Raw genomic sequence first — 144,179 nt, 5'->3', positions numbered from 1 at the left:
CAGTACTTGTAATTTAGTCATTTAGTCTGCTGTAAGATAACACTTTACAACGTTTTGTCATATTCTTGCCTTTGAATTACTAGCACTCGTATTGTTATTTTGATTTCCCCTATGCTCCCTCTCCCTTGGCCCTTGACTGTGAGCTAACATCTTGTCTGCACTTATCAATTTTTACAATCCAGGCTGTAAGACCTCATATATTGTATACACTTGTGTAAATTGGAATTCGTAATGTTTTATGCCTTGAACTGAACTGTATTTTTGCTCTTTGTATTGCCGCTTATATTCTGTACGTCGCCCTGGACAAGGGCATCTGCTAAGAAATAAATAATAATAATAATATTAATAATATACTATAGGTAAAATTATTAATTAATAGTTCTTGTTCTTTCACTCTCGGTCACAGCCATAGTCCCAGCACCTGGACAGTCGTTCATTCATTCATGTGGTCAGCACCGAGGGACGTGATCAAAGCACAAAAATTAGAGCTTAGCTATTAAAGAGCAAATCTGATTAGCACTGGCCTTTTAAAAGGATGATTTAAGCTTTAGCATCAAGAAATATATTAAATCCTTTGTTGAAGGAGAAGAGGTCTGCAGTCTTATTCAGAGCCAGGGAGGACTATTGACAGCACACATTAATAATAATAGCAATTAATATATGAAACCTGCAGATACCCTTAAATTCCAATTAGAGTTTCAGAACGAGGGGACATCTGGTTCTGAAAGGAAAGTTCTGACTTGTAAATGGAGGGAAAATGAAAAGGCTTTTAGTGATCAGAAAAAGTCAATGTTTCTGTACAAAGATACTGAGCATATTTGAGACTATATAATTCCAACTTCTTCATGTTTAATGGACATTTTACAATGTTTTCTCAAATATGTATTTTTCTCCTTCACCCTCAACCTTCATTCACATGAGCAGCTTCCATAACTTCTCTCTTTTAATTTAGTCTTTAAAATGAAGGTAGTCCAATTATATTTCCCCCTTTTCACCACAAATTGGAAGCAACGTTAATTAAAGCCCCGGCTACGAACCCGTCCAGAACCAGACCAGTGGGCAGTGATGGGAGGTCACTATATAGGATTTTACAGATCCACCTGTTCCAGTCCTCCCTTTAAAACCAAAAGAAATACAAAAACTGAAATATTTTTATTAAAACCAGAGTTAGTTAGTCTCTTTTCTTTTCCTGTAACTTCCTCTAGTAACGCTGATGCCTGTCTCATGTGATTGACAGCTGGAATCTGCTCTCACTGGCTGCTTCTCCAGACTCCTGCTGCCAAGAAGCTTTCCCTCCTTCCTCTCTTGCCATTATCAGTTCCTCGGTGCAGCTGTGTTTTCGGCTTCTTGTCAATTCACGTTCGGCTCGTGTTTTGCTCGATGCTGCTACTTGACACTCGGTATTGACTGTGCGCTTTGAGTAAATATGCTCAGCCGTCTTCCTGCACTGTTTATATCCGCGGCCTCGTCGGAAGCATCTGCCACCACTGATTAGCTTTTTGATCAAGGTCCTTGAGAAGGCAAGGGCTCGACGTGTGATTAAAAACAGGCACAAATACTTTTCTGAAGAAACAACAACACTTCTTCGAGATCGCACCTCAGATTATTACTGCTTTCTTAACATTACCTTATTACGCTTTTGGCTAATTTATACACGTTCTTTTTCACTGCCGGAAAAATCCTGTAGAAACCTTGATTGCCCATTAAATCCTGTTATCTGAGCCACCTGAAATGCTGCCAGTCCACTGTGCTGCCATCCAATCATGCTTTTATCATCTACTGATACGTATTGATTAATTTCACCATTCCTGTAGCACATATTATTCACTTGGTATCGAACCTCTTCTGCCTTTATCATTTCATTCATCGTTTAAAAAAAGAAATACAAAGAAAACATATTTTAAAGACGTTATTATTTTTAAGCCATTCTCTGTTGCAAACTCCATATGGGCTTTGAGATGCTTAGTTAGAGTTCATCTGGATACTGTGTACAGCTCTGGGCTCCACACTTCAAGAAAGATATCGCAGCTCTAGAGGCAGTTCAGAGGAGAGCAACCAGACTTATTCCAGGTCTGAAGGGAATGTCCTACTGAGAGACTGAGGAACTGAACCTTTTCACCCTGGAACAGAGGAGACTACGTGGGGACTTGATCCAAGTCTTCAAAATCATGAAAGGCATCGACCACATCAAACCAGAGGAGCTTTTCCAGATCAGCAGGGACACACGCACCCGGGGACACAAATGGAAATTGGGCTTCAAGGCATTCAAGACAGAAAACAGGAGACACTTCTTCACACAGAGAGGCGTCACAATCTGAACAAACTCCCCAGCGATGTGGGTGAAGAGACAATTTTGGAACATTTAAAAATAGACTGGATAGGATCCTGGGATCACTTAGTTATTAATGGACACCAAACGAGCACGATGGGGCGAATGGCCTCCTCTCGATTGGACACTTTCTTATGTTCTTGTATTCTTGACCCTTCTCCTGACCTGTGATTTTCAGTGACTTTATCCCTGACTGGCTTTGAAAGCTCCTTGGTCTTCATGGTCTTTGCTTGAAATTCACCATCTGACCAAGGAACCTTTACAGAAACAGGTGTTTTTATTCTGAGAACCACTATAATTGCACACAGACAGAGGTCATTCAACTAATTGTGTGGCTTGTTAAGGTAATTTTGTGTACCTGAATTGACTTTGCCACACCAAAGGGTTAGAATACGTTAGCAATCATGACTTTTCCATGTTTAGTTCATATTAATTCTCTTCTTCTTTCTTTCTGTTTTTGCTTTGAATGTGTGGAATAGGTCACGTATATGGCACATACGAATTCTTACTTCAAAGTGTCATGACTGCAAACTTGAAAGCAACTAAATTTGAAAACTGAGAGGGTCTGAATAGTTTTGCAAGGCACTGCATATGTACATTATATGCAGACGGGTGACAAATTAAAGGAAAAACCAACATAAAGTGTTTCAGTAAGGTGTTGGGCACCATGAGCCACCAGAACAGCTTCAATGCACCTTGCACTCATACATTCTATGAGTCTCTGGAACTCTGGACAAGTGGACCCACACCATGCCAGGAAAATGCCCCCCACAGCATAACAGAGCCTCCGGACCCCCTCACTGTAGGGGTCCAGCAGTCAGGCCTGTACCGTTCTCTTGGTGTCCCACACATGCACTCGCACACTTGTCCAGAACACGAGCCAGTTGAGTGTCTGTGACTGAAGCTCCTGCCATTCGTGCCCTAATAATGACCCCTCTTTCAAAGTCATTTAGATCCTTTCCTCTTGCCATCTTGATCCACAATCAAGGTCAACTGGGCCTGCTCAGCATTTTACATGCCACAGAGCATGATAGCATATGAATTGCGTAATTGTATCCTGCAGTACACCTGTTTGGAGGCATCTGCATTTGTTATGTTCCTCCACTCATTTATTCAGGTTTTTCCTTTGATTTGTCACCTGTCTGTATACATACAAATATATGTATATATAGAGAGAGATAAATAGATAGATTGTTTCAGAATGTGTGTAAAAGCAAAGCCATTCTTGCTTCCATTAAGGAATATATCCAGGTAGCCTACACACCTGCAGACTCAACCCAGTTATTATTTTGTATTGTTTCAAGTAATGTTGATAGACATCCATGGAATTGTTATCAGGGGAGTTTTAATTGCAAATAAAAACAGGAATTAATATTTTAAAGAATACCATCTGCTGTAATTATGGCTCAGACACTTCTGTAACACGATGTTTACAGGCTATGGTGTTAATAGCTCTCACGTCTGTTATTTTACAACAAAGGGACATTTCAGGGGCATATTGTTCGGCAATATGAAATGAGGAACAGAAGGGAAATGAGCAGCTCTCTCTCCTTCTTGGGGTCATCCAGGTTACAAATGCAAAATAGATTAAGTGCTCAAGAAAAATGCACTACCTAAAATCACGAAGACCAGAAAACAACACGAGCATCACGGTGGCTCAAGTCAGCCTGGGAAGAGGAGTCTTTACAACATCTCCAACAAGAAACAAACAGAACAAACCACAACACATCCACAGAGCCGTGTAGGGCATTCCTGAAGCAGCAGGGTTCTCCTTATTGGACAGGGAAAGTACACAGCGACCTGGGAGGGGTGACGGCTTACTGGTCAGCCAGGAACAGTGATTGGGAGAGCGGACGCAGCCTGCAGATTAACACTGCCAAATCAACTCCATCACTGCCTTGAAAAGCTGTTCTGTCACAATTCCTGGGACTGCTCAGCTCGTGCTGTGTCGCTGAGGGCTTTTGGATAATTGTGTCTTCATAACAAGAAGCTGCCAGGGCATTTTTATGTGCATTGAATCGCCCCGGCTGTCAGATTTACTGGTAGAAACATAACAGTTTGGGAGAGATCGTCATTGGTGTAAGAGATATTTTACAACAGAGTATATTGCTAAGTTACATCCCCTGTTACTGTAGAAGACTTTGGATAGTCAGCCAAGAATGATTCTCCCATTACGGTAACTATTTATAGTAGAGTAGAGTTGTTTTCCAAGCCTCCTTTTCTTCACAACACATCCCAATACGGCGTTGTTTAGTTCTCATTAAATATCTCTTCTGCCGCACGTTCGCAGTTTAGATCCTGCTGTGTCTGAAAGATATAAAAGCTCTTCCAGTGCAGAAACAGATGTGGTACTTTGGTTACACTTTATTGTGAAGCTACACAAGCATAAGTGTAACCATTAGTCTGCGAGAGTTACCCAAACTAAATCTGTGTGTCTGTATTTTTAATCCTTATGTTACGGTACTAAGTGGAACAATAGATTTTCAGTCAACATACAGCACCAATACAATGATCATCTCAAAATACTCCATCAAATTAGAAGTCACCATCAAATCGTGTAATTGTCATTTGCGATTGGTGGGTGACTCAGTCTCTGATATTTCCTCAGTTACAAATATAGTTCAATTAAATCATGGAACCACACAGTCAAACACAGTGCACAGGCAAACAGGAAGTACCCCCAGTAGCCAGATAAACCAATGTAGTTGAAGATTTATAGAGATTATTTTGGCCCGGACTTGCTTGACCAAGGGAATGATGACCTGGTCATGAGGATGAGGCCATCAGAAACCCCCCACGTGGTTAAATGAGCTGAGGAGCTGCTGTGGGGGCAGGGTTTGGGGTGGAGGAAGTGCTTGTTCCTCTCACCCTGCCTGTTCCAGTGAGACAACGGCATGCTTAAATATGCATTTATTGACCTGAATCTCTGGATTCTTCTACACCATTTAACCTTGGCCTTGACTCTGTCACAATGCAACTGTGAAATCAGCGCGCTGCTCAGTCGGCCCGTATAGAAAGAGCAACACGGACTTTTCCCGGTGGACGTGAACATCAGAGCGAACGGAAAACTGTTAGTCGGTCCTTTAGGAGTATTTCATGTTGTAGATTTTTTTGTTGTTGTTCAAAAGCCATTTGCTAATAAGGGTCATGATATGGTGAAATAAATATATCATTTTAATGTTTACATGGAAGAACGTCTTCACAGCAGAGGTACTATAAGATGTTTTTAAAAGCTCTGGGGGTAAGTATGCAAGACCGAGAAGCGAAACCACGAGGTGTAAAATATTGCAAATCAGGTCTGAGGAAGAACAGATATTTCAGAATCAAATTAGACAGCAATTCCAAGTTGACTCATAAAAGGTACCAGCCTATTTGAAGTTAATCCCCTCTGGGAAGATGCATTGTTTCGGGAGGGAATGGCATTAGTGTGTCAGCAGCCAGCTCCTCAGTGTGAACAGTACTGCATCCTTTTTATTTAAACACACCAACAATAGGGCTGCGTAAACGGGCAATTCCTCTGGCACACATAGAGGACTTTTAAAATAAAATCAACAGCCTTCTTGTTAATTGCAAGAAGCGGAAGTTCAGACCACTGTACCCAGTGGATTGAAGATATTGTTTGTGTTTGTTGTGCTTGTGAACAGACACTAGAACATCCTAGAAGGAGGGGGCCCAGAAAATGCCATTACAAAACCTCTCTGTGTTGGAGTTCATGTCTATACACAGTATGTATATATGACTGCATGTGTATATGTATTTATGCATGGATGCTTGTATGTATGTATGTCTTTTCTTGCAGCATGTAAACTATCCTGCGTAGAACCTTGATTTGACAAATGAAGCAGCTGTTTCCCTGGGCTGAGGGCCGTGAGTAATGACGCCACGCTGAGAGAGCTGTGCCTGTTTACCCCTGGCAGGCCGTGGCACAGGGCAGCCGTGATTAAAGACTTCTAAACTCTGAAAGGGAAATCTATTGCTGACTGCAGCAGTTATAGCAGACCTGATTCAGGCAGCCGAGAGCGGGGGCACAAATGCAAACCGATGAATTGAGGGACCGATTCAGGGAAAGCACTTTGTTATACCGAGAATAGTAATCGTCTGTCAAGTCAAGTTGTTGAATCTAATGTTCCCATGGATAAAATTGTATCAGGGAGGTTTTAATGGTTCACAAACTTCTGTAATAAGTCTCCTTCTGCCTTGTAGTTTAATCCAAATTAATGAAATTGAAAATGCCCAAACTGCAGTCGAAATTTAAATGCAATTCACATCGTCTGCAGCGCTGAAATATGGGCCGGGGTGTTCAGGAGCTGGGAATGAGACAGCCACCGCAATTACGCCAATTACATAATTCAGAGCTCAACCCACCCCAAGTTCAATCGAGTTTATTAGGATGGACTACCTCGACTGCTTTGTGTTGGGAAAAAGTACCTCCCCCACCTTCAATTACAAATGCAAATGAGCTTCAGAAAGAGAGAGGAGCCATCTGCCAGCATCAGGTGTGCTGGGAATATTCATCATTTTCTGAAATCCTGTCTTTGCGGTCAGTCCAGGCGAAAACTAGGAACCCTTTAAAAATAAAGATACCCCCTACCCGCCAAGATACCTTGCTGATTCGTGCCAATCTTTGAACTCATGCCTCTAGCGTTGGGTTGATATTTCGTTATGGAGAGATGGTATTTGATGTGGACTAACCATGCCTGTAGTTTGCTTTGCCCTTGTTTTCCACAGTGCTTATCCAGATTATATGATATAGTTTAATATAGTGACTACCCTATATCTCTGAATGCTTCTCCGGGATTTCACTTCCTGCACTTTCCTGTCATCTGCACATGGGGATACTGCAGCTACCTCTTCTAAGGCAAGACGTCCTGACAAAGAACAAAACACAAACCCCAACCAGCAGGTCACAGATGGCAAGGCGAAAAACATCTCTGTCCTCCCAGAAGGGGTTTATTGAATCCTATTTCAGAGACGACAATCCAAGAAGTCCGTCTTTTGTCCGGTTCAAAAGACTCAGTTTTGAAATATTTTGTGCTTCCCACTCTTGTTTGTATAGATCAGGTTTCCATGGTGAGAAGGATTGTGCGGTCCTCCGACACAGATCGAGGGGCTGATAATAAAGGCCTGTAATAAAGGCTCACCTCCTTTAGATGGGAACTGTTCTATCGCTTCTGAGAACTGAGGTTAATATTTCATTTTGAAAACAAAATAAAAAGATTATCCTGAGCTCATTTCTTCCCAGTTCCCAGCACTGGTTTCACAGGAGCCTATAATAGGTCTTATTAAGTCAAGGGTGTATGGACCTATCGAAGAGCTAAATGGAATAATTACCCAGGCAGAGCTTTTTAAACCTCACCATTCAGCACAATCCTTCAATCACACACTGTGACATCCTGCTGCATTTATCCTGTCCCTCACGGTTAACTTAATGTGAAGCATATTATGAAAAATATGCTTCGTGTCGAGAAACTTCACCTGCCAGGCGGAATGCGTGATGGTTTCCCCGGCAACAGGAACAGAGGGATCCGTTGTGGCGGGGGGGCAGCGAGACCGGCTGAGCTCCGGTGCGGGGGAGCGGATACTTTTGTCTCATTCGCTTTAGTCTGCACGGGCTTTCGAGGGATCAAATCTGTCATTTACGACCGTTACTGTTTATTGAAGCTGTTTAGAAAAGGCCAAACTGTCTACCCTAAAAATAATATCAATAATAATTCTTAAAATGAACCTCCTCCAATCCTTATTATCGACTCCCCGACTGTAGGTTCATGTGCTGTAAACTGCAGTAATCAGATGCACTGCCCTGCCCTCCCTGGACAATAACTCACCAGTGACACCCCGGTCACATGACACAACCCACAGCTGTGGCCATCGAGGGAAGGGGATCGAAACACATTGTGCGTCTCATGAGGGAATGCAATGTTTAAAAAGTTGTTTGCAAAGACTTTTTGAAAACACTGGACGCTCTTGTTTATTGCGTCTAAAACAGATATACATTTCTTTCTTTGTTTCTTTTATAAAGGATAGACATGCTGCAACTGACCTCCTCCTCCTCTTTCTCTCCTAAGAACAATGCAATGTGTTTATTTTAAAAATGTTTTTATTTGCAATCTCAAGCATTTTTTCTTCTTTACTTTACATTTAAAGAGAAACATCTCCTCTAATGACCCAAAGCCTTTTGCTCTAAACTTTTTACCAGTCATTCTACTCCAGTGGAAAACAAACATCTGGAGCAACTGGAGCAGAGCAGCAGACCAATTATTATTTCCAAGGGACAGGACACGGGGGCCTTGAACTGAAAGTCAAAGCTAAGGTGAAGACAAAGAGTTCAGAACTGAGGAGGCCTGGGAGAGCCTGTGCCCCCCCGCTGGAAGCATTTTGGGCATCTTATTTATTCATTTATTTGATCCATTACTATCACATACAGTAACTCAATATTTAATCATATTTCATGCAATTGAAAGCAGAAGTTAAATTCCAGAAATTGGAAATTCCAGAATCAACTGATGTTTGTTTCTAAAGGTAAAATCATCTAGCAAGTAACCAAATTACAATCGGAGAAGTTGATAATTGCCTCTAACACTTTAATGATGCCTGAATAGATGTCTTTTGACTTAGAACTTTGAAAGATGGGTATTGATCAGGGCACAGCCTCACACAGGGTCATAGTGTGTGAAGTTAACATGAAAATGGGGGATTATTCATAAATTGTGACACTTTCTTGAGCATCACGGAAATGTCAGGGCAGATGCAGAATAAAAGGCCAAGGAAAATTATTCAGACAGGCGTCCGTCAGAGTCTCACCTGGCCTCTTAAGATTATAAGAACATAAGACAGTGTCCAATCGAGAGGAGGCCATTCGCCCCATCGTGCTCGTTTGGTGTCCATTAATAACTAAGTGATCCAAGGATCCTATCCAGTCTATTTTTAAATGTTCCCAAATTGTCGCTTCAACCACATCGCTGGGGAGTTTGTTCAGATTGTGACGCCTCTCTGTGTGAAGAAGTGTCTCCTGTTTTCTGTCTTGAATGCCTTGAAGCCCAATTTCCATTTGTGTCCCCAGGTGCGTGTGTCCCTGCTGATCTGGAAAAGCTCCTCTGGTCCTCTTAATCCCTGCCTCACCTTTCACTTTCGCCTGCACTGCCGGGGGGTTCATGCTACAGTAACCAACACAGCCCAATACACTTTTGAGTGAGTCGGAGTGAAAGCGTAGCTGTGGTCTCCTCGGTTCCCGCGCACCGCAGCTCCCGCGCTGTTTCTCACCCTTAGCCAGGTAGTTTAATCAAACCTGTCACCATGAGCCTCACATAGAGTGCTGATCTGACTCGGAGGGGATGTGTCATTAATAAAGATGCCGAGTTCTCCACGGAAAACAGGAGGAATGCTGACCTATTAAAGAACTCAAAGAAGAAAATGACAACTGTGAAAAATGAATTATTTATTTATGTGTTTGTGCTTCATTTTTATTCACTTCTGCAGCGGTAGCAAAAGACTGCGGCGAAGGCTTGAGTTAATACAGCACGGTGATGAAGCATGCGGTGCTAAAGGAGCCCCTGTCCTTGGCGTGACCTGAGCTCCAACCACCACCTGGAGAACGGGATGCATCCGCCACGTATCTCAAACATCTCGCCAGCAGATCCTTCCCACCCTAGGCCTCACAGAACTACTAGGAGGATGAGAGCCTGTCAATATTACTGTGTTTGGGAAATTGCACATTCAGCAGTAGATATATGACTGTTTTGTAATGCGTTTGGATGTTTGGAGGTCTCTTCCCTCTCCGGCATGGGGGAAATGTATCTGGGATCTCTCTGGAGGGGTCTGTGCGGATTAAGCTGAGCCCAACGCTAATCTGATCTTTTTGGGGGTTTCAGTCTGTTGTTAGCTGTCTGACTAGAGATTCCAAGGATTGTGGTCGATACCATTCTGTGCTCCCTGTGTGTTTGTAGGAAGCTGCAGATAATATGATTCCTCCAGGTGGATTTCATTGGCACTGAAGAGAAATAATGCAGGTAATTGCTAATATACTTTAGGCATGTGGAGGAGAGTAATGCAATATCTGTGACGTGCTCTTTAAGATGATCTTTTCAACAGAAACAAATCACGCCATCGACCTGACACCTCCAATTTAAATCTGTGAGCAGATAACGATAATGAAAAGATCTTCAAAAGCAGCAAGACCAGCTGCTTCGATTTAATTTCATTATGATTAATATAAACAAACAAACGGCTGCTTAAATAAATAAATAACCGCCGCGTGTGTCAGCCTGTTGTTCCTCGCACAACCTCCGCTCGAGGTGGGCTGTGATTATCTGGAGGGAATGGGAGTCTGCCAGCAGGTGTGTTCTCAGTTTATCGCTTCTCTCCGGGGGGGAAATTACAGCTTCGTGATCCCCTGCACACACAGCCCTGATTAGGAAACGTTCACACTGTGTCTTTTCCGAGCAGGTAGAGATTCCCTCTGGTAGGAGTTTGATAGCTTTGGGAAAGGCCTGGGAGAAATTAAATTCCCTAAGAGATGTGAAAGATAACAACAGATAACGCAGCTGCCACTAAAGGCAAACACACACAAATACTGCTTGTCTTCCCCTGCTTTTCTCTTCACTCTTTACACGAGGGTGCATTACAAAGCAGCGAAGGAGAACGCCTATTAAAATTGATTCCCCATGATGAAAAGGAAACAGTTTCTCACACAGTCTGAAGACATTACACATCGCTGTATCACTTTAAAACTCCCCACACACACCTCCACGGCAGGAATGAGCTGACAGGACGCATTTATATCACTGGGGAACGCAAGCGTAGGGATGCAGCGACAGAGTGTGATACAGAATGTCTAGTTACGCACTAATAAAAATAAATGAAGCCGGTGCAATTTAACTCTCTGTAATTTGGACAGGAATAGATCTCGGTTCACAAGCAATTCATCACCGCGTATTATGATCTCTGCTTCAGTCCCCACGCTGTCAGCCAGCCAGTGGGGTGTGCAGCGCAGGTCATGTGACGGTGAGGTCAACGGGCCATTCTTTGGGATCGGACATTTGCATGCCGAAACGTAGGCACTTCCAAAAGCTTAAGGTGCTGGCTTTTAAGTCTATCTATTTTTTATAAGATGCCCCCTTATTACCCAGTGTGTCTCACAGCTGTCACAAAATAAACACCTTTCAAGAAACATGATGCACTGAGAGGCAGAAAACAAAAGAAACAGCACTTTTGTGGTCCTCAAAGGCTCAGAGCAAACACACAACAGACTGCGTGACTCTTTACATGTTACAGAAACAAAAGGAGGAGGCAGGAAAGATTGTGTGTGGCTGTGAATGTGTGTGGGTGAGTGTGGGTGCATGTGTGTGTGTGTTTGTGTGACAATATACACTATTTGACAGTATCTCAACATTCAGAAGGTCTGTTTCCTGTGGGTCAGTGTTCACTACTGTGGGTCAGAGTTCACTCCGGTGGGTCAGTGTTCACTCCAGTGGGTCAGAGTTCACTCCGGTGGGTCAGTGTTCACTCCAGTGGGTCAGAGTTCACTCCTGTGGGTCAGTGTTCACTCCAGTGGGTCTGTGTTCACTCCTGTGGGTCAGTGTTCACTCATGTGGGTTAGTGTTCACTCCTGTGGGTCAGAGTTCACTCCGGTGGGTCAGTGTTCACTCCAGTGGGTTAGTGTTCACTCCTGTGGGTCTGTGTTCACTCCTGTGGGTCAGTGTTCACTCATGTGGATTAATGTTCACTCTTGTGGGACAGTGCTCACTGCTGTGGGTCAGTGTTCACTCCTGAGGCTCAGTGTTAACCTCTGTGGGTCTGTGTTCACTCCTGTGGTCAGGGTTCACTCATGTGGGTCAGGGTTCACTCCCGTGGGTCAGTGATCATTCATGTGGGTCAGTATTCACTCCTGTGGGTGAGTGTTCACTCCTCAGGGTCAGTGATCACTCATGTGGGTTAATGTTCACTCTTGTGGGACAGTGCTCACTCCTGCAGAGAAGATCTGCAGCAAAGGAGATGAAAATAATAAGATGAAGCTCCAACGAAGGGTCAGATTGGATGACTGTTCTGGGGTTCACTAATGAGGTGTGTGCTATATACACACGCTGGCTCCGGCATGCTTTGCAAATCTGATGGGTGCAGTATATAGCAGTAGGCTGTCTCGAGGTAATTACCCTCTATGGTGTTAAGCAGCGAGTCTATATTTGTATAATATTGAAACCTTCCTTACATAAATATTGGATTTGAATGGCACATTCTGCGAGTGATAATCTCAGGCCGACTCCATTTGCAGGGGATAATGTTATAATTGCAAGTATGGTCTGGGGTACGTTAACCACACTCAAAATGTAATTACAGTGATCTAGGGCTGTCATTACAAAGTCCGTTTCATAAGTGCTGCGGTGCATTTTTCATGTGAGCAACACTCCTAAAATAAGGCCAGACAAGCAAAGCAAGCCACTGATTAAGATATTAGGCGTACAGTTGCTCTTCGATATGTGATATAAGGGACAGTGCAGATGTATGCGACGCACTCCATGAACATACGTGACAACTGCCTTTGGTGCCATAAATATGCAAAATGTATATCTTGATTATTGCAGCTTAATCTGGATCAGATGGATTCAATCATAAAATGTCCAATCCTAGACCCGTAAATAGACTCAAATGATAAACTGGACAGAACCAGAATGGAACGAAACTATCTAACAAATGCATTTTTCTTCTGTTTGTCTTCCTCTGCTCTTCATACGGCTACACTTGGAAAGCTGCTTCTCCGTGGTGTGGCTACACTGTTACTAGTTTGTACCAGATGCTACTCTCTAAACACTGGTTGAAAATAACCAGCATCGTGACACTACCAGCGGCTGTAACACTTAGCTGAATATTTTAGTGAGGAGACATATGGCTAATGAGCCGCACTTAGTTTAGGAGGAAGCGTAGCACGATTCCACTGCTTGACAGGAGCTTCGGTGAGCTGCGGTGGGGGCGGGAAGGCGGGGGGGTATGGGTTGCAGGTTGTTTTCTCAAGGCTCTCGAGAAACGGCGGGAGCTTAGTTTAGCACAATAAAGTGACGTGAGATTCGGCTCACCTTCAGCTAGTTGTTATTCAGAGCACATTCCAGAAGAGCGAAGAGCACTCCTCATATACTGGAAAGTTTAAGGGAAAAGCTACAAAATGCACAATACCAATAAAAACGCAAGAGCACTTTACAATGATGGCCGCAGCACTTCGTAACACATTAATGTATGAAGACCACAGGAATCCATGCAGCCATCCTCTCTCAATAAACGCATCATCCCGGGCGGGGTCTTGGTGAGCACTTTCAGGTGGACACCGAGGGCAAGGAATGGTACAACTCCAAACAGGACACCGGGCCATCGCAGGGCAGAACTGGCACACAAACCAGACTAGCGCCAAATGCCCTGCCTCTGAGTTAGATGTATAAGCCCTCTCCCCAACCCAAGTTTGCAACGCTATCTGTTACTCCAACCTCAACTACAGAACTCAGGTGAAGTCCAGGAGGTGATCTGTGGAAATTTCTGAGCTCCCCATCCATTCATCGGTTTGGATGTTTGTGGCCATTAGTGTGACGTATGCTAGGATTTTGAGAGGACAACACAAAGTCCATTCGAATCCTTCCACAGCACACTCCTGGGAACCACCATGGCGATTTACTATACGTGATTTTTCATCAGAGTTCAACTTCAGTTCGTCTCGTGCCACAGCAGGTCTACACAATTTCACAAGTGATACATGATTCATTTTACTGTATTTAACACTAGAAGTGCCATGCCAATGTCAATGTGACTGTTTTGGTTGTGAAGATTTGACTTACTCTGTATTCTTGATAACACTGTGCTTACTATGCTGACAGCGTTTGAGCTGCATCAAAGAAAAATAAATACGCTATAAACATGTTTACCTAGAATGGCCAAAATCTGTAATTTTCACTGGTTATTTAACTGGTAACCATGGCCCCTATCAGCTAGAAGTCTTTTGGAATCTGGGGATGTTTAGATCTTATTGTCAAATCAAATATATTTATCTTAGAGAAGTTTGTGATTCTTGCCTTCATTCCGTTGTTCCTTTATTTGGGAAGGCGACTCCATATGCCCACCTCGCGGTTTCACGTCATGCAGTAAGACTTGGACTCTTCATTTTGAAAGCCGACCGCTTCAACACCTCTTCTGAAAATTGGTGGCTCTAACAGGCTGGCGGGGGGCTGAAAGAGAGTGAATCCTCAGTGAATCAGGAGTCCTGATGGGTAATGAGGTTATACATCGACTTGATGGAATAGAAACTGTCTGCTACCTGCTAATTCTTCTTAACCTTGATTAACTGAGAGCTCCTCTAAAACGTCTGCATGGTTTATGTTAATGTTCTGCGTTTCTGAAGTTGTCTGAATTTTTTGCATTACATAAATGTTACAAAGACCGAGCGGAGACAAAGTGGGACGTCAGCGATCGTTTTGACAGGAGATTAAAAACTCCCGAGTGGCCCGATGTTTTAATATTCACACTTTGAATGTCATGTATTATATAGGTACAGCATTCTCCGCAAAGTGTACATCTATGCTCTGCGCATATGAAAGCCGTACAAGATAGTGCCGCACATCATCAGTATATTTTGGCTCATACGCAGAACTCTGAAAAGAAAACTGGGACACTTTTTCTGCTGACACAATACTTGATATCTTGCATAAAGTATGACTTCATAAGCAATTAGGTGTGACCAGAGGAGCTGGAGAAAGCCCATTTCTCAACCCATCACAGCTTACTGCTCCCACTGAATAGACAGGGCTGATATTCAGTTTAAATGGCTGAGGAAAAACGTTTTTTTTCCCCTTAATCTATTTTTAAAATAAACCGCATTTTTTCTCTGGATGTCAGTGTTATGTTAAATCATTCGCTGGCCTAATAGTTCTGTTCTTTCTCTTTTCCTTTTCATGTTTTGTGTGTGTGTGTGTGTGTGTGTGTGTGTGTGTGTGTGTGTGTGTGTGTGTGTGTATGTGTCGGGGGGGCCCTCAGGATTCGCAGGTGAACAAATAAAAAGTCCTGTGCAGAGTGACTGGTAAAGCACTGAGCTCTCTGTGCCCGTGGACAGCTCTGTGCCAGGGTTATAACGCTCTGTCCTAATCGTTTAAACCTCATGTGGACTTGTGATCCCAGCACTCCCAGTCCGTTCCCAGTCCGGGATGTGCTTCTGAAACACTCTGTTCTAATAGTTTAAACCTCACCGCTCGGAAGAAGACATCTCATTAAAAAATAACTAAATAAAACTGGTATTTCCCCTGTAACCCTGGGGCAATATTAAAGGCGCACGGCAGAATAAAGGTGCTGGCTGTCAGGAGGCATTTAATGATCAACAAGCTTTGATCTGACCAATAGGGGCCCGTGCCAGGCCAGTCCGCGTCCCAGAGGGATGGAGGCAGCCGAGATGAGAAGGAGCTCGTGAAGTCTCTAATGCATAATAAATGATTTGTGCTTTTCATGTCGACCTGTGTGAGGCTTTGCTGGGTTTCAGGATTCAAATGGGTTTCCATCACAGCAGCGTCGGCTGTCAACGCCTCAGCACCGACGCCTTTCTCTTCCTCCTCCGTGCAGGATGTGTGTCCAGTTACACAGGACATGGGAGAGAGTAGGGGCAAGACAATACTACTACTACTGCTACTGCTACTACTACTAATAATAATAAGAGGAAGAGGAAGAGGAAGAAGAAGAAGAAGAAGTTGAAGATGATGTAAGATCTTGTATTATGTTAGAAAGCACTTTCATGAAAATGTTATCTTCTGCATTAAAATATTCCAGGTATTCTCCTGGCAGTTTAATCTCTGTCACTCAGTGAACAATACTGTCTTACACAGCCGTAGGATTTCAACAGCTTCCCCTTTCCGGACATTTCCACAGTCTTCACAATCAGGGCGCAGACATTACTCTGCTCATGCGTTAATTCAACATTGGCCACAAACCCTCTGTCTGCTCTGAGCACAGCAGCATGTATTTCCACAACCCAGCATTAGAGGTCAGACTTTAGTTGGACTTAGATCTCTGTCATGTTGTGATTGACATAAAGAAGTCATAACTGTGGTTTGGTGAAATATGAAGTCAGATATATTCGTGAATACTGTACCAGTAATAGCTCACACCTGGCAGATAATAGGACAACAGGAACAGTAATTTAATGTGAATTGATAGTTCTCGTTTACCTTGCATCTCAGTGAATGTACTGTCCTGTTCTGCAAAGGGGGTGCACAGCTGCATAAACATCTGCATGGAAGCAATGCTTATGTATTAATAGCAGTGGATCAGGCTCAAGCACAACATGCATCCTCCTGACAATGAGACCTTGATGGCATCCTTGTGCTGATGAAGGCTGCCCATAGGGTGTAATGTTCAATGCCCTGGATACAGACAGAACTTCAGTGGCGAGGAAGGACTTGAAACCTATGAGGGGGCAGAAGGAGCAACTAAAAGTCTGTGCACATTCTGTTGTAAAGTTTTTATTGCTGTCGTGAAAATCAGTTCAAGGTCAACACGGCTTCACAGAGCAGGTCAACACGGGTTCACAGAGCAGGTCAACATGGGTTCACAGAGCAGGTCAACACAGGTTCACAGAGCAGGTCAACACGAGTTCATAGAGCAAGTCAATACAGGTTCTAAGAGCAGCTCAACACGGGTTCACAGAGCAGGTCAACACGGGTTCACAGAGCAGGTCAACACGGGATCACAGAGCAGGTCAACACGGGATCACAGAGCAGGTCAACACGGGTTCACAGAGCAAGTCAACACGGGTTCTAAGAGCAGCTCAACACTGGTTCACAGAGCAGGTCAACACGGGTTCACAGAGCAGGTCAACACGGGTTCACAGAGCAGGTCAACACGGGATCACAGAGCAGCTCAACACGGGTTCACAGAGCAGGTCAACATGGGTTCACAGAGCAAGTCAACACGGGTTCTAAGAGCAGCTCAACACAGGTTCACAGAGCAAGTCAACACGGGTTCTAAGAGCAGCTCAACACGGGTTCACAGAGCAGCCTCTCAGCCCCAGCAGTGTGCTGACCTCACCACAGCGAGTTCAGTGATGAAAGATTGGCTTCTGCTCCCCAGCTACTGATGAGTAATATGTTACTTAAATGTCAACTATTTATGAATTATTTATTGATTAGCCCGTGCTCTCGCTTGGTGCATTCTGCTCCCCAGTACATCATTGTGAAAAAACAATTCTGCACTCTGATGCCTGGGCAGGAATAAAGAAATACGCCACCACCCCGATACAGAGGTATCTGTGTGTCAGTGGGCATTCTGCCATCTTTTAAATTCATAAGATTTCAGGAGTCGACAGCTCAGATTCAGTTCTCTCGCTTCCACCCCATAAAGGTATAAATACCCGGTCTGTATCACACACCCCTGGCGTTCGTCATTTCTCATCCCACATCCACCCCCGGCACCGCCTGTGCTGCGGCTCCTTGGCACATTCTCCATAAGGGTGGTGGGGGGAGTTGACAGTCGTGACCTGGCGACAATCCCTCCTACAAGTGAATTCAGCCAAACCTCTTCACATCTAAACCTCTCGCATGACAGTGTTGTGAACCACTGAGCAGGAACATGCCGAGTCCACAGTGACTGTGTTTGCACTGGCAGAGCAACGTCCCCAATTAGTCTTTGGAAGTGCATTGGCAATGTGTTCAATAGCTTGACAAGAAAATGTTGGGAAAATGCTGTGTTGTGTTTGATAAATGCCTCATTTAACTGAGCTCTGTTTATCAATATCACACAGCACCCTGGGAAACTGAGCCACTACTGTGGAAGCTGTTCCTGCCCAAATAAAACCACACAGATCAATAGATAAAGGTGCAAAGTCTTCATTGAACAGGGTTATATGTTATGAATTAAGTTTATAACTAGTTATTTTTAAAATATAATTAACAATAACCACCATTATCATCATAATATTAAAGTATTAGATTGTTATCTTTGTCCCTTCACTCACTGGCTGAAAAGATTAACAAGAATTTCAGTAAAACCTTTAAACACTAATACCCTGTTTCCTGAAATAATTCCTGCAAAAGACATTTCTCTCCATAATCCATAATAAACCTTCAGAGGAGTTTTATTTTTCCCCCCCCAAGAGCTTGAACAAGTTAAATTGATATTACCAATAATATTAATATAACCACTTCATTCTGCATACATGGTCTTTTCTACAGAGCAGATTTCATCCTTTCTTTAGGCATGCACACTCTCTGTACCGATTGGCATTTCTGCGAGACCCCCAAGGTTGAGCCTGACCTTCAGAGTTGTATAATTGTTTGACAATCCACCCAGCTGTATTAGCGTGAGTTGTGTTTTGGCTGCAGGCTGGAAGAGCAGCCTTGTGCAGGTGTACGCAAACACGACCGATACGCACTGTGTCTGCCTCGACGCACAGGGTGCAGCCAAAGAACGCTGGCTGGTGCCGTGCATGGCAGCACTGAGGAGACGGGCTTCAGTGCGCACTTCTGCACAAACTATCTGCAGCACAGGGTTATGCAGGTTGTGTGAGGATGCACTTATGTCCTAAATGAAATGCTGTTTCTCCCCTGCACCCAGATCTTAAGAGATGGTAGTGAATGCTTAATTTGATTGAAGAGTCTGGAAGCGAATGAGAAAGCGATCCGTTTTTAAACGGCTCCCACTTGGATTCTCTCAAATTCATAACATTTCCTGGCCTTTAAATAGACTTTAATTCCTGTCAACTTCAAATCACTCTGGTTGGATTGTGCGCGACGCACCGGTCACCTCTGAGGGGGAGAGGGACAATACTTTCTGCATACAAAACACCAGCTAGGCGTTTGATAAATGATTCACCAGTTTGATCCCTCCTTTGGCGCCCCTCATAAATGATAAATTATGTGTTATAGAGGGAGTACTTGTAAATATAAACCTGAGGTCATGAACAGGATGAATGGGGAAGACGACCAAAGGAAGCAGAGAAGTCTTACTGTTCGGTGCCTTATGGAAAGATAAGCACTGCGCTCAGTAGAGTACAGTATTACTAACTAAATAATACTCCCAGATCCTCCCTGCTGGCTTGACCAGCTCAAGAAGAGGACGAAGATCGAAGTGGATGCATCCCATTGTATCTGTTTTACTAAAGACGCCACCTGTTGTGCCATTGGCTTTAAAAATATAATCTCTTATACAGTATTTATACAGCGATGCAGACAAATGTTGCGTTGCAGTGTTTTCAGATCTAATCATTTAGAGCCATGTGTTGTGAGGGAATGTTTTACAACAACGCACAGAGGAACATCTTTTTGGCTCGGATAAACAGCGGCATGTTTTTCAAAAATCACAAGGATCGCATTTACCCACACCTGTAGATATCTTGAAATCACTTAAAAACTTAAGAAGGAGAAAAACAAACATGTTTCTCACACCTACAGACTGCAAATAAAGCACACAGATTGTGTCATAGTAATTGAGATAAATACAGGACATAAAAACACCCAGAAAATAAACGATGGGAAAAAGACCAACCAGTCCAGCTTGCTGCGTTGGCTGCTCAGTCGCTCAGGGACCTGAGAAACCCCTCCAGTGATTGGAGACTTCCACAGCTTGGGATATTAACTGGGTAAAAGGTTTAGCTCCTCCGGGGAACTTCTTAAATGCTCTGTTATTAATGGCACAATGGTGCATGAGGATTGTGTTCGGGCCTCAGAGTGCTGTAAGTATGAATCTAAATTCCTTTGGTCAGTTGTTAGAAAGCCTTTATGTGTGCAATAACGGTGCTGAGCTACTCTGAGCAACAGCCCGAATCCCCAGGTGCACCTTAGGGGAAAGTAAGTGCAAACCTCACTCAAGGTGTTTGAAACAACTGGACACAGAAGAGTCTTTAAATGTTTGCAGCCTGGATTGTTCTTCTGGCACACAACACTATTTTCTTTTTAACACCTTGGCTCAGAATCTCTTTAGCTTCAGTGATGTCAGTCCAGTTGGACGAGGAGGACGGTCTCTCTCCCTCTGCGTTGGTAACCCGGTCATTCACAACACACTCGCATGGCTGGGTTCACTGACCACCTGACGCCAACAGCATGTCCTGGGGAATAAACTGTAACACTATCAGTTTCCTTCACCCTGCTTTGTTTACCTGCACGGGGAAAAGCTTCAAGGAAAGAATAGTTTCCTTTTGAGCTGGCGCTAGAGTTAATTACCACAGAGAGGTAAAACTGAATGACAACTCAGAGTTTTATTAATGGACGTTTCAGCGCCTGATCTCTCCTTTCATCTGTCACACAGAGCCACATGTATCATACAAACAGACCAAACTTACACGTTATTCAGTAACGATTCCTACTCTCTCTCTCTCTGTGTCACCCTCTCTCTCCCTCAGCTCTTGAGCTCATAGAAATACTTGATTCTTTGTATCCAGCATCTTGGCATTGAATGATGCTCTACATATTTGTGGAAGTCGGCCCCCAGACACACTATCCAGGGAATTTGTGTGAGGTGCTCAGGCGAGAGAGAAGCCAGAGTGTTTGCATTTCAAATGGAGTCCCTTCTCCAGCCGTGCCCGGTGAGGAGCAGCATCTCGGAGAAGATGCAATATTTAGCTGCTGACAGCTGACTTTCTAACACTGTAAATCTCTGCCCTTGGTGGAGGCTTATGCCTTCAAAATGAATAAGCACAGCGGTTTGATTGCTTGTTTGTTTTAATGTGAAACCATGTGTAGAGAGTGTACCTTCATTGCAGAAGAACTACTGGTGTTCATTATAAAAACACAAAGGCTATTCCCTGTGGAACACTTGCCTTTATAGCTTATATGAGGGTATATCTTTCCCTTGCAATGCCACCTTGCCCACTGTGCACACGCCCTGTTGTAACTTTACAGGTTAGCATTGCATGGCCAGGCATCCAGAATCGCCTTTGGCTGGGCAGCGTTTCAAACTGAGTTTCAGTTTGAGTGTAAGTATATAATAGTGTCAATGGAGATCTTTAGTGACTGGAGTAAAACAAAGCAAGTTCTGGCCTTACACCAGCCTTACACTGGCCTTACACTGGTCTTGCACTGGCAATGTAGAAGAAAATAACCTCACCATGCTTTTAAACTTAAAGTCTAAAATAAGATGGTCAAAGCACTGGCTCACAGCCCATTGAGCAGGGGGTGGCAGGCTTAAACTATATGTAAAATTATTTTGATTTGTGTCTCTTGAATAAAAACAAGGATTCCCACACATATGATTTATTTGTTTATACTTTGAATATTAATGGAAAAGTACAAGAAACAATCCGTACAAGATCGCTCTGTACAAAGCAGTCTGGCAGTGCCATACATTACTGTCTGCCCATCTCTTATTTTGTCCTTATCTGACCCAGTTTCCTGTGAACTCCGAGAGCATGGCATATTAAATATAGATCCGCATTGTGTCAAACGAGGAACGGATGTCACCATTACAAAGCCAAACACTTCTGCTTCCGAAACACCAGAATTTAAGAAATTAACAAGAATCTGGAGCCACGAGGTTAGACACTGCCTGAGAGAGTCTGCGATGTTTAAATGTTACTCTAATATTCAGTGACAACAATTTATGAAATATTGTTTCACATTTCTGCTCCATCTAGCCGTGGAAAATGAGATCCGCTTATAGACAAAAGCAATTTTCACCAGCCTTCAAATTACTTTAGCAACTGTAGGGTATAAATTATCCCCAATCAGTTCTGGCAGTACAGTATGCTTGCTGTTTAGATAAAGCATTTCTTTGACATTTATTTAAACAATAATACCTTTTGTAGATCATGGCTCGAGGGCAGGTAGTGTGGCACACTTTCTTGTTTGTAGTTCAAAAAGCACTAAAAACACTGTAATTACACCTAAAACCACAGTGCATAGATTCTCACCCAACTACTACAGTTATGAAGAATACATTCAACAATACTGTATTTCTTTGACAATAATCATCATCGTCATCATTATAATACTGATAATAACAACATAAATACAGATTCAGATGATAACTAAAAGTCTCTAGGCCTGATTGCTACGTATTTGTTTGTATTTCTCTTTCATTTAAATATAGCATTAGATCAAAAGCATTTGTTGGCGACATGTGAACCACTTCTAACAGGAAATATACAATACAAGGGGGAGCGTGTATAAAGTCTTTACCTGGTTTTGTTTTTACAGCATAAATCCGCTTATTCCTGCTGGAGATAATTGGCAGGCGTCGTGCATAGGTGATGCTGCTGTGAAGGGATTTGCAACCCAGAGATCTGCCACACAATCAAGCAGCCCTTACAACCGGCGTGGGAAGGACACACACAAAACACATTACTACAAATCAAAGGCAAAACCCAACTAGCGCACCAGACTGGTAATCCATCTCCGTGCTTCTGCTCCAGGGTCCTGTTTGCACATGTGCACAACGGCCCCCCAAAATTATCTGCGTTTGGCCATTTTCCCGGGCAGCTTTCTGGTGTGAGCCGCCGACTCTGGGAAAATCACAGATATCCTGAGAAAAGGGTGTCACGGGAAGCAGAGGGCCAGTTAGAGAGCGTTAGAAACACTGCAATCTCCACATACAGCCAGATTGTATTTATCACTCTAGGGCAGCGGCCGAAGATTTGGTAAACGGGGAGATAATGATAAAAAAAATCCTTATCGGTTTATCTTCTTTGTGTGAACAGAGAAAAGACTCGCAGACCTTCCTGAAGTGAAGGGTATATGTATCACACCTGGCTCACATTCTGATTCAATTCAACTAATTGTTGGGATGATTGTTTCCAGAGCAAAATGGTTTTGTTTCTAAACTGCCCACCTGGTGTCTGTGTTATCATTCTGGGGACAGGGGACCACAAAGGAATAAACCCTCTCTGAGTTGTCGCTGTCTCTCTTTACTCCAACTCAGTCCATAACTCAGACCACAAGACTTAGGTCATCCTTTATGCTTTGAAGATGCTTTAGATGTTGACAAATGATCAAAATTAGTAATTCTATCAGAAAGCAGGAGGACAAGGGGGATTGGGATTTTGAACCCACAGTAACTGTAATTTTTACATTAAAAATGAATTATTTTTTGCAATTTTCTTCATGAGGTTGTTGTGTGAGGAGCTGTGCTGACACACCGTACCCATGTGAGGCAGCGACTCTTTACCAGTGAATTCCACCGTATAGAGAGAGAAGCAACCCACGCGTCCCTGTTCTGTTCGATTAAGAAATAAATGTTGTTCTTAAATCCGTTGAAACCTTTCTCCGGAGACGTTGACGAGTCTTTTTTCCTTCCCGATGTTTCAGTTCCTCCGCCTCCCAGGACATTAACGATCAGCAGCTGGCATTGCCGCCTAATTGGACGTGCTGATATTCAAACCTGAATTATCCCAAGTTGCTTTTTACACCTCAGTGCACAAGGATATACGTTGCGGCGAATTTGCACAGCACCTTAATGGATCTGCTGGAATTGCTCATGTGTTACTCAGGAGATAGCATTAAGGCGGCCCGCGCTGTAAATTAGCTGAGGAAACTTTCTGGTGCTTAATGAGTCCCATTCAGACAGAAATGCCCCATTTATAAACCACACTTAGAGCGCTCTGTGCTCCTGGAGCTGCGTAATGCAGGAGGGCAGATTCATGTCTGCATATGTGATGACCTTCATGGATTTGCGAGAAGCTTACCTACCATAAAATGAGCGGATTTCAGTGGTTAACCCAAGGATAATGAGATATAAAGGAGCAATACCGGAATCCATACTATTCAACATATTGCTGTACAAATAAAACATAATTATTGCATTGCATTGAGGCCATTTCCCTCGCTTCAGAGTACACGAGGGGGATTTGCATGTCTTTATTCTTTGCTGTATTCAAAATCCGGTCCTGGCCAGATTGGACCGGTGTGTTAAAGCCAGCAGAAGGAAAGAATCCAGAATCAATCGGATCCCGAGTTGAATGCGAAGTTTCTGCTCCCCTGACCTTCACTTCATGTATTTTTAGTAAGTGCAACTGCTATACCAATAAAAATCACACTCCAAACCTTATTGAAGTTATAACTGGGGGATTTTTCTTTCATTGCCTGCCTCTATAGCAAGACTGTAATGAAATTCCGAGGCAGTGCAAACGCAAAGCCTTTCAGGGCCACGGCAGAATTAAATTCTTTAGCTGGAATCAGGTCTGATATCAGGTGGTATTCAGTAAAGCCTTGAAAAGCCGGGTGCCATGATGAGGCGCCGCAGATCGCCAACAAAGAGCCGGGCGCAAATTATGTGGATATCCAACGCCGGGCCGCAGGCGGCTTAAGCACAGAGCTGTTGAATCTGCCAGGTCAGCGACACGTTTGGAGGAAATGTGTGTTAAGAGAAATGCTTTGCTCGAGCAGTTGATCAAGGCAGTTTCTTGATAAATACCCTCCTGTGTGGTAGAGACGGAGGAGGAGGCCTTATTAGACGTTTCCCTGCACTATTGCTGGTGAAGTACTGGAGCAGTGCCTGGTCGAAGTCACACTGACAGGACTGGCCCGGGCTGTTAACCATGAAAACAAGGTTTTGCATCCTCCTAAACAAGTATTCCTTTGTGTGCGTTTGTGCTCAGTCTTCAGAGCCATCTCTGTCAGGAGCCCTAGGTCTCATCGCAATGAAGGTTAAACAAGTGTTTTTGTAGACTCTTTTGTTTGAAATGCTGGCATTGATAAATTCAAGGACAATGCATAATACCTAATAATATGAGCAATACTAATAACATATAATCAATAGTACTTTATTCTGACCAATGATTTAACTATTCTTAATTGGGCACAACACACAGATATAATATTGAGCAGAGCAGTTAAATTACTGGGAGCACTCGGTTTGAAAGCCTTCCAGTACATTAAACTGACCCCACATCACTCATCACCACTGAGAGAGAAAAGCCAGTTCCATTTTGTTTTTCTTTTTGTATTTCTGTAGTTTAATATACAGCGTTCAGTCCCTCAAAGAGTGAGAGAGTGGTCTCAAACATGGCCAGTTCTAACCTTCAGAGACTCTAACAGAGATCTGGACACATCTTTTTACCCTGACAGTACTCTCCTGTTTCAAGAAATATATATATTTTTAAACCGCTCTCACACAGCGGGTCAGCCTCCCTACGCCACAGCGGAGGACACACTCTATATCTGGTTAAGTCAAAAAAAATGTGCACCCCTGCCTGTGTTTTTAGACATCTCCTAACCTTGGCTTTCTAATCTTACCGCCGTGCGCTGCTGCTGCATTGACTCCACTGAGTGATTTCCTTGACTTCCTTTGAATCGCGGTTGTGCAGGACTTGACCCGATCGGCCTTTTTCTTTGTGGAATCAATAAAGCCGTGGAATTAGAAAAGCTCCAAAGCCGTGCTGTAGCTGATAACACAGTACCTAGAGTGACTCCACACAATACGCCAGTGAAGACCTGGAAGGAAGGCCAGGAACACTTCGGCACAGAAGCTTAAACTAGTGCCACATCTCCATGTCGTCATATATATATTGAGTCACCTTCTTTACAGTTACCTTTACGCTTAGTTTAAGTAGTTCAAATTCAGTTTCTCTTCGAGCTCTATTACTTTGGGCTGGTGCAGGCTCATTCTGTTTTTCACCTCCTGATAAATAAAGGAAGGCACACAGATATGTGATTAAAATGGTCTTATTGCTGTTTGCGTTTCGATGAGCTGTAGAGGTCCACCATTTTGAAAGTTAATGTCCGTTGGTGGCTGGTGGCTGAGGCTGTATCCAGGACTCCATCGAGGAAATAAAGCTGTGAAATGTCTCCATTAAAGATATTCTCCCCATCATTATCGCTCATTACTGCAGAGGACTTGAATGAGCCTAATCAGGGTGTGTGTGCAGTTGATAACACTCCCCCCAGTGCAGCTGTAACAAATTGTGCGAAACTGGCCATACTGCAATCTTGGGGAGAGCGCTCTAAAGCACCCATTATTGTCTATTAACTTGAGTTCACTTGTTCTAAACATCCCTGGGCTTTCAAACCATTGCAACCATTACAGAGCATCCAGGGGTAAAAAGAACCAAAGCCAAAGCTGACTCTATACACCATCTATAACGTGATTAAAACCTGTTAGTAGACACCAAAGGGGAGAAGATACGATACCACTGACAGCGAAGGTTACAACACAGAGTTCCTCTCCGTGAGATGTGGGTTTGAGATGCCTGCTCCTCCAGAGAGCCCTGTCTGAAGTGACACGATGCAGCTCAGCTCTTCTCTTGCTTTTTTTAACATATGAAAGCAGTCTCCTACTCAAATGAGTTCAAGGTGCAGGAAGAAGGAGAAGAAAGACAAGAACAAGGAGAAGAAGAAAAAGTCGTGCTGCACACTCCAGTAGGGACACTCCAAGCCTCCAGCAGTGTCATTTATCAGCGGCCGTCTTGTCGTGCAGTGGGATAATCATCCAGAGCACACATTGGAAACTTTGAGAGGGTTACAGTGCAACACAGCGAGAGAGGAAGCTGTTGGATTGGGAGCAAAGGGTGGCGCGGAGCAGTCTGTACTCCAGGAACAGATGTGCTGCTAATGAAAATGTCCTGTAGGTGCTGTAGCCTATGGGATAGTGCACTGGGCTCATAAGATCGCAAGACAACATTCATTACAATGCAGGAGAGTTGGGCTGGATGGGATTACTCTGTACATTTCTCTGATTGTTTCCTTTTACTGTTGAGTAAACTAAAACCCGATACTAATAATTTTAATGTTTTATTTGACTTCATGTAATTGCACTGTTTCTAATTAGCTATGCATTAAAATGATGTTGTTTTGTATTGTGTTAATATAAACACTGATAAAATGAGGTGAGATCCTCTTTACCGCATTTTGAATAACATTTATTTTATTGTATGTGTTATTTGTACTCAGTGTTATCAAATATGTACATCACAATTACAACTTCAAACACACGAGAAGGAAAATGGCCAATTAACAAACATGCGATATTGCGTTTCAGTGTGTGGATGGTCCTGATAAACTAGGTGGTTAATTGTCTCGCTGGTGAAAAATTATAATAGCTTAATTGACAATTACACACTCGCTCTAATTAGCAGAATGGTGCTCTGTTGCAGTAGAGTACACATTTACAAATGTATTTATTTGTTGACTGGTCTTCCACTTTGCCAGTTTGACTGTTTAAAGTCGTCGACACAGATGCATGTACCTCGTTTGCAGAAGAGCTGTAGTCCTCTCGGTGGGAAAGGTGAGAGGAGAGCAGAAGCCCTGGGTCTGGAGGTCGCTGTAATGAACTGAGGAACTATCCAACGCAGCAACAGAGAAAATAACTCGGCGGAAAAGGCCAGGAAGCTGCATGACTGATTGAGACTGGGGAGAAGGAGGTGAGGACAGGAGGAGGAGGTGAGGAACCTGTGAGTGCTTCGAATGGCCCTTTGCTTCCGTGACTTCCCAGCTTCAGAGTCTGGGCCATGTGGTTGAGTGGGAGGCTTTAAACCTGTCTTATAATTAACAGCCTTCCACTAAAGTGAATTCACGACCTGGGGTGGCTCGGGAGAAGCTGGCTGTTGCAGTAGCATGTCTTTGCCTCGATGGCATCTTCCGAGTGTCCTTATTGAGCTGCGGATGAGTGTACAGAGCACGTACTCGTAACTAAAATTCAGTATCGCACTGGTCTGGGAGCATCAAGATCCCAGCTCCGCCTCCCCCTGTTCCATAAAGTCTCAGTGTGAATTTCCTTTCTCCCAGACAGACTATTAGTTTTAGCATCTTTAGAAAGGTCAGTGAATCTCTAGAGTTGTGATTACTTTCCCTATTTGACATTTATTGATCTCATTACGTTTCTGCTCATATTTCAGGAGGGGTTTTTTTTGTAGCCACTTCCTGAATGACAGAATAGCTACGGTGCTGGGTGCATGCAAGCTGCTTTTAATTAAAATCCGCTCTATGCATTTTACCTGCCTTGCTGTAACCTAAAAAAAAAAAGAAAAAAGAGGAAGATTAAATATATAAATAAACTAGCCCCTTTCTGCCGCAAAGCCAATAAATTTTGCTTATTGTAATTATGTAGAAGCAGATCTGTAAATTCCTCCTACATTTACATTTAGATTGGAAAATATTTCATTCCTATCAATTTGGGGAAAATATCTTTCTTCTGGACGCTTTGTCTTATCATGATGTGGGAATTCTGTGGCCATTCGTTATGACTTTTATTTATTTACCTTAAACCTCCGCACTATAAAAGTATGATAATAGATCCCAGTGGAGATATTTCACCATATATTTGCCATGTACATTCGAAATCTGTAAATTATTAACTTATAATTTGTTGGTGTCATTCCCCATTATTTATTTTACTTGCGGTAAAGGTGTCTTCTACGAATGACACAAACAAAGCACATTTCTGGACTTTGAGAAGTCTATCCTCAGGTCCTTTAAAACTTTCCTTAAATGGGGTTAAATCACCAGACCGAGCAAGTACCTGTTTCAAAAGAGCTTGGGTTCCTAAAACTGTTTATGGGTTAAGGTATTTTTGTAAAGAGATTATTTTAATCTCTTTATGGTTCCAATATCACGTAATGTCTCCATATTAAAACAGAAGGACATTACATGGCGGTGTGAGATAATACATTTTGAAGTAAATGCGATACTACATAAAAGAGGAAATGGATGCCCAACAACTACATGTAACATTTTATTGCTGTTTTAAGCCCCTTGAAAAAGCAAGAACCCAGAGGGTGAAACTGCACAGAGAAGATACAGTTCCAATTGTACCATTTCTTACTGAATATTTCCCTCGTTTAATGATGCCAACGCGGGCTAATTTGTTTGTGTGTGCGGCGTGGGGGCAAACCCTCGATTAAGTTGAGAAAAAAAGAAGGATAATTGCAACTTCTGCCGTAATGCAGTTATTGATAAGCCAGAAGAGATGCATATTGTTCTTGGAGAAAATGGAGGCCCTTAAATTGCTCAGAAGAGTTCTGCTATTAAAGAACATATACTTTAAACAATGTTAATGTAGCGGCAGATGAAGTACTTTGTGTGTGCTCATTATAAAAACAATATTTTTGGGCTGTCGAAATTACATTTCATGCTGACATATAAATACCTTCTCAACCTTTAGATCAAATCATAATGTAATGGGCTAAGAATATGAATAGCTTTTTTCTTTATAATATTAAAAAATGCTGCTATGACAACGGCGCAAACATGAAAGGCTCCATTAGGATAACGCATTTTATCACTGGCTCCTTAGAACACACACTGCAGGACTTGTATTACTTCTAAAGGTAAAGGGTTGATCTTACCATAATTTATACGGTCCTTGCAGTATAAGCTAATTAAGTTTTATCATTGTATTGACCTTTCTCGTAAGTGTAAAGAAAAGCAGGCGACAAAAAACATTGACGTCACAAAACTACTTTCTTAACCTTTGGCACATGGAGGGTCCTGGGATTTCTTCCTATAAAACATTTTATACCGATAAACCTTCAGTATCTATATATAAAAACACACATTTGGTTCTACATTAAGGCAGGTCGTGTTGAATGCTATTTCATGTGTAAAATAGGACTTAACTGCAGAAGAAAGACAACAAAGCGACAATGTTTAATAGACCCTGCAGACAAGGTTTATTTTCTTGAAGATAATTTACAGGGCAGAATGGGATTTACTCAGCAATGTATAGTCCCAGGAGAAGGGAGAGCTGGTGGCACAGACAATGCGATCTCACTGTGAGCTCTGGGATTTGCAGCCCCGGTATCAGGAGAAGCCGGGTGAAAATTGAAATAGGGTTTTATATTTATTCATTCCTTTATTTTTCATCCAGATCTGAAAGAGTGCATTGAGACGCAGACATTTGTTGAGTTATTTTTAAAGGGAAATTGGAAAAATGCTTTTAATTTTCATTGATGTGAAGGAAAGAGAAAAGTGTTTTCATATGGCAACAAAGGGAATGCCAAAGGGACTCTTCGCCACAGCGTGTGGGGATCCTATGATTGGCGCTATTATCTATTTCAAATACTGAGTTTCCATATTGGTATTTCTGAGACCCCAGTTTCAGACACAATATTTCTTCACAAGCTTTTGTACTTTGCCTCTGACACTTTATTGATTATTATTCACTCTACTGGAGGTCTATAATAGCCACAGTTGAATAAATAAATAAATAAATAAATACATACATAACCAGGTAGATAAATTAGAGATGAGGATAGGTGTGACAACCGGGGTTCCTTTGTGTGGTTTGCAGAGAGAGAGAGAGAGAGAGAGAGAGAGAGAGAGAGAGAGAGAGAGAGAGAGAGAGAGTTATGAAGACCTAGTTTGCAAAATGATCAGGTGAACTCATGAAGGTATACACACGTTGTCCCTGCGGAGTGACTTCAGCGCCGCGGCTGCTGGACAGCGCTCCTGACCTGCGGTTGTGACAGGCAGAGCTGCGCAGCGGGACGCACAGAACTGCGCAGCCAGGCGCAAAAGGAAGGCATTGCAAGCAGTGGAGACAAATTGGGTAGTAAATGATTCTCAAGCTTTGGGTTGGACAAGTGGATGGGTGATCAAATAATCAATCGATCAACAATTTTGTATTTAGCGCTTTACAGAGTGATAAACAGACATCAAAATAAATAAATGAACCATAAATAATTGATAAAGCAAAATAATGATTTAATGATGACGATAAGCCTAATTTCAGTTTGTTAATGTATGCTATGTGTGAGAATGTGTGATTAAATATTTATACACACACACACACAGAAAGAGAGAGAGAGAGAGATTAAGTCTTGACAATTATATAGAAACTATCTACATGCAGCTGCTGGGTTTTCGTCACACCACGATGGCACATCCAAAGTGACTACACAAACTGCCAAGAGCCTATAGCTGCGTTTACAATGCTCAGTATACCGACACACTGTGAATAGGTCATGGTAATAAAGTTATATTTTTATAACACTATTTTATAACATTATAATATTTTTAAACAGTGTACATTGTGCCACAACTTTCACATTTACTTCGAAATCAAATCATGCATATAATTGGTTTCATTCGATAGACCTATTTAGTTTGTGTTTGTTGGTCATGCTTGATATTTGTGTATCGTGTAGGGATATGCTTGAGTCTAACCAACCTACTTTCTTACCTAAAAGTAAGAGTGTCAACTCTGTGAATAAACCTATGCGTGATTTGCAAACCTTCTGCATGTCTGTCAGTCTGTCCGTGTGCATTTCTGCTGGAGAATAGTTTTAAAAGGCACTGTTTAAATGTAAACCTGCTTCAATGCATAATCCACAATTTGACAATGCACTTTACAGCTGATCATGGCATAGTGTTATTATTATTATTATTATTATTATTATTATTATTATTATTATTATTATTATTATTGGTAGTTGTAGTAAGGCTATTAGTACTACATTTACCTTTCAATTTTATTTTGTATAAATGGCTAGATATGACAAAGTGAAATTAAAACAATTTAGAGAAAATATGTGAAGTCGCTAAGCTATTTTTGGTAACTTTTACATTATTCTGTACTATATCCAAAGTTGATTGATTACGCTGTTGTTGCTTTACATGCAATGCAATATTTGACGCTGATTTCTGTCTAGTTGTGTGCTTCTGGCATCGTAAACAAAAGGGCCTACAGTTACTGATTGATCATTTTAGTCTTTTGGCGCAACTAATAGCTGAAGCCCATTGTGCGCTGTACTGGTGATAAATCTGATTTATACGAGTCATATACACAGGCACATGTGCGCATATGCTATAGACTCTTGTATTATATTTTAATAATTTACTCCGGATTAATTAATACTCAGGTTAAGTGCATAACATCAGGACTGTCCCAAGCCAGCTGTAGTGAACTGTATAGCGCCGTGCAGGGAACCACAGAGTGCTTCAGATTGAAAAATAATGAGACAAAGAAAATAAACAAATTAACCATTTGGCACGGACGTTTTCTTGTGTGCTAGACTTTCAGATAAAAGCTCTGGGGGAGTAGTGCTTGTCCGAATGCAATAATCATATAATTGAGATCCTACGAGAGGCCAGTGGTCTACTCAAATATTGAGTGGTGTCACCTGCAGACATTCACCATCACATTATTGCTATTCGGTGAAGTCCGTTTGGATTTTATCTTCAGTTTGTGTGATATATTTCCAGTGCATGTGTCTTTATTAGACACTGCATTTTCCCTGAGACTCTGTGAATCCTCTAGTTGCAAAGTTGCTCCTGAGAGAATCACAATCCACCAGAGAAGCCTGCGTTGGAAGAGATGCCACCCACGTATACAAATATACCCACCGACTACTGAGATGTGCCACATGTATATTCAGTACAACTAAAAAATGTACCATATGTTTGCATTTTGTAAGTTATACAGGTCGTAAAATCAGAATATAACAAGATATCTCAGACTTTAATTTCACTTAGAAATTGTACGTGCACACCATATTGGTTTCATAGATATAAAAGAGACACGTATATTTGGACAATCCCGGGGACGTGTGTGTGAGAGAGACAGAGTGTGTTTGTGTGTGAGAGAGAGAGAGAGAGAGTGTGTGTGTGTGTGAGAGAGAGAGACAGTGTGTGTGTGTGTGTGTGAGAGAGTGAGAGACAGTGTGTGTGTGTGTGAGAGAGAGAGACAGTGTGTGTGTGTGTGAGAGAGAGAGACAGTGTGTGTGTGTGAGAGAGAGAGAGAGACAGTGTGTGTGTGTGTGTGTGTGTGTGAGAGAGAGAGACAGTGTGTGTGTGTGTGTGAGAGAGAGAGAGACAGTGTGTGTGTGTGTGAGAGAGAGAGACAGTGTGTGTGTGTGTGAGAGAGAGAGACAGTGTGTGTGTGTGTGTGAGAGAGAGACAGTGTGTGTGTGTGTGTGAGAGAGAGAGACAGTGTGTGTGTGTGTGAGAGAGAGAGACAGTGTGTGTGTGTGTGTGAGAGAGAGACAGTGTGTGTGTGTGTGTGAGAGAGTGAGAGACAGTGTGTGTGTGTGTGAGAGAGAGAGACAGTGTGTGTGTGTGTGAGAGAGAGAGACAGTGTGTGTGTGTGAGAGAGAGAGAGAGACAGTGTGTGTGTGTGTGTGTGTGTGTGAGAGAGAGAGACAGTGTGTGTGTGTGTGTGAGAGAGAGAGAGACAGTGTGTGTGTGTGTGAGAGAGAGAGACAGTGTGTGTGTGTGAGAGAGAGAGAGAGACAGTGTGTGTGTGTGTGAGAGAGAGAGACAGTGTGTGTGTGTGAGAGAGAGAGAGAGACAGTGTGTGTGTGTGTGTGTGAGAGAGAGAGACAGTGTGTGTGTGTGAGAGAGAGAGAGAGACAGTGTGTGTGTGTGTGTGAGAGAGAGACAGTGTGTGTGTGTGTGTGTGAGAGAGAGAGACAGTGTGTGTGTGTGAGAGAGAGAGAGAGACAGTGTGTGTGTGTGAGAGAGAGAGAGAGACAGTGTGTGTGTGTGTGTGTGTGAGAGAGAGAGACAGTGTGTGTGAGAGAGAGAGAGACAGTGTGTGTGAGAGAGAGAGACAGTGTGTGTGTGTGTGTGTGAGAGAGAGAGACAGTGTGTGTGTGTGAGAGAGAGAGAGAGAGACAGTGTGTGTGTGTGTGTGTGAGAGAGAGAGACAGTGTGTGTGTGTGAGAGAGAGAGAGACAGTGTGCGCAGAACAATACATCAGCAGCCACACCAGCGGAAATCATCTCTGTCCCTCCACTAGTCAACTTTATATTTAACACTCCTGCGGCCAGAGCTTGGTGATTCATGATCCCCGGAGAGGCATCGCAGCGGCGCGGGCAGTAAATAACACAAAGCCCCGTCTCCATGCCGGCCGAGCGGCTCGTCTCACCGAGGAGCACAAACCCTTCTCTGGCACTTTGTTTCTCGCAGCCCGCCCCCTAGCGGTCCTGCTCCCAGCGAGGCGGAGGGCTGAGCCGGGCGCCGGCACCGCGCAGAGCCAGCGGGCTGGGGGGCGGCCGAGGGGAGGGGAGGAGGGGTCGCTGTGATAAAGTGTTATTCCTGCTGCCTGGGCTTTCTCTCCTACCCCGTTGGAGGCTGGATTGATCACTCTTGCACATCCCACGGAGAGTTGAGGAGGATGCTTTTGACTTGAGCACGCAGCGGCTGCCGGAGCTGGGACCGAAGACAGAGAAAAAAGAGCCATCGCACAGGAGCGGCAGGTGCGCTGAGGAGGCTGGGGGAGAGCAGGGCACCCCAGGGTGGCAGGTGCGCAGGGGAGAAGAGAGGAGAGCAGGGCACCCCAGGCTACCGGCTGACAGAGTCCCGATCTGAGCCAACGCGCCCGTAAAGACGCTCCTCCGCAGCCCGTGAAAGTGCGGACCGGACCATGCGCGCCGGAGCTGCAGCTTCCACCAACTCGGGAGGAAGGAGGCGCCAGCCGGGGAATGATCATCAGGGTAGTTGCACGGCTTGGAAGCGCTTGTTTGAAAGGCTTTGGCGTTGAGATTGAGCCTGCACGGGGCCAGGTAGTTATTTGGAGAATAATCAATAATCCATCGTGCCACGGCTGGATTTACCTGCGCTTTAAATATGACACATGTGTGATCATGTCATAAGCATACGTTCTTGCCTGCCCACCTGCCTCACAGGCTGAAAAGAAGAGACGAAATACCTCCCAGGACCCCAGTGAATTGTAGTGTGTGGTTGTGTTTTTGTTGCGTTGTGTGGCAGAGCATCGTGCGTGGGGAGAGTGGGGGTCTGCCGTTCCCCGGCTGGAGGCAACGCGCGATTTGCATGTTATTTTTGAACCCCGCGGAGCAGTGCAGGGACGGTGTCGCCGGACCGTATTAGCGGGCGCACAATGTCCAGCAGTGTCGGCGGCCAGGTGCCCCTCGGAGAAGCGCAGGGCTGCGGATCAGGTGTCCCTCGCCAGGCTTGATGCCCACGCTGCTGTCCACCAGCTGCCTGTACGTCCCCCCCCGGGCGGTGAGTGACCCTTCTTATGGGAACCAGCGGACCGTATGGCGTGCTATTACCTTGTCATCAGCTCCACACACCTCAGCAATGGCCATTTCCGAAGCATTAAGGGAGTTTTCAGGGGTCCCCTCTGCAAGACCCCCGGCAGCGAGTCACCGGTAATGTACCCTGGATTCTTCTCGACAGCACGATCGCTGCATGCGTGTGTGCGTTTGGATGGGAATTGTTGTTGTCTTTGTTACTCGCATGCTATGTATGTACACGCACACACAACACACACGCACACACATTGAAACAGTCCGTATGCAGGCGCTTCATTCAGCGTCTGGTACTTTATTCTGTAACTCAGCAGTCGGTGGTCGGAAGGCACACTAAGGGCAGATTGATGTTAGATTAAGTCGAGTGTAAATCCTCTCCAGTCTGACCATGCATTTAAAAACTGCCTGGCAGTCTTGAGTCTGAAGTGTTGTTTTAACTTCTGATGCAAAAAGAACAGTGCCCAATATACATACATATATGACATTATATAACATGTGTGTATGTATACTTTTCCACTTATTGTCTGCATTCCTGTGTGACATGCCGAGACCAGCGGAGACAGTTGCACCAGAGATGGAAACGCTAAAACAGGCATATTCAAAAAGACAGATCTGCTTTCCTCAGCTGTTGTACGGTGCCAAAGCACCCTGCTCTCATTCTCGGAGAAGTGATGGAGATGTGGTAGATTGACAGAAAGGGCAAGGTGTAATTATCTTCTGTCTTCAGAGCCACTGAGCTGGGGGGCAGTATTAATAATGCGGGGATGAAGTAATGAAGCACATATGTTTCGATTTGAGGACTGTGGGTGCTCATAATATCAGACTAGTTTCCTGGCTGAAAAGCACTATCAGTAGCAGCTCTCAAGACTGCCGAGCGCCGTCTTATTTATTATTTAATATCCATAGTTGCATAATTCTATATTTGAAATGCTTTGTGTTCACTGAGCATGAAATACAATATGAATTTGTATATGCTTCCACAATTGGCAACACTGTTGAACATTTTAAACACCTTTATCAAATGTCATGGTTCTGTGAGCAAGACTTGTGCAAATTGGGTTCCTTTGTAGTATTTATTTAACTTAATTATTTGAAATGGAATTCTGTGCTGTTTGATTGATAACATCGTGTTTAATGGTCTGAAATAAGTAGTTCATTGGTGCTTTTGCTTTCTGACATTTGAAGCTCTTCGGGAAGGAGTGATACACTATGCCCAATATCTGACTGCAGGGGAAATAAATATTTTCAATTTTCACCTGAAAGTGTCTAGAGTTTTAAGGCTGTACTGGAGAATGACTAATTAGGTGACTCAAAATATCTATATATTAAAATATGTATCAATGATAAATTCAATAAATATATGCTTTTAATGCAGATACACTGATTTGTGCTGTGTTCACTTTCAAAACTATTTAAAAAATAAAGAAGCCATTGAGGATTTCCCTGATTGTCAGTCTTTCTTGTGTAGGTCTAGGCAGTTAAAAGCATAGCATATTACTGTAATTATAGATCAGTGATACACACGACAAATGTCAATTGAGCTTGCAGAATTAATGTCACATTTTGTATCCTAGAACATGTTACAAGCCGTATGGGTTTCTCTCTCTCTGTTTGTCTCTAAATGCCAAGGTGTAGTAGTGTGAACTAAAACATTTTGAGTAATAAACTCATCCAAATCAAAACACAAAAACGACAATACAGCTACAGCACAGCCGAACCTGGCACACTGCTGCAGGATGTCCTGAGACCGATTGCAGACCCTCTCAGGCTGGTTTTGTCTCAGTTATAAACTCTTATAAACTTCCACAGCTGATTACATGACAAAGCTCTTTGATTGGCAGTGCTGCCTCTATCACTTTTCCCCAATGTGCTTTCTGACAGCTGTGTTCTAATTCGATACGTTCCTTTGACTGTCGATTCATAGTGATCAGTGTTTGTATTGTCTTCGACGCACATACGGCTGTGATACTAAGAATGGGAAGTCATTGGTCTGTATTGGAAATTGCTGAACAATTAAACAAGTCTGTCCGTCCATTCATCCATCTCTCCACCCCCGTGTTTCTCCTGGACCACACACAGCTTTATCTGTCCTTTAGTTATTCACACGCAAGTCAGGGTCAAGAACAGCTGCATTTAGGCCGGCACTTCACACAGCGGCCCGTGTCCCTGTTTCGGAGGGGGCAGTGAGGATCTCTCTCTGCTCTCGAGATGTGCTTTAGGCTGCTCTTACTGTGAATGTCCTCCTGTAACTCACACTGGAACGTCCACCTGGATTAATTAATTTATTAATCAATTAATCAATCAATTATTTAATTACTGAAACTGTTTGAAAGGGAAAGGGCTGCCCATTCATTTTTTGTGCCAGCTGTTAAAATATTTTTTCTTTTCATCATTTACTCTCCTTATTTATTTGTTTGTTGGGGCAGGAGTGGAGTTGGGGAGCATTGGGGTTCAGGGACAGAAGACCTGGTATTGTTTTTTCATGGGTAGACATTTTGCTGAGGGCTCTGTATCCTGAGTATCCCTTTTTGTTTCAAGGATTGAAAGTGCGCCGACAGACTTTCATTATCCCACTCTGTGTTTATGCTATTTGACACGAGGCCAACTACATTGACTTTATTTCATTTTTTAAATCGCACGGAGCGGCTTCTGTGATTTTATTAGGTTTGACTGCAGTGGCACCCCACAATGCTACGTACAAAGGGTTTGATTTGTTATAAGATTAAGAGTTGTATCTACAAATGTGGCAGCACAAGAAATCACATTATGAGATATGAAACATTAATTTAAAAAGAAGCAACATTAGAAAAGAAATCTCCATCAGTTTCTTTTGCATTTTTCATGGTGCAAAACTGCATATTCTTTCTAATTGAATTATTCTGAAATCTTGTCCAAATATAGGTCCCTTTGAAATTGCCTGTCAGGCTGCATTGCTTGACATCAAAAACACGAGCAATAAATGCCTTGCAACATTTCACAGCTTATTTTTAAAAATTACTGTCAACCGGGAGAGGAAAATGCGCTTTCTACCTCAAAACACTGAACGCCCAGATCAAGAACAGAGGCAATGTATTAAGCAGGGAATTATTTATGTCATAGCGCTAATAAATATTGCATTACAGTCGGCTGCATCTATTAGTCATCAATATTTAGACAGGCAGGTGTTTTGTGTTATTGCTGCATATTGGAATTTGCCATGTAATTGGCATGTTATAAAATAGATCAAAGAGGATAATGCTTAGTCTGTAATTTGAACACGGACTGAGCCCAGGAACGTTTATGATATTGTGTAGAGACTGGGGGGAGAGAGACTTTTTTTCCTCTTGTGCGGTTAAGTTAAAGGGTTGTTGTAATCAATAGCAGTGCCTTCTCTTAGTAGTACATTACCCAAGATGCTTTGGAAAACGGTTTCATTATGTTCGTGTCGATAGCAGTGCTCTGGCTGTAATGCTGTTCGCTTCACGCTGAACTGCTGTGGGTGAGACGGAGTTTAGTGACATTTTGGGTTCCGTGTTCCCGTCTTACATGTAGCAAATCCAGACCCAAATCAGGCAATGAGCTGTGAAACATATACAGGCTTTTGGGAAAGGGGGCTGTATGTGTATTATAGCTGCCTGTTACACGGTGCTTTCCTCGGCGGCTCACGGTTAACTCCTTTTTCTGTGCAGCTTTCAAGTTATAATATTTGTGTCCTCCTAGATGTCCTATAAATAGTTATTTAAAGTGTGATACATAGCCAGTGCTGACAATTAACACTTTTAAAGAACTTTTATTGTGTCAGCCTGCGAAGCACTCGTCTTGTGAGCTCGGGGCTTTGTTCGGGATCTTCAATCACAATTAGGTCTCTCGACTGGTGGCTCTTGCAGGAATGATCAGAGCAGGCAGCGCCACGGCTGGCGTTTCTCCGCGGCCATAAACCCACGGTAATTATACAGAATTTACTGTGCAAAATACTTTATCTTCACTTTGAGCCAATTCATCCCTTTTCCGCTTCATTTGCATTTTTCTGAAGGTTTGAAAAACACAGAGACAATACTCTCAGGATAGCGGTTTATTAAACACTGTTAGTGAGAACATCAGCATAATAGTTTGTCCGGTAAGAGAGTAATTGAAAGACAGCCAGATGACTGCAGGTGAGCCCAGAGGTGATTCTGGGGGAAGCCTGAGGTTTCCAATTAAAGCCTAGATTTATAGAAACATTATTGACCCTCTGCCTGCTTGTCCCTGGCATTTAGCAGTGTGTTCACAGCTTGCACTCGCTGCACACGGGAAGCATGTGCGACTGTGAGAGTGCATCAGTAACAGATGGGTCAAATTCACTCTATTAGGCATCTGCAGAGGTAAAATAATTCAACGGACGCCACTGACTTTCAGTGATTCTGTAGGAAGTCCATGAACTATGGAGAGAAATTTGCAATTACAAAGGAATCCCACATACATGTGTGTTTTTGGCTCTGTCGTTTCCACGTCTAAAGGTCGGAGTCACTCTTAATGTCCGTCTCTCGTTTGGATTGGGTGGGATCCTGTTTTTGTAGCTCCTAGAGCTGTAGACTCTCGACTACCTCTCACCCCGAACTGATTTATTCATCAAAAACAACGTGGCACACATTTGCACTTCAAAGATTCACTTTACATTTTTGTTTCTCCCAAAATTAGAATAACCAAGAAGTTTTTGTTTATTTGCTTTGTTTGTGTTCTTAGATAGAAAATGTTTCCCAACTATGAATGGATTTCAGCTATTTTTAGATATATCAAACTCACAGTAGAAAAAAAAAACTGCTGTTCATTGGCCTTGATATTTAGTATAAAGATACCGTTGGAGGAGAATAAGGCTGTTCTGTTCAATAAAGCGTGTCTTCCTGCCCCTGCTGTACGTTTCAAGCTGCTCACAGGCGCTCAGATGGTTCAAACCTCCCGCAGCAACTCGCAGGTTAATGTTTCTTACTTGTGATCTCGACATTAATGATTATCAATAGTAGCATTTTGCTGAAGTCGGCTGGAATGCGCAGCGCACTTGTCAGGCAGACGTTAATAGGTAGAAACAGGTGGGGATTAATATTCAACGCCAATCCTGGCTTCTGCCTGTTATCAGAGCTGGGTTGTCTGGACTCTTTTGTCTCTACATTGATGGTGATTTCCTGAAGGGATGTCCAAGCACACAAGAAGTGAGATGGAAGACCGACTCTGAGACTATCCTGGTTTTATTCCTATTGTGCAACATTAAGAACTCCTTCTCTATGTAAAATATATAAATATATGTATTATTGAGGTGAGAGTGGTTTATGCTTCAACCACATCGCTGGGGAGTTTGTTCAGATTGTGACGCCTCTCTGTGTGAAGAAGTGTCTCCTGTTTTCTGTCTTGAATGCCTTGAAGCCCAATTTCCATTTGTGTCCCCGGGTGCGTGTGTCCCTGCTGATCTGGAAAAGCTCCTCTGGTTTGATGTGGTTGATGTCCTTCATGATTTTGAAGACTTGGATCAAGTCCCCCCGTAGTCTCCTCTGTTCCAGGGTGAAAAGGTTCAGTTCCTCAGTCTCTCAGTAGGACATTCCCTTCAGACCTGGAATAAGTCTGGTTGCTCTCCTCTGAACTGCCTCTAGAGCAGCGATATCTTTCTTGAAGTGTGGAGCCCAGAACTGTCCACAGTATCCAGATGATCTCTAACTAGTGCATTGTACAGTCTGAACATCACTGCCCTTGTTCTCAATTCTACACTTTTGACAATATACCCTAACATCCTGTTTGCCTTTTTTATTGCTTCCCCACATTGTTTGGATGGAGAAAGTGAGGAGTCCACGTAGACTCCTAGGTCTTTCTTATGCATTACTTAATCTAGTTCTATTCCTCCCATAGTGTAATTATAGTGGACATTTTTTTTACCTGCATGTATTACCTTGCACTTGTCCACATTGAATTTCATCTACCAGGTGTCGGCCAACAACTGAATATTATCTAAGTCCCTTTGAATAACCTGTCCTGCCGAGATTGTATCTGGTGAGCCACCTATTTTAGTATCATCTGCAAATTTGACAAGTTTGCCAACTATCCCAGAGTCCAGGTCATTAATATAGATTAGAAAAAGCAAAGGCCCTAATACTGATCCCTGTGGAACTCCACTAACAACCTCACTCCAGTTAGAAGCAACTCCTCTAATCGACACCCTCTGTTTCCTATACATCAACCAGTTCATAATCCATCTACTTACATTACCCTGAATGCCTAAAGCTTTTTGAAAAAATAAGTATATCATATCATATGCTTTCATGTGATCTACAGCTGCAGTTGCATGTTCAAAGAACTCTAATAGATTAGTAAGACATGATCTGCCTCGTCTAAACCCATGTTGACTATCTCCAGGAATATGGTTTTCATTTCATATTTTCTGTCTAATCATTTTCTCCAACATTTTACATGTAATGCAGATGAGACTGATTGGTCTGTAATTTCCTGGCTCAGTTTTGTCCCCTTTCTTGTGGATTGGTATGACATTTGCTGTCTTCCAGTCAGTTGGCACATCCCCTGTGTCTTTTGGAATATTTGAGTTCAAACCCGAGCCCGGGCCTTTGCAAAATAGGAGATCACAGCAGCTCAATCCATCACTTAATGTGTCAACATTTATCATTTGAAATATCTGTGCACCTCAAATTGGACTTTGTGTAAAATGATTGTCAGTCTCTTCATGAATGCTGAATCTCAGCCGGGACACTTTTCATCATTCGCGAACTGGTCATAAAATATTTATAACGACGCACCTTTTACGGAGTTCTTTATGGCGGATAAAATAAGGAATTTGAGAGGCGTTGCTCATTAAATCATGGCCGATTTTGCATGATAAGAATTCTAACTCGAATACTTATTTCTCGGAGGACCGCCGCAGTACCGGTGGCTGCTATGTCTGATACCTCACTTCACTTTAATTTGAGTTAATGTGGGCCTTTGTAGGAGTTGAAAACCGAGTGGAAACGGCTCTGTCTTTGTTCGCCTGCGTTTCCCGGTGACTGACAATGAATGTGAGATGTTCCTAATCCTGCTTGGATGCCTTAACCCGGAGGAAGCAGCCTGCGTTAAAGGATTGATGCCGGTGCTGGAGAGAGGGGAAGAACGGAGCATAAGCAATGTCTTTGTTTCGTTTTGTCTCAGGCATTTCCTCCAGACGACACGCTTGGTCTTTTCTACTGTACTGTATATCACAAGATAATATGTCTGTAGGCGATGCTCATTGTATATTTATTCGTCTTAATTGGATGCAGAGTCATTTAAAGAGACGTCGACGGGCTGGTGTAACATGACTGACCTGTACCTTCTGTTTAACCTGCCCACTGAGCCCTGACTGACCTACATGGGTATTGTGCTTTGTCCCAAGGTGTCAGAGAGGTCTTGAGACATTCAACGCCAAGATTGAATTCATGAATTGAGTGTGTAAATGGAGTGGCCTTGTGTTTCTCTGAATTGCTGCTCTTCAGTTGAGGGACTTTAGTTATCTTTTGAAGGGTGTGAAGGGATACTTGACAAGGAAATATTGTAGCAATGTAGTTCAGCCTTAATTAAAAATGATACATAATGCAAGTGTACAGTTATTTTATTATTATTTTACCCTTCGTAAATATATTACAATGCACAATTCCAACACAAAGTAAACCATTTGTTGTCAGAGGGCTGAGGTAATTCTCCGATCTGTGTGTCGTGTGGCAGGAGATCTCTCTCTCTCTCGGCTGAGCGACTCTCGCATCCTTGGAGCCACAGCGCGCCTCCTGCTCCTCAAACCCCAGAGAAGGAGATAAAAGGTGGTGCAACTCGGCGTATCAGTCCAGCTGGGTTGTCTTTGAAGTAAACAAAGCTGGGCGCATTTGTTTATTTCCAGTGTCAGCTTTCTGAGGGGAGGTTTATAATGAGCTGCGGGCCGAGAGAGACGCAGGGGCGGCGCTGTCCGGGTGTTATGGGCTCGGCCAAATCAAACCTCTGACCCAGCCACGAAGCACAACGCACAGCCCTGCGTCCTATTGTGTTCTATAATTGCCAGAGCTGCCGTCTGCTGCTTATCAACCAGGAAGAACAACGTGTTAAAAAGGAGTGCCTGCTCTCCCCAGCCATTAAACCTTCACCCCTAGAAAAGGCACCAGGGGTTTAAATTTTTCTGCAGGAATTTCCCGCAGACACATAGTAACACATCAGCCGGTCACATGACTGTCTTTCACTTGTCTAATTCAGATTGCCTCTGCATGTAAACTCCAAGTCCTTATCACACTGAAGCACTGAACAATATGGGCGTCCTTGTTTGACACGCATATATTTGTGAAGAGGTGTGAAATGCAATGTAAATCTTAGGTTGCAATGAATGGAGGAATACATTAAGATCAATCTTACTTTGCATGCGGAGAAGTATGATCATGGCATCATGTCTCTGTGGCTGTATTTCCTCAAGGTACATTTATAGTTACTATGCCTAGAACAGAGTTAAACGCAGTAAAATAGAAGTAGGGAAAAACACAACATAGTTACTAATCAAAGGGAAAATGTATAGATTTATAGATTTAATGTCAAAATGTTGCCAGTAAGATTGGGGTGAAATTGACTTTATTTTCCAAATATATGAATACAAACTATAAACTCAGCAGATGCCAAAATAAGGCAGTAGTTGGATTATAATTGTTACAAAAGTGTAATAAATATATTAAATAGCTTTAATTCATAGCACTTTTAAGATTTCAGTTTTTCTGATGAATATATTATGTTCATCTCTGTGTTGAGCTTTTGTTGGGTTTTGTAGTTTTTATGCATTTCAAATACTTGGCATATTTTCTGTGATTTCGTGAACATTTTCTTTGTTCACTCAGTTTTTTTGTTGAAAAATTTAAGGAGAGACACGATTGCAATAGAGACTATTTTAACATTTAAAACTCACTTAAGAACACCAAAGGCATTTGATTAAGAAAAAAACTCATTAACAGGGATTTATGCACGAGATGTAAATGAGAGTGTCGTAAGTAAGATGTGTCAGAATAAAATTAGAGCAGATTCACAAACTGGAATAAAAGTACAGATTTAATGAGTACGGGGGGCAAGACGATTCCCAAAAAGCAGCGTGTTCTTACATTCGGGATATCACTTTTTTTAGGTGGATTCAGATCAAACGAACGCTCTTTCATCCAATCTATATTCCAGCCATTGTCGGCTGAGCTGTTGGCTGAACTCGACGTAACCCAGTTAATTGTGATCGACTCGTGTGTATCTCATTAGCGATGACCTTTATCCTATTGTCACATCTGATGTGTATAAAACCCCGCTGTCCCAGAGCTGTAGACACGAGGAAAACTTAGCAGGATAATGAAAACTGAAGGCATGTGCCCGAGCAGAAACCACTGGCTTATCACCCCCTGTAGATATGGGATGACATAGTTTGAGGCCAAGTTTTTTCATTCAGTTGCTCATGTGGGAAATGGCTTTGGAATTGTGTACAAATTACTGATGAGTTTGTCTCGCCTGTTTACGTGAGCGATTCGAGTTCGGGAGAAATTAAACTGGCTGCCGTACTCAGCACCAGGACTTTGTTTCTGATGTTGATCCTCATTGCTCTGTAATTACTAAATCTTCCTGGGCAGACCATCCATCCAGGTTGAATTCATTAATACAATTCACCGACCATCTGTTGGATAATTTCCACCATTTAATGGAGTAAGTTTTTCCAGTGAGTGAAAGGCAAATTAATTACCAGTGAGCTAGATTAAGTAAGGAGGCATTGACTGAGAAAGGACACATACATATAATTCACAAAAACTGGAGGATGTCTGTTTGAAGACTGTATTCCAGACACTTGGACAGGGCTGGGGGGTGACTGGGGGTACAGGGACAGACACTTTAATCTCATAGAGATACACAACGGCAGTTCAAATGAAAAAACAAACAAGCAAACCAAATAAATGTAAGAAAATGACATTTAATCTGTTTTTTAAAGCTAGCTGTCTGTCTGTGATTTGGGTGATGAGACATCGAGGTGTGATCACAGACTCTGAGACCCACGAGCATCACAGTGGGAGCACAGTCTTGACAGGCTGACCTGCTGCTCAGTTTGAATGCAGGGTCCGTACACAGGGTGCTCCACAGGGCAGGATCTCCTCAGACAGACACATCACTGGAGGGATCCCCTCGTCGACGCCTCTGCCTTGGAGTTGTGAAGCGAGTCCTTCATCTCGAATGCGCTGTGGTTCATTAATACAGATTGGCACCGTTCGAACAGAAAGAGTCTGCAATCAAAGACACTGCCTTTGTAGTGGCTCCTCATAGAGCACTGCTCATATCCCTACTCCAGAGATACATACAGGCAACCCCTGTTATCAGAGAGACAGAATACTACCCAGAGGGGAAGGGACTTTGTTCGTTATCATGGGGAACGCCTGACACACTGTCTGACAGAGCTGCCTCTAGACCACTCGGCCTGCTCTAATGAATACAGTAATCTCTGCCTCTTTCTGCTGGGGCTGAAAGGAAAGGTCCTCTAGATCTAAAATCACGGTTTTATGTGTTATTATAAGTAAGTAAGATGCACCGCTCTTCTAGATCGAATCCATCATATAAGCAACTTTGTAAAATGTAAAATATAAATCTTCCCAAATAGTGGTGTATCACGCATGTCGTGACTGTGGATGTGTCGCGTAATAACATCCCGCTGAGCTGAAAAACTACCATCAGATTCGTCTTCCTGGTTATCAGAGAGAGAGAGTGTGAGGTCACACATTAACACTTTAGTTAAAGCGGGGGGGGGTCATCTGAGTGACAGCCCACAACGGCCAATAGCAGCGCTGTTAGTGCGTTCATGAGGTCCCCATGGGAACGAGCCATGTACCACCCTTTGGGTAGCGTTCTCCATCAGAACGCTGACTCCAGTTTAACACACATGATGCTGTGCGTGTTGTTCTGGGGATGCCTCCGGTCTCCTGTGAATACACATTTGATGTCTCTCTGGCAGTGGCACTCATGTAAGAGCAGCTCCATCAGGAGTGCTGTCTTCCAGGGGATATAATTGCTCTGGAGTAATTCCTCTCAGCCCAGTCTGTCTTTGAAGTGGGTTTTGGGTAATTGTCAGGCATTAACCCTTTGACAGCTCCGCAGAGAAGCCTGTAATTGCGGTGACTTAGTTCGCCACGTGCCGCTAATCCAGGGGAGTCGTCAGAATTTGTGTTTCCAGTTGCTAGACGTAGCACAGATCTCAGACTGGGAAGCTCAGCTGCTGGTGTGATGAGCCACATCAGCTCTTCCCGTCGCTGGCGTATTGATGTCAGCGCGTCAAGGCAATTTGTGCAGTGTCCCGACACTCAAGGAGCATGGAAGGGAGAAGCTCTCGGCCCCCAGACCTGGCGCTCCACTGTCCAAGCCCTCGGGTATTTCATTATAACCGTAATTGATCTAATAATGTGCTTAGATGGACTTTATCAATTGTTAAAAAGCTCAGATTAGGTCAATTAGTTTAGTGGACAATCAGTTAAAAGGACCATTAGGCAATTGAGAGCGGGTCAAAAGCAGGGTGGAGATCCACTGACCTGAGGAGAAATCGAAGGGGAAGCATCATTGAAGTTATATTTTGTGCAGCCGGCCATTAAATAATAACTCAGATATAGAGCTCAGACTGGCAGCGTTACTCTACTGTTTATTTCAAAACAATCCTGCTTCTACTTACACGTGTGGAAATTAAATGTAGGATTAATTTGGTTAACGCCTCCCTACGAGTTATCGAAGTCTGCCGACTTGAACAGCGAAGAGAGAGAAGTGACAGAACAGTTTTGTCGAGTCAGTGTGTAATATTGCTTTTCCATTACACTGCTTTACATCTGAAGTATTGCTATTGCTGCGCAGACTGGATGGAGTGCCGAATTAGTTTCTCTCATGGGAATAATCCTTTATTTGTTTGCCGGAGAGCCTGCCTCCAGATGCCTCCTCAAAATACATTACGTCCCGCTTATTCACATTTAAAAAATAATGCTGTGGATCATGAGACGCAGGTGCTTAGTAATAATACGATGCTCTTAAACGCGTTGGCTCAGATTGCAATGGCTCGGGGCGCTGGCAAATGCCTGTTTGCGACAGTGAGTTTAGGTTAATCTCATGCATAAACAAGTCAGAAGTGCTTACTTCAGAGTGACATGTTTAAACAGCGAGCCGGCTGGCTCAGGAACACGTGAATGTCATGAGGACCCAAGCTCAGAGAAGCCCTTTCTTGACCTTTTCCTCACTAATTCAAATCCTGCATTAGGTGAGGTCAGGTCTACTAAGACCCCAAGTCCAGCGCGTCCGTCTCGTGTCTGTGAGGCAGTGTGTCTCGGCAGGGCGGTGCGCTCCGTGGTGAGGCGGGCCCCTGTTGTGTCTCACAGGTGGGATGGCAAACATCAGATACTCGGGCAGATGGTTTTAGAATATTGATTTTAACAAATTTTAAATCATAAGTATTAAAATTTGTTTGAATGTTTTTATTATTGAAATGTAAAATACTTTCCCAATAAAACAGTATTTACTCTGGCAGATCGACAGCATCCCCGGCCAGCTGAAGAGCACTGATCGTGGCAAGAGAGTCCATTTAGATCCTGTTTACATGGCAAGAGATACACCCTCCCTCCGTCCACTCCACACAGACTGCACACACACTTACACACTTACCCACAATCCACACTCACACACACATACTCAAACATCTGGAGATCAGCCCTGGGGGGGATGCGACTATGTATCGGGGGATGACGATTTAACGTTCTCTCAACATTGGGAGGGACCTGTCCTACCTGCCCCCCCTAAACCTCTAAACCTAATGCTTATGGCTACTGCCTCTAACAAACCCCCCGGGTGGAAGTGCACCAGTGGAGACGTCCAGGTGGATTCCCCTACACTCTCAACATGAAACAGAGAGAGGCGATGAAGAGCAACCACAATGCACTTGTCCTTCTCCTTCTACATAGACAATATATTGTGTATTATAAGTATAATCCAAGAGGCAGTGTTTCATGTGTGATACATGACAGTAGCAGGTTGGCTGTGTAGGAGAGATGCTCCTCTGTGTGTCTGTTGCTGCATCAGCCAAAGATCTCAGTGAGGTCAGCAGCTCCCCCGAGACAGAGGTTTTTCAGTGATTCAAAAAAAGACTGGATAGGATCCTTGGATCACTTATTAATGGACACTAAATGAGCACGATGGGGCGAATGGCCTCCTCTCGTTTGGACACTGTCTTATGTTCTTATTACTCTCTAACTTTGGATATGATAATATATGGGCGTTGGATTTATGCAAAATGCTAATGTTTTACAAGAAATAAAAAAGATAATGTGGGGAAAGGTGCCGTCTCTCCCGGTTTTATTATCCGAAGTGAAGACATACTTACTGTGTGAGTACAGTCTGAATGGATCCCCATTATGTGGAGAATAAAACTGTGTGATTCATAAATGAACATCTGTATGCTAATGAGTGTTTATTGCGACTACAAAGTATTGTAATATAATAAGCATCTAAAACGCATTTAAAGTCTATATTTTCTTCAAATTGAATTTATTATGCTAAGAATCTATTGCCTTAAAGGAAAACCAATTAAATCCCCTGTTTTCGTTGGTAAATTGTGTTTAATTAAGAACACGGAGACATTCTTTAAACTGGACTGTTCTTGAGCTGTGAAAAGATGCAGGTGAGTTATATCTGAATCATTTAAACATTGCCCATAACTGCTGTGGATATAAGACTTGCAGATGTATGCAAAAATAATGAATGGCCCACGTGTGTGTGTGATAATAAATAAAGTTTACATTTGGGCTCAGCGTATATAGCGGTTTAAATTTAGAACGCGAGCTTGGCTTTTTCCGCAGGTTTTTCTGGTATTTGGATTCTGAGGGTGACATTCCTGACTGCGATTCGGTTCCATTTATTATTGTAATCAATTATTCATTAATGGGACTGTGGTTAAATTAACAGAGTGGAGAAATACAAGAGGGGCGAGTTCTGCTGTAAACGCCTTCCTTACTCACTGACTAAGGTGCATCTCTTGAGAGGGAAAAACAACACCCCTTTGCATCAGAAAGTCTCCAGTGGGCGAGCTATCTTGATTAAACTGCTAATGTGTTCACCGGGGGGATTTCCCTCTCGAAACCCAAATATATGTCTCTTCGTGGACATTATACACGCATGTACCATGATCTCTGACTTTACCAGAGACCACGGGGACCGAGCTTCTCGACGGGAAAATGCTGTTGGCATGTTATTCTGTGCTCTTCTCTTCTAAAGACCTGGATTTCCATGATTTGTTGCCTTCTGTGATTGGGACTGAAGCCAAGGCGCAGACCACGAGTCGCCATATGTATTGTTTTGTGAGGCAGATTGAAGTGTAATGAATGTGTAAGCAGTGGGATACAAGTGTTTTTTCTGCAGCTGCAATTATGTGGGTAGGATACCCACTCAAAATATATATCTGTACATGTATTACTAACACACCCAACGAAACAATGAGAGAAAGAAAGAAAGAGAGCTATTGAAAGCTGAAAGCAGGGTGTCTTCGGCTGGGCTATTAAGGACTTACTCATTCAGGGGACAGCAGCGCGCCCCGCCCTGTGTAATGATGTGTATTGTGCGGCTGTACGTGGGCCGCTCTCTCTCGTACCGATCTGGGGTTGTAATCAGCGTCCTGTTCTTCTCCCAGCTGTGTGCAGGGAGGCGGCCTTCTTCCTCTAAACAAAAGGGTCGAGAGAAGATGATAAAAGTCTTACCGTCCCACAGATAATAATGCATATCTGCTGTTGTCAGTCTGCTTTTCTCCTTTAAGTCCACAATGGCAACAACAACAACAATAAGAGTGGATATTGGAACACAAACACAAGAGAGAGGAACGAGTTCATTACATTTCTTCTCTTTCTTGCATCCCAAAGAGTTGGTCAGCTTCATGTCCAACTCCTACCATCACCGTAGCTTGCCCTGGTCTCTCCTGTACCAGTGTAGTGTTTGTTAACCGTAGACCATGCTCAGCTTATCCAACTATGGTCATCAAAGTGTATTTGGTTATGGATACTGCATGAAGGTTCAAACTCTTGATTCTTTTTTCAAACCCACCTTTTCTTCTGAATGCTGCGGGTTAGAAAGTGCTGCTGGTTCTTCTTCTTATATTATTTTTCATTGTCCTGAAACAGCTGAATAAGTGCAGACAACAGATCCCCCATCTCACACGCTCTCAGACAATACAGAACTGGGTTTCCTGCTTTACAAATGAGCTGCCGCCTCACTCATCTGCTGAATAACATTTTTTTCTCTCCCTTTTCGCCTAATGATCTGGAGCCCGGCTGGGAGAGAGAGGGCTTAGCGGATTCTGTTTTGATTTAAGTTAATGAGAATTGAACAATCCGTGATCGAGGCTCGTAATTGCATTCCAGTATTTCAAACCAGCCGCTCGGCTAATCAGTGGTCTGATTTACTGAATATGTGGCGATGATTGAAAGCCAATGAAATTATCTTTTATTAACTGCCAAAGACACGATCTACAAACAAGATAGACCGTTTCTGATTCATGCTTCAAGGCGTCTCCGCACCATCCTCCTGGTTTAGGGAATGAGACGGGGTTGTTTGTGAAGATAACATTTTAATAAGCAGGGTGGGAATAAAACTACCAAAAAACAGAAAGACAGAAAGGCTGACAGGCACTACCACACAGTATATTCCTAGCTTTGCGAAGGGTTTTGTGGATATGGAAACAAATTCTGTCAGCTTTTATTGTTTCTTTAAGTTCGTCTGTGTTTGGATAGTGAAGAGTATTTTGTTTATGTTGTGCTGGTGTACACAAGCATCGTCTGCTTTTTGCATTCGGTATACTTTGTGATTGTTCTTCTGCACCTCATCCTGACGTTTCACATCACAATGACATTATTAGATATCTATAGATTTGCAGACATAACCTGAGGGACCCTCTGTCTTTTTTACCCCTTACCTGGGTGCTTTGTGCACTTCAAAATGATATTCCTGATAAATACCCAAAGCTTATAAGAAAGTGTCCAATCGAGAGGAGGCCATTCGCCCCATTGTGCTCGTTTGGTGTCCATTAATAACTAAGTGATCCAAGGATCCTATCCAGTCTATTTTTAAATGTTCCCAAATTTTCAGTTTCAACCACATCGCTGGGGAGTTTGTTCAGATTGTGACTCTCTGTGTGAAGAAGTGTCTCCTGTTTTCTGTCTTGAATGCCTTGAAGCCCAATTTCCATTTGTGTCCCCGGGTGCGTGTGTCCCTGCTGATCTGGAAAAGCTCCTCTGGTTTGATGTGGTCGATGCCCTTCATGATTTTGAAGACTTGGATCAAGTCCCCACGTAGTCTCTTCTGTTCCAGGGTGAAAAGGTTCAGTTCCCTCAGTCTCTCAGTAGGACTTTCCCTTCAGACCTGGAATAAGTCTGGTTGCTCTCCTCTGAACTGCCTCTAGAGCAGCGATATCTTGGAGCCCAGAACTGCACACAGTATCCCAGTCTTATAAGCCTTATTAAACCATATTTATTCAGCCAAATTAATTGGTAAATACCAGAGTGTGTTAGACTCACGTTTTGTCATCTGCCAAGCGTCATGTGTTATTAAACGTATTGTAATGCACAGCCCCATGATATGAAGGGAGGAAAAACGTTTTCACTAAAACCTTGAACTGCTTCTTCTTCACGCTCGTGATTTCCGTAATCTGCCTGTCAAAGGTTAATGGGAGGGCATTAAACAATTATTAGAACATTAATTACCTCCTAATTACAGGCCTAATTTATTATAGAATGTCAAGCACATTAAATTAAGGGCACCAGAAAGTGTTCAAACAATTTTCTTCTGTGCTTTAAAATGTAAAGGCCATTAAATAAGAGGAGAGGATGTGACAGTGACAGGTAGGAAGCCACAGCGTTGGGAAGAGTGAGATGAGATGACGAAAGATAATATCCATATTTGTTTTTAAAACAGAAAGGATAAAATGTAGTTCTTAGCTACCAAACCACTATCTCTCTGTCGAACCCTCGCTCACACAAATCTGTCTGACGGCAACACAAAACTTTAACTAAATATCCAGGAGGAATAAATAATGTATTATTTGAGTTTATACTTCTTTTCTCAAATATAATACATATTTATTTATAAAGGAGTGATAAACTAAGATTACAATATATATCTTGATCAGGAGTTTATAAATGTCTCTGTTATGGGGCTTTTCACACTTTTGTGCTGAATACTTAAAAAATAATTGTCATTCTAATAGAAATTGAATATGGTTACTTGTGCAATGAAAGTGTGCCAGTGTGTGTGTGTGTGTGAAGACTGTACTTTGGGCGAGAATTTGATTCATACGGCAATAAGCATCACAGCGGCAGGACCTGGGGATCGAAATGTAGATGAGAGGGGGGACAAATCACAAAACACTTCAGCTTTAATAGGCAATTTATTTGAAAAATGTGACCGTCCATTCAACGGGGAAGGTGTCAGCTCGCCAGTCGAGGTAACGATGATATATTCTGTGGGGCAGCGGGAGCAGCGAGCCTGTTCCTCTAACTATGGCAGCAGAAACCCACAAGACCCACAAGAAACAGGGTTGAGAGTAGGACTGGGGAGAGGCGGGGACGGACGGACGGACAGACGGGGGGCTTTCCTAGTTTTCTAGTTCAGCAGAGACTGTTGTTCAGACGACAGAAGAGATCACAAAAATGGACGGGCTCAGTCGCTGGATGTCAGCCTGTGTCCGGTCTCAGTTTATCCGTCTGAGGACAAATGTAGTTTTCTCGGTTCAAATCAGAACTTTTGCCCCCAACCTCCCATTAGTTGACAGGATATCTACCTGTGTAAGCATGTGTGTGCATGTGATTATTCATCTATCTTGTTCTTTCCTAGAGCAGGGATTGCTGCTGGTCCCCTGAGCTGATTTGTAACTGATCTTAACCTTGACTTGGTTGCTGCGAGACGGGATTGAACCAGTTAATCTAATACATATCTTGATGCATCTGTCACGTGCATGATGTTTATGAGGACCGCCCCACTGGGCAGGGCAGTGGGGAGGACAGGACAGCAGATCTCCATAAAGATACCCCTGTTCCCTCAGCGCTGGTGTGTGGCTTCGCTTTCCGAATCTGTGTATTTGTGTCACCCGCCCTTTAACATCTGCTCTGTGGTGCCATGCAGTCCCCTAATTCCCGTATTTGTCCCAATTTCTTGTACGTAAGCTGTTGCCATTTTTATGCTTGAATAAGTACTTTAGGTTCTGCTTAATGGTCTCTCAAGGAAAGCTACCTTTTTAGCTGCTTATTTACCCAAACCGCACCTGAAGGGCACTTAACACAGAGACGACGGGGAAGAAAAAGAAGAGGGAAGTGAACGAAACACTGTAGCGTTCTGCGTTAGTGAAGGCCATAAAGATTACTCTGCATTGATTAAAAGATAAGATTCATGCCGGGGTTGTGGGCTGGCTACTGCTCCGGGCGATAAATCCACAGTACAGTATATCAATACATCTTTACTTTTATTACGACTCATAAATTACACACTTTCCATCTGCAGATGCCTGTGCGATCCGACGGGGTGGGAGAATAACCGGGTTTGTTCTGCAGGATCTTATTTGGTTACGGGGCACATTTCTTTGCATCTCCTCCGACGCCAATAGGAGTTTTTGACCCGGGGCAACTGCAGCACAGGAAGTGAAGATTAAAAAACAGAAAATTGTTAATTTCATTATTTTTGTGTGTTTTTCTGTCGTCTGTTTCTTTTTCTGTCATGATTTGAGCTCCCTTCGTTTCTCTCTCCTCATTTCCAGCTCAGAATAACGTTTGATGGAGTAACACATTTTTAGAAGAACCAGGGAATTCATTTACATTGTTTCCTTTGGATTGAAATCTTGAATTAAAAGCAAGTGTATAGTAAGCAGCCTAGTGAGCATGTTTAATTAATGACCCACAAGACTTGTGTTTCAGATGCTGTGCAAGTCCCCCCCCCCACTATATTCCCTCAAACCACAGCTTGAAGAATTGTTCAGCATCCCTGTATCGCTTTCTGTTCAGAGCTGTCCTTTGATGCGATGTGAACAGAAATTACATTACTTTTATCTTTCATTGGGGGGGGGGGGCGCACGGTTAACCAGACTACAGGTATTCTCCGCGCCTCGTGTCTGAACAGTGGGGCAGAAATGAAAACCGTGTTTGTATTACCATCCAGCTGACTGCTGTGCAATGAAAAAAACAATCTCGGTGGGAAATTGCAGGACTCTTGCGCCGCGCCGGCAGTGGCTCAGGAATATCTTTCTGTGATCCCTCATTATAAAACCCCTCTCCGAATCGAGGCGCAGACCGGCTCTTATCCCACAATGTGTCCCTGCAATTTTGTGCGAGATCAAACAGATTGAACCGCGCATGAAACAAAAAAAGCAGAGGCCCCCGCGAATGCTAAAGAGATTATTTCGGGAATTAAACTGCTCTCTTCCCTGTCCCGCTGTTCTGCCTTAATTATGTTATTTGCTAACGTTTTGCGGGGAGCGTCGCACTCCGGCGGGTCTGGGAACCCGATCGCGGCGCGGTGCGTTTGAAACGTCGTGGCTGGCTGTGCGCACAGATGTGTGCCGCGGATGTAGATATCTTTCTCAATAATTCAGCAGCGCTAGTGTGCCGTGCTGTTGACTGAGTGGCCTGATTTGCAAAGAAAGAGAAAGTAATTGAATATATCTTGTCGGGGGCCGTGCATTCATCTGCTGTCATCTTTCTTCCTGTGGAAACAACGATGCTGTGATCTGAGGGTGTTATCTCATACGGAGTCGGAGCCTCAGCCTTTTATTTACTCACGATAAGGAAACATGGCGATATATCAAGTTTCCTTTTTATACTGAGGATGGGCCTGGTGTTGTTTTTTTGTGTGATTGTTCTTGTCCTTTGCAGAGGGACCTGCTTTTGTCATCTCTGGCCTGTGAGATCCCAGGGCACTGTGTGAGTTCAGAGGTAAACACATCTGTGGTCACATATTTTTCAGAGCCGATGCAGCACAGTAGTCTTTAGTTGAGGTGATCAATGGGCTGTACTTTCTACATCTTAAGCTAGCAAGATCCTCATTACCGTCTGACCGAACCTCCTGGCTCCTCATGTTTGTTGATTAAACAGTTTGGGAGTTATATGTTATATGTAACCTTCTGGTTTTAGTCGCACAGTAGGTTCATGTTCCCGTGCCTTACAACCTTTCAAACTGTAACTGCCTCACTACATTTTCGTAACAAGGAAACTCTGAATCGTATTGCCATGTTCTCTGGTGTCAAGGAACACCCAAACACAGTGACACACTGGGGAACGGTTCCTGGGTAGGTCTTTTTGTGCTTGTGTAGATCCCAAATAGGCAAGGAGACACATGGAGTTTATCTGAGAGATGTCATGGGAAATGGATCATCTCTGCCTCACAGCAGGTCGACCTCTTTGAACTCGGACTCATGCTGGCGGCCCACGCGTTCAAATCCCAGACTGAGAAATCTTGTTGCTCCATAACGGCAGAGTGAACCGTCTCCGCGCCGCGGCCGTGGCAATCATCATAACTCACAGCCAGCAAAGGCCACTCCTGGTACAACAGGTCGGAGACTGCGCTCGTAAAATAAAGTGTCTCTTGTTGGAGGTGGGAGTCAGGAACAAAACAACCAAGAACAAAAGCATTTACCATCTCTGTTGACAGCTCTGGCCTGAAGCTCGGCGATGTGAAAAGTGACCAACACTGTGTGTAAGATGCCCCTCTCTTAGCTACAGCTCTGACTGTTACTGCATCAGGGTAAGAACCTCGTCAAGCACTTATTTGAATGTCATCAGATGATCTATGCAATATTAATGACACAGTTTCCCGCTCATGCTTTGCTGCCGGAGCTGTAATATTCACCAGCTTCCCAACAGCAGCAGATCAGCTTCCTCCCTGCAGACGATTCAGTCGCACAGTTTGCTGGCTCTCAGTGTTAGTTTTCCTCACCATCTTTATCACTTCTCGTAGTGGTTTCTGTAAAGATAATGAAATCTCAGGGAAGACCGCATCCATGCCGAGGAATAAAGAGAGAGATTGCATGCTCTGATTCCTCTCATGGCGGTTACAGGAAAGCTAAAACACAAGGAGGGATTGTCAGAGTTGTTATTAAAAACACAGACAACTCTTTATAGTAGGTGTAGGAATTAAGATCTACATCCACAGCTACACGCACGTGCCTCGGCTGGTAAGTGTGTCAGTGTCGCACGGGCAGACACGGGCATGGCAGCGCTGCCTTTGATCCCTGATCTCTGAAAGTACATTTCCATACCAAGAATGAATACGTACGTACAAAATGTCTTCAGCTGCTGTTGTTTACGTGAAGATCGTTTGATTGCTGTACCAAGGAAAGTACTTCTGTGTTAAGGAACCATCGACTGAAGCTTTACATTATGTCAGCTGTACTGGACACTTCTAATAGACACAGCTACAGCAGAGAGTAATATGACTATTTTATATCCCCAAATGTTGCACTTGAATGAATACACACATCTTGATTTCCCAAAGTGAATGTGTTGTGGTTCTTTTAATCCCTTTTGTTCTATGATTGATTATATTTTACTTGAGCAGGAGGTGAATGAATCATTAGAGAACAGTGCTGTTGGGCAAACCTACCTTCTCTGTAACACAAGCATCAGACATCAGATATTAATTTCAGCCACCAGTCCCACAAAGCATGCATTTCCCTGAGGGGGCTTTACAGGTGCACAGACTCTGCCTGGTGACTTTGTAACTTTCGGCAAACCAAACCCTCTTCATTCGAGCAATCAGATAGTGACACACCTCGCAAAAGGTCATGTAAGCGCTGTAGACGGAGAGGAGTTTCGTTATGCACAGTGAGTCCGAGGGATACACTTTAGTATTCAGTTATTCCTTTGCAATGTGAGCATTTTGACTTGGCGAACAGATAGTTTTCCGTAGGCAGTGGAGAAAGAATTAGCTCTGTGGAAGTTTAAGACCCTGAGTCGTACCTTCGGGAGGCTGTGCAAGATAAACACAACTGCCACCCACATTCAAACGTTCTCTCTCCAGAATCGGTGCTGACGGCATCTGGTCCTTGGCCATCCAATAGCTGCTCTTCTGCATATCATCAGCGGCAGAACTTGCCTGGGGAGAAAGGCTCTTGCCAGGGTTATACAAAGTTCCAGAGTAAACCACGAACATCACCTCATTTAGCTTTAAAAGAGGCTAATTCTAAGAATACCTTTAGGAGCTTTGCAGTGGTGGGTGGTTATATATGAGTATAGAGGGGTCCAAATGGAAAGCAGTTGGTTTATATTTCAGGTTGAGTTATTCTTTAATTGCTCAATTAATCCATCAGCCAATCAATCAATTAATAATACATTCATTTCATAAATATTTGTGGCATTTTTTTTCCGACGTGGTTCTCTGGAGGAAGAGCAATGTGCCTGTTCCTGACATGGCCATTGCTCCTGCTTTCTCGCTCTTCCCAAGAGGTGTGATTTTATTGTTGGTTCCTGTCATGGAATACACGATTCACCAGGTCTATTATCCAGGAAAATAAAATTAGCACGTCTGACATATGTTTAATCTCCTCTTATCGTGCTATGAATTGATTTCGCTCCACTGCAGCCGACAGCTGTGCTAAAGAGCGAGAGACGCAGCTGACTGACGGACCGTCCCCGTCTCTGCTCTGTCTATTTGTCAGAGGCACGTCCGCTAGGCTTGGTACAAATTAAATCTGTATGTTGTGTTCCTGGTCCACACAGGCGCATAGTGTACATGGTGTTGTGGTTCCTCTGCCTTCCTTACCCATGAAAACCATACCGTCAAAAATATCTGTGAATATCAACCTGAATTGTGTGGAATTATCTGCATCTAGTTCTATCTCTGTCCTACCTGAATTGTATGTCCTGTCAGGTGTCAAAGAGTTTTCTTTTACAGTCATTGTGTTACCCTTTGTAATCAAGCAATTAATGAATCAATAAACGCATAGAGATAAAGAAATAATAGAGCAGCCGATCTGCGTATTAGGAGAGATCTATTTTCCAGTCGACCCCCCGGGTTATTTATCACGCAGTTGTGTGCCAGAGCAGTCGATCGGGCAGGAAAGAGATATACTATGTTATAATTAGCATACTCTGCTTGGGACTCGTGTCATTGATATGTAGCAGATTGCTTCGGAGGAGCTGCATAATGCATGGCCGACACTTGTATTTCGTGTACGCTGTGTTTGTTAACTCAAAGCGCGCCCGTGTTTCCGCCGTTACAATAAACTCGGAGGCTGTCCTGCAGTGCTATATATTTTATGAAACAGCCCCGTGGAGAAGCTCTGGGAGGCACTGGAGGAGTGCGGGCCACCTGCAGACCCCTGTTTGTGTTGTCGATGTAACACAAGGCCGATGTCTAATGAGACTATTGGTATTCATCGAGACCTCGCTGGCCCGGTGGCAGAGTTGATTCTTGTATCCTGTATCTCTCCAGAGGCCAGAGCTGCTGTCTCTGAAAATGCTCCGACACCTTAAAAACTAGCACATGAGTTTCTGGACGGATGAATGCTGTCTGTGCAACATCATGTGTGGGGGGTGTACTCTCTCTTGTGCCAAAGACAAAGTGTGCCGTCAAACTTTCTACGAAGCCAACTGCCTTCGGGAAGAGTTAAAAAAAAAAACAACTAAAAAAGTCCTGGTTTCTTTTTTTTGTAATGACACTTTCACACATTACACAGCGTTTTGAAGGGTGTGTGATTCTAATTGGGGGGCTATATTCTTCGTGTTCCATTCCAATTCCAAAACAGTCTATTCTAAGTCATTTCCAATTCAAACCCCATAACTCTGATGTTTCTCCAATCCAATTCCAGAGCTGGAATGGCCCCACATTCTGGAATAAACTGGGTCTCTCTCTCTCCGGATCCTCTCGCTCACTGTGGGGGGCGGGTGGAGGCACAGCTCACAGTCTGGGCATTTATCAAGCGATGTCTGCAGAGCCGCGCTCTCACTGTGCGCAGACTGCGTGACTTCTGATGACGGAGCGCGCGGTGCGATTCAATTACACATTCTCCAGCCTCTGTCATAAATCAGATGCCGTTTGTTTTTGCTCTTACATACATAACAGATTCCGTGGTGTTTGTGTGAGCCTGGTACCCCTGCTTGTACAGACCTGCACTGAACAGATACCTCTAGTACTACCACTAATACCGATAAAGTAATAATCCTTGGCTTTATCGATTTACCCCTTTGAGACGCCGGTGTGCTGGCTTTTACCTTGCTTATTACAGGGTTGTTATCTCTGAGCGAGTGCTGGGCCCAGACAGGTCGTGCAGGAAGGATTTTGATCTCGTCTGACAGCAGGGAGAGACGAGGCTCAACGGGCAGGTCAAGTAGTGCTGAAGTGTAGCGTCAGGCTGGAGAGAGTAAGTTGATCTGGTTGAATGGTAGGCTATTAAAACCATGCCTTTCCGCGCACACGTTCGCAAGCTTTCTGCCGAATCTGATGCGGTTTCTCCCCTTTAAATCCCACAGAACAAACCAGCAAAACATGGGGGAACAGGATTGCTTTAGGTAGGACAATAATTGATTCCTAAGATTTGATCAGTTCTTGGACAGTGCAGTTAGACCTGCGACACAGATGTTGAAAATGCCACCACAGATTCTCTGTTCCTCAGCTTTCAGTACACAGTATTATTCCTGTTGGAAAAGTGCTTACGTCGCTAATGAATTCCTCGAAAAGGATTCACTCCCCCCCGATGCATTGGAGAACATCTGAACTATGCTTTGTAACTCGGTTCACCCCAGTCCTTTTCCAGTCCACTGCTATCAATATCATCTTCTCACCTACCATGCTGCTTCAACTGAAAATTATATTGAACAGAAACTAAAACCAAAATATGAATCTCTGTGCTGACCAGATATTTTGCTCCCACGAAACATGTGTCTCTAACGCATGTGGAGAGAAAAAAAGCATGCCACGGGAACAATGTGACGTGTCCAAAGACTTCACCGTTCAAGAGCTAGAATCGTTTGGAGTTTCCTTCTGCCTGACTGACTGCCGGGCTGCCACATGCATCTAATATTTAGGCCTCTGCGTCGAGCGTGATAAATCATTACGCAAGGAGAAAGGATCGAGCATTCTCAATCTCATTCCAGCGGCAGACATTACCATATATTACAAGGTAATGTTTTATACAAATTGCCTGAAAAGATTGTTTAAGTGCAGCACATAAAACATGTGAAATTTATATCATGTGCCGCCCGGTTTAATGAGGACACTCTCGTGGTGCTGGACACAGATAGAATCGAATGCACTGTGGCCTGGTTTTTATTTTCACTGGATTTGCGCGTCTCCCTGATATAAATCTGAGGCTCCGTGGCAGGTAGTCTGGGGAGTAACTGCGGCTTTATCTCAGAATGGCTTTGTTTTGCTTGTACCTTCACAATGGCTTTTAGTGAATAAGTGTTTTACAGTGCAGTCGATATTGTATCGTACTTTATGAACTAACACTGTAGAGTAACATGTACAAAAGCTAACTATCTTTATATAATCCATTTGACTTATTTTATAGGGCTATAGGTTACAGTTATACCTCTTTGCTTTGCTGCTTTTCTGGTAATACGGGCTTTTCACCATCTTGTGAAAATAATGTTTGGTTTTTGGGGGGGAATGAGAGGCTGATCAGATTCCCAGATTCCCAGAGATTGAGGCAAAGTAGGATTGCAGGAGTATTGCAAACACTGAGACACCTTTTTCCATTTGTGTCCCCGGGTGCGTGTGTCCCTGCTGATCTGGAAAAACTCCTCTGGTTTGATGTGGTCGATGCCTTTCTTGATTTTGAAGACTTGAATCAAGTCCCCACGTAGTCAATTAATGCTTTCTCTTTCTTGGAATAATGTGAAAATTCATGGTCAAATAAAAACCAGTGGTGTTGCTTTGATGAGAACAGTCATATTCACAAAACTGCCATTGCGCCAAGTTAACGCCTGTTGTTCTAATGAGGGGAGAAACAACATGAAGCGTGGAACGGTCAATTAACAGTGCTAATTTAAATGAACAAATGAAATGTTGTTTAAAAAGGGGGGAACGCTGTGTGTGTGTTTGAGGAGGGCTGGTCAGCTCTGTCCTCATGTTGAAGGCGCATGAATACGGGTCACCGCGCTCCTCTTTCCTGTCTCTCTTAGAAGCAAAACCTTGTCGAGTATCGCAGACGCATTAACGAATGCAGACCCACGGGTTACCGCGATGCAATAGACAGTGAGTAAAATCTCATAATGGCTCTTTCACTTTTGACATACCTCCAAATAACAGGCAAATCTACAAAGTAAAACCCTCTGGGAGCCTCGGAGAATTCATTTACAAACGCAGGAGTAAATGAATCATGCTGTGTGTGTGCCGTGGATTCATCGCGCTGAGGACACGGGGGACAGAGGGGGCTGCGCGTTAAATAATGTTATGATCCATAATTAATATTTTCCAGCTCCGGATTAGGGGGGAATTCAAAGGCAGCATCTGTGCCTCCCTCACTGACCGCCCTGCAGTTTCTCTCTGCGCTCGTAGCCCAGGGGACTCGATGAGTACGAAGGAGTTTAGACAGATGAACACTGTGGGTCCTTTTCTAATACATTTCTGCTGTTTTCTGGTGTGTGTGTGGATTTTATAAGGCCTTACACCTTAAGTGCATTAGCACAAATACAAACGTAAGCCCTAAAGAGATATAAAAACAGATTGGAAGAAATTATATATATATATATATATATATGAAATTAATGTTAGTGCATTATCTGTACACAGAAGTATAAAGAATTTTTAAAGCATTGAAAGTAAAGTTGTGTTTTTAACTTTTAGATTGAGTACATTCTCTGTGGGTTTGTACTGTCTTAGCATCGTAAGCACAACCTTCTCGCCTGCCAACCATCAGGAAACCCCCAAGACCATAGTTCGAATGAATATACATACAATATAATGAAGCTGAGGTTGAAAGTCTTCACAACCTTCATCTGAAACCAGGTTATTTGATCAACTAAGCATAAACAACTGCCAGTAATGTCAGTGTTGTGGCAACGCTAGTGCTTCTAGAGAAGAAAGACCTCAACTTTGATTGCCAAGCGATTTCCAGTCAGACGGAGGCAGTAAATTGAAGGATCATGGTTGTGCTTGAGGGAGGAGTGACATCCCTAAAGCAGGAGATCGATGATTCCAGTCCGTGAAGGCCTGAAGGCTTTCTGCTCTTCATTCCACCTCGAGATCTTAATTACTTAATTGAAGGCATTACTGGGATTAGAAGTCGGATCACCTGCTTTTACTCACGGCGATATATCCGTCTCCTATCTGCAAGGTGCCAGTGAAGCCTGCAGGCAGCCCATCTGGGATTGCCAACGCTCCACCTAAAGGCTTCAAGGCTGTAGGCTCACAAACATGGATCAATCTGTGGAATACTCTGAACTTGTGACCCAGCCGTATCGGCACGATCCCTAAGATCGAACAGCAACAAAACAAACTGTTAGGCATGGAGTGCAGTAAAGGTCTACTTAGTTTCAGTAGAGCAATGGTATGGAGCAAATTCAGCTTCTTCTCTTCACTGTGCCGGGCTACGTTTGGAAACATAACATGCCCGACATTTCCCATTCAGTCTTGAGTTCCTGACAAGTCCAGTGCTGTAGATTTTAAAGCTGTCTGCTTGCATTTGTGCAGGCGGTGTGTCCCCTTTGGCCAGCAAATCTGTCAGTCAGTCTGGCTGTCGGTCTCTGGAGCAACACGACACAGATACTTCTGGGGAAAGGAATAAGCAAATAAATGATACAACAAAGCAAGAGGGGGAAAAAAATAGAAGTGTTTCTCTGGCAGCATGTCACGTCAGACGGACAGCCGCCTGGAGTCTCGAAAGGTTGTTTGGATATGAGGATAGACGGCTGTATCATTTCACATCCCGCCCTCTGATCTGCTGTATCTTCGCCCCAAACCTTGTGGTTATGTCAAGGGATGACATTCAGCCAGGTTTGCTTCAGAAACACTCTCCATGGCTCTTCTACTGTCTCCCCAAAGTAGGTTGAATAGATTAACTCTACCCACTCACACCCTATAATCTGGGCGGCGCGTTGGATTTTGAAGATTCCCAATTGTGAAATATTGCGGTCTTAAACCGGTGCTCAATAAAATAAGCAATGGAGATTTCTACATCCGCACGTGAGCTGCCCACTCTCTCCGGAAACACGGGGGGGCAATTGATGTGCTTTTGTTTATTTTTGTTTTCATGCACAAACCGTACCCAGGTCTTGCCTGTGGCACACGTGACGATATATCCAGAAGCCATGTCTGCTGGAGTTAAAGAAAACGAATCCGAAAACAACGCAGACAGACAGGTTAGCAGAATCCACAGCGAAGCTTTGAGAAATATATTTTTAAGAAGCATCCCAGATCCCCTGTCAGCCTGATTACGCTGGAACTCTTGATCCATATACCGTTGTTGGGAATAAGACCCTAAGACTGTCATGAGGATTAAAGAGTGACACCAAGCAGAATCCAGGCATCATTGATTTCTCTTACATAAGGGGAGAGAGGAGGGACACAAAGCACACGTTTAAAGATTAAAACGGTTTCGGCCACACCAGCAATCAAAGGAAAGGGTTGATTACATGATGGGAAACAGACAAACAACAACAACCATTAACAGACAAAAAAAATGTATTCCTGGGTTCCTGATCCCTCATTCTACCTCCCGGATCAAGGCCCAAGTGTAATCAAGTGTGATTTAGCGACTGACCTCCTCTCGTTTGTCATCTTTCTCTTTTTCTTTGGCTACCATTTGAAAATGAAGTGACTAAATTGGCGTGTGTTCGTAAGCTGCTCTGTTTATGAGTCATATGTAAAGCAGGACGTTTCCTCTCAGAGCAAATCCATCCACACGATTACCAGACAGTGCAATTTGCAGGGCATGTAAATGTCAAACCCTACGCATCAAGGAGCAATAGAACTGGCCGCGCTAGCTTCTGAAGCGGAACATGTCATAGCCTTATCCTACTGAGGACGCGTCTGAAGCTCGGCGGCTTCTCTGCGTATTTTGGGGCTTTGGGGTTACAACTTTAAATTAACCTTAAATATTCTGCGGTTTGTATCCCTGTTGTCCCCAGAGGGACAGGCAGATTGTCACGCGGACATGTTCTGTAATTGGCTTTCTGAAGGACATGCCATTCATGGGCAGATGAAAGCATCGGGTCCCTGTGGTCTTGAACATCGTGGTTGCATCAAACCGATCATAAAAAATAAAATTAAAATCGTGCGTTGTTCCGTCTCGCTCACTGTGGAATGAGCCATTGATTAAGATATTAAAAAAGAGTTTGTTCTAAGTATCACTGCTCTTGATTCGGCTGCACTGGAAAGAAAAGAGAAACAAGCAAATTAAATAATATTTCTAGCAAAATCTTATATTTTGACAAATGGCCTGGGAACCCTACTCCTAATATTCAATTATAAAGGGAGCAATATTGCCTGATGAAAGAGTTTGATCGCTCTAGTGAGGGAATACTTGAAATGGTTTGAGTTCAAGTTGGATTCGTCTCCGAGATGAAGATTAAAACACTCTCAGACATTTAAAGTCGGGAAGAGGAGTCCTGTTTCCTTATCTGCACTTTTTGCAGAATGAGGACAAAAATACAAATACAGTTTGCAGCTGAAATGATCAACACCCTTCAATTGTTATGGGGTGATTTGCTTAGTTTAATACATATTGATCATTAAACTCCACTTCTATATCTAATATTTATTCTCTGAGGTTGTTGAATATGATTTGGTGAGAGAGAGAGATTCCAGCCGATTGAACCGAGACGGAGGTGTGAACGTGTCACTCTTGGCAGCCTAACATTTACCTCTTGAAAGATACAATTAATAAGTAAGTACAGTTCAATGAACAATCCTGATTTACTTTAAATAAAATGCCATTTAACTGTGTGTTGAAGTGGAATTTATAATTCATTTTCGGGAATAAACAACCCCGATTCCGCCCGTCCTCTTCCTCTGGACAGTCTATAAATACTGACTCCCCTAGTGTTCGTCAATTTGCAATCTTGGCTCATTCCTCTTAGTGGGTGGGGGGTCCGGTGGTCTGTCCCGTTCTGCCAGCTGTCCTTCCCCACAGCCAAAAGCTTCATATAACTAATCACTCACACTAACATTTCACTGGGGTTGTAAACCACTGATATGAGTGTTGTTTAACTACAGTTGTGCTCATTCTGTTAAACCAAAGCTTGGTTTCTGATGCAAACGCTGTGCATTTGACACAACTGCACTGTCATTGTCAAGGCAGCAGGAAATGACAAGGAGGTATGATTGTTGAGTTCAGTGTTGTCGCTGGAGGAAAGTGTAGAAAGTGTCCTTGCTCTAATCGGCGATTAAGCTGTTTGTGTGTATAAAGCTGAGGCTATTAAAACAACGATGATGATTCACAGCTGAAATGATTGGTCTTTGATGCTCTAAGGGGGGAAAGCATCTACTGCTGCCTCTGAGTGTCACATTGTGCAACTTCTTGAAGTTCAATGAATGATGATTTTCCCATCCATTCAAGTATTGTTGGGTGAAGGAGTTACACTCTTCACTAAAGCAGAGCAGAGGGAAACCTCCCTGAGTTCAGCTCCACACAGTCAGCATCGACAGAACGCAAATACACACACAGACATACATAAGATAATAAGAAAGTGTCCCATCGAGAGGAGGCCATTCCCCCCATTGTGCTCGTTTGGTGTCCATTAATAACTAAACGATCCAAGGATCCTATCCAGTCTGATTTTTAATGTTCCCAAATTGTCACTTATCGCTGGGGAGTTTGTTCAGATTGTGACACCTCTCTGTGTGAAGAATTGTCTCCTGTTTTCTGTCTTGAATGCCTTGAAGCCCAATTTCCATTTGTGTCCCCGGGTGCGTGTGTCCCTGCTGATCTGGAAAAGCTCCTCTGGTTTGATGTGGTCGATGCCTTTCATGATTTTGAAGACTTGAATCAAGTCCCCACGTAGTCTCCTCTGTTCCAGGGTGAAAAGGTTCAGTTCCTCAGTCTCTCAGTAGGAAATTCCCTTCAAACACAGAAACGCACAAACAGGAGAATTAGCACAATTATTTGGGATTGGCTTTCTCCATATATGTGTGTCAGGGACCCCAAACCCACGCAATCACATCTTGGCATCACTGAAACGTCAAACACACACTTCACTGTGAAGAAATGTTAATAGAACATGCCAGAAAGGTTACAGCAGCTGAGAGGGGATGGCCAGCCCCATCCTGCTTGTCCACTTGATAATATTTTATTGATCCAGGAATCCCATTACATCTCATCAATCAGGATGAATCAGCATCCAGCGCAGGGTCGGGCACGTCTCCAGGTTTCCGCACAGCGCTCTCAGCAATGATGCGTCCTTCTCCCCCGGCTGTGTTTAAATATGGAACGTGTTTTAACACATGACTGAAAAACATATATAGGCACATGCGTGATATAATACACAATACATCATATATTGAGTCTCGTAGGGTTCAGGGCTTGTTGACATCCTTATGAAAGACTCATATTTACACAACGTCTATTGTATTGGTCATATATTGGTAATACATTTCTAATACACTGTACATATTTGAACATATACAATAATTTTTGAGTATTCCTCTGAGGTATTGTAAGGGCAGGGGAGCAGGGGTCTGCACCCTGTATCTCATGACAGAGTTGACTGTTGTGTGCAGAAGACACACACAAATCTCTAGTGAAGAGCCACACAGGTGAGGGGCATTTTGGGTCATGTTTTTGTCCCTCGGCAGTGATAGCAGAGTTGTGTAGCAGTCCTGGCTGGGTTACTCTCATGGAGGATGTAGAATATGTTCGGGAGCTGTTTACCATCTCTGCTTTATACCTCTTCTGTGTGTGGGGGGAAAAGAGAAAAAAATAGTGACATCCCTCTCATCTTTTAGTGAGAGAGATATTTGCGTGTGTAGGACGAGTCTCAGCTGCTGTCTGGCAGCTCGGGGAGCCGTGGTGCTCTCGGTATCAGTAATGACAATTTTCTGGTTCACCTGAAGAGGACTGTATAAATTGCATAAAACAACAAAAGACAGGAAATGTTAAACCCTGTTGTTTTTATTGTTTGTTTTTCGTGAGTGCTTAATAGGACGAGATAAAAAATCATTGGCAGAGAGAGAGAGCCGGGCAGATCATTTGTTCATAATGATCCTACGAGCCCTTAATCAAAACACACCGTCGAGGATTGATGTTCCTCAGACGGATCCTCGCACATGTCATTTATTATTCCGGAGAGGAAGACATGCATCGGCCCGGCAATGTCATCAGATTAGTGCAGCTTAAACGTCACCTTCGTCTTCTGGATGTGTTTCACTGCTGTGAATGATGGAGAGCAGACTGAGCGCATGCATCCGTTAGCAGCCCTCACACCATTAATACATGTTAACACAACCTAGGCCTCCCCACCAGCACACACACATGGCCCTCACACACATGGCGCACATGCACACACAGTACTCACACGACGTGCACACACGGCACACACGGCACTCACACATAGAACACACGGCGCACACACACAGCGCTCACATGGGCCTCACGGCACACACACACGGTGCTCACAATGGCCACATGGTGCACACACATGGCACACATGGGGGAGAAGGAACAAACGCCTGCAGTTGCACAGTCCAGCGTTGAGACTGGTTGGTAGACACGCACCTTTCTCTCACTGACACTGATGGAAATACTGTGGCATTAGTTTGCAGGTTTTAGATTATTACAATATGCATTTTTCATTGGCTGAATAAATACTGCAATTTCTACTCCTACCATTACTCCTATTACTATTAGTCTCCTGTCTTTCTGCCCCCCCGAAACAAACCGTAGGTGTGAGCGCAGCGGGACAGAGAAATCAGCCGCTCGGGTGTTGATTGGAGTGAAGACGATCTTTTGCCTTCATTTGTATACGAGTAATTTCCCACACGGTCTATATATGACATGTAAATGTACAGAATACAATATGTATTTACACATATCTGTGTAAATTGAATACACACTCATATCAACGACAACAACCAAGATAATCAAGATAATACAATAACATTTAAACACATGTCTTTAAAGAACTGGATTCCATTTGTTAAGCACTTGATAATATTTAAATATTATACTATTTGATGTTCGCTTTTCAATGCCAACACGTGATGGGGGTGTTGTGTGATTGAATTGAATATTGAGATATCCCCCGCTGTGCGAGGCATCGACACTCTCCGCACACATCAATTACAAAGCCACGTTCTCCTCTGAAGGCACGAATAACTCGTCTGACATTTGTAGCACCATCGCGATGTGAGGAACGCGGCGCTCCCCGCACCCTGCCACCCTGACCCGAGACCTCTCTTCTCTCCACTCCCTCTGGAAACCATCACCGCTGTTTCCGTGTTCGGGAATCCCAGCCTGTCTGTCATCTCCGGGGGTTTGACTGAGTGGCATTTCCACCGTGTTAATTAAAGACTCAGAGTCAGAGAGCCAGTTTCTTGCACTCTTCTTCTCCGTTTGTATTTCTCTTCAATAACTGTACGTGTGTGTGTGTGTGTGCGTCACCCATGACAGGCTACAACACATTAAATACACTATTATTATTATTATTATTATTGTCACTTATATCTTTGCACAAGGATTTACACATCTCTAAAACCACAGCATTAACCAGAACACGCCAAATATAACCGCGGAGTGGATTAGTACCTGCTCCCTGCTGGCACCGTGTTCTTGTTCTCCCAGGACTGACACGCTGCCTTGTACTTGAGTTAACAGAACATTTAACTTTCCTTTTTCTTTTTAATTGGAGTTGGACGTACTATATACGGTACGAAGATCCCAGAGAGAGCGAATCCTGCGCTTGTTGGCTCAGACACAGCTCCCCGTGCCGTCTCTGGAGTCCCTCGCTTCTCTGAGAGTCTCTGGCTTCCTTTCTGAAACGTTCTTGGACCACACGCTTGTAAGAGAGTCGGGCAAGACCTAACATCACCATTCCTTGTTCAGTTATTTTAAATCCCCATCTTTCATGCCGAGGAGGTTTCTTTTTTTTTTTTTCTTTTCATTCAACTTTGGCAGTATTTCTAAAGCAGTTCAAGCAACACAATCGTGTCGACTTCACAGATATTTCTGCAGCAATTCACACCTCTGTACCTCCGTCTCGCTGTGGCAGGACCCTGTAAAATGAAAATCCTTGACCTGTGGGCAGATGAATCAGACACAGACAGAGATAAGAAGGGAGTCCTGGCTCTCGCTGGCTTTTGAGGATTAGCTGGGGATCTCTGTACGGCCGCCTGTGTCGAGTAAGGGACGTCTTTGATAAAACAGGAGGAAAACCTGAATTCCCCAGTCATTCAGTAGAGTTGGGTGATTTCCCGAGTGCAGACCTGCTCTGGACGCTTCCTCGATGTTATCTGAACTGCAAACACGTGCTGACGTTTTTGCTCTCTGGAGTGCTTTCGGGAAACTGGATGATTGATGCTGTAAATAGAGAAATTGTGCTCTAAAGGGCAGCCTGTGTTTGTTTCCATCTCTCTATCTATACCCATCCATCCGTTCATTAATATCATTGAGTTGTTGATGCAACCTTGGTTTTCTGGAAGAGAAAATAGTTCCCGAGAAGGGATTACTGGTATTTTACCTTTCAACTGAGTCACTGAGGCCAGGTATAACAGCTGCTGACAGGTGTGTGTGTTGCGGGATCGTCCCTCGGCCACAGCATGACGTCATGACACTCAGACGGCACGTCCTCTTGTGTCAGAGCCACAAGGACTGCAGAGTGACCTCGCAAAGTTGGGAACTGTTTCTCTTCCAGAAAACCAAGGCTGCATCCGGTGCTCTGTTATTTTTCAATTTGAAAACAGTTCCCCAGATGGGATTATGTGTATCCAAGCAGTTGCAATGGAGGGAAATGGCAACACGATGGAAAGACAAACTCCTTATCCAAGGGACAAGGTCAGAGCAGAAAAATATATCAGAATAAAGAACTTTGAAAAAATGAAGAGCAGAGACTCATACCTACTCAGAAGAACTCAAAACAGGCACCACCAGAGACGGAGCTGAGCCCAAGACGTCCAGCCAGCTCGCCACAGCTGTGTTTCCATTGTGTTGCCACAGCGCATACACCAGTCAAGGGTGCCCCTCGGAAGAGGCCCAGGAAGCAACTACACCTGGCATAGATTGGCGCCACCAGCCTCTCTAGCACAATAAGGCCATCAGCGTCATACGCCAAGGCAATAGCATCTGCACTCCAGTAATCCAAGGCCACTGTAGGAGGGCAAATGACAGACAGAAACCACCAACTGCAACAAGGAGCTGAGTAGCGCCTGGCAGCGCCGGGAGATGAGACCCGGGCATCGCTCAGCTTGTCGACCTCAACTCTCATCGAGATGTGATTAGAAATCAAATCAAAGCCACGGATTCACGTGGGCAAATGGGAGAGAGGAAGCTGGCTTTCACATTCGCTTAAGTATTTACTCAGTCATAAAATGACTTCTTTTGTAACACAGTAAAATAAATCCCGATAGCACTGTGAAGAGAAATTAGATAAGAGTAAATGACATATTGAGCCCATGGAAAGCGATAAAGTGCTGTGGGCGCCTCGGGCTATCTGTGCAAACAGCAGACTTAACCCAGGAATCAACTTTATCTCTCACTGTTTCGACTGGGTCACTGAAGGCATTCTGTGCACCTTAAAAGTCATTTTTGGTCAGCCGAGATAAGCAGGGCAATCTGTCCCAATATTGATGATCGTTCCTGACTGTAAGTCATGCATTGATTAGTTTGTGTTGAGGTCTAGAGAGCAGGATACTTCATTCTCGAATAAATGTAATCGTCCCAGGAACTGCAACACATTTCTCTCCCGCTATCTCCCATGGTGAGACAAATGCAAAAGCTATCCTCTCCTTTTGTCACATTAGGCTTGCAATAAATATTTTAACATATAAAAGCCTCACAAACTACACAGACATAAATGCGTGTTGAAGCATGGGACTGGAAAAAATACCAATCACACCGAGATGAAAGATAACGCTTTTCTTATAATTTGCAGGCGGTGGTAAACACAGATGTTTGTCAGGTATTTGTATTTGCTGCAAAGCCTCTTATCTCTCGTTATTAAGCCAGAATGTGTTGATAAGAGTTTCGACATTCAGCTCAAACACTGTGTTGATAGTTTGGGGGATTAAAAGCGGGGAAAAAAACAAAAACAAAACTTAAAACATAATCTATCATGTTTTGAAATAGTTTCATCTGTTGTCTAACAGAGAACCAGCCTATTGGTGAATTTTCACACTGTAATACCAAATAAAATCAGAATGGCGATATGGAGATCCTAGCATTGATACGGAGTTAATCATTTAGACTCTAACCAAGGCATCTTCCTCGTTAATTGCACCTCCATTCTACACGTTACAGTGCGTTACATCAGTGCTGCTAAAAATAAGTTCAGCCACACCTGATAGTCGACAACTCTGAGTCCCGTGTGATGCCTCTGTCTGACAGAAACAGAGCTGCTGCACAAAGTAAGGGGGTTCAACAAAACACAAAACACAGGGGTTTGAATTTGGGGCTTCCAGATTCAACCACTGGGCGACTTAGCTCACCTGTGCAGACTGATGCGGAGATGCAGAGATTAGTGGGAAAGCACAAAACCCCACAAACGTACAAGAGATCCGTTTGTGTTGCTTTGCCAAATGAATATTGGCTGGTGCCGAGCATTTACAGTGTGATTTACAATGATTATATAACGGCATTATTTTATATTACGACCATATGCTGCGAGCGCACAGAACTTTTTAAAACTGGTCTAAGTACCATGACTTTAAGAAGCTGCTTGCAGTAATGTGGGTGATAATTAAGGATGCCAGGGAGTAAAATCTGTACGCAGTCTTGGCAGTTACATGAGAAACACAATCCCCGGAAAGGTCATTGCTGTTTTACATACCAGGGACTCGAATATGTATTTATATTCGTTTTACCATCCAAGTCTAAACGAAGAAAAGACACCTAAGGCAGTGCAATACAAATATTGTTTTATTCATTTATTTATTTACCCATATTGGGAGAGAAGTTGCCTTATATTGAAGTGAATGCTAATATGGGTCTAGTAATGTTAAGAAACTACAAACACACACACACTTGGTAGAATACAAGAGACTCCAGTCTGCCTTCTGTGCTTGTAACTGATATATGTATACACTTATATAAGCAGTCGAAATGGAAAATTCTACTGAAAATATTATCAGTCTTTCTTCAAGGTTTCTGTATTCCTGGGGATCGTGTATCTTTTCTCTGTGCTGCAGTCGTCTTAAGTAGTTTTAAAGTTGCTGCTGTTGTGTTGTTCAGTGTGGTTCGGTGTGTTGTTACGGTTGTGTTGTTCAGTGTGTCGTTGCCATTGTGTTGTTCGGTGTGTCATTACGGTTGTGTTTGGTGTGGTTCTGTGTGTCGTGAGGGTTGTGTTGTTTGGTGTGTCGTTATGGTGGTGTTTGGTGTGTTGTTACATTTGTGGTGCCCAGGCTCTTCCGCTAAGATGACTTGTGTTCTTTCTAAGTACGGATCCTTGTAGTCGCCTGTCAGCGACTTCGTGGGAACCTGTAGATGGTTTGCGCTGCAAACACAAACCCCGTGAGCAGATAAAACTGTTGGAAAGCTTCTATCAGATGCTCACAACTATGGGATATAAATATTTTTCTCAGAATGCATTTATTGCTTGTGAAGGATTTGCAACCGACCTCCCAGCTATTTTACTTTCATGAGTAATTTAAGAATAATTACAGGAGATCATTCTGCCTGATCATCTTTCGCATCTCGTTAACAGTAATGTTAAAAAAAAAAAAAACACACACTTCTTCTAATAAGATTATACACCTTATTGTGGTCTAACACAACAGAAAATTTATGTATTTCACATACATTTCAAGGAAACATAGAATTATTTATACAGGGCATCGCAAAGAGGGAAAGAAAGAATAACTACCCAGTGAATAGGGGGGAAGCCAAAGTCACAGACATGATTGAGAAGAAGGCAGGAGAATGGAAAACCGCCAGACACCTCGCCGTGACTGCGGGCAACAGATGGATGAGGCTGGAGCACAGAGTGGCAATTCTGCGACAGGCTGGGAAATGGAGTGAGGCAGGTAGTGCGATGAGGAGAGGCAATCGCAGAACAAACGTCTGCCGGATTTAACACGGTGGCGGTGAGCGGCGCTCCGGTGCGGCTGAAGGTCTGCAAAACTTAGAGTGAAGGGGCAAAGTATTTACTGCCCTCTGATCGGCGGTGTCCATGGGGGTAACATGTTCTCATCTGAAGGGCAGGGGTCTTCACAGCACTTAGACATTGTTTCACATTCAATTTGTACTGTCAGACTTCAGTGGGGGCTCGAGGGACTCCTGTGTTCTGTTAGAACATAAGAACAAAGTTTTCAAAACAAGAGGATGCCGTTCGACCCATTGTGCTTGTTTGCTGTCCATTAATAAATTTTGATTGTGACGCCTCTCTGTGTGAAGAAGTGTCTCCTGTTTTCCGTGTTGAAGACCTTGAAGCCCAATTTCCATTTGTGTCCCCGGGTGCGTGTGTCCCTGCTGATCTGGAAAAGCTCCTCTGGTTTGATGTGGTCGATGCCTTTCATGATTTTGAAGACTTGAATCAAGTCCCCACGTAGTCTCCTCTGTTCCAGGGTGAAAAGGTTCAGTTCCCTCAGTCTCTCAGTAGGACGTTCCCTTCAGACCTGGAATAAGTCTGGTTGCTCTCCTCTGAATTGCCTCTAGAGCAGCGATATCTTTCTTGAAGTGTGGAGCCCAGAACTGTACACAGTATCCAGATGAGCTCTAACTGTTGGGTTGGTTACGGCCGTTGCTATCACAGCTGCACTGTGGCTTTTAAAACTGGTCTTTACACTTTTAAAAGACGTTGTTGCCCTCTTTTGTTCAGTTTTCACAGAAGCCATGGGCTTCATTTGAAGTTAACACTTGGTTTCTTTTTCATCAAGCACTCACTTCTCAGTTTGCACATGAGGAAACTATGGCAAGATCACATGGTGGCACAGACCTGCTCTACAGAGAGGAGGAGAGACAGAACTGTGCTCCCAGCAAAATGCTAATCATATCTCAGAAGGAAATTAAAATCTCACCACATAACTGGCCCCCGTCCCTCGTCCCTTCGTTACCTCTGGCTGCTTTCGATTGTTTTCTGCCTTCAAGCCTCTGCTTCTGTGTCTGTGGTTCAGTCACCTCCCCTCCTCCCTGGTCCATTTCTTCTCGTCTCTCCGTGGCCCATTTTCAACCCTTTGTTTTGTTGTTCGGCACATTTATTTATTTTCTCCACTGCTGTTGGTGTCCCTGGCTTTGATTCTTGGATGGCTCCTGCATCCGTCTTGGCTAGTTTCGTTCTGTGAGGCTTTATTTCTTCCCCATGTTCACATTACTGCTCTCGTAACCATGGCAGTTTAGTCTCGGCACATGCTGGATGTTCCCTCACATCAGTATTTCTGGTACCTCTAACGCACAGCGCCCGCTCTCAGCCTCCCCAGTTATCTAAACCCTTCACCATGCACAGTAAACCCCTGCCTAGTCTTCGAATACTCGTGTGAATGCATCGCAGGGTGATCTTCTACAGCCGGCTTCACATTGCACCTGCTCCACATTGCGCCTGCTCATTGATCTTGTGATGAGCCATTCCCACTGGTGCTTTCTCTTTAGTGAACTTCAAATGGCTGCCTTGTCAGTCGAATGTCCCAGGCTTGCAACACGGCCTTAATTCGTGAAAGCACAGTGTTGCACAATTATTGATCAGTCGCTTACAGAGTGCCTCTGTCTTTGGTGGAGTGCGTTTGTTCTTACCTGGGTAGCCCCTTCTCGAGTCCTACGCTAGATCACTGAGGTGCTGGTTGTTGTACAGTGTGTTGAAACTCTACCAAAGACCGAAGTCTCAGCTGGAGAGAGAGAGCATCAGTGGGATGTAGCGTTTGGACAATGTCTGCAGGGCAAAACCACAAGTCATCAACTTCTCAAAACTCTCACTAATGCACTGAACCGGTCATCACAGGTGCATCAGGATTCGTGGCTTTTATCGTCGCCTTATGCCACCTCACCTCCAGCCCCCCCCATCCAATGGCCACCACTCGTGCTGCTTCTGGACTCCTGGATGAGCGACAGCATCACGGTGGCTCTGAGCCGAACCGCACAGCACCGTTTGGCAGGTCGAGCTCCACCGTCTTGAGATTCATCTGGTCTTGGAATTGTGCCAGCTAAACCCCCAGACAAAACACAAAGAAAAACAAGACAACTTGTTCCCTTCTATGAGTTAATTGTTTCTGTTCACGATGCTAAACCCGAAAACTCATAATGGTGCAATTCCACTGGGACACGTCAACTGCAATGAGATTATGCGTCTATAAACCCTCGAGGCTGCGCCTTATTTTTAATCTCCTTCAGCTCCCAAACATCCTTGCATGCTCCTCATATTCGGTTTCTCTTTGGACCTTCAGCACTGAATTGGGTCTAGTTCTTCTTATAATGATGGTCAATGATCTCTTGACGACTTTCAGCTGTTGCTTTGCTTCCTGTTCCTTCAGTCGAGTGTTATACAGTGCATCACTCGATAGTAAGAAGCAAAACAGAAACATACTATGCTGCTTGTGTTAAATTCCAAATCATGGTCAGGTGGAGGCAGCCGCTTGTCTACACCGTACATCTCAGGAGACCCCCCAGCCATTTCCAGAACATCTGCTTCTCCGCCACCCTGAATGTGGCTGCGCTAAGTGCTCTGAGAAACCGAGCCACTCCAGACACAGACTGTGGCATTTGTGTGTGACAGCTTTGCAATTCAGAAGTTGTTGATGATGAGGATAATACTTTCTGTGCGGAAACTAAAAGCCAATCAGTCCCACCAGTTGTGGTCTGTAAACAAGCCGCCGTGAAACATCCCGGCTGTAATCCGCTCGGCTCTCCCTCGCCTCCCCCCCGGCCACGGCTGCACAGCTGGCAGTCGTCTCTGGAGGAGTCGCCCCCGGCTCCCTGCCTGCTTTGAGTGGGTGTTTCCTGACTGAAATACAGTGGGCGTAATTATGTGACAAAATGACAGTGTGTTTAAAAAGAAATAGCCAACTGCATACTTCGGGGATTGTCGACCCGTACCCTGTCATCTCTAAAATGTGTTTATCTGCTCCTCTGAGTGCGGTTAAAGGATGGAACAAAACCAGGACTTGAGCGAGACCTGCGAGTCGCCCACAGTGCTAATTTGGCATCTGCCCTCCTGTAGTTTGAGGAGAAAAACATGGCCGCAATGCAGACTTTTCTTATTCGGCATCGCTGTGTTTATTCAGGTTTTTTTATGATTGTTGCCCCGTCATTTTAAATTGGATGCGTTGTCAGATTGAGGAAAGGCATACATTGATTGAGCTAAAAGAAAAAGCCCTGTAAATGCCAGCTCCAGTTAAGAACCACATCATTTTAATGGCGTTTGTAGAAGAGAGGCTCTGTTGGACTCAGAACACGGCTCTATTTCCATAGGAGACACTTAAATACAAACATCAAAAGGATACTCTTTACTTAATTAAATGTATAACTGGGATGATCAGCATTCTAATGGGATACAGACATCAGCAGTGCCTTCATAAGCTGGGGGTTTAGCTATAGGTTTCGTTCGCTGAGTGTCAGTGCGTTCTGGGTATGCATCCGGCTGAGCTTTGATTCTACATTTCAGTTTTACTTTTGAACAACAGTTAGCCTTTGAAACTTAACTCTGTTGTGTGTATCCTAAATACTCAAAGCTTAGCTAGTCATCAGCTGTCTGAGACACTGAAACACAAGTAATCTGAAGTAAAACTAAATTAAACTAAATGCATTGGCCAGCAAGGAGAACTGAAATAAGTGGTTAATATAAGCAAGTAAAAACAAGGTGGGGAAACAGTGATTAAGGTTTACTGCAGCACGATCACTTTACAAAAGACAGAACCTGTAAAGGACTGCTATGAGTAATTAATTAAATCACATTCCATTTTCATGTTGTGCTAAACTTCCAATTAAAGTAATTAATTAAATGAAACTCCGATAATGAAATAGCCTTTTGCAGGAACGTACTATTTCAGCAATGCACTGAGCTGAGAACTGTACAATTATATGTATATACAATGTGTAATTACGTTGTGCGAAGTGATGATTTCTGCTGGAGCACAAACTTCAGTCCTGAGGTTTGCTTTAATGGCTTTATCAATAGGTTGAGTCTCACAGTGGGGTACAGTGAGGATTCATGCCTTTCTGTACCTTTATAGCGATGCCTCCTGGACTTTTTATTAACCGTTTGTTTTCTATATTTTGCATCATTGTAAACCTTTGTGTGCTGAGCTCACGTTCTTGTGTCTGTCCTGCTTGTGTGAAGCATTAGAGTGACTCTGATCAGACTCGTGTCAACAATTAGAACATAAGAAGAACATAAGAAAGTGTCCAATCGAGAGTAGGCCATTGTGCTCGTTTGGTGTCCATTAATAACTAAACGATCCAAGGATCCTATCCAGTCTGTTTTTGAATGATCCCAAATTGTCTCTTCAGCCACATCGCTGGGGAGTTTGTTCAGATTGTGACGCCTCTCTGTGTGAAGAAGTGTCTCCTGTTTTCTGTCTTGAATGCCTTGAAGCCTTGCTAAATTGCTAAAACTGTTTTCATTTTGTCTTTTTGCTGATGTTAACATAGCAGACGCTGTGAGCAATCTGTCCCCCCCCACAGCGACACTGTAGACCCAGAGACCCTCTGAGCTTTGGTACAGCTGATGGTACCAGGGCGTTGCGGTGCCTGCTGTGTGCGTACACGTGTGGGGGTAGAGAGCCCGTGCGTTACTGGTTGGTAATCATAAACAGATCAAAGAAAAGGAAAAGAAAGAAAGAAAACCCTCCTAGCCCCCACAAACTCTGGCAGACATTGCCAGGGCCGAGCGAGGGTCTGGTGTAGAGAAAGCACAGTACTGCTCACCGCCAGCCGTGGTTCATCAATTCACGTGAAGTAATGACAAATGTCTGCCCACCGTCCCCCATACGTCTCTTCTGCGCCGTTCAGCACAACACACACATCTGGGTGGCTGTCCGTCGCACAGGACACACACAGGGCTGCGTACGTCTCCTGTCCTCTCTCACAGACTTTCTGGAGGGATCGAAACGTACACAAGGGGCGCTTTCTGATTGCCAGACGTGCCTCTGAGCAGAAGCACCCAAAATAGAGGGAGTCTAGAGGGAATGAGGTCAACACAACAGCCCCGTTTTACGCACCACGAGCTTGATTTAAACACACATACAGGACAAAAGCTCACTTAGCATCCCGGTTTATTTACCTCTCCCAGTCCCTGTCTTTGTGGCCCCAGTGACAGTGACAGTCCTCAGTGACAGAGAGCGCAGTATTTTAATTGCCTCCAGGCAAACCGGACTTTGAGGTCCCTGGAGAACATCCTGCCACAAACCACGGCCTCTCAGTTTTGATTCAGACTCTTTAATGGCATGTCCTTTTGCCCATAGGTTGTCGTCAGGGGCCACACTGCCCTCACAGACGGAGACACCGAGTGCAGCACAGCCACCCCCGTCCATAGGAAGCATTTAGCGTCTTGGCTGGAGGATTAAAGTGGACGATAAACACGGCTGTGACAGGATTTGTACATCACAGCCCCTCAGAACGCACTTTTAATCTCATACCTGGATATCTTTATTTCATGGAGTCATTTTTGTCTTCATGTAATTTGATGACTGTGAGAATTGATTTGGCTTGTATTACCCCTTGACAAGCTGTTATAGTCATGACAATTATAGGATTTTCTTCAAGCTGAGTGGCAGTTTCTGACAGAAAAGCAATATCAGGCGTAACCAGAGTGGCATAACGATATACAGCATCCGGGGGGGGGGATGGGGGGGGAGAGGAATAAGAACATTTCAGCTCCCTGGGTTTTCAATTTCTATTAAAAGCAAAATAAAGTAGGGCAAGTAAATTAAACATGCTCTGAGAATTACATGAATACAGTGAAAACAGTCCCATAATTGATAGCTTGAGCAAGAAACTTTTCTTTCCACATTTTCACAATAAACTGATCTGAGCACAGAAACGCTTTCAGTAAGATTGTGTCATGTGCAGAAATGCTTTCATACAAACTGGCTTTTACCTCAATATTGTCCGAGACCCTTCAGCTGGTTTTGTGGCCCTTGATTGGCACGAGTCTGGGACCACCCTACCCAACATAACATGGGCTAATAATCCCTGCTAATCAGAGTCTGTGAACCCACCCCGTTCACGCAACAAATTAGATTCAGTCTCCAGCGTTTGATTGAAAAAAAGATTCGGTTAATAACGTGCCGGTGAAATATACCCTACAAACTGTCAAAAGCGATCCAGTTAATAATAGAACACAGATCCTTGAGTTTTTTTGGGGATATTCTTACTCAGGGGTCGCCGAGTTTGAGTTGGGACTCAGTCACCCACGCACACAAACCCAGCTCAGGCACTATCTTTGTACCTGCCAGCTCTGCTGAGTTGAAAGCTGTTCAGACGGTGGGACTCCCAGAATGATGAATTCTGTCACTCGCTCTGCTTTTTTTCTGCAAGCCTGCGCCGAGATCTACAAATAAATATGACTAATGTTCCTGAAACTTTGTCTCGCTGCCTTAGGAGAAGGAATTCCGCTGCGGAGCCGAGAATAATCACTACACCAGGGGAATGCACACAGATCCCGTTTCCTTATTATGAATATATTTTTGTGAGGCATGAAGTATTCTGCATGCTTAATGTTGCATGAATATTCACCTCCAGTGTGGACCGACAGTGACGGATTTAAAAACGTTTGAACAGTGAGGTTAAATTGTTTGTGTACTAGCAGATACTGTGAGCAATAAAACAGCTGGAATCTATTCTGTCAAGACGCCCTAAATTGCTTCAACGGCATCCGAGACACTGAAAGGGCAGTGATTTCGTGAAAAGGAAACAGATTCTTACATTGCCGTCATTCTTTGATTCCCTCGATTCTGTAATCTGGCGCAATACAGGTCAATCCATGCATTGATGGAGATCTGCGCTCAAATTTAATCTGTGTAATTGCTTTGGCCGGTGGGCTATTTTGGTGCTCTAATAAATCAAATTACAGGATCCCTCATTACTGTAATTACTACTGCATTCAAAGCTATATTGCGGATCAGAAACTGCTATGGTTTTATTTTGGGTGCCATTTGCATAGCAAAAGCAGTGACCCAGACGTGGTAGATCTTTATCCTGGCTGCCAAACACAGCCTGTACATTAGCACAAGAGATCCAACACGCCAAATACATATCCGTTTCAGGGGATGTCCAGGTCGACACACACATCACTACAAGCAGGTCACTACAAACAGAATCACACCAAACTGCATAATCAAATAACTCTTGTTCCTGTGTGTGTGATTTATACTGCGCGTCTATTGCAAAGAGAAGGGAAACTCAGTGTGTCACGTATAACACACATGGACTCGCCGTGTATATATTTCTTGAACATGCCAGACAGACAGCATACAGGTAGCAGATGAAGAAATCTCACTCGCAAAGATTTCCAGCGTCAGCCTAGTGCTGCCCAAACCATCCTGTCGTGCAGCGGATGTGTTTAAATGGAGACCACAATCAGACAGCTTCTCTTTCTTTGTGTAGTATTGTGTATTCACAGCAAACATGTCACCTACTCATTTTCTGTGAGGTCTTTCCCTTGTCAAACAACATTTGTGCAGCAGTCAGGGCCCTTTACTTAGGCAGTGTTTAGATGCATGCTCTCACACAAATGTCAGCCCCGCACTGAAATAGAATACCTCGGGGCCCATGGGTTCCGTGCCCCGAAACGGCGGCTTGTTTATTATGCATCAGCCGGGTTTCGGTAACCTACATGTCTCCTCTCCCCGCGGACGGGAGTGTAAATAAAGACAAGACGCCCCGGCCCGTGTTGAAGGAGCACGGCTCTCTCTCTCTCTCTTCACAACGATGGAAACCTCACACATGGCGTTCCTGAAGCACCGAAGGGAAGGAGTCGGCTTCGTAGACATTGATATCTGTGGTCATTTCCTGAGATCACAAGCAAATTGCATTTATTTAGTAGTTGTAGAAGCTCAGAAACAATTCAGTCTTGTGTATCACGTTGGGTTTGGGGTTCATTTCGCACACAGGGACTGTTTCAAGCTGAGCATAAATTGGATCTTAAAATAAAACTGTTATCCAGCTTTGAAACCTAATTCCTGTACCTATGAATGAGTAATAATTGAGCGTAGTTTTTAGAAAGACTGTACAGTGTGCTAATTATCGGGTTTCGGGTGTTTCTTGCTCTTTTTATTAACACCTTCCGTTCACAGTTACATGCCATTGCACTCACTTAAAGGAGAAGTCTGCGTTTAATAACCAGAGACAGGAACCTCCAGTCTCTTTACAGACACGAGCTCTGTGAGAATCGGTTGGAAACGTGCCGCACAGGTGGCATGGCACAGAGTCGGCCCCGTTGTTCCCACATCGATCAGAGTTACATGCTGAATCCCGAAATGGTCGTCCGCTGGTTCTCGTTATCAAATCGAGAGTGATCGTATGTAAACGCAGCACTTGCTATGCTCGAATCATCGCCACGCGGAGAATCAGGCCGTTTGCACGTCGAGCGGGAGAGAGACGTAGTGCGAGAGCGAGTGGGCATCGCCTCCTGCAGCGCCGGCCCACTGCGGCTCGCGTGCCTCTTATCCCAGTTACGGAGAAAACCTCAGGTGTTCCTGGAAGACTCGGCTCTGTTATTCCTCCTAGGTCTTCTTAGAATGTCTTCATATAAATAGATTGAATTAATCTGACAAGTGGAAAGCCAGCACTGTATTCCCTGTGTTGCCACTGCTCTCCCGGTAGCACGTCAAGGCTACTAGATTGTGTGGAGGTCTTGACTCAGGCCTGTCAACAAATCAGATATGAAGTTATTTAATTAGTTTGTTTGTTATCTTAGTTTTAATTCAGTTTAATGTTAGCTGGGGAAATCTATAACCTGACCTTCATCAGCACCAAGACCTAATCAAGCGCATAACCTGCTAAGTTTAGATCAGGGGTCTCAGACTCCAGTCCTGGGGGGCCGCAGTGTCTGCTGGCTTTTGTCTGATTAAACAATTAACTGGTTGAATTAAACACTTTTCTTCAGACTCTGAAACTTTCTGTGGGTTCAGTGTTTTGAGTAAATTAACACATTCTAAAAGGTATCGGGTATAAAAATAAAATAAGCCTTCCTGAATAAATAATGACATTAATTAAGTAATTGGGATCTCCTTTTGGAACAAAACCTAGTGCCTAGTGCCTGGGTTTTGTTCCAACAGGCACTAGGCACTGACACCCCTGGTTTAGGTGAACAACGAACAGAGAAGGGGCTTTAACGTATAGGAAATATACAAGGCAGTAAAGAGACAAACTGAACGTGACGTCATCGTTTTTCCGCAGGTCGCTATCGAGATGTTCCTCGTCTGCGTTTGTGGCCCCGGGTGTCGGAAAGTGCATCTCCTGGCTCTGCATCTGGCAGCTGCTGAGCTGTGCTTTTCATGTCACGTCTTTAAAGGGTCAGTGAACCAGTCCGGCAGCAAAGCAATGTCGCCAGGGCACTAATTACCTGCTCTCTGTCAAAATAACTTTGTTGCCGATGTCTTAATTACCAGGGTTCCACTTCAGACCAATAACGACGGCCGACCCCGGGCTGCTTCCTCCGCTCATTATTGTAATGATCTCGGGCTTTGAATAGAAGAGGGATGGCCTGTTGATTTATTTAGCGCCACTCTAACCGCATCTCGCTGCGCCGCCCTCAGATATTGTGATGAGGCAGGCAGATTAAGGTAGTATAAATCAGATGACAGCCACGCTTTAATATGCTTGATTTGGTGTGATGTAATTTTCTTCCGCACCAACTTGGACTAATCCGATTTAAAAGAGCGACTAGAAGAGATGATTGGAGCCGATGCCGGTGACACCAGTGTCACAGATGGGCAAGCGTGTTCAAACCCCCTGAGGGGATGGTGGGCACATCCTGGCGTTTCCCCTTTGACCCCAGACAGGTCGAGCTTTAATCCACTGGACACCTCTGGTCCTGGTTTTCTATCGGTATCTGCCTTTGATGTATATGTTTGTTTAAAAAGATCATTTTAAAAGTTGCATGTTCTGAAAGCAAGGGCTAGGCACACATCATTAATCAATTTCCCTATAAATGATTTGGGCCAAATTTGCGACTGTTTCCGTCCCTCCTTAAGACGTGCCAGGGTTTGAGTGCCGTGGCTCGAGATGGAGCCGCACTCCGATCTGTACGGCCCCCGATGTGCAAGAGTGATCGCCCTGCATTTTGTGTCTCTATTGTTTCCTGACAAAACTTTGCCGAAGACAGATGGCACCCGATCTGCCAGCAGCTCGGGACGCCATTACCGAGCAGGGACCGGAATATTATTGATGTGCTGCTCTATCTCCAACAATGAGAGGAGCCTACCTAGACCACTGCCACCTGAGCGAGTGTGCGCCGGAGAGCACTAATGGATACGCTCGGCTTTTTCTCTCTCCTGTAGCTTTTAAAACATTAAAAGCATCTCTGCATAAAATGTGTCCTCAGAGTGGCCAGGACCCAATGTTAAATACTGAACAGATGGGCTCTGGTTTTTAAAGGTCGCAAGCTTGGCTATTTTAGCCAAATCATTAGGAGCCAAGGATAACGAGAGAGCCTTTTTACACGTTTTTAATTGAGACCATCCAAAAAAAAAAAGAGAAAAGGAGAGGAAGAGTTGTGCAGAATCACAACCCAGGAGAGCGCGTGAACAACTCGAATGTCAAGGGAGGCAAAGTTCAGGCAATAATGATACTAAGGCCGTTAACCAAGTCGACATGGACTGGCTGCTAACTGGCATCGATCTGTGAAGGACTTTCATTTTGGATTTTGGATATACGCCGCCATTAAAGAGTGAATTATACCAAAGAGGAGAGGGCGAGGACCTGGACTGCAGCGACAATGTCTGGTCCAGTCCATGCTACCTATGTGCAGTCACTGAAGCTCAACATTGAGAGCGAAGGAGACAATTGGCTGGAGAAGCGAGCGGTCCAGGCGACAGCCACAGCGCAGCATCGTCGCATCAGAGCTGGACGCTCAGGGGTACGAGGGCGATGGGTGAAGGAGGCAGAGATGACATTTAATGTATCATTTGCAGGGGAAAAAAATAATACCAGGCAGAGCTAAACCATTCTCAGACAGTGACGGGAAATCTGTTATCAGAGCGAAGTAAAGTCAGGGCAGTGAAGGGTTGTAGGAGCCCTCAGTCAGTCTGGGCTGCTTCCTTCTGCTCTCCCAGATCTTTAATCTTGATGGCTGTCTTCAGTAGCCAATTTGGATTATTGATCTGCCAATCCGAAAGCTCATTCCTTAAATTCCTTAGAATCATATTAGGCATCAGACGTTAATTGCGCTTAAAAATGCATGTTATTGAAGGAAACAAACCAGATGAAAAGTCACGATTTTGTTTTGTTTCTCAGAGTCTCCAAAATGTAGAAACTGAAAGCAGGGACAGATAATGACAGTTAAGTGACTTTCCTATGTGAAGATAGTAAAAAGCATCTGTGTTTAGAAACCAATAGGATTCATTAAAGGTGTTTAATTAACTAAGACACGTTTCCCAGAGAGCTGACAAAAATATAACCTGTCCTGAAAAAGATCTTTAATACACAACAGTCTCCTTCTCCCCCCAAAGTGCTCTTCAGTGAAATCAAAATAATACAATGTCTCTGCTCATGGTTAAGAAGAAAACACACACAAAAACACAGAATTCATGAATTTCCAAACAGAGATGGGACCTCTGGTTGACTGAACGACATTGCCAGGATGTTCAGTGAGACAGAGACGCATGTTCCTGGGCGAGACTCCCGGCGGCCCCACGGGCAGTAAATTAGAGAGACGCTCCGCAGTCCGGGATGTATCTAAAGCAGATTAATGACGCAAGAAGCAGTGCACTCTTGCTGAAATGTGATTTTTAAAAACTAATTATTTCTTCAACAAATGGTGTGTGCATAAAGGAAAGGTTCCTCCTCCTCTCTCTCTCTCCCTCTCCATCCATTCATTCATTTAATTATCTACATACCCATCTGTCTACCCATTGACCCATCTACCACTCCATCTATCTATCTATCTAAACCTCAGCCTAAACCTAAACCTAAATATCGGTCTGTTGTAAACCTGTTATGCACGCTGTTCTGATTTCTTTTGTGTAACATGAGAAGTCATGGGAAGTGTGAATCCCACACAGACGCACTATGAACCATTGTGAGGGTTTGTAATTGGTTTGTTGTTGTCTGCTCGTTTTGCATTTCAAGGAGAGACGTGACTCTAGAAACCGGAATCTGAGCAACTGAAAGCGTTTCCTCGATTCCACCGTTCACGTGGTTGCATTCATTTCCTCTAAAAGATGTTTTATGGTACATGCAAATGCAGTTGTATCAATTATCATCTGTCTCGGCTGATGATGTCTCGTTTCAAAGTAAAAGATGGCGATCATTAAAAGATAAAAGTTTCTTGGCATTTCTGCGTGTTTTCATCAACACAACTTTTGTTCAAGTTGTAAACTAGATCACAGGACCGCTGTTATTTGCTCTCACATCTCTTATTTAGGTTCCTTGCTTCGCCGCTTCTCTCTCTCCATTGTGCCGTGCAGAAGTCGAGCTCTCTTCCTATTGAAAGGATGAAATGAAGCGACGTCTGTGTTATGAAACTACCCCGGGGAATCCAGTCAAATACTCCGATTCTCTGTGGCCAATGGAGATGAAAAGACTTGGCTGCATATTATTAAAACTCTGCAGCCTTGCCACACAAAGCATAATTGTCATTCAAAAAGGAGAGGCGCTCAGCTTGCCTTACACTTGAGAGAGCGTGATATCAAACAGAGCTACAACCTGCACACTCTGATTATGGAAAAAACAGACACCGTGAAAGAGAGATTCTGCCCGTGAAGCGTGTCTTGTGCACCTTCACTGGCAAACGTCTGGTGAATCTGCGGGGACATCGATCAACATCAGTAGTGTCCCAGAATTAAATAACGACAGTTGTGAGTCGGGTATTATAAAAAGAAACATCATATAGTTATAATTACTTTACCTGTGAATACACTCTTTAGATTTACCCATATAACCTCATTTATCTATCTACATCAGTGGTTTTCAAACCGGTCCTGGAGTTCCCCTGCCTTGCTGGTTTTTGTTCCAACCGAGGTCTTAATACAGTAGCTTAATTGAATCCTTAATTGCACTAACAAAGCAATATACTGTTAAATTTAGTAATTAAGACCTCGGTTGAAACTAAAACCAGCAGGGCAGGGGAACTCCAGGACCGGTTTGAAAACCACTGATCTGTATATACCTGGCACTAATCACGGGAAAGCATATGATATGATATACTTGTAACAGTCACCGGTAGGCAACTGCATTGTCCTCCCTTAGGAGAGACTACTGGCCAATTCTAATATTAAAAAAGTCAGCAAGCGTAAGCAGGGACGCAGCAGTGTCAGATTGAAAGCAAAATAGGTGGTCTGTTTAATTAAACACAAAGTCTGAAAACATCTAACCAAAACAGAGGGGAAGCAATATAGAAAAAGACTGAAATCAGAGACATGGAGGAGAATGAACAGTAATGGATGGTTCAGGCTTAAAAATGGACGACACCAGACACGAACCAGATTTCTATACACACAGAGAAACACAGATGTTGCTAATGAATGTCCTGTATGAACGGAAGGTAGAAACAGTCTAAACAGGCAGTCCAAAACAACCAGGAAAAAAACACCTTGAATGTCCTGAAAAATATCAAACGAAAACCAGTTGCAAAAAGAAAAATGGTTAGAGCTCACCACACAGATGTTGTAGTCCAGGCTTTGGGTAGGAACCAAGTCCAGAGAGAATGATGAAATGGCAGTAATGGTCTTCAGGTAGTGGAAAACACTGAGGGCGTTGAAATGAAGGTTTGAAAGTGATAGTAATAATCTTCGGAAGGTGGATCTACAATGGAAGAAAAATGCAAGCACCACCAACCCCTTTCTCCCAACTCACAATTAAGGTAAGAAGAGAGAAGACAGATTGACAGGGTGAGAGAATTGGAGGGTGAGAATTCGAATGAGCCAATGGGGAGAAGGAAAGAAGAACTACAAGGGCACTGGGAAATGTAGTCTTTGATAGGTTGGCTTGGCCAGGCTACTGCCTTTACTTAAAAAGACAGGTGGGTAAAACTTACACCCACATAGGGAGCAACAGGAGTGCTACATACTTAGCATTTGATAAGGTTCCACACCAAAGACTGGTCCTCAGATTGGAAGCTGTAGGCATTCAGGGTAATGTAAGTAGATGGATTATGAACTGGTTGATGTATAGGAAACAGAGGGTGTCGATTAGAGGAGTCACTTCTAACTGGAGTGAGGTTGTTAGTGGAGTTCCACAGGGATCAGTACTAGGGCCTTTGCTTTTTCTAATCTATATTAATGATCTGGACTCTGGGATAGTTAACTAACTTGTCAAATTTGCAGATGATACTAAAATAGGTGGCTCAGCAGATACAATCTCTGCAGCACAGGCTATTCAAAGGGACTTAGATGATATTCAGTTGTGGGCCGACACCTGGCAGATGAAATTCAATGTGAATAAGTGCAAGGTAATACATGCAGGTAACAAAAATGTCCACTATAATTACAGTATGGGAGGAATAGAACTAGATGAAGTAACACATGAGAAAGATTTAGGAGTCATCTCAAAAGTGTATAATTTAAAGGGCAGTAATGTTAAAACTCAAAATCATGAAAGGCATCGACCACATCAAACCAGAGGAACTTTTCCAGATCAGCAGGGACACACGCACCCGGGGACACAAATGGAAATTGGGCTTCAAGGCATTCAAGACGGAAAACAGGAGACACTTCTTCACACAGAGAGGCGTCACAATCTGAACAAACTCCCCAGCGATGTGGTTGAAGCGACAATTTGGGAAAATTCAAAAACAGACTGGATAGGATCCTTGGATCAGTTAGTTATTAATGGATGATTGGAGACTTTCTTAAATGTTATAGCTGTTACCAGGTTTTTCGAGATGATTTTGACCAGACTTGCAGTTTGTGCCCCAATAGCAGAGCTCTTTATTTATCACAGTGTATTTTCCGTCCTGTTAATTGAGGAACAGAGTTCTGCGTTGTAATTGGCTGTGGGTAGTTTGAAGATCCCCAATTGTTCCTGAAATAAATAGGCTGAGACCTCACAATTGTAGGACACTGCCCCACCGTACTGCCGCCACTGCGCTGAATGCATAATTATGAAGTGTTTTCCAGAGCAGAACATCAAAGCTTCGCAGACACTAAGAGGAAAACAACTTGATTATCACAGCTTTAAAATAACGCCTGTCAGATAAAAGTGAGAGATGAATTGAGATATTTGAATTTAGAGCGTGCAATAATAACTACGCTGAGCATCACAGCGGGACACGCTGGCCTGTTCCAGAGCATGGTTGGGTGCAGCGATGTGGATGACAGCATGCCGCCCTGACGGGACCGGGGACAGAGGATGGTTCTTGTCTCCCAGTGGAAACGCAATGCAAAGACCCTGGGTCCGAAATAGGTCACATCGGCAAGACATTCCCTGCCGTTCTTCTGGGATGTCCAGAGTCATCAACAACCTCCTAGAAAGCCTTAATTAGAGTCTGCTCGGTAGTTATCAGGGCAGATTTTCAGATTCATAGGAAACACCCCCGCCCATCAGGGAACCGGTGTTCTAGCGTGGCGGCTTTATCGCTCTGCTGGGGGAGCTGAGTGCATCAACCCCTAGGAGGTGTGCCTGAGACAGAGGTTCCAACCCGAGCGTGCGACTCTTACTGCACATGCTACAATCGTCAAGGCCAAGGTGCGTCAGCCGACTCGGTAGCCAGTTCTGTACAGTTGCTTGATGTTCAGAAGCCGAGCTGCAGCACCGGATATCAATGTCTTAGTTCTGGCTTGTGTGCTTGGTGTTTTGTAGCAGTTGTATTCTCTCTCTTTCTCTCTGTGTCAGAATAATTCGGATTGTGCAAGATTAGTCTCGTCGTCTCGCTCCTGCCACCTCGAGCTGCACAGTTGCATTTAAAAGGTTAGGGCAGCACGAGGTTCAGGAGAAAGAGAAAAGTCGGGCTTCTTGATCTATGTTATTCAGATAGAGATCAGGACCCTGAACCCGTCGGCTCCGCAGCCTTCCTCCGACATGTAACACCCAATTAGGCTTTAAATGCACACTAGCATCCGCAAATGGACAGGAATAACTAAAGCCAGGGTAAAGACAGCAGTTAGACCCCTGGGTCCCCTGGGGAAGATAAGGTTTTATCTCCTGATTGAATGGATGCCTTTTCTTTAATTTCAAGAATCAGAAGCACATTCTTTGTTAACTGTTTCATCGCTGGGAAGGTTTTGATAATTAAAACAACACAGATGATGCTACTGGGGGACATTTTTATATCCTGTTTAAACAAATTAAATCACCCTCTCAACTGACGACATTTGGCCAAATAACAATTCAAACTGCAGGGGAACAGATTGTGGGATTGTGTAATGACTCATTGTGTTGGAGTGACATCACTTCCCCAGACTCTGAAGAGTGTAAAAGCAGCGTCACAGCACACAGTCATTTATTCTAGTGTGGTGCAGTGTACTGTAGTGCTGTGCAGTCTAGTGTTGTGTACTATAATGGGTTGAAGTGTACTGTACAGCATTGCAGTTTAGTGCAGTGGAGTGAGAGGTGTGCCTGTGATGGCAGTTCAAATGCAAGGTCAGGCTGTGAACTGCTTACAGACCAGGCACTGGGCATCAGACACTGCCTACAGACCGGGCACTAGTCATTGCTTACAGACTGGGCACTGGGCACTAGACACTGCTTACAGACCGGGCACTGGGCACTAGACACTGCTTACAGACCGGGCACTGGGCACTAGACACTGCTTACAGACCGGGCACTATTCATTTATGAATCTACAGCACTGGAATCTTAACTCAAATGTTACATGTTAATTCCAATTAATTACAGTGAGTAGCAGGCTTCAGAAAGACAGGTTGTGGCTTCCTGGCGAGGTCTCGGCCTGCACCGGACCGAAGCTCTGGCCGCACATTGCACACGACAAACCAACACCCCCCTCGGTGCTTAGATAAGGAGTAGAAAGCAGCTGCTGACAATAAATCAAGCCGCTGCCCTGGCACACGCCTGTGATTTGCAAATTGGCACTTAGGCCGAGCTGTGAGTGGGTCTGGGCCTTGTCTGTGTTCTGCACAATCTTACACCCATTAAAGCGTGATTTAGACCGATGTTTCTCGGGTGTGAGAGCTGTAATGTCAGAAGAGAGAGTTGCACTGTATATTGAGGAGCTATCAGTGATGTACAGTAGTTTGTTCAGTATCCCTTTCTATACCCTGACAGTAAAATAGCTCTCCACAGCTTGTTAATCATGTTATGATGAAATATACATGTTTTAGCGCCTGTAGAGGATTCCAGTAACTCTTATCTTGCCATTAAAACGCATCAGCTTTTGTTTAGTAACGCCAGTCTTATTTAGATTCAGTGACATTCCCCGCATCCGCTGCTTTGGATGGGTAATTTGAAAGATGTCCACCTACATCAAAAGACAAAAACATGATTACAGCGGTAATTATCTATGCAGACCTGATGCTTCCTCCATAATTTATTTTGTGTGCACACCCATGACAGGCAATCTAATAGGAAGCGTTTTCTTCCCTGCACTCTGTCAATGCAGCGCAGAGACTCTTATTTTATGATGTTTCGGTTCCGGTGTTTCCCTGGAGTGGGTTTCCTCATTTTCCACGAAACAAATTAGCATCTCTGCTGTGAAGGCAGACGTTTCCCTCTGCTTATCGCTGGCTCTGTGTTATTACTGTGCATGGATAGGGTTGGTGGATTCAAGATGTTGTGAAGGTTATTCTCGAAGAATGTGTGCTGAAGGTTAATGATTTTACACCATTATTGTTTTTTTAATTCCTCTGTCTTTTTCAATTAAACCCTGTTTTTTGTAAAACCCCATTCACACTGAAACAATTGCCGGCAATTTGGCAGCATTTTGTTACCGGCAACGTGTCTGTGTGAATGGAGCAGGAAAATGATTGCCGGCAAATTCAGCGTCAAGTCCTTGCGTGTCGACGCAGTGTGTCAGCTAACTGCCGTAACCAATCAGAATAGGGGCGCATTTTTGTGACCACAACACGACAAGGTTAAGCCTCCTTTGAACAAGAACTTGTGACCGTAACGAGAAACGGACCGGGTTGTTAGGAATGGCGGAGGTTGAAAATAATATAGTAGCAGCAATTCTGAGTGTTGTATGTAATGCTAACTATAATATAATATCTCTATACAGGCAAACGTGTTACCCCTCACACTGGGTTCGTTTCAAACTAAATCGGTTCAGTTCATTTGCTGTGAAACAATGTATCAGTGTGCTCGCTTGTCGTGTACAAACGTGCTCAGTTTGTTTGGAAACTAACTCGGGTTTGTTTTTGTGATTCACTTCCGTGTTTTCCGTGTAGCTCAGTTTGTCAGAACACTGGCAATCTCTGTTTTCTGTGTGAATGGATCCTTCCTGTTCTGACAAACTGAGCTACCTGTCAAAATGAGCTGCCTAGCGAAAGTACATGTGTACAGTGAACACACCCATAAATCTTTTGGTAATAATTATGTACATTTAAAAAGATTTTGCCCGTCTTTGCCTGTCTGACAGGATGAGCTGCCTAATGTTTTTAATCGGGGCAGCTCATTCCAAGCGGTAGCCCATTTTTTTCAGACTACCGGGCAGCTCATCCTGATAGGGAAGTTTAGTTTGTCAGAACAGTGGCAATTTCAAACCCAGTGTGAATGGGGGGCAACAGGAAAAAAGCAGTCAAATGTTGCCAGCAATTTGCCAGCATTTTAGTGTGAATGGGGCTTAAGAAAGTGGAAAGATGGTGGGAGTTTCTCCATCTGGTCTGGTATTAGTTTTTCCTCGATGTTGTGAGCATGTACAGAGGCCCTTCCCATCCCATCTCCTGCTGGCCCTGCAGGTGTGTGTTTGCTGCGGAAGCAACTGTGATTGTGGAGCAAGTGCAAGGAGAAACGATTGTCTTGGTGGAGGAGAATTTGATAGCTATTTGAGTATAATTTCAGCTCTGTTTTATGGCTCACATGTACCTGTCAGTCCCATCACTGGGATGTAGAGGTGAAGCAGATGTTTTTTTTTTAGATATATACACACATACATATATATAGATGTAGCGTAAGGTACACTTATACATTTCAATTAAAGAAGTGAATTTATAGTATCACCTTATCACGAATCCTGGAATCTTGTAGAACTCAATTTCTGTAATAATTGGATGCAGACACCAATTCCAAAGATATAAATTGTCAAATTTATTCAAAAACAAAGACTAAATGTAGCACTACACTAGTTATACAAAAGGGAAAAACTAATTAAAATTCAACTCTAGATCAACAAATCAAAGACAAATCACTTCCGTGACCAAATCAAAGACCATGGGATCGCATATGATAACACAAATCGTTAAACAAAAAAGGTTATAAACACATTGACTACAATACCGGTAAGTAAGATGAAGGTGAGTCTCTCGTTAGTATTATTAGTCAGACATTAAATAACTACGCAGGTTAGTATTTATGTCTGTTAACTTCTCGTTATATATATATCAGTCTCATTTACGTTTAGGTGCCGAGAAAGATCCTATCATTACTTGTTACCACAATTTCCCTTAACTGATTATTATGCAATGATTAAGGATAGGCAGGGCCACCAATAATCTAATGTCTATTAACTTGTGTCAATTTCAGACAACAGTTAAGCAGGAATGAGAAGATATTTCTCGGCGTTGACAGATTTTATTTCTAAAATTATCAACAAAACAGTTTAATGCAACACACCTTTATATTTAAGAATACTAAATGATATTACACATTCTAGAGTTATGAATCACAGATTAACATTTCGAATTGATTTCTCAAATGTCATGAATCATGAACTCCAAACTGTTAAACTTATCTGAACTTCGTCGCAGAGAGGCCTCTCTATCTTCGGGCTCAGATAACAGCACACGGCACGAGGTCCGTGTGGTTTGGAACAAAGGCAGTCCGGTTCGGCTTTGTCCAAGAACTTCCACTGAGTCGATGCACCTGGAAGTTGGGGTTTCGCGAATGTAGAGTCTTTTCCAAACAGATTTTCCACTGGTTTGAAGGCTCCAAGGTTGTGCACAAAATCTTCTTTGTAAGCAGGGGTTCCACCGTAGTTACTTGAAGACAAAGTCTTTGAGGATAGCAGGGCCCTGTTTGTTCCAAGGGTCAAGTTTCTTAAGACTCAAATAGCTATTTAAATGACTGACACTTTCGTATTCAGTCGACTTAGTCAATTGTCCAGCTGTAAAACTCCACTGATCAGGTGGGCACAGGCGGGCAGCGCAGTCTGTAAAGTTCTTTATTTAATAAAGTCCTTTAAAAGAATTCTTCGTACGGCTCAATCTCCTTCTCCCAGTTTAACTCTTCTGTTGCCGGCAAAGACTTGGTTGGTTTCGGGTTCCGGTTCTGGCAACAGAGCTACAGGTTGAGCTGTGGCAGCGAGTTTCTGGTTCAGGTGAGAGTGAGAGGAGAGAAAGAGTGTCCGCTGTTCCTTATAGTCTGTCAGATCAATAGGTGATTGGTTCCTGAGTTCTTGAGATTGGATTTCGGTTTCAGCCCCCAGTGTCCTATTGGAGGGGGGCTTGATTTATGACTGATGTCAATCCATGCCATCTTTTGGAAATGCCGGTTGGCCCGGGTTTGTAGCTCTATGTCGGGATTTCGGCTCTCGTCCACTTCAAAGAGTTTTTATCACCTACAGGCCCCTTTCTCCAGACATTTCATAGCAGGATTCCAACCTATTTGGCCTCTTCTCGTTGCCATCCTCCCCAAAACTGTCACTTTGATGCAAACCAGTTCCAAGCTGATGAGCTAAGGAAATCTGATAACTTTGGGGGGGGAAGAGGTCTTCTTTAGATCAGTGCTTCAGCTCAGAGCCCAAATGCTCTTATCAAAATACACCCAACATAACGCTACATAGACATACACATAGTTTTTATAGGAACATGTGAAAGCAGCTTCAGTCAGAGATTTCAATATATGTTAAATGTGATGTGGAAAAGAGATGCTTTAGAGGAAACATCTAGGGGTGACCTCCATCCAGCAGTGGATCAATATGGGCTGAAGATGAGAACTATATACAGTGTGTGTGTGTATACTGTATATTATACACACACCGACCAGCCCTCTGCAGATACAGGTCACTGGCACATATAAGCAAAGACAAGGCCTTTCTAATGCAGCAATATGATGAGAAGTGAGATTAAACAGCCCTCTGGGCTCTTGGTGCTTCCCCAGACTCTGCTACTGAGAGCGCTGCGTTTAAACAAGGGTCTCCATTCCGAGTCCTGCTGATGAGCCTGGGGGGGTCAGCTCTGCGCTCTAACTCGGCTCCTAATTGCCTTATTGAACCACTTATTGACTTAATTAGTTCACATGAACGTGATCTTTAGTCATTGAGAGGAGGCATCTGTGGAACCCGAGGAACGCTGCACCCTGTCACCCAAACACTTCAGCTCTTATATAAATATATATCTATACACCGATCAACCATAACATTATGACCACTGACAGGTGAAGTGAATAACACTGATAATCTTGTTATCATGTCACCTGTCAGTGGGTGGGATATATTAGGCAGCAAGTGAACATTTTGTCCTCAAAGTTGATGTGTTAGAAGCAGGAAAAATGGGCAAGCGTAAGGATCTGAGCAACTTTGACAAGGGCCAAATTGTGATGGCTAGACGACTGGGTCAGAGCATCTCCAAAACTGCAGCTCTTGTGGGGTGTTCCTGGTCTGCAGTGGTCAGTACCTATCAAAAGTGGTCCAAGGAAGGAAAAGTGGTGAACCGGCGACAGGGTCATGGACGGCCAAGGCTCACTGATGCACGTGGGGAGCGAAGGCTGGCCCGTGTGGTCCGATCCAACAGACGAGCTACTGTAGCTCAAATTGCTGAAAAAGTGAATGCTGGTTCTGATAGAAAGGTGTCAGAACACACAGTGCATCGCAGTTTGTTGCGTATGGGGCTGCGTAGCCGCAGACCAGTCAGGGTGCCCATGCTGACCCCTGTCCACTGCCAAAAGTGCCTACAATGGGCACGTGAGCATCAGAACTGGACCACGGAGCAATGGAAGAAGGTGGCCTGGTCTGATGAATCACAAGTTCAAGGTGTTGACTTGGCCTCCAAATTCCCCAGATCTCAATCCAATTGAGCATCTGTGGGATTTTCTGGACAAACAAGTCCGATCCATAGAGGCCCCACCTCGCAACTTACAGGACTTAAAGGATCTGCTGCTAACGTCTTGGTGCCACATACCACAGCACACCTTCAGAGGTCTAGTGGGTCAGGGCTGTTTTGGTGGCAAAAGAGGGCCTACACAATATTAGGCAGGTGGTCATAATGTTATGGCTGATCGGTGTATTTAGTGATGCCATGTGGGGATGTGCACAATCTGTGAATTGTAAGGTGGGGTTTAGGAAACAAAAAGGATACGCCACATAGACAATGATTTAATCTGTGCAAGTGTACGTCTGATCAAAATAGGGACCTACAAAACCAAATCAGGTCAAACACACTCGGCAACCAGTCCAAATCCCAAATCCTTCTCTCACTCCCTGCACTCTTAGAACTAATGTGTTAAATTGAACACATTCTGTGTATGTTCAAGCACAACACAATAATGTCATTTTAACAAGTCTGCATGGGAATGTCACAGCTCAGGGGGCTCAGTGTGAAACACGTGACCAACTACGCCACCTCAATTGTTGAGAGAGAGGAATTCGCAACCCCCTTCGAATTCTCTCCCCGGGCAGCTCGATCGGAGCCCAAGACACAGCAGCAGGAGGTAATTAATATTTTATTTAAGCAGGTTTGATGTAACATGCACAGGGCACAAAGTCTGTGCAAGACAAATGGCAATTACACACAATCAGGGAAGATACAGGGAATAAATACACTAGCTAACTAAAACCCGCCTTTGAAACCCGCACATAAAAGACATAAAGAAATAAAAGTACCTAATAAAACACGCTATATCGATATAAAACTAATCTTCCCGTACTGTAAACATTCACAGTAAGCAACAGACGCCGTATTGAACCTGTATTGAAGGAAGAGCCGTGGAACCCGACTAACAGTGGACCTGAGATGTGACGTTCGGAGGCAACAGATTTAGAGGCGTCTCTCTCCCAGAGATGCTCAAATACAGTGAAAGGAGTTCACAGCCAGGGATGCTGTTAATTCACCTCTGTCTTGTCAGGAGCAGCTCCACCATGAACAGGCAGGTCCGTCTTTCTCCCACGGCCTCCGAACGTCACGTCTCAGGTCCACTGTTAGTCGGGTTCCACGGCTCTTCCTTCAATACAGGTTCAATACGGCGTCTGTTGCTTCACTGTCCAATCCCCAGCTCCTTCCTCCAGCGCATGCACACGCACACACACACGCACATGCACACGCACATACAATCACTCCAGGATGGCCATCCAATTTAGTTTAGTTATATCCCAAATTATCCAATTAATCAATTAAAGATATAACAGACTGAGGAGGGGAGATCACCTAGTGAATTAAAGCACAAAATAAACCATGGAATGAACTAAAGTGAATAAATATAAAACTTAAAAACTGAAACTATGCTAACAAAGAAAAACTTAATTATAACCCTGTTACAGAACCAACAAACAATAATTAAATAATAAGTCATGCCCTGTTTGTGACAGGAAAAACACATTATTGTGTTGTAATTTGTTCAATTTCACACATTAGTTCTTGGCACTGTGTCTCCCCTAGTTCATAACCGCCCCCCCGGGTTCAGGGACAGTGTCTCTTGGGGCGTCATCACACGGCATCACAATATACAGCTCTGGAATAAATGAAGAGACCACTGCAACATTTTCTTAAATCAGCATCTCTACATGTATGGCAGCCACTCCATTCCATTCATATTTGTATTTGGAATTTGGTAGAAAAAAAAAATGTTAATTTTATCCAAACACATACCAGAGAAACTGATAATTTTGCAGTGGTCTCTTAATTTTTTCCAGAGCTGTATAAATATAAATCTGGTTACAGGTGGTGATGTACATCATAACCCAGGTGCCTGAATTATTATTATAATGTTTTATATTTATTCATTGGGCAGATTCCTTTAGTCAGATAACGAGGTCCTCGTCTGATCCAAACGCCTGTTCTCTGCTGTGCTGAATGCTTGTTATTCCTGTTCACAGGGCTGTGCAGTGCCATCTTTGTAAACGTGTGAAAGCGTGCAGATCGCGGAGGTCAGTCTGACGGCAGGTTTCATGTTCGGAAGCTGATTGTCACTCGAGAAAATCAATCCTGAAGCAAAACACCAAGCAGAGAAAGTCTTTGCATGTAAAGTAAGCGTTGATCTCTGTGTCTGAATCCTTACATTCTCCCTTAAACCTGTCAATATGATTATGTAAAACAACAGCAAAATGTGTGGTTTAAAAGCCTCTGATGTTTTCACAGTTTTGCATAAGAATGATTATTTTACAGAAACGTACGATATTAATCCTGAAAGGTTCTGAAGTAGGAAATTAAATGTTTGCTTAATAAGGAGAGCTGAAGGTACTGCAGTCTGATCGGATTAGGATTCACACGTTCTTTGTAGCTCTAAATTAACTTTGCATCAGAACTTGAAAAAGAGAAACAAATAAAAGGCATCCTTATAAAACCGCGCGGTCGGAGCTGTGCTGTTGAGATTGTTTTAAAAATATTTTTGGGACTAATTATTTGATATAGTTTTAATCTCATTTGCTCCAGATGAATGGAAGCTACCGTGGAACAAACTGGAGGAAACAGAGGAACATGTTTACACTTCACTTGAACCTGTAATGTGATTACAGGAATTGCATTTGAGCAAGAAACCTATTTTTAGTGGGGTATAATTAAGCACCAGGCTAAAAACAACAACATCCAGGAAAGAACCATTTCAGATTAATAAAATAGATGAATAAATAAAACCAATACCTTTGAAAAGGTACAAACATCTGTGCTTAATAAAAATGCTACTTAATATTTTATAACCTTAACTCTTTAGGAAATAGTTTCAGGAATGGAACAAACACACACACACAGCCTAGTGTAATGCCCATTGAATTCACCATCTTCTACACAAATATGGGTGTATTTGCACTGATGGAAGCTGCTATTTAGACAGACAGATGCCTCCAGGACAATCTCTGTGTCGAGGACAAGATGGAGGTTCATTCAGGACCCAACGGCTCAGTGAGGCCGCTGCTGCTCAGTGCCACACATACAGATGATGCTGATACTGCTTTAGAACAAGGGCAGTAATGTTCAGACTGTTCAATGCACTAGTTAGAGCTCATCTGGATACTGTGGACAGTTCTGGGCTCCACACTTCAAGAAAGATATCGCTGCTCTAGAGGCAGTTCAGAGGAGAGCAACCAGACTTATTCCAGGTCTGAAGGGAACGTCCTACTGAGAGACTGAGGAACTGAACCTTTTCACCCTGGAACAGAGGAGACTACGTGGGGACTTGATCCAAGTCTTCAAAATCATGAAGGACATCAACCACATCAAACCAGAGGAGCTTTTCCAGATCAGCAGTGACACACGCACCCGGGGACACAAATGGAAATTGGACTTCAAGGCATTCAAGACAGAAAACAGGAGACACTTCTTCACACAGAGAGTCACAATCTGAACAAATTCCCCAGCGATGTGGCTGAAGAGACAATTTGGGAACATTTAAAAACAGACTGGATAGGATCCTTGGATCACTTAGTTATTAATGGACACCAAACGAGCACAAAGGGGCGAATGGCCTTGATTTGTCTTTTGTTCTTATGACTGTAACACTTGGTTCTGACCACCGTCTCGGTCTGAAGTCCTGACTGCAGCTGTGAATATGACATTGACTCAAAGACTTGACTGAACTGAACCGAACTGCAACTCATATGGGTCTGGTCTTCTGTCCGCTCTTTAAAACACGGCAGTGCTGTTATTGCGGGGCTCCGTGTTTCAGAGCGGGCGGCCGACAGCCCGGGAGCAGCCATTGGCAGTTGATTTGATATAAACAGCAGCTCTATTTATTTTACCAGGAAGCATCCTCAAAGCAGTGGTGTTTCCAGCACGGTTCCACCGGGAACGCTTGGTTTGTGTTTTACAGTGATTTAAAGGGTTTTGATAGTTTGCTACAGGCTTACTTTTCAAATACCTCAGAGGTATTATGAAAGGAATGAAAAGCAACCAGCCAGGTGGCTGAGAGGGATGTGTAAATATGTACGTGTGTGATATACATATAGGCATAAATGTAAATATATATGGACTACTTCCAAAAGAACTGTGAAACGTCAAAGATTATATCGAATTGCAATGTCAAAAGTTAAGTTTAATGGATGTTAACGTGCATTTCTGGATCCAAGTTCAATTATTTTTTAATATAATAATTACTATAATTAGTGTAATTATAATGATATCGTTCAGTTAAAAAGGAACGTTAACAAGGCAGACCGACTCGCTTTCTTCCCTGAATGATTCTGGTTTAATGTGACTGATACACCTCGCCTGAATGACAGTTACTTTGTTTGCCATATATGAATTCTCTCTCTCTCTCTCACACACGACACATTCACACACATTCACTCACACAAAATGACGTTCACACTCTCACACATAATGACACATTCAAACACAGACGCACTGACTCTCCCACACGCACTTGACACACAAGTCAAGGATCCAGATTCAGAAAAAATAAACAAATACATCTCATTTACATTAGCATTTAAAATGACATTTTGAGAGAATTTATGCAGGACTTCAACCTACTTGACACAGTCACCAAAAGCACTTTAGTTTATCTGGAAGCAGCTTGCCCTGTAAAGCAAGGCACACAGGGGGCTGAAGTAAAGATGCTAATTATGGGTTCTTTTTATATATAGGTTCCTTTAATGAATACTTTATTTCGTGGAATAATTGCAATAGCGAATTGCTCTGGTCTCCCTGCCAAGCGACACTTCATAACTGCGCAGCTCTATAAATACAGACGAGCCATAGCCAGCTAATAATAAATTGATTTAGACAACAAAGAGGAAAATCTCCTTTGTTCCTCTAACACTTTGAGGCGATGCTTAGATATTCAATGAATTTTAATAACATCTCTGAGTTCAGAATTTCTAATTTTGTGAATTAAGTTCATAATTTAATTCCCAAATAATTATCCACCTCCTTAAACATATTCAGTGGCAGGAATAATTTCATTACTGATACAGTTAATTAGGAGTGCTATTATGACACTCATAAAAATGCACACAAGACAGTCCTTAAAGCAGTCTGCCATAAAAAAAAGTACTGTGCATTTCTAAAACCATTAGAGTCACCCAGGACCCCAGCAACATGGTGCCTGGGACCTCCGAGTTCATAGAGAAGGAACAATACACAGTGACAGCTGTTAATCGACTAGGTAAGTAATAATCCTTTGACTGCAGTAGCTGAAGGCTGTCCTTTAATGGATTTTACTTGTCACTTTTAATTCTTTTTAATCTTTGTCTGCATTTCATTAGAAGGGCCCTGTCGTGCCGATGGCGTCGCGCTGGCATTGCGATCAAGATCATGGGTGTTGTGTGTGTGGGCACTGAGACATGCCCTTTTAAACATGCCGTGCCAGTCAGCTGTGCCAGTCTCTTACACGGCACCGTAAAGCCACCGGCTGCCCTCCCTCCCCTGAGCTCCTCTCTGGGAGTCCGACGCAAAGCCAGGCCCGGTAATCTGCGCGTTAATCCCCCTAGAAAAAGCAGCAGCAGCCCGGCCGTGTCTCCAGCGCCAGTGTGTCTCTCCGCCGCTGCAGAGCTGACCTGGACTGGGGCTGCAGGCCTGCGGGGCTTCATGTGATGATACAGGTAGAGTAACATGACTGGGATGTTATGAGCAATATGCATCACCGTGGGGTGTCAGGGAGGCGTTTATATATCCTTTACAATGTGTATGTGTGCGTCAGGGGTCGGCGGTGCCAGTGGCAGCAGACACAATGTCACAGTTATGCACTAGAGCAGTTGCGCGTCTCGGTGTGTTTTGTGGGCGTTTGCTCGTGCTTTGGTTTGAGGAGGGGCCGGTGGAGGGAATGTCAGCCCCCCAGTGAAGCCCATCAATATGGGTTCATGTCACAGGAAATAAACGCACTCATTGTGGTGAATTAGTTTTAAACATATTTAAATCATTCTAAAAACACCATCTTGTTGTCAATGCGGCATGAACGTTTCAGTCTTTTAACCTTGGATGTGTTTCCATTCTTGAGAAACTCGTCTCAATTCGGTGTCAGGCGCATCTGGAGACGCCAGTGGAGTCGCAGCTCCGGCGCAGACGTGCTATATAAGAGCGCGTAAAGAGGGCTGTGCTATCAAGTGCAATACGATGACAGAGATCAGAGCCGGGAGCCAGATTCATTCCCAGCGCTGTCCTGACATCTGGAGTAACACACACCGTGACAGCAGCTGCAGGGACACGCGTGGGGCCGGGGCAGCCTGGAGCCTCAATAAGGCCTATCTATGTGACACTGTTCAAAAGCATTTTACGCATTATGCTAGAGGGGAAATGAGGTGCTATTGATCACCCGAGTGATGCTGCTTAATGGAGGATTACATGCCAGACAGAACATTGACGCCTTGAAAAAGGTCCACTAAACTATGTGCACAGGAAATGTGTATGATTTGGGAGATGATGAAGGTGTTGTAATCTCTGGTGAAAATGAAAGGTATCGCAGGTTTGTGTGTGTGTGAAGCAGCACAGGGGTCGAGGGGGGTGCAAACTGAAGTAGAATGACTGAGTCTCTGCAGTGGTGGAGACACGTCTTCACTTTAGATTGTGTCTTTTTGCTGTTGTTTTTACCACATCAAATTTGTATGTGCTTATTTAACAAGAAACACTCTCAGGATGTACTGAAGACTTTCTTGGAAAACCGTGATAATGTGAGTCATGTGTGCTGAGAACAACAATGACATTCTTTGACTGCCCAGTGAACAATCTGCAAATAGGAGAAATAATAGACTTAAGTAAAACAAATAATGACATAATGTAATAACTAGTGTAGTTAAAATTGCCCTTTTAGATTCACCCTGTCTCAGTACAGATGCCACAACCCAATGATTTCTGCTTTTATATACGTGTCTTTGTGTGTGTGTGTGTAATGATCATAATCTCTCTGATGGGGGACAGGTTTTCTTTTGCATTCAAGATCTCTTTTTAAACTGCAGATTAAAGCTCTGGGACATTGTTATTTGGCGCACGGCGCCCCGCGGGTCTGATACAGCGCAGGCGGTGCTGTGGTTATATCTGCTGAGCGCCCCCCCCGCCCCCCATGGAGGTCAAGGGCAGGCTGTGACCCGCGCTGCACACAGCCTGCTGGGAGAGCTGTTTGAAATGGTAACGAAATGACTAAACCTCCCTAATAATGGTCTCTTTCCTCATTCCCTGCACTGGAGCAATCGATAGCCTCAGACGCCGTGCTTTTGTTACACAGCGCAGTGGCTTGTGAGTGTCAGAGAGGAGGGGAATGAGAGAAATACCCGGGCTCGGTCCTCTGGCCCCACGCTGACAGAGAGGTGAAGCTTAGAGGGAGAGAGGAAAGAATAAAACAGAACCATTTCAGGCAAGAATCAGTCCCGGCGCCCCTGAATTAATTGTAACAGATGGACTGATATCGTTAAAGACTGCCTCCTCGGAGACAGGTATTTTCATGTAATTAAAAATTCAATTAACATAACATAACCTTTCGGAGATTTCAGCTGTTAGTTTTCAATGAAAGGATCAGCAATCATTGCTACATCATTATTTTTTTATAATAATAATAATAATAATAATAATATATTATCATTATTGTGTTGTTGTTCTAGCTGTAAAGACTGGTAATGCATTGTGTCTGTAATATGATTTGTAAACAATCCAGTCTATATCGGGAGAGAGTCAGAAAGCACTGGGAAAAGTACCTGTATGTTTTGCTGTATTTATGCAGGACCTACAACACTTATATAAAGAATGTCAACCTAGTGAATGAGAGGATTAAGACTGGATCGGATGGAAACCTGTCTGTGTTGTGTTGGTGTGGGTCCAGCCATGGTGAGGGCTGTGTTACGGGCCAATCGATGGGCAGCATCACAAAACACAAAACGGTGCTTTTTGTTCAGCACTGGTTAAATATATATATCAAAGAAATGTATAAATATAAAAATGTCCCCCATTTTATTTTTCTCCAGTATTTGCATTTTCTAAATAGACGTTGTATTGGAGGGGAGATCTGTGATTCAGAGTTTGAGGCACAGTTTGTCTCTACAACAGCGCATTGCCAAGACACCACAAATACAATTCCACTCCCGATGTCGCTCCGCAGCGCTGCACCTAAAACAGCAGGTACCGGTTCTGCCATGTTTCCTTTCCTCTGACATGTTCCAGTCAGTGACCCATTGAGGCGTCCTAAACTCCTGTACCAGAGTAACATCTTTATCCTCCAATTGAACATGATAACAACACATGAACTACAAAATTTAAAAATGAAGGCCTTTTTCCAGTGTGACCCGAATAAGTGTAAAATAAAAGGCACAGCTAAATGGACACCATTATAAACACACTCTGGCATCTTTAAAAATTAAAATTGTTACATTCTTACTGACTATTAAGTGTTCTGCCACAGATTTCACTCAGGGTATAATAGGGGTTGAGAGAGAAGTGAGGCACAGAAGCACAGTTTCTTTCTTATATGTCGGCATATTGATGGCAAAATATGTGTTTTTCTTCAGTGTCTAGATGTGAAAAATCCAATTTATGAAGGTTAAAGTGTAGCTCTTTCCCTGAATTGTGTTTCCAATTCTTAAAATATGTATGTAATCGTATTTTCTCCCTCTGCAACTGATTATTAGCCAGACACAATGAGACTCAATTTGCAATGGATTGCTGCTCAAAGGGAAGTGAAAGGAGCCTCGATGCAAAGTAGGAAATGTTTAGGATTCACAGAAAAACGTGATCATGTTTTTCATCTCCGCAACTCAGTCATTTGCACAGCTGGGGTTATAAAGCTTTCCAGAAATCATATCAGCCTGGCTTTCAAGCAGATGGCCGGAGATCCTTAGTGAAGAAAAATATATATCAAAGGTCTCCCATATGGCTTGGTTTCACATTTACAGAAAAGCCTTTCTATAAAATTGAATTGTGCATTAGTTACATTCGCCTTTTTATGTCCTCCATAACAGAGTATGGAAATACTGTCTCACCCAGATGATGTAGGACGGAGATGTGTTCTCTGAGGAGGAATAATGCACGCCTGTCTGAAATTATATTCGCTCTGCAGCCAAACTTATCACAGTGCTGCGTGATCTTGGACAGGAACGTTTTTCACAAGCCTCTTCACAGATGTGCACTGTGGGCTGACATGCAGAGGGGACATGTCACATGTGATGTCACATGCCAAAGCAATACCTTGTGAAATTCAGAAGTGCGTTACCCGTGTGTACAGACTGACCTCAATCCTCAACATCCACCCACTTGATTGTAGGTCCGCTCTGCTCGTCCTCTGGAGCTGTACCATCGTGGGAAATGGTGTGTTTGTATATGTGTGTGTAACTGGGCTCATGGTGTGTGAGTTGCCACAGTGTCCTAATCCCTCTCTGAGTGTGCAAAGCCCCCGCGTCAGGGCGCCAGTATATTGTTGTAGCGTGTGTGTAGCAATCAGCAGTTAGTTTTGTGTGTAAATATATTGGATGTATTTTACCATATACAGTAATCTGACAGGGACGGTGGACAATGATAAACATTGCTGTAAATGTGCCGGAGTTCACCAAGTGGCTCATTCTCATCTGTAATCCAGTAATCCAGACAGGGGCCTGCACTACACTCCTCACAGTGAAGTGTGTCTGTTTAATTAGCCTCCCGGATGCCTTCTCTTCTACTTGCATGCAGTGCAATAACGGGGAAATTGTCATAGATCAGTAGAGCCCAGTGGGTTTCTCTTCGAAAGAAAATATAAAATAAAAAAGAATGCTTTCTCCCCCTGGGTGTGAGATTAAATCCGCATCATGTCAGAAGGAACAGGATTCAATTCTGTTTATTGGCACCGCTCGGCCTGGGGGAAATTAAATTCTTCCGTCCATTCCATAAGACATCCATTTGAGAGAGCGCAGCCCCGGCCGGCCGCGGTGTTGTGTTCCAGATCAGAGAGCGGCCCGGCGCCGCGGTGCTTGAGCAGCAGGCCATGCCACACGGGTTTAGAGAAGGCAAAGCAACACACTATACTGCAGCGCTCCGCGGTTGTTCGAATGGCACGAGTTCGGCTGCTATTGTGCTCTAATGACATTCGACTAGCGCTAGCGTTTCTGCTCCGAGGCTGAACACACCGCCAGGACCTCTTCGCTGAGGCCCGCTCTGAAAGCATGGCGATGAGAGAGAACTTCAAATTGGCGATGTGGTATCCATGGGGGCCGAGCGTGAAGCAGTACCCCACCCACGGCTCATTGTTCGGAAGATGGGGAAAAATGAGAGACAAGTTGCAGAGGCTTCCGGATCATAAATCATTAGCATGTCGCTGGCAGACGGGGTCAGTGTCGGTCATCGGCGGCCGCACCGATGTGTGGGACGGGCAGCCGGCGTGGCTCTGTGGTCAAGGCACCGCGGGAGGCATGGGCGTCAGGGCACGGCCCGACGCTCGTCTCCCAAGGCGGCCACAACCACCTTAAGCCCGACTGGCACAGATTAATATCGGGACTCATAACATCGCACAGACGGAGCCGTAAATTATTAATAAATGCGACGGCCTGTCTAATGGAACATTTACGATACAGGGTCTGTATTTATGTATATATGATTTCCCAAGTGGGATCGATATATTGCTTTTCGACAGCTGTGCCAATTTATGCCCCCGTTCATTTTATTTAAAAATCTATTTTTTAATTGGCTAGCGGCTGAAATAGAAATTATACTGAATGCCACTCAGAGTCATTCTGTATGAGAGTCGGCCGCTTGCAATCAGACCCGGCAGGATGCATCTACAGAATAATGATTGCTGGGGAAGAAATCCTGTCAAATTTGAGTTTTTATCAAGATTGATAAACATACATGCATGTCTTTAACTATATAATAAAACATATTGACCAGTCATGTTATGGATTTCTAATTGAATGCATTCACACATAGGAATGCGCTCTGAATCGATACGTACAATACTATAGGGTATTGACTTAAATAATTAAACGTAATTAAATATGTTTTACTAATAAGTAAAAGAGAAAAGAAAAACAATCTCTGGTTAATAGGTTGAGACACAATCCTTGCACAGTTTCTCAGCCACTGTGGCCTGCTGTCTCTCAGGGTTCACAGAGAAGGGCGTTCCCAGTGGGACTGGGGTTTTATTACATGTATAGATCTGCAGAAGAGAGATGTTCGGGTGTCTTTACAATAGTGGCTGCAAATGACTCCCAATTACTTAAAGTGTGAATACCGCAGGAAGAACACGGATACATCACGCACTGCCTCTGAACTCCTCCTGAGCTACAACACGTATGTGAGCCCTTAACCCCAGCTCTAGTTGCTAACCTGACACCTAACCCCAAACCCTGCACCTCACCTCACCTCTTAACCATGTGATGCATCAGAACATCAGAGCTCAGAGGAGCAGCTCTTACTCCTGCGCTACTCCTACTTTAATTCACTGGGGAACGGTGGCCATTATAGTAAAGTGTGACAGATTGTCCTATTAGGCGTGACCTGCACATTGAAAGAACAGCCGAGAGACAGGAAAGTAATCATTACATTAATACATAAATTCAGCGGCTACTAAAACATTAATAATGGCTTGTTTTTATCTATTGGACTCAACCCTTTAAAGGTGTAAAGAGTTGTGTGTGTTGATGTGTGCTCTCTGTGAAACTAGCCAATATGAAAGTCACACGTGCTGCATGGCCTCGGGAAGCAAGAGGCGAAAGATTAAGTGCTGCCAAGTCGGGCCCAACAGAGCAAGCCGAGGCAGGAGAAAACGCTGATGTCATCAGGATACGGTGCTAGAATCAGTATCCAGACCAGAGGAGTGACCGTCCAGACTGACCACTCGTCACAGAATGAGACCAGTAATGCACACGTGTCAGTCATTTAAAGAGCATAACAAGCACACACAAGAACCAAACACACAGCAGCCCAAAATACAGGCTAATTAATATTAGCAAGGCGCCCGTCTACCCTCTCCTTGAGCTGAGCGCAGTGCACAGCAGGCTGGCATCGCTCGGTGTCGCCACACTCCCCCGGCCATCTGTAAAGTCACGGCATGGGCGCGGGGGGGGAGGGGGGTTTGGAGAGGAGAGGCACACAGGAATATTGCAGCATCTCAACACACAGACACAAGTGAGTTTATCAATGAATTAAGTCAACATCAACCATTGCGGGGAAAGATGGCTGCCTTCCAGAATATCAAGGAGTGCGTGTGTGTGCGTGTGTGTGAGAGAGAGAATAATTAAAAAAGTAAAGCTAGAGGCTGAGCTTGCATATGGCTTCATCTCGGAGATCATGGACTGTTGCCACCTGTTACAGTTTTGCTGGATCATCCACAGTGAGACAAGGGCCTCTGAGGATTTGTTTAATGCCTTCCAGGGCATTGTTTTACTGCTTCATTAGACGGAATCTCGGTTATCTTTCAATTTGAAAATAGTTCCCAAGCAGGGATTATGGGTTTATCTTACCTTTCCACTGGAGCCACACAGGCCTTGTGTAAAAGCTGCTGACAGGTGTCTGTGTTGCCGGATCCCCCCCCCGCCCCCGGCCACAGCCTGACGTCATGGCAATCAGACGGATTCTGCCGACTCTCGAGATAGTCAACGCCATTCACCTTTCGCAAAAGAGCTTTTTCTCTCTAGAAGACAAATCACTGGATTATCTCCATCCAGAAATTCACCCATTGGCCCCCATTTGGTCGACCTGGGATACGGATACTTGGCGCAGTGCGTACCGGGTTCTACTTTCCTTCTCCTGCGCCCGCCTGCATTGCCACACACTGTGGAATGCACCCTGACGGACAGGCTGGCCGGGGCTCAGGGTTTCTCTCCCCTACAGGGATGTCTCACAATTCTCTGCCCGACTTCTCCTCCTCTCCAGCTGAGTCAGCTCCGCAGTGGAACCCAGATGCTGTCTCTTCAGAGGCTTCAGCAGAGGAGGAGGGTGAGACAGGGGAGGAGCAGGAGGCTGGTCTGTCCTCGCGCTCCAGTGATGCGGGCCCCGGGAGGTGGTGGCCACCCCTCCCAGTGAAGACTTCCTCTGCTTAGTGGGGAAAACAGCGGCCTGCCTTAAAGTCTCTTGGCCAGCAGATGCTGAACCGGAGTGCTCATTGTTTAACCACGAGAAAGCTCTATAGAAGTGCCCGAGATCACTGCTGCTTCTCTCCAACCTCCTACGTGAATCCGGTCATCGTGGGAGAAGCCAGCCCGGGTGCCTCCACCATTAAATCAGCAGAGCCATTCTCCAGGGTCCAGGGAGCGGAAGCTGCAGTGCTGGTGGCTCTTCGGTTGGTGGACTCCCTCATTGCAGCCATGGTTTCCAACCCATCGTTTTCAGCTTCACTGTGTGATTTTCCTGCCCTCACCAGTGCAGGAAAGTGCAGGATGACTGAAATCTTCCTGCATCTGATACATTTGTAGCTTTGATACAGGGCCTCCAGTTAAAAGATGAGATACCCATAATGCCTTCTTGTGACCTATTGTCTCGTTGAGATGACCAAGGTCTCATCTTCTTCATTAGACCAGCAGTGACACTCACCTGTAGGGTTTCCCTCTGAGCAGAGATGTGATTTCCCATTAGGTTTGCAGCCTGTCGCTCGTGGGCCTCGGGTTTGATTGCACTAAATAGTTCCCCTGACTGGATAAAAGGAGATGAGGGCAAATATTGTGACATCTTTCAGAATAAGTCAATTGACGGCCCTGTAGCCCCAGATGTCGGCGATCGCTCTATGCGGATGAGTGCAGAGAAGCAGGGCAATTACGCCGAATCTCAGAGTGTCAGGACTCTATCCTCGGTGACGGGCGGGGGGAGCTGTCACCATACGGAGAGGATAATTGGGCTTCCTGTCTGGGAGGGAGGTTAATGGATGGCGGTTGGCACGGGCACTCGGTATTCTGCCGGCGCCACGCGGTGAGACGAATCAGGGTGACACTGACGCCTGGGGGGCCAGCAGGTGAAAGACATGTTGCCAGCAGGTGTCCATGTTGTGGACACTGTAGAGATCATATTGCAGAAGCAGAGTTTATTGCAACATCTCCACTAGTGTGTGTGTGTGTGTGTGTGTCAAGACATCTGCTTTCATTTAAGTACATTGCATACTCTTAAATCATAATAAAGAGGAATATTTCAGGGTGTGTTGTTGCTCGTGGGCCTGAATTGTCGTCTCTGAATTGCAGTTTTACGTTGAGTGATCTTATTTAAATGCTACAAACGAGTCACACTAAAACAGCTCGTGGGTCGGTGAGGGGTGTCCGGACCATTAAACAGTTGCTGGATTCAGTTATATTCATATATATATCCATAAACAACGAGCTCAAGATGGACTTTTACAATAAAAGAGAATGTCAGAAGCAGGAGAAACAGCTCCATAAATGCCACAGAATCTGACTAATTCATCTGGTTTCTTTTTGTGAGCAATCAATAAAGTATTTCCGTTCATAAACCCGGTGATAAACAGTGAAGGGTGATTGCTGTGAAGGCATTATTTCCCACTTTAAGGCTGTAAACGGACATTTATAAGCACCGGTGCCTGTTAAACCGCACGGGGGGTGAAGGAAGTCAAACTTTATTAAGCCGGGCTGATTGCGGAGCCGCAGCGTCCCTGAAAGATAGACAGAGATGGGGCCGTGGCCTCTTCCAGGGACGGCACAAGCCTCGAGTCTCCCGTTTATTGCAAGGCCCTTCTGTAAATACATACAGCCGCCATGAGTTCATAGGATTAATTGCTGCCCCTGGAGGCGTCGTGAAACAGCATCAAACTGTAATCAGCTGCATGAATTGTTGTCTCAGGGAAGCCTGGGGTCTCGGTGGCATCACTAGCGATGCTCATTAATATCGCGCTAATGTATTCCCAGTTAGAAATTGTAGTAGAATTAGCAGCACTTTCCCCGCGTCTATTCATCTGGGTGGAAAGCACAGAAGATGTTTATTTTTGTGTGTCGGTGGCGAGCGCGGGTCCGAGTCGCTCCCCCTGCCGCTCCGCTCCACTTCTAACGTCGGTTTGGATAAGCAATCATCCCCTCATTTATTTTTAAACACGCAAGAGCCGGGAAAGACATAAACCGGCTCGGGCGTTTATTTTTATGGGCAAGTGTGCAACACTTTATTTAGACACCCCTCTCCCTTTATGAGCGTTATTAACAAAGACTTTTATGCCCTTCAACAAAAAGAGGGAATCGGAGCTGCACAGCACAGATCGGAGAACGAATCTCTGAGGCCTGCACGGCGATTCCCAGAGGAGCTCGGCTGTGAGACGTGGACACGCCAGGCTTTACAGGCTCGGGTTGTGTTGAGGTGTGCGTGACATCAGAGGATAATGCCACATTGTCCACTGACACACACAAACCATCCAGATGAGAAGAGGCTGGATTAATCTCCCCGTGGAAAGACCTATGTAGGTCAGTGGTGGAGAGCGAATGAAAGCCCTCGTTTTATATTCAGGAATTATCGTCATTGCAGACGGGTATGTCAACCTGGTATGGCGCTACATAGATAACAAACCTAGAGATGGGCATCTATTGTACGACCTGAAAATTTCCATTTGTGTCCCCGGGTGCGTGTGTCCCTGCTGATCTGGAAAAGCTCCTCTGGTTTGGTGTGGTCGATGCCTTTCATGATTTTGAAGACTTGAATCAAGTCCCCACGTAGTCTCCTCTGTTCCAGGGTGAAAAGGTTCAGTTCCTCAGTCTCTCAGTAGGACATTCCCTTCAGACCTGGAATAAGTCTGGTTGCTCTCTATACACCCTTTCAAAACCCTTGTGTTGTCTTATAGCCTGGAATTAAAATGCTGTAAAGTTGTGTTTGTTTTAACTATTTATCTACACATCCTTCCTCACAAATTCCAAGTTGAAAACAAACAGCTGGAACAGTTTTGTAGAGAAGGGTGGTCAAACCACTTTCTATAGACCCTGGATATCAGCAGCATGACAGGGGATGCAGTCAGTGTAAAGAAGAGAAATGGGTCTCAGACTTTATTCTAAGGAAGGCAGGTCAATTATCCCAAAGCTTTCTAAAATAACCACAGATCCGAAAGAAGGAACAGGAGACAATGAATGCATACTGAGTTTACAAATAAACTGAGAACAGAAGAGCAGAATATGCACCTATAAAGAGAAAGAGAGAAGATGTGAAAACAAACCCAAAAGGCAGCCGTACGCGTTGATGAGGTTTAGCGTATTAAATTAATAGTTTATACAAGCATTTAATACATAATTCTTCCAATATGATTGCTGTAGGTCTAGTTTGAGTGAAGATACAGGAGAATTGTGTATGAATGAGACTCGGGACCTGGCGGCTGCTATGTTTTACTACTCCAGAGTGATTTCCACAGTGCTGTGCTGATGTCAGAGTCGGAAGGGGTTTTTGTTTGTGCAGAGGAGGATCTTGCTTGACCCGTCTCCTTGACTTGTGTCTAATACAAGGTCTGTGCTGCGTTGTTGTGCACTCAGATGATTTCAGACGGCCCCTCACACCGCCCCTCGTGAAAGATACATTGCGGAGCCCAAATCACAGTCGATGCACTGCTGCCGGTTGGCGGAGGAGGAGGTAATGAGAGAAGGGAGATGCAGGATCTTGAAGGAACGCTGTGATCCAGTCAGAGGGAGCAGCAGGGTCTGACTGTGATTCCCTGATACAATGTATAGATACAACCCGATAGACTGTATCTATGACCTCATAGATGTATATCACCGTCTCTGTACAGGGCCAGCGCCTCAGAGACACGCCAGACACAGTAACAGGATGATACAAGGCCACCTTAATATTTCAGACACTACCTTAACAAGCAAGGTTTAAAAGAAATACAGCACTGTGCATCCCTGGGTTCCTGCCAACATTTAAATGAACCGGAGTGCCTTTTGAATCTCCAACCCATTGTTCTGCTGAAATATTAAATGAAAATGATTTATTTTTTAGTCCATCCTTTTTTTCATAACACCAAATGGCAGCTTTGCTCCTGGTAACCAACGAGAAGTAAACCTGTTTCCAGTGAAAAGTACAGGAGGAAAAAACTCAATGTATTTAACTCTCTAAATGCTCCCTTGTGTTAAGGGTAGAGATCCGGATTATTACTCATTACATAAAAACATAAGAAAGTTTACAAACGAGAGGAGGCCATTTGACCCATCCTGTTCATTTGGTGTCCATTAAAAACTAAGTTAAGCTCTGCATATTGTGTTATAAGTACATGTTGCACAATTAACAGGAGACAATAATCTAATTACCACTCCTTTCTGCATCTCCCTCTTTGCCACAGAGCCGAAATCAAGATGGTTAGGAGTTAACATCTGTTGTTTTGCGTCCGACAGATCCATCTTCGTAGGAATGACAGGTGTACAGATGAGCACGGACTCTTCTTCTACCAGGAGGTTCAATCTCCCGGCCGGGGGCGTGAATCTGAGCTTATCTGTGGAAATATAAATAGAACTGGTTAGGTGGGGAGAGGAAATGTATGTCGGCCAGGAAAACTGCCTTTTCAATGTGAGATATCGTAAGCGTGTCACATGGGCTTGCGTTGGAATCAACTGCCTTGCAGCATGTTTTTTTATTCCCTCATGAAGCGCAGTGACACTGTGTCCTCCAGAACAGCAAGTGAGGGCCGATTGACAGGAAGGTGTGCTCGACAGTGGCGTCCGGCCATTATTCTCTCATTACACCTCCTGTCTGAGGGCCGAGTTATTACAGGGTCTGTCGAATTGCTCCTGTGACAGTTGGCCTGTGTCTTACAGTTGGCCGGCGTTGCTCACAGGCTGCATTAAAGACCCTGCAGTGCCAATCCTGTGTCAGGGAGAGAGGCCCCCTGTAGCTTGCAGTCATCCTATGCAACTAATTGGATCGTCCTCGTTAAGAGTACAGGCGCACTAATGACAGGGCAGCAAAATGCTAATCAGCAGGGAAAAAAAAGTAAAATATAACATTCACTATGGGGTTTTAAAGGTTAAATGTTCTTAGAAGAGTGAGTGGATTGGCAGCACTAGCAATAGCTCTGTCTGCCGAGTTGCAACATTTCTACAGAAGATGGAGAGTTAATATTTACATGCAGCTTTAGTGGGGGTAAACTAATGCTACATGTAAATATTATTTGTTGCCAAGGACTTTGTCAGACGAAGGTCAGCTGACTTCTGAGTCACTCCTGTATGGCGCTGCACCAGTCACACAGAGAACGGCTTTGGAGTCGAAAGTTGGACATGTTTAGAGCACCCCCCAGGGCCATCCTTAATGGAGGTTATAATTAGAGCCTGGGGGAAGGACAATCCCTGCCAGCACTCACTGCCCCCCACCTCAACACAGACACCCGTGAGGGCTGTGGGCTCTGAGTGGGGGGTCATGTGTTCAGTCCCAGGTGGGGGGCACTGCTGCTGTACCCTTGAGCAAGACACTGTACCCACAATGCACCAGTACACGCCCAGCTGTATAGATGGGTAATTGTGTGTAAAATAATATGATATATTGTAACAACTGGAAGTCATGCCTGGTTGTGAAGACTCGTCCCTGAAGCCCGGCTCAGCCAAGGAGTTTGTGTCAAATTGATCAAACCCCCTTTATGTCACATTGACCACCGATCACTCCATCTGTATTGGATTATTAAAGTGTAGAAATTATCATTCACGCAGAGACTCGGGGGGTAACACAATGATGCGCCTCAAGTAAATTAATAAATACATGTTTTTTGTAGTTATTGAGTGATTGTGAAATCAGTGTTTGAAATGCATTCTGGCAATCCCCAAATCTTCAAATGCAAAAAACAAACAAACAGAAAAACCTGAAAATCAGAAATAGACCCAAATAAAGAATCAGGCAGTGGACTCATGACTGTTTTGACCCTCACCAGCTGAACACCTTTTCTCCTGTTATTGTGTGTGTGTGTGTGTGAGAGAGGGAGAGAGAGTGAGCTCGTGTGTGTGTGTGTGTGTGTGTGTGAGAGAGAGAGAGATTGTGTGTGTGTGTGGTAGAAACAAAAGTGTGGTGTGGTTGTGTGTAAAGTCTTCCCCAATGACATGTCTAGAGACAGCTGCTGAGCCTTTGAATAATGCAAACCGTTCACAAGTTGACAGCTATCTTTGTCACATTTGTTGTATAGATTATTGAATGCAAAAAGGGAAAAAAGCACTGATGTAATATCTAAAGCAGAGAGACAGAAAGCCTCTTTAATTGTCAGAAGTTTACGCGCAGGCGGGACGGCCCGGCTTCGGTCTGAAAGATAAATAGTGAAATTGCAATTTGCTGATCGTCTGTTCTCCGTCTCCCCCTTCCAGGATTATGCTGAGAAAGAGAAAGCCATATCGAAAGCTCTGGAGGATCTGAAGGCTAATTTCTACTGTGAACTATGTGATAAGCAGTACCACAAGCACCAGGAGTTCGACAACCACATCAATTCCTACGACCATGCGCACAAGCAGGTGAGCAGGGCCTCCTCTCGATGGACAATCAATTTACATACAAGAGGGAAAGAGACGGGACAGGGCTGGCAAGGGGGACGGGAGGGGAGTTGTCCCTCATCTCTGTGTGCTGTCTTCGCTGCACAGGTCTGGGTGGCTGCGGTAAATGGCGTTCGCATTTACAGGGGTGTCAGACTCCAGTCCTGGGGGGCCGCAGTGTCTGCTGGTTTTTGTTCCAACAGGAGATCCCAATTACTCAATTAATGTCATTATTGACTCAGGAGGGCAGATCTCACACTCTCATATTAGATTTTAAAAGCCGCTACCTGACAATGTGTTGACGACGCTAAACACTGAACCCACAGAACATGTCAGAGTCTGGAGAGAAGAGTTCAGTGCATCCAGTTAATTGCTTAATTAGACAAATTAAGGAGCCAATTAAGGGTCTGGAACAAAACCCAACATAATACACCTCTCGTTTTAGGTTTTTGTGTAGGAAATGTTTTGACTGAATAACTGCACTACGCCGAGGGTTTTTGATAAATGGTGATGAACATCAACAGTGTGATTTCCTGTGATTCAGAATATCTCACTACATGTTCAGCATTTCACTACTGTGATTGATTGTATTGAATGAGCTGCCATTGGGACAGTATGGATGCTACCTGGGGTTGGGTTTGGGTTAGGGTGTGTGTGTGTGCGTGTAAAATAACTGATTGTTTAAGCACCACAAGAGAAGAAACTCTATTTGAACCCAAAACAAACCCCGAAGCCGACTTCAGCAGTTGCTGTGCTCTGTGCATGTGCTCGGTGGCGGACGGCGCTAATTGTGATCCTGCTCTGTTTATGAAACAGCGTGTGGTGAATTTATTGCTTCACTCTTTCCTTTAATAGAGAAAATTAATGTAGTGTCGGTGCGAAGGCAGAGTCGTAAATCTCCCGTCTTGGGATGCCAGTTTCACACCGTCCATAAACCACGGAAGCCACAGACAGTGGCGCTGTTAAACGCACGAGGCTCAGACAAGGACCGTGCAGTCAAACCCAGACCTGATTCATGGCTCAAGGCCTGCAGTGGCTGTTGTCTGTGCCTTGTATCACATGTGCTTTTTCTGTGTCGTGATAGTGTTGTGAAATATACTTCACACACACAGTGTCAAAGATAATTAACATAAATGTATACTTTAAATACATTTGCATTCTTCTGTAAAATGGGGTTGGATTTGAATAGTTTTCAGGCAGTTTGATTGCCAGGGTGCAGCTTGTGAATATTTCTTTAAAAAGCTTTTGCTGAGTTGTGTTTGTTTGTGCTGTTGCTCCTTTTATGTTTCTGTCAAAGGATCAGATTGTCATGAATAATTACCAGTATCAATAGCATGTTTTGTGTTCTCCTGGATGCCGTCAGACATCAGTAACACGGACTCTGATGCTTGGCCTGTCCCTGTGTGTGTGTAGCGCGTCACAGGCCGGGCAGGACGCATGCGTGGTGACGGTCGTGTAGCTGCTGCTGTCCCCTGCCGCCGGGCGCCTCTCACACGCAGGGTAATTCCGCAGCTGTGATGGCGCCACGCTGGGGATGAAATTAAGGAATGAGACTAATTTTACCCCAGAGACTCTGGTAATTTGGATTGAAGGATCCCTAAGTGCCTTTGTCGAAACCCAGCGGGGTAGAACAGCGCCATGGCGTCCCCGGCTCTGGGGCTGACAGCTGTCCCCCGGTCGACTTCACCGGCGTGCGAGGGATCCGAAATCCTGAAGGACTTACTCTCAGAGGATCTCCCATTAAAAGATACACACGGTTGCAAACGCCTGTATTTATACTTATTTATTTATCTATCTTTAAGCTCCCTGAGGAGAAGTACAGGTTGGGTACCTGTAACCCTAACTCTTCTCACTGTTCAGATCCCGCTGAGTTTATCAATCAGTAAATCAATCAATCGATCTGTATTCCATATAGCGCCATTCACAACACAGTTGGCAAAATCAACTCAAACATGAAGTGCAAATACACGAGCTGAGAGTCCAGTGCAGTCCATGTCCCACGTGTGCCCTGGCAGGGAGAGAGAGAGAGAGAGAGGGAGGGAGAGAGAGGGAGGGAGGGACAGGGACACAGGGACACAGCAGGCCTGGGCTCTCACTCATGTGGGGACGGTGTCAGCGCTGGACTCGCAGTCTCTCCTGGGTGTAAAGAGCTGTCAGCGTCTGATCCAGGGGAGAGAAACGGTTCCGCAGGAGCACCGAGCCGCGGGGGGGAGGTTGTGTGTTCTGCAACCTAGAAATTGTGAATCGCCCCCTCTACATCCCTGGTAGTTTTGCCACAGCTTGAGGAAAAAAATGTTATTTTCCCCACAGTGTTTCAGATTTCCTATATGTCACTTTTTCAGCTCCTGTCGTTGAGCAAACACAAACACAAACACAAACACAACGGATTAGTATTCTTCAGAGGCCGTGTTTGTATATCTATGAAATTTACGGCTCTTAATTAAATTGATCAATCTCTTTAAATTACATGCTTGTGCAATCAGTGGAAAACGTTGCCTTTTTGCCAATTCGAGGTGTCGGCGTTTGTTATTCTCCTGAGGTAGCTGTCACTATAGCGCTCTTTATTAAATGTACTTTCCTTGTTAATCACGCAATTACAGTAAACAATAACACAGTTCGGAATTAAAACCTCGGTTCTATCAATTCTCCATTGCGACTCAAGCTCCGCATATTTGACCTAATTATGAGGGTTTGATTGTTCCTTGATGCCTTATTATGTCCGGGCCCAGAGACGTTATAGTCAAAACAAACACTGAACCGGGATTTCAGTTCCTACATTTTGAGTCTTTTGCTCATGCACACGGTGGTTTGAAATATATTTTATTATTTTTATCTGCAACAAAATGCAACAGGTTTTTCAAGACATGAAGTGTGAGATTTGGAAGTACAAGCTTGGCAAGTTCCCTTCATGAATAATGCAAATGAACCACAACACTCCCGAGAGGAGAAGAAACCTAGAACTGTCAGGTATTTCAATCATGTCTTCATTTATTCATTTCTGAGACGTCTTCTTCCACCGCGGTTCTGACTGTGCCAAGGAAGGATTCAAAGAAGGGAAAATAAATAAATAACTCGATAAATAAAAGGAATAGGTTGACTACTGCACTATTGAAAGACATGCCAGAGTCTTAGAAAAAAAAGCATGTGGAGAACATTTTGGGTGAAATTAAAACTAATCATTGTGCACTTTTATACATTTGCAATAGTCGTATTCCACAGAACACTGTACATGTTCTTGTTCTTGTAATTGTAACAACGTCATTGTTATGAAACTGTAAATAATCCTGGAGAAATTAAAGTGGTGTTAATGCTTTGCCACAATTTATATCATACAAAACAGCTGCATGTTAATATTGTATTATAATGATTGTTATTAGTTATCTGATGGTGATTTACACAGTTTACAGGAGCACAATATCAATATACAGTGGAAAATCGACAGCATTATTATTTTTTTGAATTGCGTTGGGGTCCAATTGGGGGGCTTTCACGGTACAGAATTGGTCGAGCACATCCCATGTGTGCTTAGCCTCCAGGTGCAAAATAATACTATAGTGCTTTCCCAAAGTTATTTCCTAAAACTATAAAACTTAAACCATCTTCTTTTAATTATATTCCCTTCAAAATCAGTAAGATCATGGCAGCACACTGACTCACTGTAAGATCAAGTTTTGGCTATTGGGGTAAATACACAAATTTACAACAACTTTTCATATAGATCCAAAAAAGAACAGGAGACGTCGGGCTTCAGGGCTGGCCGGAGTGTGTTTAGTCCATATACACCGATGTTCATTAGACACAACCCTGGTTCTGACAAAGGAGCACAAAAGCATGCTGACTCCAGATTGATCTCCTTCGCATCTAAAAACAAGTTCAGCTCCTCTGTCTCCCCGTACCGACTCTTAAAGACCTCATCGTCTGTAACACAAGGGTATCGATTAAACCTCCTGTGCTACAAATGAGACGCAGCCCGTCGATGGCTCAGTTACTGACTAGTGGTGGAGCAGAACATGTCCACTGTGACGTCTGTAACATGAAGGCCAACCATCTCGCTTTCACATGACTGTTTTATATGTGATTAGGAATTGTACAATGTTTTAGTGAAGGAAACATCAGTCACATTGTTATTCTGACAAGATTTGTAGCTGTATCTTCTCATGACTGCCAGTGTCACTGTGCATGTAAAAGAGTTATCCATTAAAAAAAGCTTTACAATTCCCCATTATGTCGACTTCTACTCCCTCTATTCCAGGGGTGTCAGACTCCAGTCCTGGGGGGCCCCAGAATCTGCTGTTTTTTGTTCCAAGAGGAGATCCCAATTACTTCATTGTCATGATTGACTCCGCTAGGCTTATCTAAAGCATTGTAACTCACCTAAAACTAGTTGATGTTTATAGCTGATCCCTTACAATGTGTTGACAACTCCAAACATTGAACCCACAGAACATGTCAGAGTCTGTAGAGAAGGGTTCAATCCATCCAGTTAATTGTTTAATTAGACCAACTGAGAAGCCAATTAAGGGTCTGGAACAAAACCCAGCAAACACTGCAGCCCCCCAGGACTGGAGTCTATTATCTATTCTGATATTCTGCTTCTCAGCCGACTCTGCTGTGAAAGATGTTGTAGAAACAGGTAAAGTTGTCTGACACTGTGCAGTGACAGCGCTGGGCATATCTCAGATCTTTAATTATTTAGCACATCTTGTCTGAACCGGATTAATTCTTCCCGCTAAACTGTATGAAACAGATGAAAGCATTCTTAAGATTCTTACTGTACCTCTGCAGTCTCGGAGAATGAACCCCCTGTCCAGCTATTAACGATATCAAGGGTATTAACACTCAGATTATTCTGGATATCAAAATGTTAATCATAAATACAAAATATTTTTTGTGCTCTGAGGAAGTACTAATATAAACTGCTCGAGAGATTAAAACAACCAGGCTTAATTTCCCTGCACATAAAGGCTGCTTTATTTCAAATGTGCTCAGTAGCATCTGGGCCGCAGATTAAAGATGAATATGGTGACTCTCATTGTTTCCTGTAGTTAATCTGTCTGTGATGGAATCGAGTGGAAAGAAGGATTATCATGATTTCAGCCCTTTATTAGTGAGTGCTGTAGGTGAAATCAGCGGAGTGCTGTCTTAATTGATTGTTTTTGTATTTTATAAATAAATTTAACACACATTTCCCTCACATGTGGCTGTTGGCCCTTTGTGTAATGTTGTGTAATTGTTCTTTTCTCTTGTTAAAGCACTCGGTCTACAGTTTAGCCCAGAGAGTCGCTTGTTAACAGTCCTTTAAGCGAGGTTTGGGGCCTGGCCGTGTGGCACCGCATGCAATGGCATCTCTTACAATACTCTGCCTGCTGTCGGTGTGGAGGTTTGCCGATTGCAGAAACAGCACAGAGATGCCGTTGTTCATTGTTTTCATTTCTTTCCTATTAGAATAAGATTAAACTGTGGAGAGGAGATCCTCCCACAATGCCTCTGCATCTGTGCACAGCGCAATCAGAGCCAATAGGATTGAAACGGACAATTTAAACCCCATGACTGTCGTGAAATAGTCTTAAATAAATCTGTACGAGTTTCTCTTTTTAATAATAATAAAATAATCCATTCTGGTATTGTGTGGACTGTAAGGTGGCCCACTTATTACTTTAGAAGGGATTAATATTACATTACGGTTAGAGCAATACAAAGTGCAATAATACAGTGCAATTCAAGGCATAATAAATTGTATAAATTCCAATTTACACAAGTGTATACGACATACAGTAAACAATATACGAGGTCTTACATCCTAGATTGTAAAAGCTGATAAGTGCAGACAAGATTTTAAGTCACAGTCAAGAGCCAAGGGAAGGGAGCATAGGGGAAATCAAAATAACAATACGAGTGCTAGTAATGCAAAAGCAAGAGTATGACAAAACGGTGTATAAGTGCAATTTTACAGAAGAATAAATTACTAAATTACAAGTACTGTCTGAAAAGATGCGTCTTGAGTAATCGCTGGAAGGAGGTCAGAGAATCTGCTGTCCTGACTTCAGTAGGAAGGTTGCTCCGTCACTTAGGGTCCAGGGATGAGAAGGAGCGGCTCTGGAGGAAGGGCAGTGGAAAGGAGGCAGAGTTAGTCTGGCGCAGGAAGACCGGAGAGGTCTGGAGGGGATGTACAGAGAGATGAGGGTCTGAAGGTAGAGGTGCAGTCGGGTCCAGACAGCGGTAGGTTCAGGGTCAGTGTCTTGAACTGAATGCGTGTTGATATCAGGAGCCAGTGGAGGGAGCGGAGCAGTGGAGTAGCGTGTGCGAATCGGGGTAGAGAGAATACCAGACGAGCCGCAGAGTTCTGGATGAGCTGGAGCGGCGGGTAGTAGTTGCAGGCAGGCCAGCCAGGACAGAGTTGCAGTAGTCCAGGCGGGAGAGGACCAGTGACTGGACGAGTAGCTGAGTCAAGTAGTTGGTGAGTAAGGGACGGATTCAATGTATGTTGCTCAGGAAGAATCAGCAGGTCAGCGTGGTGATGTGCTGAGTGTAGGAGAGCGCAGGATCAAGGATGACTCCTAGGTTCTTGGCGGAAGAAGAGGGAGACAGTGTCGTAGATTCCAGTGGGACTGAGATGGAGAGATCAGCAGAAGGTGAGGAAAAGGGTGGAAAAAAGAGGAGATCAGATTTGGAGTGGTTGAGCTTGAGGTGGTGCGAGTGCAGAGATAGCAGACAAACAGGAAGAGCTGCAAGAGGGGATGAGAGGGTCAGAGGAGGGAAAAGACAGGAAGATCTGGGCATCATCAGTGTAGAAATGGTAAGAAAAACCATGGGATGCAATGAGGGGGCCCAGGGAGCGAGTGTAGAGAGAGAACAGGAGGGGGCCCAGGACGGAGCCTTGGGGTGCGCCTGTGAGGAGAGGCTGAGGTGTGGATGAGGAACCTCGCCATGTCACCTGGTTAGTCACTAACATTTTGCTCCAAGTTCCCACAGAGAGAGAGCATTTATCAGTGAGCATGTTTTTAATTGTGTTTATAGTAGCTCTTTTCCCAGTCCGGCAATTCTCCGAAATCCCTCTTCCAGTTTTCTGTTTTGTTCTCCACAACGCAGAATCATTCTGTTAATTATTCATAAAAAGCTGTGCTTCGTATCTGGAGAGATTCAGGGGAGATATACCCCCCTGCCATCGCAGAGGACTGTACTGCAGAACAAAATAATGTCCTTTTTTGTTACAAACAGCTCTGGTCTCTGGCAAAATGTGAGTGTTTACTTACAAAGTTCAGAGCCGAGTTCACGGTCTTCGTTTCATTAGCATTGCTTTAGCAGCAGAGCTAAAATACAGCTTCAATAACTGAATGTTACTGAGTTTCTTATAACCTGATTTAATTATTATTATTATTATTATTATTATTATTATTATTATTATTATTATTATTATTAAAATATAATATATAAAAAGCGATTTTCTGTGGCACATTTTTACTTCTTAAAGGAATAGATTAGCTTAGACTCCAGTGGCTCCCAGCCCTGATCCTGGAGGACCCTGTACCCTGCTGGTTTTTGTTCCAACCAAGCTCTCAATTACTTAATTTAACCCTTAATTGAAGTAATAATTCCTACGTCAGAGCCTTTTAAATATTTTAAACAGTAGGGGGTTTAAGTATCAAATTGTATAAGGAACTTATGTTATTAAGGAAACAATTTATTATCAGCTACACCGTTTAAAAAGTCAAATGTACGCACATTATTATTTCAAATAGGGTTCAATTAAGTCATTGAGAGCTCAATTGGAACAAACACCAGCAGGGTAGGGCCTCCTCCAGGGCCAGGGTTGGGAACCACTATACACTATATCTATACAGAAACCAAGTTTTTCTTTATGGAAAAAAGTCCAAAGTGATCCCTTTTAAAGTCCACCGTTCTCCTAAGTGTTGGTGGGCCCAGCGCACAGGGCTTTTAATCTCTGTCTCTCTTAAAGTCATAACATGCGAATACATTAATGTTATTTACACACAGTCCCAGTGCTATACTTACCTGTTAAAAACATCCTCATGATTTGCTTTATATCCCTGAATTGTAGCTGTGATAGTAAAAAAAAAAAATTGGAGGAATTGAATTGAAACTCTTGCTGTTTCCACTCGTGCCGGCGATGAGGCCCTGGTCACACACTGCCTTCTGCCAAGTGCAGATAAAGGCAGGAAGACAGGTTGGATCTGAGGCCCACGCCAGCTCCAGATGCACACGCGCCCAAGGGAATCAGTCAGATCCACTCCTGTTAAATATGGGCCTGGACCCAGGGAAGGGGTTTGTGTCGCAGGCGTGTAGTTACTCGAGCGTATTAGAATCAAATCTGTGCCGTTCCTGTTTGAAAGGGTTCCACCTGATAACCTGTAAAATGCCAAGTGTGACGAATTACCGTTAGGATGGGGAAAAAAATGGTCTCTCTACTTTTGTATTATTTCTTAGATAATTTAGCATCATCCTAATGTAGGCTAAATGGGTTGCATTGTCAGTGCCGGCTCCCTGTGAGGTTTGAGCTGAGAAATTGTAACAACATTCAAGATTAGGGAAGAAACTACATTTCAAGTGAGACGTGGTATATGTGAGCAGTGTCTCAGTATCACTGAATTGTCCCACAGTGCAGCGTCTGTTTAAACAGGGAAAAGAGGAGACTAGGCAAAGGGGGAGGGGCCTATCATTACCATGGGATCTGTGAACGGAAGTTGTCTTACAAAGTTGCCGATTGGCCACTGAACTCTGTCACTCAAGCAGCCCTTCCCTCCCCATTCACAGATCCCATGGCAACGACGCAGGCCCCTCCCCCTTTGGGTAGCATCCTCAACTCAATAACCGAAGAGTTTCATAAGAACATCAGAAAGTGTCCAATCGAGAGGAGGCCATTCACCCCATCGTGCTCGTTTGGTGTCCATTAATAACTAAGTGATCCAAGGATCCTATCCAGTCTATTTTTAAATGTTCCCAAATTGTCTCTTCAGCCACATCGCTGGGGAGTTTGTTCAGATTGTGACGCCTCTCTGTGTGAAGAAGTGTCTCCTGTTTTCTGTCTTGAATGCCTTGAAGCCCAATTTCCATTTGTGTCCCCGGGTGCGTGTGTCCCTGCTGATCTGGAAAAGCTCCTCTGGTTTGATGTGGTTGAAGCCCTTCATGATTTTGAAGACTTGGATCAAGTCCCCACGTAGTCTCCTCTGTTCCAGGGTGAAAAGGTTCAGTCCCTCAGTCTCTCAGTAGGACATTCCCTTCAGACCTGGAATAAGTCTGGTTGCTCTCCTCTGAACTGCCTCTAGAGCAGCGATATCTTTCTTGAAGTCTGGAGCCCAGAACAGTACACAGTATCCAGATGAGCTCTAACTAGTGCATTGTACAGTCTGAACTGCCCTTGTTCTAAAGCAGCATCAGCATCATCTGTATGTGTGGCACTGAGCAGCAGCGGCCTCACTGAGCCGTTGGGTCCTGAATGAAGCTCCATCTTGTCCTCGACACAGAGATTGTCCTGGAGGCATCTGTCTGTCTAAATAGCAGTGGTGCGAGTGCAGAGATAGCAGACAAACAGGAAGAGCTGCAAGAGGGGATGAGAGGGTCAGAGGAGGGAAAAGACAGGAAGATCTGGGCATCATCAGTGTAGAAATGGTAAGAAAAACCATGGGATGCGATGAGGGGGCCCAGGGAGCGAGTGTAGAGAGAGAACAGGAGGGGGCCCAGGACGGAGCCTTGGGGTGCGCCTGTGAGGAGAGGCTGAGGTGTGGATGAGGAACCTCGCCATGTCACCTGGTTAGTCACTAACATTTTGCTCCAAGTTCCCACAGAGAGAGAGCATTTATCAGTGAGCATGTTTTTAATTGTGTTTATAGTAGCTCTTTTCCCAGTCCGGCAATTCTCCGAAATCCCTCTTCCAGTTTTCTGTTTTGTTCTCCACAACGCAGAATCATTCTGTTAATTATTCATAAAAAGCTGTGCTTCGTATCTGGAGAGATTCAGGGGAGATATACCCCCCTGCCATCGCAGAGGACTGTACTGCAGAACAAAATAATGTCCTTTTTTGTTACAAACAGCTCTGGTCTCTGGCAAAATGTGAGTGTTTACTTACAAAGTTCAGAGCCGAGTTCACGGTCTTCGTTTCATTAGCATTGCTTTAGCAGCAGAGCTAAAATACAGCTTCAATAACTGAATGTTACTGAGTTTCTTATAACCTGATTTAATTATTATTATTATTATTATTATTATTATTATTATTATTATTAACTAAGTGATCCAAGGATCCTATCCAGTGTGTTTTTAAATGTTCCCAAATTGTCACTTCAACCACATCGTTGGGAGTTTGTTCAGATTGTGACGCCTCTCTGTGTGAAGAAGTGTCTCCTGTTTTCTGTCTTGAATGCCTTGAAGCCCAATTTCCATTTGTGTCCCGGGTGCGTGTGTCCCTGCTGATCTGGAAAAGCTCCTCTGGTTTGATGTGGTCGATGCCTTTCATGATTTTGAAGACTTGGATCAAGTCCCCACGTAGTCTCCTCTGTTCTATGGTGAAAAGGTTCAGGTCCTCAGTCTCTCAGTAGGACATTCCCTTCAGACCTGGAATAAGTCTGGTTGCTCTCCTCTGAACTGCCTCTAGAGCAGTGATGGGCTTTTGCCATAAAGTTTCTCATTTTGGTGCAGTCCCATCTTTTCAGGAGGTTTGTAGTCAAAGTGCAATACCAGCTGGTTTGGGGATTTCAATTGACTTTAAATGATAGCCTGTGGTGAACCAGATGTTTCTTTCTTGTTGTTTGGTCAAGGGAAGACATGCATTTAGTCCTGACTGCGACTTCCAACAGAACCAAGAAACATACAAAGACAAGGTTTTTTTAAGCTCTTACCATTAAAGAACGCTGCTCTAATATGATGATTTCTAACCGTGAATAATTCATAAGAAGCTGCACTTTTGTGTCTATGCTATTACTAGTCTGTGGAGCTGCAGGGAAAGGTGTTAATTTAACTTAGAGATATTTAAAAGAGCTGAATCATGTATGAAAAGCTGTTTGGAATAAACATATGTGCTCATCTGGGCTGAAAAGCTCGAGGGTGGGATTAGTTAAGACCGTCAAATCACATTTCACAACAGGTCTCCAGCTCCGACAGGAACCAGCACTTGATCCGAGGGTCTGGACCCAAACATTTGGCCGCGTCCGCTTCGTTGATGATGGTGCTGGTGTCTGTGTTGTGTTGTGTGGTAATCAGAAGATCAGGGATATGAATCTGAGGAAAAAAAACACAAGGAGACAGAGTGAGAAAATTGATGATTGGAAGTGACGAAAGAGCGGAAGAGCGGATGAAAAATGGATGTCAATTACAGGAATTAAAGATAACATTCTGTATTTGTATTTGTCTGTATCTGTTTTGGTACTTTTGTTTTTAATATAGAGTCAAAAGAACGGGGAGAGACCAAATCCTTGCCAACTCTGAAATGATCTCTCAATACTAACAGACGTAGTGAGTTTATAACTGTGGGAAAGTGTCCTTCTGTCCTTCATTCAGGTCAGTTCTTAAGGTACATGGTTTGTCATCTGTGCCTCCCAAAGTCCACCTGAAACACAGCAGTTTGTCCAGACTTTCCCAGAGCCACGTCCCAGTGACTGAAGGTTATCTTTCAACTGGGATTGGAGAGAGTGAACATATTTCAGCTGACTTTGAACTGTCTCTCTCAGTGTCGTGACAGAAAACGTTTTGTCTGGTTGTGGGAGTCTCGTCAGCGATGGGAGCCGTGTCTCAGACATACACCCGACTCAGGTCGAGTACGTATTTAACTGAGCTGCTCTCCTGTTGTCGTTGTTTTTAATTTAAACGCATCTGTAAAGTAAGGATGGTAAAAATAAGTATTCTTGATATTTATGACCTTTTAATGCATGAAAGGATGTGCTCAAAGAATTGCAGTAATTATGTTAAACCAGGGGCCAAGGGACCTTTCTATTTTTAAACAGCCAGCGATTCTGTACTTGTGTTGAACTGAAGAGAGAATCTATAAATTCACATCCATGAGCTGGAGAATCGGGCGATTCAGAGCAGTAGCGCTGATGTGCGAAACTCTCAAGGCATTATTTATAAATACCATCCTGCTTTCCTCTGAATTTCTCCTAAAGCAATTATCTGCAGTAAAGTAAATCTGCACACGAGTCTCACACTCTGAGAGCAGGAACAGAGTCAAGGTGTATAACGTGTGACTGGACACAAACACACTGCGCTGTAGTTGTTTCATCTGTTTCAGGGACACAGGGTGATCATTTGTGTTCTGGTCAACCCGTGAATTATCGAAACACAAACCGCTGTTTTAATTCATACAGAGCAGTTTCAGAGTTTCTGTGAAAGCTACTTTGTCTGTTGTATTATATATGTATATGTGTGTGTATACACAATTTTCTTTGTGTGTATTTTCATATATTGTGTACAAACAGAGAGTAGTCTAAATGTGCAGACTTATACCTGTCGATTCTGGAGTCGATTCTGGAGTCAACAAGATTGGGACTGGTTCCTCATACTGTCCCTCTGTGCCATGCAGCATAGCCTGTGTCAGCGTTTGTGCATGTGTTTATGTTTACGTTGATGTTAATATATAGATTTCAAATACAAGTACATATTACATATATGTGTGTGTGTTGCATGTGTTTATGTATTTGTTTTCTTCCTGTATATATCACCTCACCTCATATACCCTTTTGTGTAATGTATTCATACACTTCAGAAATAAACAATATACAATGTTGTGCTCTGATACTTTTAAAAGTCTTATGGCCGATTAAAAACCTGCTCTTTATGATTCACATCCTCCCGCATCACATGTCCGACTCCGTGCTGGTCAGCAGGTCTCCTTTCTGATTACAGCACTTTGAACTGCTCCTCACGCGTCAGACATGTCTGAGAACATATTAATCATTCAAGGATCAGCTCTGCGAGGGGAAAACACACAAACACAACACAGGGTAGGAAGACAAGCCAGGCGGCCATAACACTTCTAAAGGTCTTACTGGTACCCAGTTACAGAAATCCATCTCAGTCCCAATGTTTGTGTGAAGATCCTTTGGCAGATAAAATAACAAATGTGCTGCTGATCAATATCGAGTCAGATGAACGTGCGATGTGGGGAATGGATTCTGCTGCTCGCCATGCTGACTGTCTGAGTTGAGCTGCGTAATCCACGCCGATTATGTCAGCTCTGTGATGGGCTGGAGGATTTCAGAAACAGCCTTCCCTGGATCCCTCACAGAGAGTCGCTGCGGAACAGGGCCATCTGAGAGGATTACTGTGAAAAAGCACCACTGCAGGCAGCAAGTGTTGCCACTCAGAAATAATTAAATATCGCGCTTCACAATGGAAATAATAACGCAACAATGGCAGGCAATCAACCACTCTGATTGGGTACTCGTAAGGCCCGGTGAAATCAAATCAGGTACCAGAATGTAACAGCTGGTCTTCAGTGGTATTTAAAGACCACTTCTGTATATTTCCCAAATAAAAAGACAAGAGTCTGACTTGAACACCCTTGCTCCCACGCTCTCTGTGGATCCTCTTGCAGTGCTTTGTATTATTTTTGTGTTTTTGCTTTCTTTTATTGCCGTGCTGTATTCAGCCGATGCACGTGCCTCTAATTTGTGGAGTGCAGTCCAAAGAGTGAGGTCCCTTCGACTTTAGTGTGTCTAGTTATATCACTGTGTGTTTGTCCCCTCCCATTTCCTCGACACCTGCGTCATTAGTCCTTTTTCTACAGCGTTACACAGCTGGGTGTTCTCCGTTCTCCATGCTGCTTGTGCTGTGTTTACTGTGTGGACTGTCAGAATAGTGAAACGGCGATGTTACTCAGTGCTTGCTTCCTGCAGAATCAAATTGCTTCTTTTGTTTGTTTCTCTGACAGGTGAAGCTACACTGCATGTAACTCGTATCTGTGCATATTTTGAAGTAAATGCTTTGACAGCTGAGATATGGCAGGTGTCAACCACGGACAATGCTTTGCAAACACTTTTTTTTTCACATAATAACATGTTGCCAGTAATTACTCCTATGGTGGCCAGGAGAGAGAACCACAATCCCCCAACTTCTGATTTATTTAGTTACAAGAATACTCTTCATACACATTCAGTTCTTCATGGTGGTGTTCAAACGCAAAGTCTGTGAACAAGATAAGTAAACTGTAACTCAGGCAACATGGAAGAGTAGTTTTTTTACAGAGCTATTATGGAGTATAAACATGTACGGTTTTGTACAGATTTTACTATCTTTCTAGGAAGATATCCCCGCCACCCCCTCTAAGAATAAATTAAAGAAATTAGAATCTCAGATAATCTTAATATCCCTAATAATTCCACAGATCAGCATGGTGTAGGGCGATGATTAAACTACTGTTTCCATGTGGCTCTTCGTTATCTCTCTGTGGCAGCTGTGACATTAGGTCTTTCACTTGACTCTTCTGTCCCGTTTGATGTCGTCTCCCTCTCTCTGTGCCGCAGCGGCTGAAGGAGCTCAAGCACCGGGAGTTTGCACGCAACGTCGCTTCCAAGTCCTGGAAGGATGAGAAGAAGCAAGAGAAGGCCTTGCGCCGCCTGCACCAGCTGGCCGAGCTCCGCAAGCAGTCGGAAAGGTGAGTCCCGTGCCGTCCCCACGTCGGTGAACAGTCGCACAGCATTTCATTTAGGAGTGGCGCCTTGCTTCTGAGCTGCTCAGGGTAATGAAAATGAGAGAAACAAATCAGTCAGCACGCGGGATGGACTGCAGCCCACCTCAGGAAGATCAGGTGGTCCAGGGGAGCGTGGTGCCACCAGATCGCCCAGCTATAACCGAGACCCTGGACTGGACTGCGGCTCCAGGATCACTAGGGGACGGTAGTCACCCCACGAGCACCAGGACTCCAGTGTATTGTTGTGCTGTGGGAGTCTGCCCTGGAGGCGCTGGGGTTGGGCTCAGGGGGATTGTGGTCTCCATGGGCTCGTACCCGGATCAGAGCGGAGAGTCAACTCAGCACAGGGAGTCAATTCCTAACACAGACAGACGTCGTGGTGCCATGCTGTGTCTCGGGCGTTGTCGTGTCTGGGCCGTGCTCGTCCTGCCCACTGTTCTGCAGTCGCCCATGTTGTTGGAGAAATTACACTTCAACAATATAACGTTACACAACACACTTTCCTTCATGAGATATATTTATTGTAGAACATCCAGTTTTCAAACGTATGGTCAGATTTCTAGTATTACCTCTCGGCTCAAGAACGCCGTCAAATTCGTCTGTTTTGGACAAATACTCAAATTAAATATTCATTAAGAGTGTATTTAAAGTTATTGTGTTGTGTTTCTGGTTTCCAGTCAGACAGAAATGGGATTTGTTGTTTCATATATCATCATTCTTTTCAATTTAACATTTTTATTTTACTTCTTTCTTTCAGTTTCTGTACCTCTTCTGAATTATAGCCTCTGTGCATTTTCTGAATACTGTTCTCTTTCTCTAGCTTGAGTTCGATGTCAGAGTCTTAGTGGAGGTAATTAGCACCATTACTTTTGTCAATTACGATACACTGTAGCAAAGCCAGCCGGGACAGATTACATTTAGGAGGCTAAGGACATTATTATTATTATTATTATTATTATTATTATTATTATTATTATTATTATTATTATTATTATTATTATTGTGTATCCATTTTCCTGGCTGAGTGTCTGTCTCTTGTCTTGCTAGAGTCTGTGGGTTATATTTATTCACGTCCTTTTTTCTTGATAGTCTACTGACTAGAAAAAAACAAGAATTACTGAAGCAGAAGCTATTTTTCAACTTCTTGGAAGAACTAATAATAATAATAATAATAATAATAATAATAATAATAATAATAATAACAATACTGATTAATAATAATGCATTCTTCTAAAACATGTTTTCCTAAATGTCTTTCGACTATTTGTTGTCTTCGCAGTGGTCCTGGAAGTGGCCCCAAGTTCAGGGCCACGACAGTCGCAGCCGAGAGTCAACGTCCAGAAAACCTCTTCTCTGAGAGGGACCGCGGGGTCCGGAGTCACCACATCCACTTCACCCCGGGGGACAGGGCCACCGATGCGTCCTGCAGGGGTCCCCAGGAGCGTCCAACCCCCAGAGAGCAGAATCCCGTCTCCGACAGCCGGCCTGGCCCACCCCGGCCCGCTCCCGACTACAGCAGCCAGCGCGCCGGTGTCTCCTTCTGCTTCTCCAAGAAGGCCCAGCTGAAACTCGAGTCATCAGCGTCGGTTTTCAGCGACAACACCGAGGAGGCCGGTGACCGAGACGCCCTCACTCACAGAGGGAAGCCGGGCCTGGACGGCTTCAGGGCCTACGTTTCCTCCATGGCGGATTGCGCCATGGACGTTATGGTGGAGGAAGGACAAGAGGATGAAGAGAAGTGCCTGGAAACAGAGCAAAATCCCTCGGCACAGGCTGCCACACAGAACGAGGAGCCAGGTTTTCCCTTAATGGTGATCCCGGACTCTCTGGAGCTTTTGGATTTAGATCAGAGACTGCGGGAGCTGATCGCAGACCCAGGTACCAACAGCACTGAGCTGGATCAGACCGGCTGCTCCACTGAGAGAGAGACGGACTGTAAAGATGCAGCCGCTGACGGAGGTCCAATCCACCTGCAAAGGAAATCTCTCATTTTGGAGCATCTTCAGATGGACCCCAGCTCAGAGCCCGTCTGTATCCAGGACACCGAGGAGACCATAGACTTGCGTGGTCACATGGTCTCGAGCGTTGAGGTAGGGGACGTGGAAAGACTGGGGAAGGAGCGTGGAGAACCTGATGGTCCGCCTAACAAGAAAACGGGTCCCTTCCTGAACGTCCTGAACAAAGACAGGACCACGATGCTGAAGTGGCCGTCGGAGCTGCTTCTGTACACAAAGACCGAGCCCTTCGTCTCCTACAGCTGCAACCCCCTGTATTTCGATTTTAAGCACTCCAGAAACAAACAGAAAGCACATGCCGACACAAACAGAGCCGGAGAGGATTGTTGTCTGTTGAAAGCAGCTAATGCGGGGAACACAGATGCAGGCACTGAACACCGCAGCTTGGGAGCAGTGGAGTTACAAAGCCACAAACCGCCAGAACATAAATTAGACAGTTTCAAACCAAAGAAGGGAAATTTCTACAAAGCATGCAAATCTCCAAAACCTCACTCAGAGGCTGCCAGTAGAGCGAGCACTTGCTGTAAGCACAACGTCTCTCCCCAGTTGGATCCCGCAGGAACAGAGACGGCGGCGCCTGACACGTCGCACAGCAAACACACGCGATCCAGAATTGGAAAGAGAAAAAGATCTGTGAAAGAGGAGACTTCAAACAAGAGCAACACGGCAGAACAAAGTAAGAATGGGCTGATAAACTCTCCTGGCGATACGCTGGGTAAAAACAAAAAGCGCAAAATCCTTCAATTCAGTGCTGAGAACCATAACAAGGACGTGTCTTCAGAGCAGGCACCCACAAAGACACGGCCAAACAGCCACAGTGATGACAATAATCGCCACTTTAAGTGTGACTCAAGCACCAGCACCCACAGAGAGGAGAGCGGCTCTCAGCCTCCCAGCGACAAATCGGGTTCCGGCAGCAGCTTTTCCGATCTGGAGACAGACAGCGAAGGCGGCTCCTGGGGATCCGGGGGGTCCTCGTCCTCGTGTGGGTCATCCTTCAGCTTGTCCTCCAAGAGGGGCTCTAGCTGCTCGGAGACGCTGGGCAGAGAGTTTTGCTGCCAGTCAAGTGATGAGAGCTCCTGTGCCGAGGCAGTGCCAGGCGGGGCGAGGGAGCACGGGTGTCACCAGGACCACCGGGGTGCCCATCGCCGCAAGAGGAAGAAACACGCCTCGTCCTCTGAGAACTCCAGTGGCACCGACGGGCCCTGCAGGAAGAGGAGCAGGAGGCTGAGGACAACGACCAGTAGACACAGTTCACAACACTCACACAGCTCATACAGCTCCCAGAGCAGTGGTGTCTCTGATGAAAGCAGGGACCGACAGAGCAGCTCCCGGTGGTGGTTCAGCTCAGGCAGGAGGAGACACCACTCTGACAAATCAGGGGCCAAACCCCAGTGTTCGCCAAGCCACAGTGGCTCCCCTGGAGGCAGGAGGCCGAGCCAGGAGGGGTCTCGTTCATTCTCGAGAGACCAGATTTTTTCCCTCAAACCTCCGGTGGTCAGCTGCAACAGAAAGATGCTGAAGGAGGCGGGAATTGCATCTAGGACACAGAGCAATCACGATCCACTTACCAAAGCCGCCCGCAATTCGCCTAATGTGAGTGTGGTGCCGCCACGGCTTGTGGAGAGATTGGCCAACCGCAAGGGATCTCCGGGTAAAAAGGGGAATAACGCAGCTGCTCTGCCGCTGATAGGCAAGTTTCCGGCCGTCAAAAGGCACGTGAAGAAGGTAGAGAGCGATAGAGTTAGAGGCAACCTTGGCAAACCTCATGGAGAGGCAGCAGACAGCAGTGCTGATCTCTGTAAGGGTCAGAGTCCCCTGTCAATAGACAAAGGCACGGACAATTCCCCCTCTGCTCCCAGCAGGAAACACAGCCCGGAGGCCGACGGGCAGGACCCTACAGGTGGTCCTGAGCGGGGTGCGCTGCCTGGGCCCCCTCCGTGCGAGACGGCCATGTTCACCATGCACTCAGTAGAGCGGGAGCCCAATGTGCCACCGAATCCCAGTGCGAACTCTTTCCAGGAGCCACCGGCATCCATTCCCCAGACAGGCCACCCTCGTGCCGCGGCTCTGCAGGGGGACTCTACAAAGTGTCCATCCCCCCCACTGAGTGAGCAGCCCATCACCTACAGCCCCGATGAGATCGACAAGTACCGGCGGCTACAGCTTCAGGCGCAGCAGCACATGCAGCAGCAGCTCCTGGGGAAGCCGGTGAAGGTGCTGCCGGCCCCCGCAGAGGTGCACAGCTTCACCCCCGCCATGCCCTCCTTCCAGCCCATGCCCCTGCAGCCAGCGGGCCCCGTCACCAGCATCCAGCAGGCCCTACTGCAACACCGCGCCATGGCAGCCTTCACCAGCACGCTGGGCCCCCACGCCGTGCCCCCGGCCCTGGCGCACCTGCACCCCCTCCCGCAGGCGCACTTCGCCCCGCTCTCCCTGTCCCCGCTGGGCCCCGCGCTCTTCCCAGCACACCCCGCTGCGCTGCTGGCCGGACACCCATTCCACCTGGTCCCCGCCTCCTCCTTCCACCCGGCCCACCTGGCCCTGCACCCCCTGCCCCACGGCACGCTCCTCCCAGCGCTGCTCACCCCCAGCCCGGGGCTGCAGTTGCACCCGCTGCTGCACCCCCTGTTCCCGGGACACGACCTGCCCCCCCACTCAGGCCACAGCAGCTAAAAGCACCCCCCAACATGCCTCCGTTTATCTCCAGAGCGAGACACACGGACTGACGGGTCTCCTCGATGTCACCGGCTGTGTCGGACCCCCGACGGGCCTGGACTGCGCTGTGAAGATCGAGCTCTGTGGCTCTAAAGTCCAGCGGGCATTTCCAAATGAAATGCACATGAGATGCTGATCTCTGACCCTGTCCATGCGTCCTGCTCACCCGCACAGACCCCCTGCCTTATCGAATGCACGGGTCAGACACTGGACAGAGAGAGCGAGGCTTTATTTACAGACACTGACATCTAAGGAACCAGAGAGACACCTTTAGAAGTAACTCTAAAACTAGCAAATGCACAGAAGCACATGTGTGTTTTTAAACATACATCCCAGAGTTCATTCTGCAAATTCAGTGCAAATTTGTTTGCCATAAAACGCTCCTCTGGCTCATCTCTGTGGTTTTTGAGGACAGCAGTCTCTGCCACTCAGCACAGGCAGGGTCAGGAGCTGAAGGTATTGAGGTACCGATGGGAATAACAGAACCAGCGTCTCTCTGACACGGTGTCTCACTCGGGGGGGACAGATCGAACAGTAACGCAGCATGCAACTTTACAATTGTCTACTAAACTGAATGTAATGAGTTTCTACTTAGAGGTTTACAGCAAAATTATCATTTTATTAGACAATATGTAAAAATTGCAACTTTTTCTATTTTTATGTCGAACGCCGTTTAGCAGTCAGTAAGGTGTCTAAATTGCACTGACTATATCATATGAGATGCTGCTTTCTAGCCACTCCCACTAGGGGAATGTAGGATAATGCAATAATATTTTTTCAATATACTAGTACTTCAATACCTGGAATTGTATTTATGTACTCTAATTTGTAATGTAAATAAAACGATCGCTGAGGTGAGGTGCACCACACTGTAACATACATGTACGATATCCTTTAAAGATACTTTTTGTTTACTGTTACTTTTTGCAGATATTTGTTAGTACCTAACATTCAAGTGTCTGTAAAATAATGTGATGGAAAAGTATTAAAAATGAATGTTATTAAAAAAGAAAGTGATTATTTCACACTGTGTAACCCTCCACAGGACAGACGGAGCAGTGAAGTGATTTTGTTAACATTTCATGTTTGGGTAATCGGTTTATTGAGTAAATAACCACGGGAAATGGAAACGCAGAAAGTCAATTAAGAAATTAATTTAGTGTTGTGATTTGGGACCGTGAGCTCAATGTGCTTGAACACAAAACACACACAGACTCATACATATACACACACACAAACACACAATAAATACTCACACACACACACACACACAATGCCACAGCAGAAAATACTTTAGTTCAAAGGTAAGTTGATTTTCTGTAATTCAGATAAACTGGATTTCAAAGTACAATTAATTGTTTCTCTGCAGTGTGTGATGTTTCTCTGAAACTCATATCTATCACTGCATTTAATTGAGTTTTCAGACTTGAATATATATTTTTGTGGATTTTAATTATATAAGCCCGGCACTTTGGCTTTTGGCAGAGAACAGGCCACAGTAATACTAATTTGATTACATTCACCTCCATATCTGTAGGACAACACGGCACTTTGACTGAAAAGGCAAACGAACACAGCTATGACTGTTAGTGTTAATGGTTTTATGTCTGTGTCGGTGACAGCGATGGGAAAAGGTTAGGCAAGGCATTGCAGTTTCTTTCCTTTAGTATCAGTTGTAAAGTTAAACACTTAAAATAACCCTTTTTTTAATTGAAGGACTGAAATAATTGGCACCAAAACAAATTATTAAATAAAAATGTCCAGAGGGAGATGCAAACGCCTGCATTGCAGTGTCTGAATCAGCATCTTTCCCTGCACGCCTGCCAGGGGCTTAAATTATAATGGATCAATGTTTCATATTTTCAAGTTGGAGAATATATGGATTATTATAATTTCTTTTGTCAAACTAACTGAGGAGGCCCAACTGAGGGGGTGTGTGTGGTTATGCTAATGCTGTCTTAAAGTATGCCATTAACAACAGATAGCGCTAAACAATTACTGGATACAACGTTACACAACTCTTGCGTTTTGACTTCAGATCTCGGTATTTAGAAACTCTAGTGCTGATCTGTGAGGGTGTGGATGCCAAATACAAATCTTAACAATCCCCACAGAGCTATGAATGCTAAATATTCATTTAAAGACAATTTTCTTTTTTTTAATTACCCATTTTTTAAATTACTTCCATTACTGCCAATCTATGATTCAACCTCCAAAGGTACTGCAGAGCCGCACAGATACGTTCATTTATCAAACCGTAGCCCCTATTCTTCAGCTGACAACAGCGATGAGGAATTCAACTCTGCTTCCTGTTCAGTGTTGTTTCGACTGCTTCACACAACACACACACTCACCTGTGTCCACCTCAGATCGGCACACAGGATCATTAAAGCGAATGTCACTTTCATATTTGATCGGCAAGAAACTACTCCCCCCAACCCCAATAACTGATTGCTCTCTGTTGGTTAATCTGTCCATATTTATGTGATACAGAAACTGAACAACTGTATTGGGTTTCCAAATTAAAAACATCTGGTTTTAGTTCATTTTAGTTTTTTTAAAGGTGTTTTGGCCACTTCTCCGTGGAGCTTTAGAGAGCTGACAAGATCTGCTCTCAGATTTGAATGATTTATACAAACGATCGGAGCATCTCCAATGTTCTTGCATGATCGTCTGCCAGTTTCTCCAAGGACAGAAGCTCCTCACAGGGCAAAACCGATCGCCAAAGACCCTGGCACACTGGTACGAGTCCCTCCAGATACAGAACATTTCACACAAGATGTTTGGATCAATCTCAGATTGCGCTTTGTGCGCTAGCATGCAAGGCTGGACTAAAGCCAACGCACCCAGGCACTGAGCAAAACACAGAGCCGTCCTCGCTGCCCGTCCAGCGCAGTGCCTGGGATCAGGGGGATGTGATGAACGCAGCAGCCAGTTGTGAAAGTATGTCTGTGTGGAAACCGGAGTATGTCAGCTACACAAAGAAACAAAAACAGCTGCTGCAGTAGAAACCAGACCAAGTCAAGTCAAATCAAGTCAGTGTTTGAGAATGAAGTCAGTTGCCCTCACCACACACACACACACACACGCACACGCACACAGACTCACACACATACACACAATCTCACATACACTCCCAGACTTGCACACTTTCTCACACAATGTACACAGACAGTCACACACTCTCTCACTCTCACACAGATGTACACAGGCAGTCACACACACTCCCAGCGCTTCAGGCCCAGTGTGCCGTACAGCCCTTGTGTAACAACGCCAGCCCCTCTCAGGACAGTGTGGCTGAAGGACAGAGCTCTGCTGATCTTGGACACGCTACACTGTGCCGGACACTCAAATTAACAACAGTGCTGCCCCCCAATAAACACTGAGGTAATGACCAGGGGCGCCCAGGGGTCGATCAGAGGACACACAGGGGCATTATGGGGTGGGGGGGCAGAAACACAGTCTGACCCTGGCGCTGATCCCAGTCCTGCCAATTTCTGACATTAGGGTCAACAAAGCTAGTGTGAGAAACTAACGATCAGTGTCATTGGTCAGGACACTTGTCAGGGGACTCCTACTGAAACACAAACACACACACAACAAGGATACAGAACAAGTAACCCACATGAGCTGCTGAAGAAGCTGCCTCAGGTCTACATCCTCACTGTCACAACCATGCCGCCGCACAACCCGAGAGCCAGACTCATTTACTGGTGTGTATTTGTGTTGGTGTGGGTGTGTGTGTATGTGTCCGTAAGTTGGATTAAACTGCAACTTCAAGCGTGTTTTTTTTTGTGTGTGTGTTTAGGATTTTTGTTTTTGTTTCAGTGGCTGATTTAGTTTGGTCCCTTGATTGGTAAATTAAATACAGTTGAAACAGGTGTGTATAGAATAAATGACACCCCTGGTCTCTGAGCTCTTTGTTTATCTCACCCTGTGCCCCAGTGACACAGGTATCAGTGACTGGTGATGTATTTATAGACTATCTATTGCCGGGACTGGATTACATATTCATACCAACACTCATCTTTTCATCATCGTCTTTTATCTTTGACAATTCTGAATTATTTTAATGTGTAAATATCTCAACTGTCTACATTGATCAAATTGAGTACTTGTGCGACTTAATCAGACTGGCAATTAGTTGCTACATGAGAGAGATGATATAATTAAACTGCTGCGGTTTGAGTACATTTTCCCCCCTGTTTAGCAATGAACAATTTGAACAGATATCACACAATAACACACAGTGAACATGAGAGGCATTTAAGAAGCAACAAATACTGCTCATGTTTTGTTTGAGGTTATTATTTCATCACACACACACACACACACACACACACACAAGACACACACACACAGATAGGGCTAGTAATTGTATCAGAACATGCATCTCAGACTCAGATCCTGAAACTAGAGGCGGTCTCACTTCCTGTAAATAACGGGAGAATTGTTTTTGAGTGGCACGTAATAATTAGGGTCCAGAGCCTCTCGCAACAACACAAGAAAGGTTACAAACAAGAGGCTGTTTAGCCCATCTTGCCATCTTGTTTTATAGGGGTTTATTGATCCCAGAGTCTCGTCTGGCCACAGGGACTCGGCTTCAGCTTCACAGTGATTAAAGATCAGCGTTTACTCTTGAATCTATTTTTCTCTTGATTGGGTTGGAATTTACATCATTTTCTGTGACTGCCTTTTATAAACAGAAGAAATAAATCACTGCTTTTCTCTCCACAAGGCCTGCCTGGACATTTGGTCTTTGTTTTATCTCGGGCCCAGCCGCCCTCGCAAGTAATTGTGTGACAAATGGTAATGATTAATTTCCAGGTTTGGAGAAGCTCGTTACACACAAACACGGAAATGTTCGAGCTCTGCTGTTGTTATTTGGCCGAGGAAAGGCACAGGCGATGGAAACTCTGCGCTCTAGACAGGGCTGCTGGGAAACTGCTCTGAGACGCTCCAGACCTGTCCCTGCTGCTTACAAAGTTTTAAACTCTGGATCGCCTTTTGTGCTTGGCAAACAACTTGAAATCCTAGACATATCTTTGCCTGACATGTTCAAGAATTTAACCAAAACGTAATTAAATAAAAACTAATAAATCAATCAATAAACACATACACATTTTAAGATTTATTTACATTTATTTCAGGATTTTTTGTTTGTCCGCACAACGCCTCATGTCTTCGGTTGTGTTTGCTTCTCCGTTCTGCCCTGAACTCATATGAAGGGACTCCCTTTTCTGATCCACACGAGAGCAAAACAGACTCAAGTCACTCAGTCGTATCTGATCGGGCACTTAGCAGGAGCCTCTCGGCGCCAAGTGGATTTACGGTCCACCTCGTCCAAAGCGCTGGTCCATGTCCCGATGTGTCCAATCAGTCCGATCTCATTCCCCCATAGCAGACCTGGTAAGTGCTCTGTATAGTTATGACCCCAGCCTTGCAGGTACCCCAGCAAAAGAGGATCAGCTAAGATAAAAATGTTTAAAATTGACCTATAAATAAAGCTTCTGTATATGGTAACCAATACAATGATAAGAGCCATTTGTTTTCCCTGGAGCAGAAGAAGTTATTTTAATACAATTCAACCTACTTGGTCACCGATATTTATAAATAACTCACAGCAGAATATGAACTCCATATGAACACTTTCCGCTCAAATAGGACAATAAAACAAACAAATAAAAACTCTACAGTACATACAGCCCTTATTTCACTGTAACTGCGCTCTCCTTGACGTTATTTTCTCAGACACTTGTTTTCTTTGCACTCCTTTAATGGCTTCTCCCTGGGGACGGCCATTCCCGCTCTGATTAAAGTGTTTCTCATCCCAATCTGCACTGTTCTTGTCTGTGGCTTCTGTTTTCAATATGGGGGGGCGGGGATGGAAGTGATTCGGACTCTGAGTTTCCTGTTGCTCTCAGCAAACGGGGGAAGCGAAGGTGGACACAGGGGACCTTTTCCAATAACACTTCTCAGCAAGTGACCTCTGTGTCCCTCTGTGTCCTGATGGGCCCCTGAAGACTGTTGACCTCTACCCAAATCTACTTGAGCACCTCATGTACTTATTTATTTATGTGTAAAGATTGCAGATATCATATATATATATATATATATTATTCCACTCCGAGTGATGTCTACACACACACACACACACACAAGAACATCGAGAGGAGGCCATTCGCCCCATCGTGCTCGTTTGGTGTCCATTAATAACTAAGTGATCCAAGGATCCTATCCAGTCTGTTTTTGAATGTTCCCAATTTGTCTCTTCAACCACATTGTTGGGTGTTTGTTCAGATTGTGACGCCTCTCTGTGTGAAGAAGTGTCTCCTGTTTTCTGTCTTGAATGCCTTGAAGCCCAATTTCCATTTGTGTCCCCGGGTGCGTGTGTCCCTGCTGATCTGGAAAAGCTCCTCTGGATTGATGTGGTCGATGCCCTTCATGATTTTGAAGATTTGAATCAAGTCCCCATGTAGTCTTGTTTAATGTTTGTAACTTATTATAGTATTGTGCTTTTCAAAGCTGAACAGCATTGCATATAAATAGCAGTACAGAGAGAGCACGTACTAAGATCGCACAACATCGAAGGTTTTGTTAGTAATTAATTATTATTATTACTCCACCACCTATGGTTTGGTCTCAGTATGTATGTCTGCATTAATGTATGTATTTGTTATATTTATTTTATGCCAGCCTGTGATTTTAACCGCAGTGAGCCGTCTGAACACACTGTGCGAGGGTTCGTCGTGTTTAAGCTCAGTGATGGAGTGCAGAACACTACAGCCCGGCCGGCCGACATGCAGGGAACAGCATCTCACTTTAATAAGGCCTGCCCCCCCGCAGCGCTTCTGCTGTTAAATGCAAAAGACCCACAGACACCTTTTAGTTGTACAGGGTTTTATCCCATTAATTGGCCCGGGGGACCAAGGCGGTCAGCAGAAGTCTCTCTCAGCCGGGTTTATTAATGTGCTCCTGCCCTCGGTAGCAGCTGTTTCTGTCCCTGAAACCTTCAAAACCTGACCCACTACACCAGCCCCCCGAGCCCGGCGACTCAGGCGAGACGGATCAATGCCGAGCTCAACTCAAGAAGAACTAGAGAAGCAAAACAGGAGGAGGGTCCCTGTAATACTATTAAAAAATCAACATAGTTAACCCTCTACTCCCGGTTTACCAGCATAATAATAATGCCAGTTTGTTTCCCTAGAGGTAAACAAGCTATTGTTCAACCTGCCTGGTCACTCGTCGTATGTCTCCAAACTTCTTATAAATACCTTCCCGTTGTCGGCTCCAGTAGGACAGTAAATAAAGATACACACTGCTGTATAAACCTTAATTTCACTAGAATGCCATTTCCAGTCATGGTCTATTTTGCAGCTCTTGCTTTGTAGCCATTTGCCAGACTCTCCCTGGGGGCTTATTCTTGTTTTGATTAAAGTATTTTTATCTAAATCTGTAAAGTGTTCTTGTTTCGCCTTTGTTTTTAATGCTCCTGGGAATCGCAAAGCACCCTGGGATGTCTCACATTAAAGGGACCACAGGTAAATAGAAAGATACCAAATAATGCTTCATGAAAAGACGGGATGTGTTTCCCATGATTCATTTAGAGGGCAAGTTGATCATTGCTCACTAATGTATCCGATCAAATAACTGAGCCCTAGTACATGGAATGGACCACAGACCTCCTCACGACAATCAGGTGGCAGACTGGTACTTTGTGATTGGCAGGTAGGTCAACGCTTTGACTGGGTCTATCCTTGAGTGACAGTAGTTTCTCAGCGCACATGAGGGCTCAAAAGTCCTCCTCTCACTGGTGACCGTTCTCATGCTCTTCTGTTCTCCTGTCTTTGGGGGGCTCAGACACGACCCCTCGCCTCCTGTCGTTGTAGGCTGAAATAATTTTACACAGGCTGATACACACAAACAAGTCAACCCTGATACACAACCTTACCCCTCACAAGCCTGGATTCAACACCTTCCTTCCACACCTGAACACCACCCCCCTAATCCATCCCTCCACTCTTTCCCAAGGGGCACTGGGGACTTCACAACCTGCACATTCCCTTCCTCTTCCATCCACTTTGCTTCATAGTGAGCATCCCTGCTTTAAAGGACACACTTCACCAAGTAACTTTAAACTCCCGTAAATGTGTGCGGCTCCCCACCGAAGTCCACGGCATCGACAGGAAAACCCCTCGTTCTGAGTTCTGTACCTCTAGGAATTATGGGATAAACAGACCGATGTGACCGAATTATGAGCCGAGGTTTCAGTAAATGGGAAGCACAGAGTGAGGGTAGGGAATGTGTTTGAGTGGGTATCTCACAGTGCGTTTCAATAACAATAGTTGCTGTCATCTGGGACCTGCCTCCAGCTCGGGAGCAGAGCAGGGCATGGGGGTGCGTCAACACGGGGCTGCAACCGACGCTGATCTGATCGGGAGGGAGGGGAGTGTAAGTAACACTGCGCATAAATTTCTCATTGGAATTCAGATTGATTTTTGCCCCATCATTAGCTGCTCATATCTCCTCCTGTTTCTGCACAGAGACCGCAGCGGAGCGGCTCTTCTGCACCAGCTGGTTTACCTCAGCTGAGTGTGTTATTTCCACTCCGGAATAAAAATCCTAACTTTCTACTCTACTGAAGTGTTTGTGCTGCGGTCAGCTAAATAAACCAAATACAGTCACAGAATAATTGACAAGCCACAATATATCCACAGCAGACATTGTGCCCTCACTTGTCAGGCTAGACAGTGTCTTATTGAATGCACAACTGTTTTTAATGTAACATTTATAAATAATAATTATAAGGTAACACTTTACATTAAGTGTACCTAATTACTGTGTATCTATACTGTAATTACTTGGTAACTACCGGTGTAATTATGCTTATTTACACTGTATTTACACTGTAGTTGTGCATTGTTACAATGTTTTTACTGTGCTAGAGTAACTTTAGATTTAGTGTTCCTAATTACTGTGTATTTACTTGGTAACTACCAGTGTAATTGTGCCTATTTGCATTGTATTTACATTGTAACAAGTAATTACAGTGTAACTAAACAGTAATTAGGGAAACTAAATGTAAAGTGTAACCAATTATTATAAAATAAGTTTCAGACATCCAACAAAATAGCAGTATGTTAAAGATCAGTGATCTTTCTCCACTTTATGAGAATTGACCACAGTACAGTAATTTATCAGTTTTCTTTTATTGGTTTTACCATCGATGTACTTTACTTTGCATTGATGAGTGATGAGTGTCATGTTTACTATACCATAACTTTCCATCCTTTCAAATTGTCTTTCCTGCACTCTGTGGGCAGAGCCGTGGCAGAGCACTTCTGTCTTCTTTTGTGTCGAGGCTAAAATCCTGCGGTTGGGATAGATCTGTAACTATTTCTAGTGGGGACGATTTAAACTTCACCCACAACCTCACTGTCACAACACTCACGAAGATGGTAACCCCCCCGGGGAACAGCGTTTACAAAGACACCGTTCAGCTGCATTTCCCCTGACTTTCTTCCTCAAAACGACTTATTCAGATACCAGACGAGTGGAATGGAGTTATTTTTCAATTCAGCTGAAGGTGCATTTTAATCTGTGATCCCTGCCGGGGCCAGGCCTCGTCTGCGCTCAGAAGAAAGTGATTACAACACGCTCCCGGACGCTGGATTGGTATCTGAGCCTCCATGGGAAGATCAGTATTGAATAAGACAAGATCAATGAGTGTCACTAATTTCACCTTTTCTCTGCTCGCCTTGGATCCTTATATGTGAGTTTGGGGAGAAGAAATACCTTTAAAAATGCCTTCAAATGTGATGTCTTGTTAATGTATATTACAGCAATCTGAATACTGTCATTTTAAATTAGAGGCGATTTTATTTCAAGC

The 144,179-nt window shown here is 44.1% G+C and overlaps 1 protein-coding gene and 1 long non-coding RNA gene across 2 annotated transcripts in view; both read left to right on the top strand.

The window, feature by feature from the left end:
• Positions 1-342, top strand: part of LOC136760154 (uncharacterized) — a 5,205-nt gene extending 4,863 nt beyond the window's left edge. The window contains exon 2 of the long non-coding RNA XR_010820162.1: positions 1-342. This exon is cut by the window's left edge and continues 2,597 nt beyond it. This is a non-coding gene — a long non-coding RNA (uncharacterized LOC136760154).
• Positions 343-34,216: 33,874 nt separating this feature from the next.
• znf804b (zinc finger protein 804B) lies at positions 34,217-135,296 on the top strand. The gene is made up of 4 exons (XM_066715434.1): positions 34,217-35,315; positions 114,761-114,904; positions 129,391-129,521; positions 130,837-135,296. The coding sequence occupies exons 1-4, from the start codon at positions 35,202-35,204 to the stop codon at positions 134,246-134,248; spliced, it is 3,801 nt and encodes a 1,266-aa protein (XP_066571531.1). The 5' UTR covers positions 34,217-35,201; the 3' UTR covers positions 134,249-135,296.
• Positions 135,297-144,179: the final 8,883 nt, after the last annotated feature.

This window comes from Amia ocellicauda, chromosome 10 (assembly GCF_036373705.1).
Source record: "Amia ocellicauda isolate fAmiCal2 chromosome 10, fAmiCal2.hap1, whole genome shotgun sequence".
Lineage (NCBI taxonomy): Eukaryota > Metazoa > Chordata > Actinopteri > Amiiformes > Amiidae > Amia > Amia ocellicauda.
The sequence above is the reverse complement of the archived record's forward strand: the minus strand, read 5'-3'. Positions and strand labels throughout refer to the sequence as shown.

Bases quoted from the DNA above. Each gene is read 5' to 3' on its own strand.
- znf804b (XM_066715434.1), top strand. From the start codon at position 35,202: ATGGCGTGCTATTACCTTGTCATCAGCTCCACACACCTCAGCAATGGC. The intron at 114,905-129,390 runs GTGAGCAGGGCC...TCTGTGCCGCAG, and splicing joins ACGACCATGCGCACAAGCAG to CGGCTGAAGGAGCTCAAGCA. The intron at 129,522-130,836 runs GTGAGTCCCGTG...TTGTCTTCGCAG, and splicing joins CTCCGCAAGCAGTCGGAAAG to TGGTCCTGGAAGTGGCCCCA.